Here is a 141810-nt window from a genome sequence, read left to right as displayed (position 1 = left end):
AGAGAGAGGGAAACATAGATGTGAAAGCGACATCGATTGGTTGCCTCCCGCACACGCCCTGACTAAAGATCGAACCTGCAACCCAGGTGCACACCCTTGACCAGGAATTGAACCCTTGACCCTTCAGTCTGTGGGCCGAAGCTCTAACCACAGGAGCCACACCGGCCGGGGCGAGTCCTGGTGTGTACTCACATCCTAGGCCAGTATCTTCCTTTACAAAGGTCAGTCTTTGCCTTGAGTGAGCCTGTCTACTGTCTGTTTGCATCTAAGATAACCTATCCTGGGAATTGTCAGAGTAATCACCTTTTTCCAGACCCCTCAGGGCACAATCTCCCACCAGAGGGAGGGACCACAGAGCCTCTCATTGTTGCCCAAATACCATCTCCACGTGCTGGGAATGTTCACTGTTAACTGTCCTGCACCCACCAATGGGAAAGAAGTGTGTGTCTAGTTTCACTCTTCACCCAGCGTCAGAGGGCCTTCTTTGAGAAAAAGCATTACAAATTACAAATACAAAATTAGGTACAAAAGTAAATATTTATACAGAATGAGAAAAGGAATTGTAGCACATTTGGAATTTTATAAAGTTATGAAATGCCACAAGGATCTAGAGAACAACACGATATTTTAATTAATGGCTGGTATAGCTCTATAATATACATCCCTACACTTTGGGCTGCATGGTCTTGGATGACCTCTTTATGGGATAACTATTCTGTAATATTTTCTATGAAGAAAATGAAATAATTCAGCCCTTGTTCTAACTTGGTGGTTCAAAATTTTGTGTGTTATTAAATTTTTAAATTCATAAAATACGCAACTTCAGTGGACATGTTCACTGTAGGTCTTCTGCAGGACTTGTGCCCTATAAATAGAGAAATTCTGATCGGTTTGATTTTGCAGTTCCTTCAAAAGAGAAAAACCCACGGACTGTTTATAATCGCATACACCATGGATAGAGTGTATTTCTGACAGTTTCCTTGGCTAGGAATTGATGAGCACTGAATGCTCCAGTTATAACCTTATGTACCTTGATCAGAAGAATTTTCCACACAGGGTAGAGAGCTAACGGAAAGAAAGGGGCTGGAGGTAAATGAAGTAACAGATTTTTATTATCCGCTTCTGTGTTGTGGTTGGGAAGCTCGTTATTTTAAACCGTTACCTTATTGAAAAGAATCAACACTAAAAATAATTCTACAGATTAGCTTCTGGTTTTACACAATTAAAACTCTGTTTCTTTTCCTCTCCTTATAGACACCCAGTGGGGGACGCTGTAGAACATGGTCACCTCGAGCAGGCTCTTCGAGCCTGAATCTTCCCATGACGTCGATGGGTAAGTTTGCCCAGTGGGTGCTAAGAATAGTCCGGCAAAGGGCAGATGGGAATAAGTTAACTATCTATACATGGCATGTCTGCAAACCACACAGATACATCCCACAGGAACCCCAAGTAAATGTATTGCCACTTCAACTTTCCTTAGCTAGGTCCCCCACAAGCTTATGGCCACTCAAGGCCCCCTGACAAGAGGGGAGATTGGCTGAAAGGAATTCTTTAAAAAAAGGGAGAGTGCCTTAATTGACTGTGGTTCAAATATCTGTCCTTTGCAAAATTTATAAAAACATCTACCATGTAAACAGATTGCTAGGGACCCAGGGCCTTGGAGGAGACCCGTCAAATGAGAGCTCTCATGTTTAGATTCATCCGTTTCGTGGTCCATGGCCTCTGCACCAGGCTGTTGAGGGCCACTGACGTTTACCTAATTGGGAACAGCCCAATTGGCTTCGGGGGGTTTGCAGCAGAGGGAGTAAGTAGAAGATGGGCTTTCCCCATTTATAAGCCACTCCTGTATATAATCAGAAAAAGTCACATATAACTGCCAACATTTTTCTTTTACAAAACTCCATAAGTGCAATTTAATGCAGTAGAAACTACTTATGGATCGCAACAAAAGACTGATGAACAAGGAGGGGTGGGGGGTTCATCACAGGAGGCTTTCTGGAAAGGGTATTTGGGAGAGAGCTTTTGTAAGAGGTGGGACGCAAAAAGAGGAAGATATGGAAGGTCTTAACACACTGACAGACAAATTGTGTGTAGGAAGCAAACTGGCTTCAGTTTGGCTGGGACAGAGTGTTCATGAAAGGACAAAATTAAACTTTAATAAGACACTTTCTGGACATAATGAAGTAGCTGGTACCCAACTAGTCCACCAAGTATACACAACTAGAAAACCACACAAAATATATGCCATAGTTATTTTTCAGATATTGAACATCAGGCATTTCAGGACTTGTGATTCCTGAGCGAAAAGAGCCAAACCAGGCGAGCCCTACCATCGCCCTGGCGTTTCACTTTAGCACATTTTCTGGACTGAGTGCAGGGAGGAGGAATCCAGCCCTCTCTTGGCTGTCCTAGATGATTTTTGGATCCTTTGTCCAAAAGGTCCCCACCCCTTTTTCTAGAAAGACCTCTCCTACCCATGAAACTGCAAGAGCTGCCTGTTCCCCTGCGACCCCCGTGCCCACTCCCTGCAGCCGGTTGCTCTAGGCATGGACACCTGGTCCCCGCTGGACCCATTACTCAAAAGAGGACCTGACGGTGCAAACGTCCTTAGGTACAAAAGGGTCGCTACAGTGGCGGACGGTGTTGGGTACACAATCTGTTAGCTGTTGCCAGCCATGGTAGAAACCAGAACAGAGAAAAACTGAAGACAGGTGATGGAAGAGAGTCCGGGCAGTGCTCCAGCGCATCCCAGCTGCTCCCAAGCCCAACTGCACCCCTTCCTTTCCCATGATTCGCTTATTTAATGCTCTGTTCCGTGACCCAGAAAATCCCCATGTTGCCTAAGCGAGCTTGAGTCACCTGCAACAGAATCCTGACTAATCCCCAGGAAACCTTGCCCCCACGTGTTTCCTCTGATGCACCCCGGGGTCTCCGCACCCTCCCAGGTACTTCCACGGGATGACACCAGCCAGAACCAGCTGTCAGCCAAGGACCATAAACCCCAGCGTTGGTCCTGGTGGATGTTCCCGCGTCACCAAACACCAGGGTACCAAACCCATGTGCTCATGGCAACAGCTGAAAAGAGCCCGTGGAAGTCTAATCTTCAGAGCACGGGGCCTCTGCTGCCAGATTGTTAAGACCCTGGGGGCAGAGCTTAATGTGCATAACTATTTGCAATGCACAATTTCCTTTTCACTCATTTAGACTAAATTAAATTCATTTCGGAATTCTCAAAGTTATCGCTTTTTCACTTCTTCCCATTTTACTTCGTGTTCTAGGTGCATTCTCCCCCGAGCTGAAAGCCACTCTCTGTCTCTACTCCCTGGAGGCCTCCGAGGCCTAGAGAGGTTCTATCCCTTCACAGTTCGTTAGGATTAGCAGACTACGGTAACTCCTTAACTGCCGGGAAACTACAAAAACAAAAAGTAAAATCCACTGTTCTGCAAAAAGGCAAACAGTGTTAGAACTTCCCACCCTCTCTCCCACCTCACACACTCACACACTCACACACACACACACACACACACACAGGCGTGCGCCAGGCCTGGCTGAGAGCAAGAAGCCCACCTCCCACCACCCCCTCTGCAGACAGAAACGCTGGCATTCGTAAACTGTCACTCTGAGGACAGCAGCTGTGTTATTCTATGATTTATAGAGCAGATTTGCATTTCCTCGCCTTTGAAGCTCGCCTATAATCTGCCACATAAATATTTGAAAGACAGGATGGTGGAAACAGACCTAAGCGGCTTAATCGAACACTTGGCAGGTAGAAGACTGGGTCTGGTGTTCATTTCAAATGGCCCCATTGCCCCGGGGCCTCTTGGTGTGTGTGTGTGTATGTGTGTGTGTGTGTATAAAATTGAAATTCAATGTTTAAACCCAATTCTGCACATAAAATCCCACTTGAAGGAAAAGCCAGAAGAATGCCCATCAGAAGACAGGTTTCGTTTCATGTCTGGCCTCCTGGGCCCAAAGCCGACTGGCTTCCTAAACTCTGCTCCAGGAAGCGGGGAGTGGGGTGTAGAAGTGTTTCAGTCGTTTCAGAAGCCCCACCCGTGCTAATGGGGTGACCTGAGCCCCGCCCGGCCCCCTGGCAACCCTGAGGACATGGAGAGGCAGCTTCAGCAGGGAATGGGAACCCTCATCTCCCTGAGACAATCAAAGGGTTAGCTATCCCAGGGAACCCGAACCTGAAGGCCCTGGGAGGGGAAAATCCAGGGGAACCCCAGATTTTCCATGTGGTACAGAGAGTACTGTCTGGAGGTGCTATTGGTTCATGTTAGGTGGCCATAGCCACAGTGCCTTTTAGCTCATTATAAAGCTCTTAGTCCTGCAGTAAAAACAACCACCTAAGTTTGTTTACCTTAATTGTTTGAGCAGGAAATATGCACTTTTATTTTCACAGTACTATTATTATATACTACACAGTAAGCGGAAAGTGGGAAATTGTGTCCTACTCGCATTCAATAAGTGTGTGCCGATTCCCCTGTGTGTGTTAGAGGAGGAGAGCCAAAGGTGGTCTCTATCGTTAAGTCCAACCAGGAATTCCACTCATTGCCTTGGCCCCTTACCAGGTGCTGGACAAGGTTGGTGGGGGCAGGGGCACTGAAGGACAGAGTGCTCCAATCTAAAAGGACCTCATAAAAGTCTGAAGGGGAGAGGGCAGGAGATCCAGTGGACTTCCAGAGACCCGGACTGAGAGTCAGGAGACGTGGTTGGGCCCACCCTGCCGTGACTCCCGCGGTCCGTGGCCTGAGCCTAGGCACTTCACCTCTCCAAAGTCTGCTGCTCATCTGCAAAGAGAGCCAGTCGTCTCAATGACCTGCAAACTCCCTTTCACACCAATACTCTGGAGCAGGCTAGACTAGAGCCACAATTCAGTTCTAGGTGGTGGAGTGACCTCTCCCCCCATATCCACCTGGATGTCCGGAGCTCCAGAGAAAGAGCCCCACCATGTCAGTAACAGGGTTACCTGCAGAACTTGGGACAGGGAGGGGAGGAGGGAGGGTGGTGGCAGGAGTCAGACATGGAGCCCCTAGGAGACGGTTCAGCCTCGAGAAAGGAGCCGGGCAGACTTGGCAGCAATTTCAGGTCAGGAGGGAGCAGTGTTCCCGTCTAGTGTGGTCATGTCTACTGGCACTTGGGGGCCAGCGGACAGATGGGGCAGCTCACCAGTGTCCCAGCCCCCAGAGGCCAGGTGGCCCTGCTCTAGGGCCCTGTGACATAGTTACCCTGGGGCAGGGATCCGCTCTCCTAATCCCAAGCAGACTGCCCAGAGCCGAAGGCCAAGCAACTTGCCGACATGGGTAAGTCAGATCGACCGAGGGTATGAAAAACACTGGGCAGGTTGGTGTCCTGGGGCGGAGGGCCAGGGCCAGGGCCAGGGCACTGATGTCAGTGTGGCTTCATTGGGATAGCCCATAAGCCTCCACTAGTCTCCCAAAATCTTTAAAGGAAACCAAGACTTTGCATGGGTCTGGTGACTGCATTCTGGGGAAGTGGCTGCCTGCAAGAGGGATGAAAAGAGACCCTTTCCCAGAGGGAGCCAGTGAGCCTGCTGATGTCCCATCTGACAGAGGAGGGAAGGAGGAGGGCTCAGTGCTCTCTGGCCGGCCAGGCTGTGGTGGGCATCTGGGAGAGGCTCTCACTGTAGGCAAGGGGAATGCCCAGTCCCTGAAAAGGAATGAGATTTGGGGACCCAGTACGTCAGTCAATCCTTATGCCTGCCCAGAAGTGGGCTATAGAAAAGCTAACGTGAAGCAGGAGCAGCTGGGCCCCCTGCACAATGGGGTAGCTGTGAGCCATGCAAGACCCTGGGGACACAGAAAGACATACACACAAGAAGTAGTTCCGATTTGTGCGCCCGTCTTTTTATACCCCCAGTAGATGTGACCGAGGACCTCTGGGCTGCACGAGGTAGGCGGTGCCCAAAGAGGCCTGCGACCCCCAGGAGCTCTTGGTCAAGCCATGTTGGCTGTTCCTCCGTTCGCTGGGCTGAGCCCACGGCCACGCCCGTTGTCCTGGCCCCTGCAGCTGTGCCTCTGACCTAGGCAGGGCTGCAAGTCTGAGCAGGAGAGGCTCGGGAAGCTGGAGTTGTTGCGGGTGATCTGTTCCCAGCCTGAGGCGGGAGCCGGGCTGGGTGCCAGGAGCAACTTTGGATCAGTCATTAAGTGCAGACTTTGCCCCAGCCTGGCAGTCGCCTCATTCCTGCCTCAGGGCCTTTGCGCTTGCTGGTCGCTCTATCTGGAATGCCCTTCCTCCTGATCTTTGCCTGACTTGTGCTCCCTCCTCCATCAAGTGCACCTTCTTAGAGAAGCTGCCCCTGCCACCCAGGGTAGTGCAGCCCCGGCTCACGCTCTGCTCTACTGGCCAGTTTGTTCCTTTAGACGCGACGATCTATAAAGACCTTGCTTATCTGTTTCCATGCTCGCTCTCTCCCCTCTGAAAGTCTGTCAGGCAGAGAGAACAACAATGTCCCATGCTCCCGAGAACTGAAACAGTAAGCTGGGCCACGGTTCAAGCACCTACGGTGAGCCAGGCACCGTGATAGAACGGACATTCGGCCTCTCTCATCTTTAGGGTGTGTGTGCATGGGAAATACTCTTATCCCGTTTTACAATATGGAAACCGAGACTCCTGACAGTTGTGACAAACCATTGGGCTCCAGACCCCGTAGTCTTTCTACCAGCCAGCCCTCCTCCTACAGGAGTCCCTGCTTGGGCCGCACACACGGACCCAGTGCCCGCAGCGAAAGAGGGCACAGCTCTGCAAGCAGAAGGGAAACGTGGGTGAGCAGACCTTCTCTCCTGGGCGGGTTCCTTTCTTCCCCAGGGGTGAGGTGTGTGGTTGATGGAGACCGTGGGCAGAAAAAAGAATGTAGGTGACCCAAAAATACCAATCTCTCTCATACTGTGTTTATTTTTTACGTTGAATGGCTGTACTCAGGGTTGCCATCTCACCATTTCCTTTTAAATCACCCTTCCAGCTAAATATTCTCCTAAAAATTTACCAAGCCCACACATTTCTGTTAATCAGCCTGCTACTAATATTATACAGGCAGCAAAATCAATAAAACCTGTCGGTAGTCACGGCGAACCTCCCTGACATGGAAACTGGCCTCGGGCTCACAGGGACACGGCTTCGGGAAGGTCGCCTTAAACAGTGACCAGGAAGATGGAATAAACATTCTGTCCCCAGGCGCTGCGGGGCGCTGCGAGGTGGCACCCCAGGTCCTGCCGGCGCCCTTGGTTAGCAAGCTCTCTGTTTCATGAAACAAGGGGCATGGCAGCCACCCATCATCGTAATAAAATAAAGGCACCAGCTAATTTCCCGAGGCTTGAGGCTCAGCAGGGAAGGCTAGAATATTGTAAGCCAGCAGAAGCCAGCCAAGTGGTGATACAGTAGTTCTGCTTTACATTACATTAAATGTTACTATTTCTGAAGGGAATATCTGTGGAGCGCTGGTGTAACCCATAGCAACCGGCTAATAAATTGTAAGTTACACTGCCTCAGCTTATTGGGAGGGTGGAGGCAAGCAGGGGGGAAAAGACCAAAAATAAAAATAAGGCAAATGCTGGCAAAAATGCCACAGCCCCCTCCCCCTCGACGCCCTCCCCTACACACACACACACACACACACACACACACACACGCAGGCTGTGTCAGCTTTCTCTAGCAAAATGACTTAAGGTGAAACAGGGCAATCAGCAGCGAAGGGTCTAGAATTCTTGACTGTCGTGTTTATGTATGTGACGCCTTCCTGCAAGCTCAGAAGGTGTGCTGCAATGTTTCCGACTCCGGGCCCGCCCTCTGCGAGGATGACCCTCTGCATCATTTTACAGCCTCCAGGGAGGGCGACCGTCCTCAGCGTCAAGCGTGCACATGGAACTAAGCGCTTAGCTCACCTTTTTTCCCTCCTGTCTGCAAATAGCTCATCCCTAATTGCCCTCATACTTCAAACTCACGGGAGGCTGGCGAGCCTGGCGACGCTGAGCCTCCTCTCTGGCCTCCACTCCGATAGATTCCTCCCACCCATGAACTCTTGTTCCCTGAGCCATTCGGTCTTTTATACCCTCAATCGGTCTCCCTGAAACTTGGGACAGTGGATCCGTATTTACAGGGAATTATTCATGAGGCACTCTGTGGCCTCCAGCGTGTGCGTTCACCCGCTGGGGCTGATGAGCTGTGTACACGCCCTGTCTGTCCCCGGGAGCAGTGCCCACCTCGATGGAATTGCTACCCAGTCTGAGATGCCCATCACTCGGCCGCCTGGGGGGAAGTGACCGGTGCTCGTACCAGCTGAATGAGTGTCGATGGGCATCTTTTTTTTTTCCTGTCCAGCCATCTCTGCTGCGAGTATAGAAGAGGGGAGCCAGGCAGAGCACCCAGGCGCAGGCTAGCAGGGCTCCTCACGCTGTACAGCGGTTTGTGTGTTAGTGTCGCCACCGAGACCCGAGGGACCCGATCCCGTGGCTCATCTCTGAAAGCCCCGCCTCTAGCTCGGTGCCTGGCGTGCGCGTGGGCAGGACGAACGGGTGGGCGAATGAAGGAGTGAACGATTCGAAGCAGTTTCGTATCTTACAGAAGGAAAAGGAAATTTGGGGGAAATAGAAAGCTGTAATGTGTGTGAAAACGCTCTGTAAACTGTGAGACGCTGCAGAAACACTAGGAAATGTTATGGTTATTAATTATTCCGCCCATGAGGCTTCCTGCTATAGGAGCAGCTTCTGGGATGCACGGTGTGAGCTCCGAGGCACCCCGTGGGGTTTTGATGGGACGATGGAACACAGATGGTTTTCCCAAGAAAAGGAGATGACTTTTGTCCCCTAAAAGAAGACCTGACACAGGGAGAATGCCATGTGAAGACCAGAAACACACAGGCACAGAGGAGAGACTCCACGTGGCCATGGAGACAGAGAGTGAAGTTCTGCTCCCGCAAACCGAGGAACACCTGGGACCAGCAGCGGCCGGCAGAGGCCAGGGAGGGCCCTCACCTCGCGGCCTGGGAGGGGGCGTGGCCCTGCCAACAGCTTGATTTTAGGTGTCTACGCCAGGGCAGCCGAGGAAACGCGAATTCTGTTGGGAATAAGCGGACACCAACTTTATTTCCTTTCCTCCACCGCCTTTCCCTACCCACACTGTTAGGCTGTTCATCTCCAGATGAAATCTCGGGTAGATCCCACAGCCTTTTCTGGTCATTTTGAGATGTTAAAAGCCCAAGTCTGTCTAAAATCAAAACTTCAGTCCTCATTCCGTTTAAAGCTTCTTCTCTTTCCAATTGTAGGGTTAACTCAAGCTCAGAAAAGGTGGAGCACAGGGGATATTTAGGGCGGTGAAACGATTCTGTATGAAACAGTGGCTACATGACATTATACACTTATCAAATCCACAGAATGCACAGTACAAAGGGTGAGTCTTAATGTAAACTGTGGACCTTAATTAATGTCATAATTAAAATATATAATATATAACAAAAAATGAAAAGACTTTAACACCCTCAGCGTAATTAATTGCAAAGGTCGAAAGGTGTCCTTGCAATAAAGAGATCCGAAGGGTATTCCCTTAGCCAAGTAAACTTGGCATCGCGGTGAGGGCTACTGACCTCCCACTCGCGGTGTCAGTGGGAGGCACACAGCATCCCCGGTGCAGTTATTCTTGCCTCAGACGCTCAGCCTGACTATAATCATGAGGAGCCGGTCAGCCAAACCCAGATCATAGGCCACGCAACAGGGCCACCAGCGGAACTAACACCGTCAGTGTCATTAAGACAAAGAAGTCAAAGGCAGGGGATTCTTCTAGATGACTGAAGACTAAGGAGACGTAACAACCAAATTGCAATGAGTGAACTTAAATCCTGGATTATAAAAATGCTGTAAAAATACACTTTTTAGATAGTTGGGCTACATATTGGATAATACTACTGCATTAATGTTAAATGTCTTCAGTACAATAATGACATTTCAGGAGTGTTTTATTCTGAGTTGTTATATAGCGAAGTGTCATCATGTCTGCAACTTATTTAGAAATGGCTTTTAAAAATACAACCACAAATACACTCATGTAAACGCACACCACACGTACCACTCAGAAACACATAACAGAGAGAAAAATGTGGCAAAATACTAACTAGTGAACCAAGGGGAGAGCACATAAATATTCAGTGCACTATTTTTTTAAAAAAATATATCTTTATTGATTTCAGAGAGAGGAAGGGAGAGGGAGAGAGAGAGAAACATCAATGAGAGTCATTGATCGGCTGCCTCCTGCATGCCGCCGACCGGGGATGGAGCCCGCAACCCGGGCATGTGCCCTGACTGGGAATTGAACCCCGATCGTCTGGATCCTAGGTCGATGCTCGACCGCTGAGCCACGCTGGCCAGGCGCAGGGCATTATTCTTTCAGGTTTTCTGTCACTTTGAATTTTTTCACTATGAAATCTTAGGGGGAAAGACAGCAGAGAGCATGACAATCCTATTTACTCACTTAGACTCTGTTCCAAGTTTACATTCCGTCCGTTTGTGTTCTCTCTATACTGGGCACTTGTCTTTGGACTTCTTTCTCCTTGGCTGAATTAGAAAAACCAACCCTATCCGAGCACACGTTTATAAAGATGCATCATTCTTTCAAAAACAGGAACTGGCCTCCTGCTATGTATCCCTCCTGGGACTCTCTCCCTCTCTCTCTCTCCCTCCTTCATCTCCTCTCTTCTCTTCCCACCAGTGATCTCAAGTGCCCCAGCACTTAAATGACCTTGGTCCCTGCCCTCCAGCCCTGCATGTCCTAGATAAGACTTCCTTTGAACAAAAGCAAGGGGGAAAAGCACCAGGCACAGCCCCCAACACCTCCCACTTGAACAAAATAGGACAGAGGGGCTAAAATTTAGCTTTAGTTTATCAAGCCTGCAATAGAGGTGGTGTTTGGACAGGGTTTTGGTGGAGGAGGGGCTCCGGATGTGAAAGGATTGGTCTGGCCTGGCCACTGAAATTAGATCAGGCCAAGCCCAGGATGCTGGACCATCTGGCAGAGTTTCTAGAAAGAACAGGTCCCTGCTGCTTCTTGTCCCTGAAGCCAGAACGGCCAGCCTGTCCCCCTGGCCATTGGCAAGTGGCTCTTGGCCCTCTGGAGTATCCGGTCCTGGCTGTGCTCACTTACAAGACTCACACACCTCTATGGGATTTGGCCATCTTGGGACTTCATTCCTCAACTCCCCCCTAGTCCACTACTCGCTCCCAAACAGGGCCAGCCTTTTCCAGGCACAGCACCAGTGAGGGGGTTATGGTGACACAGGAGCGCTGTGGGCCCCCGCCTCACTGGCTGTTGCCCAAAAGTCATGACAGTCAGGCCCGATTTGTCCATTAGACATAATGGGCAAAGTGCCTTAGGCCCACAGTACTGTTAGGGGCCCACAAAAATGTTTTATTTCTTTTAACATCAGGAGAAAAAATAATGAACTTTTAGGGTCAAAGATTAGATACTTCTTGATACCAACACAGTCATAAAATGTAATTGGTAGTATTTTTTTATACAGGAAGCCCTACTCTCCACCCTCCGAGGGAAACCTAGGCCCTGGACGGTCGTGACACAGCCCTGAGGTCTGGTTGGCTCCACTCTCCCCCCCACCCCCAAACCCAGGGTTCCCAGGAAGGAGCCCCAGATGCCTCAGGACCTCCGCCCAGTCCCTCTTCTCTGCTGTGACCCCTTCTCAGCTTCTCTCCCCACTGCAGCAAAGTGAGACAAACAGGACCCTGTGATGGGTTCTTCACAAAGCTAAATGTACACCAATTAAAGGACAGGTGTTTTTTGTTTTTGTTTTTTACTGAAATTTCTTTATTTCTTTTGCTTTCTTCTTTTTTTGGTACTAAGATATCCTTTCGTCTATAACATGATGGTAATGGCAGATTATATTCGATGAAATAATGAGTGACAATTATTTCACAAAATAGAAAAGTCGGCCCTGTCCCTCCCCCCAGTTCTGTGGTCACTGTGATCGGCCCTGTGACATCCTACACTCCAACAGGCACTGGCTTAGACCCTTTGAGTGTATTTTCAAGACACTCTCATAGCTCACCCTTCCTGAAGCCTTCTCTGGCCAGGCTCTGGGCTCCGTAGGTCCCTGCACTACTTACAGGAGTGCTCGCTCCCTCGGGCCCTGTGAGCCTTGTCTCCTGCATCTCCCCTGCCAGCCATCCCTGGGCAGGCAGGACCGAACCTCAATTCTTTGTATCTCCTCTGCCTGGCCCTGTGCCTGCCCCAGGGTAACTGCTCAATCAATCTCTGTTGACTGAAGAAATATACGGATTCCCAGAAAAATTAAGTTAATGGATAGAATTTCTCCAGTGTTTAGTCTTTCTCTCTCGACATTTTTATTAAATCTTTGGCACCTGTTACTGCTTGTCCACTGGCCAGTGCTAGCAGATGACAGAAGGAATTAGCAAATAGCAAATGAATATTAATGGACCCAGACGTCGTGCTAAGTTTGACAGCTTGTTTTTTCTGTGGACAGGTGTTTGGGCTTATGGTTGTGGTTTTATATTGTGTGTCAGTGTCTGTAAATTTGATTAAATTTAACATTTCTAGGCAACTTAAGCACACAGTAGCTAAATATATAATTTTGTGCTGAATCGTAGGCTGTCTTTTGATCTTAAATTTACCAGTTTTTTGTGGTGTTCTGCAAAGGGTGCCTTGACTGATGGGACCTCTGCTGTGTAAAAATGTTAGAGACGAGAAAATAAAGAACCACAGTGCTGGTGCAAAACTGGGCTCGGGGGGCAGATTTTGAATGGAATGGGGGCTCTCTTTGGTGATGGGAGCCTAAAAGAAGGAGCTGGGATGCAGGAAGAAGGGTCTGCAAGATTGGTACAAGGCCAAGGCAAGTGATCTGCCCTTGGCCCTCCGCCCCATTGCTCGGGTCTGAGTTAATTCTTGTTTGTTCTTGCTGAGGCTATAGATGAATCTGTGTTAATGCCTGTGCATATTGAGGGCATGGTGAATAACTAGAACAGTTAGATATTATTGGGCAAAACAGAAATGCCTCCAGCCCCTCTGCGAAAGCTGAGTCTTCCACGTTCGGCGCTGATGGTGTTAATTGTCTACTGAGAACATCTCCAGGTGCAACCATTTGCAAGCTCAGCAAACCCCAATTTCTTGGCCTGGTATTTAAAGACTCTCAAATCCTGACCCAGTGTAACTTTCCAACATTATTTCCATTTCTCCTCCACACACACTCCATAAACCAGCTGAACGGAGTTTACCTGTGGCTTTCCACACCAGCTCACTTTCTGGTCTCTACCTTTGCCAGTATAGTTCCCTATATTCTAGACCTGGGCAGTCTTTTACTCCATCTCTGTCTCTAGCACTTAACAGAGTCTGCTTTCTAGAATAGTCATTTCTGTATTTTATTATCCCCAGTCCACAGTACAGATACACAGATTTGTCAGAAGACGTTCAGGGTGAGGAACCTTATCCATCTGTGTCTAATACCATGGCCGGTACATTGTTCTCATTTTATCTGAATTGGATTTGTGTCCTCAATACGGCGAAACTGAATTCCGCGTCTATTCTGCTGATATTCTGTGTATCAGGATTCTTCAAGTTTGCAAATCACAGACACACCAACACAGAGGGCGTAGTCAATGAGGAGACCATGTCACAGTATCTCACATACTGAGGGGTCTGGGGGTAGGGAGCCTCCAGGGTTGAATTCAGTGGTTCAGTGATGTCATTCAAGACCTGCCTTCTTCAGCATGTAGGCCCGCTTAGACCTGGTGACCATGCGGCTGCTGCAGATCCAGGTTGTGTGTGTGTGTGTGTACACACACACACACACACACACACACACACACACACACACACACACCCCCACTGGAAAGCAAAGAAAAGAAATCCTTCCTTCTGTGATTATCATAAGGAACCATCATTTCTAAGAGTTGGCCAGTGGATCTCCTCCCACATACTATTGATCAGAATTGGCAATGGGAACAGAATTTTCTTTTCTTTTTTTCTTTTTTCCAACCCACACACTTTATCCAGATTTCACCCATTGACTACTTGTCCTCTGCAGTAAGAACTTTTCAGGTCCAAGATCCAATCCAAGGTCACCTGTCGCCTTTCAGTTGTCGGGTCTCTTCAGCCGTCCTTCATCTGGGTCACCTTTAGTCTTTCTCTGTCCTCTCAACTTTGACATTTTGAAGAGATGGGATCAGTTATTTTGTGGAATGTCCCTCAGTTTGGGTTTGGCTGGTACTTCGTTAGACTCAGGTTACGCGTAGGTGGCAGGAATACCCCAGAAGTGATGCTGTGTTCTTCTCACTCATCCTCTCAGGTGGCAGGTGATTGTGATCCGTTCCTGTTGGTGATGTTAATTTTGATCACCAAGTCCTGGGCATGTCCTCCAAGTTTCTCTACAGTGACGTTACTATTTTCGCCTTTGTAATAAATAACTAACCTGTGGGAGATTATTTGAAGTTACGTGAATATCCTGGGAATAGAATTGTCGGGATTGGCTCAGACTAACCAAGGTTCACAGCCTTGGTCAGGGAAAAGGCTCAGACTCCCCTGAGCACACGGCCACTGTGTGTCTGAACAAACCTGAGGTCTGTGTCCGGGAGGAAGTAACAATCGTGCCAGCCAAAGTCACTCTATATCATAGGCTATATAAAGCCTGGCCAACCAGAATAGGAATCCTGAAACCTCGGATAGGAATGGGTAGGATGGGAGCCCTCACCTCCCGTGGGGAGATTATAACAGCGGCATTCATTCATTTCTATCTCCTCCCTCCTTCACCTCCTGCCCTGTCCTCAAGCTCAGCCAATGACCCTGATGAGAAAACATAAGCGAGGAAGTTCATAGCCTTCTACCCACATCTACCCTCCCACTTGCATCGCTGTCCACACATTCTGCCTTTCCTCCCATATTATGCGTGATCCACCTTGCTCCCAGCTTGGGCTGGTGCCTCCACTTGTAGCCTAGGTCCCACTGCCACTCATGTACTCAAGGACGTCACCCAGCAAATCTCCTTTCTGTCTCCCACATCACATGGTTTTCCTCTCTACCAGATCCTTCCCGTCCATAAACAAATGCCCCCAACCTTAAAATACCCTCTCTTGACTGCCCATCTCTCTACCACTACCCACCTATTTCTGTTTTCCTTTCTATCAGAATTCCTCAAAGGGGTTATCCATAGCCCTGGCTCCAACCCCTCTCCTCCCGTTCTCTCTCTAACTCCTCCTAGGCTGGCTTCCATGCTTATTGCGCCATTACAACTGTTCCTCTCAAGGTAACCAAAGACGTTCACTGGCTAAATCCAGTGATCAATTCCCCGTCCTTATCTTACTGGATGAATTATAATGATAATTCGGCATAATTGAGTCCTGCTTTCTCCCAGAAGCACACTCTGTTTCTTGGTTTCCAGGACACCACACATGCCTGGTTTTTCTCCAGTGGCACTGGGTGGTCCTTCCCTGTCACATGTGCAATTCTTCTTCCTTTCTGAATGTTATGGTGTCCCAGGGCTCAGTCCTCGGCCCTGTCCTGTGCTTCCTGTACTCACTTCCCTGGTGCTCTTACCAGTCTCGCGGCTTTAACTATGATCTATATGTTGATGGCTCTCAAGATGCGTTTCAGCCTGGACATCTCCCCGGGATTCTAGACTCAGACATCCGACTGACTGTTGGATCCAACTGGCTGTCGATTCTCGACTCGACACCCTAGTTTGAATGTCCATAAGGCATCTCACATTTAGCCTGATTTGCTATCTATCGCTATGTAACAAACCCTAAAGCTTAGTGGCAATTTGGGCTGTTCTCAGCTGGATGATCCCTGGGTAGTCTTGCCTGGGGTCACTCACGCAGCTGAAGTCTTCTGGAGTCTTTACTGGGACTCGATGGTTTAAGATGCCTACACTTATGTGTCTGGTCATTAGCTGGAGCAATTGACCAGGACACTTTGGTTGTCCTCCATATGACTCCCCCGCAGGTTAGCCTGCGAATCTTACAAGGCTGACACAGCACTCTAAGAGGGCAAACTCCAATGCATGACTCATTGGGTTATTAAGGTAATCATCTCTCACAATGTCAAGCAGAATTCATAGCATCTCCCCCCCCCCCCCCCCATCCCCTATCGGCTTCATCTATAGTCTTTCCCATCTCAGTAAATGGCCAGTCCATCCTTTTGGTCGCTCAGGCCAAAAACCCTAGAGGCATTCTAGAAGTCTTCTCTTGTTTTCACACTCCTCATCACAACCATCATCAAATTCTGCCAGCTCTTCCTCAAAAAATGTATCCTGAATTCAACTGTTTCTCACACCTCCTTTTCTACCCCCTGGTGGGCAGCTGCCACCATCTCTCGCCTGGATTATGGCCCTGACCTTGAACTGGTTTCCCTGCAGCCACTCTTGATCCCCCACAGTCTAGTTTCAACACATCTGCCTGAGCAATCATGTTAAAACATTGATCAGGTTGTATCACTCCTCTCCTTAAAACTCTCCAAAGTTTTCACAGTGGCCAACAAGTACCTACATGATCTCACTCCCTGGTGCCACCCTCCCCTCCCGCGCGCATCCCATTCCCTCTCTGACCTCAGTTCCAACTATTCTCCCTCCCTGACTGAGCCCCAGTCACACCTGCCTCCTAGAGGTTTCTCAATCGTACCTGGTGCCCTCCTGGCTCAGGGCCTCTGCACTTGCTGTTCCCGTTGCCCAGAATGTTCTTCCCTCAAACATCTGCCTGCAGGGCTCCTTCACCTCCCTCAGTCTTTATTCAGGCGACACTTTCGCAGGGAGTTTCTGATTGCTCTCTTTAAAGTTGCAATTCCTCCTCCTTGGGTATGTATGCTTTTATCCCCTGCCTGGTTTTAGTTTTCTCATAGTGTAGTAGGCAGCTAGACAGGCGTCAGCAGAGCAAGGACAATAGATCAGGTACAGAAGGTCAGCAGGGCAGAAAGCTCCTGGGTGCCTAGCAGTGGGCAAAACTGGGAAAACAAGGACCTCGCCCCAGGGTAACCTTTCCTCCCGGGCATGTAGCTAGTCCTGCAGTAGACCCCCTTGGAGGGGAAATGAAGGGCTGCAGGGTGGCCTCCTAAGGGCCTTGCACAGCCACACCCTTGAATGTTAACACCTAAAGATAACATCTAGGCCTCAGTTGTGTTTCACCTCCAGGCCCAGGAAAGCAACAAAACCAGAGAAGCAATGCTACGGCTGCCACTGGGACCAGCTGCATTGACTAATGACCTCCTGCCCTGCCTCCGACCAATCAGTGGAGACCATGACCTTGAAAGGATAAACCTGGAAAGCTGATGAATATTCCATTGAGATCCGACCTTGAGACCTCTCCTAAAATCCCTACCCTTAAAAGCCTCTAGGAGGGAGGATCCAGCTTGGCTCTCTTCATGGGGCACCCAGCACTCCCCCCCCCCAGGCAAGTTTTCCTTGCCTCTCTCTTTCTCCTAAGCTCCAAGGCCCTTTCTTTTGCCTCTGTAACTTGTTTCCTGAGCCCATTTCTTCTATAGCTCACTCCTTCTACATCTGACTTTCTAAATAAACTTTCTCTTATAGTTTGGGTCTTGGCTGTGAATTCTTTCTTGGCTAGAACTCGAGTCCTGAGGTTGCTGAACCCAGGTCCTATCTGACCCCCCCCATCTAACACCTGGTGCTATTTCGCGGCTGCCAACAATAGCAGTTTTCATCACCTGACACTATATATTTTACCTATTTACTTGTTTATTGTCTGTGTTCCCCCCAAGAAGCTTAACTCCTTGAGAGCAGGAGTTCCTTTTTCTCTCTTTTGTCTACCAAGCACCTGAAATAGGACCTGGCATTTAGTAGATGTTTAATCATATTTGTTAAATGACTGAATTCATTGAGCATCTACTACATATACTAAGTATTTCATCCAGTGTGTTCCCCATGCTGACCCTATTTTTTTTTTAAAAAAAGCACTACAGTATCTCCTCATATAAAGCAAGTGCTGGTATCTCCATTTTACAGATGAGGAAACTGAGGCCACAGAGCCAGTGGCAGAGGGAGTATGGAATGCACGCTCTTAACTAGCCAGCTACACTGTCACTTGCCTTCCCTGTGTTCTCTCATGCCTAGCGGTGCGGCCGGCAGCTTGGTGGCCCTCTCTCTAGTCAACATCTTTGTGATGTGCCTTCCCCCTGTCTTGCTGGAGTTGCATTGCTGATCCAACCCACAGTCATGAACGACAAGGAGAAGGGGGAGGGGAAGCAAGAGGAGGAAGAAAAGCGTGGAACTAGACAGAGGTGGGGGTCCGGGAACCACCCGGCTGCCTCCTGAATCGACGGCAGGGTGAATACAGGGCCACCAGGAAAACACCTGCAAGTAATAAAAAGGGAGCCACTTTAAAACAGACTGGGAGCCGCCATCCCCGGGAACTGCCTTCCGAAGAGAACCTTCGGGTTGTTAAAACAGGGCTTCATAACCTTAGGGCTGGGCCCAAAGCCGCACTGTATCCCTAACTACTGTTTGCAAAGATAACAAGAAAGCAGATGATATGACTACTGGCCTGAAAGTAAACATTGTTTAGAATTAGCATCACTAATTAGCTGATCCGGGCCTGCAGAAATGCCTTCCTAGCCCTGGCCGGTGTGGCTGGAGCCGGAGGCGATCAATCCACGTGGCTTTCTCACATGTAGTTTCTCTCTCTCTCTCTCCTTCCCCACTCCTCCCTTCAACTCTCTCTAAAAATCAATGGAAAAAATATCCTCGGGTGAAGATTAACAAAAAAATTAAAAATAAATGCCTTCCTTCTATTGATGTAATTGTTCCCCTCTCCTTTCTCATAAACGCCCCCTTGCCTTTGTCTCCTAATTGGAACACTATTTGGGTTTCTGCTTGAATCAGTGCTTTCAGAATAGCTATTTTTTTGGATCTCAAATAAATGCTTCTTGCCTCTCACTCTGGATTTTATTTTTAGGTTAACACACCCATGGGAGGACTCGTGTGTTCCCTCCACATCCCCCCAGCTCATGGTACTTCTTTCAAACCCTGGTGCTAGGTCTGTCCCCTTCCCCTCATGGTAAAGACTGCTTTCCCAGGCTGAAAACAAGCCCTTTAATAAGCAGCAGAACTTTGGGAACAAATGTAACCCCACCCCATCCGCACTCCCAGGCAGCTTTGCTCATTCCCCTCCCCCCCCAGCTGGCCTCAGGCAAGATTAGGCCTCACTCAGATCTGGGGTGGATTCAGAAATGGTTGTGAATTCCCACCAGTGCACAGGGTGACCCGGCTCTGCGGTGGGTTAGGATGAAAGGGAACCACGGGCTGTCTGACATCTGGCGGCCAGGAGTGGGCCCAGGCTGCTGAATTCCACAGGCTGGCCATTGTGGCAGCGGGGCTGCTCTGGTCTTGTGACTGATGTACACATGCACGTATTAAAAAAAAATTTTTTTTTTTTCTAAACAGTCCAGGACCAAGACAAACGGCTGTGGTTGATTGGGTCTGGAGACAAATAGTGACTACTACGTTTGGGTTATCATATGACAGCTCACAAAGAAAAGGGGCTTTGTTCTACATTGGCTTCTTTAGTCAATTAAATATTTAAAATCTGCCGTAAGGCCCCTGCTGTTTAAGTGGAGATACTTCAGATATATTTCATAGCCACATGTGTGGTTAGTTAATTTAAGGATTTCTCCCCTTCTTCCCTCCCTCCCTCCCTCCCACCCTCTCCCTCTCCCTCCCTCTCTCTTGCTTTTCCTCTCTCACTTTCTCTCTTTACCCTGTGCTCTCTCTTCTCCCAAGGCCCAGTAGTCTGGGCCAGGAGCCTGGGCTGGGGTGGGACTTGGAGATTTCAGAGCGATGGGCAGCAGGGTGGGGGTAGGGCTGATGTCCCTTGCCAGGGGATATTGTAGATGGAACCAAAGAGGGTGATCAGTAATGAAGGCTTTTGTGTACAAATAGAAAGAAAAAATATATATATATGATCTACTTGTTTGTATGAACTACCTGTCCAAAGCAGTTTGGTGTCTGCTACACCAAGGACTAAGTTACCCAGAGGAAGCCCATGAAATGCCCCCAAGACCTGGCTGCTGCACTTCCTGGGGTCCAGGAAGAGGCCCACCCCGTGGGCTTGAGCACCTGCTGGAGCCAGGTTCAGTGCGGGGAGCACAAGGCATGGTTATGTCAGCCAGTCTGGGCCCAAGCTCCCTGGTCTGATAATACCAAAAGCAGCAGCCCTCTTCCCCCGCTCCTTCCCTGACTCAATTTCTCACCCGGATCTCTGCGCAAATGGCATTTCCTAAACGTCATTTCCTGAGAGGAGACTTTCATGCCTGCCCCATCAAAAACAGCCACCGCCCTCTCCGCAGTTCCTACTTGCTTTCTCATAGCGCTTATCACCACCTGACGTTCGGCGGCATATTTATTTGCTTACTTGTTTGTTTTCTGTCTCCCCAGCTGGAATTTATTTACTCACTCATTCGACAAATATTTTTTGAGCACAACCTATGTGCCGGACCTTATTAGGCCTAGGTGCACACTAGAGAACAGAGCCCAGATTCTGGCCCGCAGGGAGCCTACGTACTCAGGGGGGACACAGACAATAAACAGAAAAATACAGAATTAAACTCCGTGAGGGTAGGAAGCTCACCCGCTTTCTTTAGCACCCCAGGGTGTAGATCAGTGCTTTATGTTACATTTTTGTTAAATATTTGTTAATTTTTTTAAAACAGATTTTTAGAGAGAGAGGAAAGGAGAGGGGGGGTAGAGAAAGAGAAACATCGATGTGAGAGCGCTACATCAATAGGTTGCCTTCTGCACTCCCCCCACTGGGGATTAAGCCCAAAACCCAGTAGGTGCCCTGACTTGGAAGAGAGCAAGCCACCTCCTGGTGCTCGGGATGACGCCCAACCAACTGAGCCACACCGGCCAGGGCGTTAATTTTTTTTTTTAAGAAAAAAATTCTTGTCCTAATGTTATTTTTCAGTATTATTTAATCACTGGTGTTTCAACTGTATTGTTAGTTTACTGCTCTTTTTCTCTTAAGCATGTTAAGGGTTAAACAGACTTGTATGCCGGCTTGGAAATAAAGTCAGCATTTATTATATTACTGTTATGGGGAAATATGTTCTGAGTTCCAGATAATTAACTTCCAAGTGAACTTTTGGAAACTGTCAGCCGGGCTCATATACATTGGGGTGAGATTTGCCAATGTCTTCGCACTCTTTTATAGAAAGAGGCAACGTGCCAGCCAGATCGGGCCAGACAGCCCTGGCGATCATGGGGTAGCAGATGTCTCAGAGAGAGCCCCTCGCATCCAGAAGGCTCTGTTCTGCTATATGCTCATGGCTGTTTGGATTCTTAGAACAGCAGATCTGTGGTGACACACCTTCCCCTGTGCGAGGACAGCAGCTTTGTGATCAAATGAACATTTACTTTTTTCCACCAGAGGAGCCAAGCAAAATTCTTAAGAGTCCTCCACCTGGACAACGGTATGGTTGAAAAGCGGCAGCCGGGCCTGGCAGCCAGCCCAGTGGCCCTGGGACTTTGAGAGAGAGTGAGGGGGAGATTGGGGGTCAGCCAAGCTAGCTCAGAGAAGTCACTCCAACATGACAAGTGTACGGCATTCAGCCCGAGCCAAATCCTTGCCTGCCCACAGGCTCGGGGTCATGTGCACTCTTTAACAAAGAGAGTACACGAGAGGAGAGCATGGGCAGTGAGCCAGAGCTGGGCACGAGAAGAAAGAGATCTAAGGCTGCTGTTGGGTTAAAAAATAAAAATAAAAAATCAGGATTTGCTGAGATTTGGGGAAGGAGGAAAGGAGAGCAATGAAAAACAGTCAAGGTTTGGGTGGGAAGGATGGGGGGCCTCTTGAATGGAATATTGATGAAAAGGTGAAGTCTTCTAACTTTTGTTCTAGGTGACAAGGTATGTAGTTGAGGAACCTATCGGTCAAAACCAGAAATGGCCCCGCGGGCCTGGCTCCGCGGTTGAACGTTGACTCAGGACCCAGGAGGTCACGGTTTGATTCCCGGTCGGGGCACATGCCCGAGTTGCAGGCTCCATCCCCAGTCGGGGGCGTGCAGGAGGCAGCCGATCAATGACTCTCTGCTCATTGATGTTTTTATCTCTCCCTTCCTCTCTCTGAAATCAATAAAAACATATAAAAATATATTAAAAAATCAGAAATGGACTTGGACAAAGGAGATGGGATCGTGAATTTGTGAAAAGCCGTCATAAAATTTTGAGCTGGAAGAGCCCATCTAGTTCAGTCTCACACTGATGATCGGATGGGACCTGGGAATTGCTATTTTTCATGCTTGTGGAGTAATTCATGCACAACCAATTTAGGACCTTCTGACTAGCCTAACCAACTTCATTTTATAAAATAAGAAACTTGGATCTAGAGAGGCCGAAAGACAACACAAGCAGCAGAGCCTGGACTGAAAGCTAGACTTTCTGGCTCCTGGTTCCCTGCTCCTTGGACTGTGTGCGATTCATGGCTAGTGAAGAGAATAGCTAATGAGGACTGACCACTAAGTTCCAGGTATTTTGCTAAGTTCTTTCTTTACACCAGCTCATTGAATCCTTACAACCTCCCTGTGAGGGCAGGTGCTGTTGTTATCTATCCCCTTCTATAATTGAGGAACCAAGGATGAGAGAGGTGAAGTAACTTGACCAGAGTTAAGTGACAGTAAATGCAGAGATGGGACACAAACCCAGGTTTCTCCCCCAACCCGCTGCTCTCTGTCAGTAGTGGGGTTTTGTGGAGGAAGGACAGAATCTTCTAGAATCTTACTTCCTCCTCTGGGATAAACCAGTCTTCAGAGTTCCCTGGGGGCAAATCCAGCAGGGTCTCCAACGCTAGATGGCGCACCTCAGGTTCTGAGCACCCACCTGCGGGGAAAGCCTTGGGGACCTACCTGCCCCCTCACCTCCCTGGTTTCAAGATATAACAGTCAACCGGATTTTTTTTTTTTTTTTTTTTTAAGACAGATGGCATCCTGTGTGAGCTATTCCTAGTCTGCGGCTCGGGGATCCTCGCCTGTGTAGGAGGGTAATCACCGGGAAGAGAGCTTGCTATCAGAAGAATTGTTGAGTGGCTGTTTTGTGAGGTGTGGAGCTTTGCTCTTTCCACTTGGCATTTCAAAGTGCAGTAGAGCAATTACCAGCCGTGCTGTGAGCACCAAGTGTCAGGCTGTCTTTACACAAATGCCTCGCCCCCAACTTTCTTTCAGTTGACAAAAGAGAACTTGGCTACTACCCCCGTTTTCCCCCATTTGTATGTCACATCTTTATGTCACTTACGGTCTTATATTAGTCTTTGATTACAGCTGCAATAGGACTGGAGACTCAAACTGATAGAATCACTGGCCATATCTTAACCACAAACACGTTTTGCGTTGTTGTGTTCCCACAGGGTTTCATTTTTTTGGAAACACTAGCTTCCAATGGAAAAAAATTAGGAAGCATTCGTCGAAAATCTGGATTTCCTGCTTTTCTTGAAAAGTAGGAAAATCGGCAACACTGGACCTTTGTTCCCAACTGTGACTCTTTGCTGAATGTTCAGACCAGGCACCAGACACATTGGCTGACTGGGGACTCTGCCCCCTTCTCTCCTTTGACACGTCTCCTTCCCTCATTATGGCTTTCTCTGCCTGCAGGTGACCTCCTGAAAGGGTCACCATCATGCCATGTTCAGCTCTTACTTGGTTTGTTTCTCTGTATGGAGGCAGAGGCATTCTTTTAATTGAATTAACTCTCCTGCCTTATAGTTAACACAGTTCTTTGAATATCTTAGATGGCTCATCAATGTGGAAATTAGGGAGATGCTACGCTGGGAACCAGCCTAGGGCTGGCAGGTCATTTAGAAGGATGCAAGAGGTCTAGGTGATACAAGGTGAGGTAGGTTGAGAAGAAACAACTGAGAAGGAGTAACTGAGTACCGGTTCAAGGAATTGGCCCAGGCAGAGGCCTAGGGAGTGACTGCTTTGGGAAGGATGGGCTTGGAAAAGGGGTTGGGCAGCTTGGTGGGGTCAGAGAACTCCAAACAAGACTTAGGTGGATCTTTTGGAAGATCCTTCGATGTTCCTCTTTCTCTTCCCTCTCCATATCTAGCTCTCACGAAAATTCTATTGAGTCTGCTTTCAAAATGCTTCCAGACTACACACATTTCTCATAACCCGTATCTTTACCACCCGAGTCCTAGCCGTGGTCATCTCTCACCATCGTGGCTATAAATCTCCTTTTTAGTGCCCCTCCTCCACTAGTACCCTCCAAAGCTCTAGCCTTTCTCTGGAGCCAGGGGGATCCAAACTGCCCCTGTCCTGTGAGGGCCTACAGGATTTGGCCTCTGTGACCTTTTTGAAAACATTGCCCCCTCTTCTCTCTCAGGTCCTATCAGGCACATTTTTAGCTTCTGAGCATGTTAATTAAGGGGCTTTGCACTTGGTGTTCCTTAACCTTGGAATGCTCTTCCTCCAGAAATCCCAAGGCTCCCTCGTTCCCTCTCTATTCTGGTCTCTGCTCAAGTATCACTGCCTTTGTGAGGCTTTGCCTGACCACCACACCTAGAATGGGATCCTCCACAGCCCACAAGCATGCACACAGTTCCCTTATCCCACTTTTCCTCAGAATACATGTCATGTTGTGTTATATATTCATCTGTGTTTTCCCCTAGAATGTAAGCGCCATGAGAGCAGAGACTTTTCTTGGCACATAGTAGATGCTCAATAAATAAATAAATGAAGGAGTCTAGGAGCGAGAGAAAAGTTAGAGATGCCAAAGTTAGGGTTGTCTTAGGAGAAAGAGGTAATATTTAACACACAAGAGGAGATTTCAATACAATACTTGGCATGTGTCATAAATATTTAATCCAATTCAATTTAATTCAAGTATTTATAGTGCAATCACTATGTGCAGGTCACAATGCCAAGAGTTGTTTGCAATAAATGATTATTTAAGGGCAGATCCTGCCGGCAAAGGGTTTACAGCTAAGGGAGAGGTGTGGGGGCAAATAAGACCCCTTAGTTATTTTTGACTCTCTCATAGCATGTTCTTCATCGCCCTGCAAGCTGGGGGTATTTCTTTCTTTCTTTATTGTTTTGTTTTGTTTTTTGGAATAAGTGAATTATCAGTCTATTTCTTCACTGAATCTTTTCACTGCCATATTGTCCAGTGGGGTGAAAACTGTTCTTACAAACCATAGTCCCTTTCTGAGTTCTGAACTCCACCCCCCCAACCCCCCACTCCAATTGCTCTTTGGACTTCTTCACTTGCATGCCCTTGGGCATCTCAAACTCAATCCAGCCAGCCTTATCCTAGTATCCTGATCTCAGCTGCTGAGGTTGAAACTGGTTTTTCTGGCCCATCCTCACCCTCAACCCCAGGAGCCTACCTCCCCACATCAAGGGGACCAGCTCCCTCCTCTCCTTCCCTGTCCCCACTTCTGTGGTCCTGGTCACCATCGGCCTTTGTCTGGATTTTCAGCAATACCCCAGGCTCCTGTAGAACTCCCCTTGCATCCATCCTTCACACCTAGGCCGGAGTGGTCTTCTTACAATGGACCTCTGATACCAGCACTGTTATCAAAACCTCGCTTCCCTAAGGCCCTGGGCTAAAGTCCAAAGCCCTTAACACACGTACAAAGCCCTCCTGGGTCAGACGCTGGATTTCTTCTCTGCTCATTTCTTGTACTTTCTTACAGCCTAGTTTGGACAAGAACAGAGATTTCTGGTCCTCTAAGTGGGCTACTCTTTCTCTCTCCTCTGGGTCTGCCAGGATGCTGATTCCAAGGCCTGTGGCTCCTCGCTCTCTCCTCTGTCATCCTCTGGTGCCTCCTTCTGCTCCTTTGTTCCTACCTAGTTTTCATTTCCTCTGAGAAGCCTTCCTGGGTGACTAACAACTCCGCGTCTTCCTCATGCCGCGACTCCCACCCAGCACAGGGCCTGTGTCCCTGCATGTGTTTCCTCAACACTGCTTCTCTTGCCATACCTGCTTTATTGCCTTTATTGCCTCTTCATTAGACTGCAAGCTCTGGGAGGGCAGGACTGTCCTATTCTACCTGGCCCACCGTGTGAGGGCGCCTCCCCAGCGCTTGCTTGTGTTGGATAGGTACTGAATGAATGCAAATGCACTTGCTTGGATAGGACTTCCTCATAAATTAATCAGGGCTTACATTTACTGAGTGCATAAGAGGTGGCAGGCACCATTCTGTTTTACAAGCGTGTCAGGGACATCTCACATAACCCTGGTAAGTGTGGGCTACCTCCCCATATAACAGATGGGGAAGCTGAGGTGCAGAGAGTACCTGACCAAGGTTTGCCTTGAGGAAGTGGAGGAACCAGGGCTGGAACCCAGGCTATTTCAGAGTCCAGTTCAGTCTCAGCCTCAAGGAAATTAGGGTGAAGCGCCATATGGGGTTCCACCGTATGAACGGATCCAAGTCTTCTGCCAGGGCTTTGTTTGTGTGTCGCGGAGAGAGGACGCGCTCCGTGCCGTGCCGCCCTCCTGGAGGCCCTTGGGTCCTCGCTGGGCTTTGGGAAGGGCCTGTGCCTCTGGCCGCCACCGGGAGGCTGCCTGTGAGCCCCTGGTTAACTTTCGGGGCTGCTGGCCCGCACGCCAGAGGTGCCCAGGTCCTCGCGTGGCCCTCCCCACCCGCAGGTGCGGCGCCGGCGTGACCCCCGCAGGTGCCCCACCAGCCAGGTCCGCGCCGGGCCCCCCGCCCCGCCGCGCGCGCCGGGGGCTCTGCGGGGACGGGCGGGCCCGGGGGCGGTGCCTCTGGCGCAGGCGGCCGCGGGCGCCCGGTGCTCGGCTCGCGCCGGTGCAGCAGCCGCGCCGGAGGGGGCGGGGCCGGGGCGGGGCCAGGCGCGGCGGCCGGTGCCGTAGCGGGCGCGGAGGGAGGGGGCGGCGCGTCCCCAGAGGCGTGCGCCCGGGCCGGCCGACCCGCGGACAGACCGACGCGCAGAGCCAGAGAAAGGGCCGCGGCGAGGTGAGGGTCGGGGAGCGCGCGGGGCGGGGCGCGGCGCGGCGCGGGGCGCGGGGCCCGGGGCGCGGGGAGGGGCGGCGGCGGGCCGCGCGCCGGCTGCGCTCGGGAGTCGGCCGCAGACCCTCCCCCGGCCGCTCGGGCGCCCGGCGAGCGCGCCCCGGCAGCGGAAAGCGGAGCCCCGGCGCCCGTCTCCCTCCTTCTCTTTTTCTTTCCACTCCGCGGAAAATAAACACCCGGGAAGGTAAAACAATAGCGGGGCCACCTGGGACGCGGCGCGCGCGAGCTCCCACGCGGGGCGGGGGCGGGGGCCCCCCACGGAGCCCCTCCCGACCGGCCCCGCCGAGGGTGGGGCTGCGCGCGCCGCGCCCCGAGGGAGGCGAAGGGAATTCCCAGGAGTGAAGCTTTTGGCGAAAGTGGCAGGAACAGTGGGGCTGCCCACCGTTGCCCTGCTCCGGGCGGGTAAACTGAGGCGGGGGCAAACGCAGCGACTTGCCCAAGGTCAGCATGTGAAGGGGGCCGGTCCCGGTCCGGTCCCGGTCCGGTCCGGTCCGGCAGCGGCCGCCGGTGTTCGGCCCGGCCCGGCGCCTCTGGGTTTCGCGGCAGTCGCCGGCCTTGGATAAATCTTTGTTGTGTTTGTTTTAGAAAGCTGCTGGCATCGTGGGACCGCCCCGGGCGCCCAAACGCCAACTTGCTTCGTGTGCTGCGGGCAGGTCTGGGGCAGGTGGCGGCTCCTTGACCTGCCGTCATGGATGGAGACGGACTTTTTGATGAAGAAACCCAAGCAGTCGATGCCAGCCAGGGCCGTTTGGCTGTCAGAGGTTTTTGACAAAACCTGCCCTATTCCCTTCGTGGAATCCGAATGAGGGAGCGTGCAGACACCTTCACCGGGAAGCCAAGGACATTTCTGTATAATCAGCGGATGAAAGGATTTTCTCAGACTCTTTCCCCCTTTCCTTGAGAATTAATCCAGTGCAATCTACGATTCCAGTGGAAACCGCAAGGCACACGATGTGGCAGAAGCCTCAGGGCCTGCCGGATTGTTCTGGACCCTTCCTTTGCCTAGGGGAGTTTAACATGTGCCGCCGGCTGCCCTCCCCATCTGACTCCTGCTGATCCGCTCTCTTTAACCTACCCTCATTTTCTGAGTTAAGTTCTGTTTCCAAAACCGTCCCCTGGAGCTGCAAGTGGTGGATTGCCAGAAATGAGAGATTAAGCCCTGGGAGAGGAGGAAGCGTCCTGTGTTGTGTCTTCTCTCCGCTGCCGACATGAAGTGCTTTATCCCAGTGCTGAGCTGTCTGGCTGTGCTGGGTAAGTGGGGCTGCAATCAGTGGGATCGATCGATGGATGGGCAAGTTTAACGTGCTGTTGGTTCCTGTAATTTCCTTGTGGTTCTTTCCCATCAACACTTGGCTGTTGAGACACCAGGAGGCAGCCGGTGTATGACACAGGTTGGAATGGAGTACCAAGAGGCCTGTTTCTGACCCAGGAGGAATGGTGGAATCGTGTTTATTGTCTTTAAGAAGCAACATTTGCTGCCCTTAAAGTGTCTGTCCCAGGCCTTGCAGGAGTGTGGTCCCCCATCTGCTCATCAGCCGTTTGGGGGTCTCCATGTGGCCTGTGGGCTGGTTCCTTCCGGTGTTACAGACATGGTGCTTGAGTGGCTTTACCTCTGTGATGGTCCATGTGAATTCCTAACTCGACGCGGCACCATTTCTCCCACTCTGTTGGGAGGGTTGGTTTGGTGATGATGATGATGGTGCCTTTTTTTTTTTTTTAAATATGTTTTAGAGAGAGAGGAAGGGAGAGGGAGAGAGAGAAACATTGATTGGCTGCCTCCTGCATGCCCCCTACTGGGGATTGAGCCTGTAACCCGGGCATGTGCCCTGACTGGGAATCCAACCCGGCACCTCTTGGTTCATGGGTTGACGTTCAACCACTGAGCAGCACCAGCCAGGCAGTGTTGCTTTTTCTTGAGGGGAGGTAGGTGTGGTTGGAAAATGGGTTGAAGGGGATGCTTTGCCCTACCTGAGTAGTTGGGATACAAAATAGGTGTGAAGGTACTTATTATATGTCCTGTCACCAAGGAAGCTCGGATCATTGCTCTGCAGGAAGAGACGCTTGATGGACTGAAGCTGCCTGTTTGGGGATGTGTTAGGATTGGTTTTTGTGCCCCCTCAGCAGGTCAGAATGCTTAGGGCTGGATGAAGAAACTGGCCCTGAGAGGCAAACCTTTTCACCTCCCTTAAGTGTTCTCTTCCCAATGAAGAGCTCCCCCCTTGCCTAACACTTTTCCATTCTCAAATTCAAAACTACTTTCCATGCCATTAAGCTGTGTCTTACATGTGGTACCTTAGGATGCGTTTTAGGTCTAGGATAAGCTCCCTCGCCAGGATCTCTCTCTCTCTGCATTGGCTTAGACCTCACACGTGAGCACTCTTCCCATATGTATGGGATTTGTTTGTGACCTGCTGGCAGTATAGATTGCTTTCCTGCATTGTCTACACCCTTAGAAGAGTTCACAGATGGTTGGAGAGAGCGGACTCTGAGGTTAGAGAACCTGAGTTCCGCCCTAGCCAGTTTGGCTCAGTGGTGGAGAACCACTCAGCCTCACCGGGATTGACACCTGACTCCCAGTAAAATGGGACAAGGCCTCCAAGGGCTGCCTTGACAGTGAAAGGCTATAAGGTGTTCTTAACATCTTGAGTGCTTTGAAAAATGTGCGAACACATAATAAGCGTGTTCAGTCAGTGGTTCTCAGACTTGGGCGCATGTTGGAATCACTGCGGGAGCTTTTAAAAGTCCAGGCAGCAACCCCAGGCCAGTGAAAAAACCAGATTCTCTGGGAGGGTGACGCAGGCAGGGGCCTTTTAGCTGCCCTAGGTAATCCCAATGTGCAGCGAGTTAAGGAACCAGCCGCAAGTTCCCGAGTGCCAGCCCTCCCCGCCCCGGCACAGGCACAGACACCTGGTCTGGCGGCAAGTTTAGTCAGCCCTCGGCCCAGGTGTGGGTTAGGAGACAGTGTCTGTGTCTCCTGTGTGCTCAGGCAGACTCGGGCAGGGAGGAGGCGCTCTGTTCGCCAGTCCTAAATATTGTATTGCTATTTGTCATACTGTATTTGTCATTCACTCAGTGCCAGGGTTTAAATCAGTAATTAGTGATTCATGTGGATTCAAGAGGACAAACAAGGAAAGTCCTCTGGGAGGTTTGGGCGTGGGGTGGGCGGGTTGTATGGCTAAGGCAGCGGGAAAGAGGGCTGAGTGGTGGGGTGGGGCCCAGGGCAGAGGGAACCGCCAATGGGAAAACAAGGAAATTTATGCCTTTTGTTTCTTTTGGCTGCTCAAGAAATGTAAGGCTGCGGCTGGCTGGTCCCCCTGCTGGGCCTCTCTGGAGTAGAAGCTTGGGCCCTGGTACCTGGCTCTGTTATCTTTCCTGTCACTCCCAGCCTTGTGTATGAACAGGTGCCGCGGAGGACAATGGGCCTCAAGGTGGCCTTGAAGGGGAACGGTGGCATGAGACCAGACGTGAGAGTGGGAAGGTTTGGAACTGTGGACATAATGTTAATCTCTGCCTGGTTTTTTGAGCCCCGCTGGTGACATCCCCTCTTTTCTCATCCATCAATGACTCACAGCATGGCGGGGAGGGGGCCTTGGTACTACTTGGTTAACCTTGGAGAACAGAAGGTATTTGGGGAGGGGACAAAACCCATGTTGGGGTCTTATTTCCTGCTCGCAGCCTGGTACGTGATTCATAGGGCAGCATTCTTGCTGTAATGCAAATTAATGTGTAATGTGAATTTAAAACAGCAAAGGATCCCAAGGTTTTATGCCCATGTGAGTCACACCCCTGGAGTAAAATTTTGTGTGTGTGAAAGGCTACTGTAGGATAAGGCTGAGAGCTCTGCAAAGTGAGACTGGCCCAGGGGGCAGCCAGCCTCCAGAAACTGCAATTTGAGTTAGAAACCCCTGTGACCGTGTGTGAAGGGAAGAGGGATGCAGGGTGAGTCTCTGAGATGCCCGTGACTCCTTGGACATCAGCAGGCCTGTGCTTCCTGCTCCCGTCCTTTGCCACGTCTGGGGTCAGGTTCCCCCTCTTCTCCCTGTCTGGGCACCGATTCCTGCCCTCCTGACCACTGTCTTGTTTCTTCCTGTTGCAGCTCTGGGTCTCCCACCCAGCTGGGGAGCCATTGGCTTGCACAGTCACCCTTGTTCCAGTCCTAAAGCCTGGACCTGGTTGGACCATGAGGATGACAGTAAAGTTCCATCACTGAGAAGGGGTGGAGCCACAGGGCAGAAGATAGAGAGAGAGAGAGAGAAAGAGAGAGAGCGCGCACGCGAGCAGGGGCTGGTGTGAATGGTATGAGTATGAAAAAGGGAATTGGGAGAGGAGAGGTGGTTGTGGCTGTGCCTGTGCCTGGGAGCAGCCTGCATGGGTGACAGTGACATGGGCCGTGACAACTATGTGGGAGAGACAGACTAGGATTTGTGTCTGTGGAGCAGGAAGGGAACCATCAGGAAAGATGAATATGGGCTTTAGGCACATAAAGCAAATTTCGATTTTGCATCGCCGTGAAGAGCTATGCCTCCCAGATCAGTGCTGATGCTGCAAACAAGACGAAATAGCTTTACGAGTGTCAGCAGCAAAGCATGGAGGAGACTGGGACCTCTCTGGATCCCTGCAGGAGAACCTCTTGGTGGCCGATGATCCTATGTGCTCCCCAGTGGGAGAGAATTTCATATGGAAAGTGGGAAGCCTCTGTTTGAGTAGGATGGGACTCAGGCAGCGATCACCCACTTCCCAGTTAGTTTGGGAAGCCTTCCGAGGGGAGGGGCCAGAGGGAGCTTCCAAAGGAGAAAGAAAGGATCTTTGATGTCCTGGTGGGAGTGCACCCAGAGGCAGGCCAGAGGCGGCCAAAGGCAGAGAGGAGGAATAGGCAGAGGAGAGAAGGGAGGTGGGTTAGGATTCTGAAGGGATAGCTGAGGATAGTGATTTATGGATGAACAAACACCCCTGTCCCAACAGTTGTCCCAGAGAGAGTGCCCTTCCCTTTCCTGGGGGCCTTTTGACAAGGGTGCCAGAGAAGGGAATTCTTGTCCGGAGGACTAGAGTGATTGGGATGCCTTCCAACTGTGCGGTCATGGAGCCACCTCTGGGCACCCAGGGCAGTGTTAAGATGTCTCAGTTTCCAGCATTTTTCATTGTAGCAAGAAAAGGAGAGTAGTAATATCACCTCTCCTAACTCTAGCCCTTGCTGTGAACCAAGGCCTATCTCATGATGTCCTCAAAACAACCTTGCTGGGTAAATACCTCATATGATCACCTTTTCTCAGGTAGGGCTATGGAGGTCCAGAGAGATTAAGGAACTTGCTGGAGGTGGATTACTGTACCAGCTAGAAATGGTGCACAATGGTAGGGACCCAGGCTCCTTCTATCTTGTTCCATGTGCCTGCCTCCATTCCCAAGGTCATCTCATGTACCAGGTGGCTGTGCTAGGAAAAGGGCAAGCCATCTTAATTTTAAGGACACGTCTTGGAAGTTGTACACGCCACTTCTGCTTATATCCCCATTGGCTAGGACTTGATTACATGATCGTACTTTGCTTCTAAGGGAGGGTGGGAAATATTATCCTTAATTCTGAGTGTCCATGTGCCCAACTCAAATCTAGATATTCTATTACGGTTTAGGAAGGAGAGAACATATTTTGGGGGACAGCTACTAGTCTCTGCTATAGTCACAGAGCTTGTAAGTGGCTGAGCAGGGTTTTGAAGCCAGGATCATTTGGTTCCAAATCCTGTGTTCTTCCATCTAACACACTGTCCCCTCTGTGAGCAGGACACCCAGCCCTTAGCATTTGAGAAACTTGGGAGAGCACTAGTTAGATGAACCAACAATTGTTACATGAGGCAACGTGAATCAGCATATAATTAAGCACTGAATGTTGTGGGTTTAGCCGCAGTACTATAGTGTCTATAGAATGCTTCAGTCCCTGCTGAACACTCTACAAGGCATTACCTTCTGTATAAAGTACTGAAGGGCCCGCTCTGTGATGTTCATGACTATAGCCCCAGAACTCAGCCCTGTGCCTGGCACACAGTAAGCAGGTGTTTAGTTAAGGTTTTGATGAATGGATGGTTTCAGGAGGTAGGTATTGTTTCTGTGTTGGCTCCCTCAGTGAAGATGGGGAAATTCAAGGCTCAGAGAATTTAAATCATTTTGCTCAAAAGAAAAGTAGGAATTGGCAGAGCCTGGATTTGAATCCAAGTTTTCCTGGCTACAGTGCTCATGCCCTTACTTCACCAGCCAGAGGTTCTTAACCTTTTCCGTGCCATAGATCCTCTTGGCAAGCTGGTGATGCCTCCGGACCCCTTCTTAGGATAACATTTTAAAATGCATAAATGCAAATACAGAGGATAACCAAGGAAATAAATTATTCTGAAATATGTTATCAAAATATTAAAAAAGCAGGGTTATGATACAGTAGTTAATAACACACGGAGCCCTCTCCGGTTTGGCTCAGTTGTTAGAGTGTCGACCTGCAGACTGAAGGGTCCTGAGTTTGATTCTGGCCAAGGGCACATACCTCAGTTGCGGGCTAGATCCCCAGTCCCGGTCGGGGCATGGGCAGGAGGCAGCCAATCGATGTGTCTCTCTCACATTGATGTTTCTTTCCCTTTCCTGTTCTACTCTCTCTAAAAAGCAGTAGAAAAAAATATCCTCAGGTGAGAGTTAAAAATGAAATAAAATAACACGTTAAATACCAAGGCCTAACAATTATTATATTTTGGCATAATGAAAGTGAAAATACTGTTTTGAGGTATCCGCATCAACTGTGATGTGATATGAAAGTATGTATGTTATCTCCTGTGACGCAGTCACAGGCTATGTTCATAATCAAAGGAACTGTTTAACGTTCACTGAGAGGTTAGTGGAGATAAAGATATCAGGTTTTTGTTGTTGTTTTTTCCCATTTAAGTTCACATGTGACCTGAATTCTATACACAGACTCTTGTGAAGTTCAAAGTTCAGTGTCTGTGGTGGTGGTTGGGGGAGACACTCTGGGGGAGGACTTGGGCTGGGCTTTCAGAATGGCAGGGTTTACATGGGACAGCATTTTTTTCCCCGCAGAGTCCTGGCTGTTCAGACAAAAGTCATAATAGTGGTCGAGTTCCCCTTTAGAGACGAGAAAGGTGACTGTCAGTGGTTTTAGGTACCAGTTCACGTGGGACAATGTGTTCATGGAGAATTGGCTTGGATGTGTTGAATTAGGAATTTGAGCTTAGACTGGGTCCCTACAACCCAGGCCTGGGAACTGGATGACATGGCTCTAGGTGCTGGCCTCCCATGTTCCCTGACCTTGTGCATCCTGAGTTACGGCTCCTCGATTCATATTTTTAGGTTCCTTTGGGAACGTCTCATCTGCTGCGATTGGACACCTGTTTCCTTGCCGTTCCAAAGTGAGCACAGCTCTTCCTCATAAAGAGTTGTGTTTGTTGTTTTTTTTACTTCAAGGAAATTTAGGACACCTGTGTGTGAATTCCCCTTGATTTTCGGAGGAATAAGTGGTTGCATCAAAATCAAGCTTATATTTGTAGAAAGTCACATTGCCAGATTCCCTCGTCAAGAGCCCTTTAAGTGGGCCACAGTGGCAGGCACTTAACAAAACCCTGGCGATGGACCTCCCTTAACTGGAATCCTCAGTTAAGTGGGATTTTGTTTTTCCTTTTGAACTCTGCTTTCATAAAGGCAGAAATCACAAGATGTGGTAGCAAGGATGTCTTCTAGAAATTAGCTTCCAGGCCCGTAGCAGCCCAGACTCTCCATCTTCTGCATCTGTAATTATAGCAGCAGAAGAGAAGGATGAGCCTCAGGGCACTGCAAGATCCTGAACCAAAGATTAAATTATATTAACTCAACCCAGGCTGGAAAGTGGTCAGATCTTCTTTAAAAAGCTTTATAAGAGGCTTTATAATAAGGAGAGTTGAAGCAAAGTTTCTGCCTAGTTCTCTTTCAACTCTCTTACTCACTCGAATACCCTATTCCCCATCGCCCAGGTGACCAGAGCTTTGTTCGCTGGCCACAACCCTGACCCTGCGCTCTAGGAGATGCGTTTGCTTTGCCAGAGGGAAAGCAAATGGTGACTCCCTCTACAAATGGCCAGGGAGACATTGGTGTGATATGCTGTCCGAGGGTGGGTGTTGATTGTGGAAGGAGGCAAGGCAAGGCAAGTGTGCTCTTGTTTTCAGCGGGACAAGTGTGTTCAGGAGAGGGATGAGGCTGGACTAGGTCATGAGTGGTCATTCTGGAAAGGCTTTCTGAAAGAGCTGCAATGTCAGGCATTTCTTAAATAGAAAAGCCCGGCCAGTGTGGCTTAGTGGTTGAATGTCAGCCTATGAACTAGGAGGTCACGGTGGAATTCCCAGGCAGGGCACATGCCCTGGTTGCGGGCTCAACCCCCAGGAGGAGGCAGCCGATCAGTGACTCTCATCATTATGTTTCTGTCTCTCTCCCTCTCCCTTCCTCTCTCTGAAATCAATAAAAACATATTTTAAACACTTACATACAACAAAGAAATAGAAGAGTGAGTCCTGGCAGAATTGTGGGGTGGAAGACACCCTGGGCACATGGGGCTTCTCAAGGGTGGAGAAGCCCCAGTGTCAGTGGGCCAGGATCCTAAAGGTGTTGCTTAGTAAGAACTGGAGAAGCTGTTTGGTATGGGGCCTGGGTATTTGGACCAGAGACAGATGGAAGATACCGGAGAGCTGTACATGGGTATCCTGGAGGACCACTGGGAGGAATGGCCAGGAAGGGCGGGAGGCATTCCTGGAGGTGGCAGGTCCAGAATAGAAGTGAAGGGACCTGTCCTGGTACCAAAGGATGAGCTTTTGTGTATCTATCAAAACAGCATCTGGGCAAAGACATTGTAACAAAACTGAACTCAAAGAAATTGTTGTCCAGCCTTCTAGTCTGGCCTCTTTCCCTCAACCTTCAGGTCCCTAGGCCTTCCCTGTATTGAAACGGGAAGAAATCTGATACCAGTGGTGCGCTTTTCCCCCATTACGATTCTTTGATACAGTGGAGTATGGTCAGGATTGCTTAAGTAGGTGTTACTTTTGTGTTTTAATTCTGTTTTTGCTTGTAACACCCATTTCCCATACCCAGGGGTGCAGTCTGCTCCTCCTTCTCTGTGGTGACTTCTAAGAACAGTCTCTACCCCCCACGGGGCGCTGGGTCCCGCCTCTGGTGTGTTGGTGACAGAGCCTCGTCGTGAGGCGGCTGCCAACCTTCTCAAGGACCATTCTTCTTCTCTCCCCTTCCCCCAGGAGCCCCGTACATGTGAAGTCTTCCATCTCCCAGACAGACAGCATTTATTAAGCGGTGTCAGTCTGCTTTTCCCATGCAGTAATCAGTATGACCTCACACTTGACATAATCCAGCTCTAAAGCCATATTAGTCTGGTGCCCTGGGTGGCTGATGACCAAAGGACACCCAAGCCTGACCGGAGGTCCTCAGCTCTGTATCTTAGCAGTTTAGGGGAGGTGGTGTCATATTAGGTATTTCTGAAATCTCTTAAGGTGGCCAGCTTCCGGACCTCAAGTACTACTCTGAGAGCTTAGGCAACTAGGTTTTTGTTTGCTTTTGGCATGGGGACAGGGCCTGCTGATGATTGGCCATGTCAGGAGAGTTCAAGACACTCCATGAATGTGACCAGTGTGCTGGTACAAGGAACAGTGACAGGCCAAACATGCACGAAGATGCTGGCCAGGCTCATTGGTGGCTATGCAGTGTGTTTGCCCACGAATTGGTTGCATTGACCTTGATTGACTTTCAGTAGGTGGAAGAAAAGGAGACCTGGAGTTGAGTCATTGCTTCAGGTCAAAACACATCTATCCTGGCCTCGCCACGTACAACCTACTCCTGGGTTTTTTTGTTGTTTTTTTAAAGATTTCCAGAGAATGAAATTTCACCACCTATTAGGTGTAACACCCCTATCAGGAAACCAGGAAACCTTGATTTCGATTTGAATTAAGTCATAATTTAAAACAGCAGATAAAGTGCTTTAGGGTAAACATAAATAAAAATAAAGCGATGAGAGACTGGTTTCAATTTCACAAGGCGGCTTATATTTGTTTGCTTTATTTTTTTGAATTTTAATTTTTTTGCCAGAGAAAACAGGTGAATATAGTTCTGTTCACCTGTACAGACAGAAACAGTACAGACAGAAAATAAAATGTGAAATGCCCCTTGTTGAGTCTGATACGTGTTCTTTACAGTTTGATATATAGTCTTCCAGACATTATCTTTAAGTTCTATGCATATACGCACAGAAATAAGATATTTTTCCAACATAAATGGAACCATACAGAATATATTGTTCACCAACTCGATTTTAAAGGGGTGATTTATTTCCCTATCTTCAGGCTTAATTTTATGGCCACATCAGAACTGATTTGGTTATTTTACAGCTAGTTGAAACTGTAATTTGTGAAACCATTGGGGAGTAGTGAGTATCATTCAATAGCTATATAACGGAATAATTTTGTCTTGCTTTATCAAGAGCAAGAGTTCTAATAAAAACACTACCCTTAAATTCTAATGTATTTTATGAAAATAATTGACTTGTTTGTTCTGAATATTTTCTCCAAAAACACAAATTTAACAAGCACACAGACTTTATTGACTATTTTAGTTCTGATTTTGAAACGATGTTGAATTAAAATGAAGCCTATTTAACACTTGTTAAGAGAACACCCACAAATGCTGGGTTTTGTGTCTGATTCAGTGAAGTGTGCGTTTGTTCATAGAAAAGAACAAACGAGAGACGTGCTCCTGCTTTTTCAATTCCCAAATGACTCTTCCGTTTAGAATGAACTGGACCAGTCACCTCCACGCCAGACAGTAAAGACCTTAACCAAAGGGGGAGGACTTTCTTCTCTAGCCTGCAGAAGCAGTTCTCGCTGTAAAAAGATTATTATTTCAAACTGTGGGTTACTTCTCAGGTTCACGGGGGTGGCGTTCTTTAAAACCCCGGAGCCACTGTGGATTTCTTGGATGGTTCACCTTTAGACCTGATTTTTAAAATAGTCGCTGTTGGAGGGGTGGCTGTTGGATTCGCATATCACAGTCAGCCCTTCCTAAACATCCGTTTGACCCTCTGCCACCCGTCCGGAGACCACTGTTCTGTTAGAACCTTCTCACAATACTTTCCTAAGCCTTTCATCTGTTTATTTACCCACCGTCTGAGTGCCTGCTACAAACGCTCATTGTTATCTGAGAATTAGGAGGTAAAATCATGGTGAACGCTTTAAGGAGTCACCTGATATGTATTTTAATCTTTAACAAATAGATTAATTAAGAACACTGACATTAGGGAGCTCTTTTCTATCCCTAAGGTAAGTCTTTTTTCTCATTATTACTTAAAACCTTTTCTTCCTGTTTTGTTCTCAACTCTTTCTTCTGTAGCAGCCGTGAGTTACCAACACCTCGGGCAGCCCTGATGAAGGCCCTTTGGAGCAAGAGATGGCACCAGTGATGGGAAGGTGTGGGGAGGGTCCAGAGGGCAAACTCTTCCTTTTGAAGATACACAAGTACATGGAGTCCTGGGTATGTGGAATGCCCTTATTAACTGCGAGGGGTATTGTCTTATCTATGGGAACTGGGAGTTTCATACTTAGCCCTGAATTTCTAGGAAGCCAGAACTAATGAGAAATAGAACAATGCCATACTTCCCCGTCAGGTAGGAGCCAGCACGCACACCGGGCTTTCTCCGGGACCTTTATGCTGGGGCGTGGTGGTGGTGAGGTTGGTCCTCTCTCCTACTTTGTACTCAGCCTCTCTGAGTCCCCACCAAGTGACTCCTCTCAGGAAGCCATGGGAGGGGAGGCTGAAGGACAGCTCAGGACGCTCACCCGTGTGAGGCCTGTTTTCTAGAAGCTGCTGTGTCAGCTCGGTGGGGTGCAGGCTCTTCCAGGTAGGCACCTTGCCAAGTAGCCTCCCCCTTTGACTCAACCCTAGGAAGACATCGATTTGCACGTCTCACTCATGCCACTTCTTTCTTCCTTCACCAGTTGCCTGGTCTGCAGGTCCCAGGCAGGTGGAGCACTGGGCCCGGCAGAGGTCGCGTTAGCCCCCAGCGGGTGGGGGCTGCTCCCAGGAGCGCCTGTGCAGGCCCGTCCTGCCCCCCGGGGCCTTTCTGGCTTTCCTGGCTGGTTTTGTTCCGCAGTGGTTTTCTGTTGGTTTGGAGATGGATGGCCTGCTGGGAATTCTGCTTCACAGATGGACACGTCTGTTAGTTTATCAGAGGAGTGATTGTGTAGACAGATCCGTTCTAGGCTCACCCCGAAACAGACAGCCCTTTATGACACTGTTTAGAGATGATTTGCTGAACAGTTTCTTAATGTCTCCTGATGTTTCTGTACAAACGATAGCTTGCCGAACAGTTTTGCAATCTGCCTTCTGGCGTTTCGTTACAAAAGATCAAGCCCGCATTCCCAGCACCCTGCCCGGCCCTTTCTCCCTCCCTCTGTCACCGTGGGTGACGGCCTGGAGCTGGGTGTTGCGGCTCCTCTCCGGCCGGGAGGAGTGCCATCATACCTCCTTTATCACTGGCCTGTCACAAACCCAGCTCCTCTGAGTAGCTCCCCGTGCAGTGGACTTCTAGGAGGGAGAAGGTAGATCGAGAACTAATGTGCCTCTAGACTTGAATTTGTTTTGGAAGAATCTTTATGGGTGTCATGTGCAGCCCTCTTATTTTAAAGGGGAATTATTCTGGAGGTGGGGAAAAGACTGCGTTGGCCCCGGTCAGGGGAAGAGTGGAAGGAGGACTGGAAACCCCCTAGCAGAAGAGGAGACTCTGGTACACGTCGCCTTTGTTTTAATTAAAACATTACACAACCCAAACATTTGCTTTCCCACACGTAACCCCCACCACAGAAGAGCTGTCATTTCCCATAGTTGGAATCTGGGGAGAGCCTGGCCTCATTCGAGGACAACGCCAGATTCAATCTGTGCTTCGGGGGGGAGTAAGTACCTGTGAGGCTTGAGGGCTGTGGTACTTAGGGTGAATTTATGATTATGTGTTTGCCTCCTTGTCATAATTTATTCAGCAGCCCCGATGTCCTGGCGCTGGTGCCGTGCCCATCAGTAATATGACTCTTGTTTTCTTCTGCGTATCTCCCCTTTTGCAAATGTGTAGGCATTCAGCTTTAATCAAGGAGGCTTTTCCTCTGTCATCAGGAACAAGATGACTGAAGTCATGCGGAGGGTTTTAAGGAACTAATCTTTTAAGACTGTCAGAGCCTAATCTCGCGGGCTCCTGATCATCCTGCCTGCATCTCAGAGATTTGTGAGGTTCTGCAGATGAGGCTGGATGAGGACCTTGGCATCCTTTGGGGAAACCAGTGTCCCCCTTGCTGGTGACAGGTGTTTGTTTGCCTTTGGCATGGGACAGGGCCTGCCGATCATTGGCCACGTCAGGAGAGCTCAAGATGCTCCATGAAGGTGACCAGTGTGCTATTACAGAGAATGGTGGCAGGCTCTTCGGTGTCTGTGCAGTGTGTCCAGGGCTGGCTCTCAGGGAGATGCTGCAAAGTAGACAACAGGCCTGCCGGTCAGTGGTGTCCACCAGCACTTTTGTTGAAGTACCTGAGGTCAATCAAAAAATCAGGGGTTCAGGATCTAAAGTTTTCACATTTATAATTTTAATGTGACTTTATGCATGTGGCATTTATTAGACTAAATTGGATTACAGTTGCTCTTCAAGTTGTCATTTCTTTATTTTCTATTTCACCGCACTTTCTGATGTGAGCTCAGGTTCTTGCTACCAGAAGTGTCCTGCAGTCTTTGATACTTTCTCTTTATGGGTAGAAGTCCTAACCACATAGACTAACGAGGAAGATGAGTTTGAATTAGTAAAGTGTCTCAATTACTGAATATTTTTCAGGAACTTCGTTGTTACTGCTTTAAAGTAAATGTTGTAACTCAAATGAGGCTAAGAGAGTGCCCAGTAAAGGTCCTTGGGAATCCTGCCTTAGGAGACAGACAAGAATGATTTGCAGTTAGCATGCCAATTGTTTATGTAGATGGTGTTTCTGAAATACTGGATTGTGTTTGAAAACAGTTTATTCTCTTAAATATTTTAAATGGTCCCAATGAAACCCCACCTACGTGTGCTGCTGATAGCTCGTATGAGGTATAAAGACCTGTTCGGCGAAGACCTAATTCAATCATATCAGCAATGTCAGAGATTCCAAGTAGGGGAAGTCCATGATCCTTACCTCCCAAGTTAGTTAGCTCACTCTGCCAAATGCTTCCTGGCACCGGCCCTTGTCTCTTGTAACAGGAATTAATAAGTTAACCAATATCTAATGTGCTCTGCTATGTGCTTGGCAGTGTGTTTGTTATATGGAGACACAACCATCCTTCTTGTGTAGTTTATAGGTTAGCAAAGAAGTAAAGTGGTAACAAATACACATTAACTATAGTAGTGAAGCTAGATGGTATATTTGTTTTCTTTTAAATTGAGATTGCTTTTTAGTTAATGGTTTAATGCACTAGACTGTAAGTTACATCAGGACAGGGATTATGTTGTGGTCCTGGTGTCCCAAGCCCCTTTGAACTAGACGACATCGATCCATTTGTAGGTCAAAAACAGCAATGCCGTACAGCTCGACCTAATAGTTGCTCAGTATGTTGAATACATATTGTAATCAATGAGCTTCTAATAGTAGCCTGCATTTAAAATAGTTTTCTTTAGCCAAGGAAATGCCAGCTACAATGTTAGAAAAGGAAGTCCAGAACTTGAAATAGCTAAAACCCGTGGACCTGTGATGTAGACACCGGGCATCAGTGGGACTCTAGAGCCTTGTGTTCAGTATGGTTCTGTGCAGTTCTGGGTACATGTCCAGCCAGGGTGGAAGCATGTGTATTTTCAGGTCTGTAGTGCTGTCTGTAGCCCAGAGAATCTGGGAGGCTGTGCTGGAAAGCTGAGATGGAAGGCACAGAGGGAGCAGGTAAAAGGAAGGAGACCCATCAGCACAGCTCAAGGAGCGGCTCTTCAATCCCGAGTGAAGGCAGCACTTGCTTTTACAGCATAGACCCCAAGTGCTCAGGTTTCCATACTCAGTGGATTTGTGTGTGCCCACGGAGTGCTCGGTCCCCTGCCAGGCACTGACAGCCCTCCCTGTGAGCCTCACTGTGCCTGAGTGGTGTGGGCTGGCTGTGGGCTGCTGGCCCGTGGGAGGCGAGGGGTAAACTGAGGAGAAGGCCCAGCTGGGCCCTGTTGGGAGCAGCCCAGCGCTCTGGCCTGCTCCCGCTGCCTGTCTGTGGAACTGGGAGTCGGGCCCAGCCTAGGGCTTGGACCAGCGCTTCCTAAACCTCTTCTGCTAAGTACTTTTTTGCATCTGTTTGGATTTCTTGGCCCTCTGTCCGGTTTCTGTGCACACGTGTTCCATTGTGCCACTCTATTCTAATGCTCCCGATTTTCTCGCACCCACAGGATAATTTCCGGTTCAGCTCAATTCCACAGCTGTTTGTTGAGTATCTCATCGTATGTACCAGCACAGGATGCGGGTGGCAAGTTAGGGAAAACACAAATATCTGACATTGGTTCCTGCCCATGGCAGACACTGTTGGTTGCCTTCATAGTAGCCATTCTTTCCTCTTCTTGATGGCAAGGCCCTTATTTGCTTTGAACGCCATGCTCCCCCTCTCCTACCCACTCACGAAAAGATCACCCCACTTCCAGCTCCAGGGTAAAGGCGATTGATCTGAGCCAGTCATGGAGGCCCATAGTCTAGACATGGGTGTGTGACACCATTTTGGTCAATGAGATATAAAGAGAAGTCTGCTGGGGGGGGATTCTGGGAAAGACCTCTTCTCTCTTAAAAAGAAACATGGAGGAAGGACAATTCCTTCCTCTAGATTCTTGGCCAGGAGGCAGCAGCCGTCTTGTCACCATGAGGAAAGCAAGTCTGTTGAGGCCGTCAGAGGGGACGAGATGGGAGGGACAGGGACCCTTGATGCCCGCCACTGCCAACCCAGCAGGCCAACCTCCACACTTTCTGTCCTCGCTGTTTCTGCCCGTTGAGTTGGTGTTTTCTGCACCTTATAGTTGAAGACACGGCCTCCAAGGAGCAGGAAATAGGATTTATTCGTATAAAACAGTACAATGCAGATGATCCTCAGGAGACATATTACTGTTCAGAGCCCACGCTTAGCCCTGTGGTGAGACAGAAAGAGAGAGGCGAGGGCATCGGCGGGAGGGACCCGAGTGAGGAGATTGTATTTGGAACGGATCCCAAGGTAGGGCTAGGATTCGCGCAGGAGGAGCCGAAGGCGCCCCAGGAGTGATGGCATGAGCAGACCCGTGGAGATGGGTGGACGTGGCCTTGTCAGAGAACCGTGGGATTGTGTCCGAATGGCACAGGCAGTGTCTAGAGCGCTGCGGTTGCAGGCTCACCCGATGACCCCAGTTATGCAGTGGGAGGTATCATGGGCTCTTGAGCAGGGGAGAAACTAAGGAAGGGGACCTTGGGAGGGAGGGTTTGGCAGCCATGTACCAGGACCGTTGGAAGGGAAGAAACGAAAAGCCGAGTGAGCGGCTTACGCTCCTGGAATAACTCCGTTGTAGGTGGTGAGATTTGAGTAGAAAACAGTAGGAACTGGGCGACGACGACACAGGGCGACCGTCAAGGAATAAGGTGGCCATCAGAAGAAGCGTGATGGAACACTGAGGAGGGAGGCTCGGCTTGAACTCGCCAAGTGTTCGAGCACGGTCGTTTAGGAAATGACATGAAATGGACATTTGGAAGAGGGAGTTGATTTTAGGAAGATGCTGTTTGGTTTTTGCCATTCGGGTTTTGTGACAGTAATGGAATTCATCTGAAAATATGGGCTAGTCCTTGAGAATGAAGAGGGGAGGGCTTGAGATGATGTGGCAGAGGTGAGAGCTCGCTAGATTCGCGCACTCTCCTGATTTTCCTGCCTCCCTCGCAGTTTGGTTGGGGCCTTGTGACTAGGGTTAGTCAGTAAAAAGGGAGAGGAGGTGACAGGTGTCATCTCCCGGCCAGGCAGCTGAGAGCCATGTGGCCATTCCTCCATCTCTTCTTCCTGTGCCACCGCAACCTTGGGGCCAGGCGCCCGGGGTGTGGCCACAAGGGGAGGAGGGCCCCCCTTCCAGTTCAGACTTGGATGGAGCCACCTTTACTCAGGAAATTCCTGTGCAAGCCAGGACTGAAGCTGTGACAGGGTGGCAATGCTCACTGCTGTTTGGGAAGGATCCAGGTTATATGAGGTCTTCAGGTCATAGTTTGCCACCTACTTCTGACCTGATACGCTTATGGGTCTGCAGTGAATGGGCTGGAGCTGGCTGGCTGGCTTTCATTCCACCTCTGAGGCTCGCAGTGATTTTAAGGGTGGGTTCACCTCTCCCTCCCCTCTCCGCCCCCAAGGCCCTTTAGCTTTCCAGGGAAGGGGATCCCTGTTCATGAGCTGTGCTAGTGAGGAGGCTTTCTCTCCGCAGGTCACCAGCATGTCAAGTGGCTTGCAGAGCTGAGTGTTTTGGTGGCTAGTGTCCGCCGGTGACCAGCTGGAGCGTCTCAGTCGTCTGGCTAAAAGTTGAGCTTCAGGGAAAAGTTCCAGACCTCCAGACTAGACTAAGAGTGAGGTGCAAAGCCCAGCTTTGTAATCGGCCCTACTCTCAAGGGATTGAAAATGTGCATTTTCTTCAAGGCTCCGCCCAGTGCCCGGCGCCTGGAGTGCCCCGACTCTGTGCAGCGCCTCTCGTTTCCACCGGCTGCCTCACATTATTTTCCTGAGGGCAGAGGCCCGAGCACAGTGCTGGGGGCTCTGGGCATCTGGTTTTCGTCAGGCAGCGAGTAGAAGTGCAGACGTCAAATCTGATCTCGATTTAAACAAAGCGGAGCGAGAGCGAGGGAAGGGCCTTTGTGGGCGCCTGTCCTGCTCGGGGTGTGAGCCAGGTGTGTCCTGTTTCTCTTCTCACTGAAAACTTGGCCCCATAACCGCCAGGAGACATCCCCTTCAGACCTGGGAGGCAGCCGGCATTGGCCACTCTGGGGCTTTTTTTTTTTTTATGAGTTTAAAAATGTAAAGACAGGGAGGGACTCTTTTTTCTTGTCTAACGGAAAGTCATTGTTTTTATTTTTCCTCCACTTTCAACAAAATGGGTGGGAGGTTCCTAAATATTTGTTGATGCCGGTCTGTTCGTGGGCAGCCACCCTGATTTACCCGCTGTGCTCCCTGCTTCCTCCGCCAGGCCTGGGAGGCCCAGGGCTAGTCCCAGGAGGAGGATGACCCTGGCCAGCCTTTCCTTTGTCCGTCTGTCCATCCAGTCATCCACCCATCTGTCCACGCAGCCAACATGCTTGCGCCTTTCTGATTGAGCCAGCAGTAGGATTTGGGGCAAGCTCCTTCACCACTCCAACCTCCCATTTTTCTCATCTGTAAAATGGGAGGAGCTGCTCGCTCGGGCTACTGTGAGCCTGCGGGGGCCCCTCTGAGCAGAGCACTGTGCCTCGTGCCGGGCACATGGTCCGTGCTCAGTAAGTGGTAGCTGTCATTCGTGTTGTCCAGGGCCAGGGGTGCCACCCTGGTCAGCTGACTGGCCACAGGTTTACCTTAGGCGCCTGTGGCCCTTTGGGGGCTGGATTGAGTCCATAGTCCATAGTTGCTAAGCCATAAACGTGTGGCCTTTGGACCACATGGTCACCTCCCTTGGGGTATCTCGCTGTTCTTGCTTCAATCTTGGCGAGGCCATTGTAGCTGGGCTCCAGAACTCTCTGAGCTACTGAGCGTCACCCGCCTGCGCAGTCTGATGAGAGCATCGGGAGCCCCGAGGCGGCTCCTCACCCCATAGTTCTGGCACTGCCGCCCGGTCTCACCTGCCCTTCACCTTCACTTTATCTTTCTCCACCTGCCACACCTCTGCCTCTCCATGTCCCACCAGTGTGTGAGCCGTTTTTATCTCTAGCCTTCTCCATTTACTTACGCTCCTGTTTCTGTTAGTACAGCTATTGTCTTGTCTGTCCTTTGGCATTTCCTGTGTTGACATCGTCTCATGTACTGCGTTTCACGGAGAGAGCCCTGTATGGGCCCTTTGAGTGCATGGGCGTGTCAGAGGGTCTAACTGGAGTGTGCTGGGGAAAGTGAGTGATTTGTCACTGATGGTGCTGGGGCCTTTAGGGAGAGAGCTGTGTTCCCTGAGAGTGAATGTCACCTGAAACATGGGCATCTGACAGGCAAGGACATGCTGCTCAGCTACCAGGCTTCCCTGTGGGTGGCAATGGCCCACGTCCCCAGGGACCCACGGTTTGTCCCCCCCCCCACCCACCCGCTGACTTCTGCAGTCTGCCTCATTTACCTCTGCACCAGTAATTTGAGGAATTTCTCACCTTCCCAGTTTCTGAGCCAAAAACTAACCCCATTTTGGCCAGTACGAGCATTGTGGTAAGAGGAACTTTTGAAGTAAAATTGGACGTAATGAAGAACTGGCACCATTCACCTCCAAGCCTATTACAGTTCCTAGAAGTCTTTTGGATCCATCTTCCTTTTGACCTCCCCCCTCCCCCCAGGTTGCCAGCTTCCTCCTGAGCATAATGACAGTGGCGTTTAACCAGGGGTCAGGCAGAGGGAGTCTCCGTCCTGGCGCCTGTGGGAAGTGAAAGAACTATGGAGACTTGTGCTCTGTGTCACAGAGCCCTAGGGTTCAAACGGCGGTGGGAACAGATCACAGTGTGCTGTAAAGGAGACTTTGTCCTGCCCCAGCTCAGCACTGTGTTTGAGCCGGCCCTGTGCAGGGAGAGGATGCGTTACGGGAAGGCACGCCCATGACCCCTGGCTAAGGTAGAGGAAATGAGAAGCCGGGAGCCACAGCCAGGCCGGCCTGGAGCAAAGGGGTCAGTCAGCAGCAGTCCAGCCCTGGCCCTTCCCCTCCCCATCCCCTCGCCCCCCGAAGCCACATCCTTGGGCTTCCCTCCCCTCACCCCTCGGCCCCGCCCAGGTGGTAGCCTACGTGCCTCCTCCCCAGTGGTTCCTCCTTCCCTGGTCCTCCGGTTCATCCCTGGCCGGGGCGGCTGGAAGGTTTGTGCATGAACGTGGGGAAGCACATGCTGATATTTGCTGAGCCCGGCGTTGCCTCGGGCTCTGTGGTTCACGCACATTCTCTGACTTCACTGTTACGGTGTCTGGCCAGCAACAGTCTTGCAGCCCCTTGTACAGATGGGGCAGTTGAGACACAGCACGGTCTGTGACTTCTCCAAGTCACAGCCAGCACAGGGCACTTCTTGGAGCTCTAGTTAGGGAAAAGGAGCCCCATTTTGTTTTAATCCACTTTGTTGTGGTGTAATGGACAAAGTGGAACAAAATTGATCGATTTTAAGTGTGTAGTTCTTTGAGTGTTGACAGATGTAAACAGTCGTGTAAACTACCGTCACAGATAAATGTAGAAAACCCCCATCACCCCTAAAAGTTCCGTCTCCCACCTTCAGGCCCTGCGGCCATCGATCTGATTTCTGCTACTACAGTGTTGCCCTGTCCAGATGTGTCCCCACAGAATCCTACGGTGTGACGCCCTCGAATATGGTTTCTCTTCCTCAGCACACTGCTTTTGGATTTGTCCACGTGATTGCTTATACCCAGTTCATTCCTTTTTATTGCCAAGTAGCAGTGTTCCATTGCACGATCTACCACGTTTTGTTTATCCATTCCCCAGCTGATAGATACTTGAGTTATTTCCAGTTTGGGGTTATTATGGATACAGCTGCTATTCTGTGTCTAAGTCTTTTGTGGGCATAGGTTTTCATTTCTCCTGGCTAAATACCAGGAGTAGTGGGATTGCTGGGTCACGTGGCAAGTGCATGTTTAACTTTAGAGGAAACTGCCAGGTGGCTTTTTGAAGTGGCTGCTGCCCCACATTCCCACCAGCAGCGTATGACGGGGGCCTGATTCATTTGACTTCTAATCTGGGGCCTTTCCAGTCATACCATAGTGTCACTAGCTGCTGAAGTGTCGTTAGTGGCTGATGATCCCATGAGCATGTCCTGAGTCTGCCCTTTTAACAGGGAATTTCTGGAGAAGTTTAAGAGCTAGTTGGTTCTGGAGAGGTTTTCTCCAGGAGGCCCTGAGTCTCTGGGGACAGCCTTCTCCTCTGATGGCTGCCACCACGCAGACATCTCCTTTCCTCTCTGCCATCACGAGTTCATCGTGAAATTGACCTGTGGAATTCCTGCTGCTGTAACTGGGATCCACTGGCAGCTTGTGGGCCCTGGAACATTCCACACCTGTGACTCTGCATCTGCTCACTCCCGTTGATGCTGGCTGCTGGCCAGAGCTGGAGTTAGAGACACCCTCTCCCCAGGGAATCCTAGTGCAGAAGCCACTGGGAGCCGCGCGGACACAGCCATGGCCTCCTTGTGCTTGGGGGGAATTTGTTGGTGTGGAGGCCCGAGCCGGGTGGCCAGCGCTTTTTGGGACCTCTCAGGTCTGGACCTCTCCGCTCACGGCTGTTCTTAACAGACTCCTCACGACTGTGTTTTCCTGCACTGCTTTCCTGTTATGTCCTGAGATTTTGACAGAGCCCAGACCGGACAGAGGGGTTGTCACATTAGGTTTACCCTGATGTGGCATTTTGGGAAATGGAGAGGAGTTTGAAGAGCATGTGCGTGGGTTTTACTTTTTTTACTTTGTGGCAGCACTTTCCTGAGTGGGGCGGCTGATAACAAGGTGGGGGTCCTGATGGAGGAAGCACTGTCCCCCTTTCCAATGGATTGATGTGCAGAGTGAGAGCACTGAGCACAGACGTTTGTTCTGCAGCTCAGGGGTTCGGGAGGGCCCACACCGGATGGTGAACCCACCTGCTGGGCTGAAAAGACTCCTGCCCTTTCCCTGACCCCTACTAACCTTATGACCTTGGATGAGTCACCTGTCCTTTCTGGACCTCAGTGTCCTCTCTGTGGAATAGTAACAATTTGCAGAAGGGGTTGGACAGTCAGCCGCACTGCGCACGGGAAAGCCCCTGTGGACCAGAAATCCCTTCTTACACAGGCCAGTGGAGGCCTTGGCTCACCTCCCCAGTGTGCTGCAGAAGTTCAAGATCACTCAAGCCCACCTCCTTGTCCTCGCTTCTGGGACACTGTGCAGGCACCTGCCAGAGGACCAGGAGTGATTGGGTGTCACGCTGACAGGCTGGCCCCGGGCGGTGTCAGCTGAGAATGCGACCGGCTTGGAGACTTCCTGCTTGCTCCCTCAGACTGACAGTAATGAATGCATGAAAGAAGACCAGGCGGCCAGGAGGCAGGACACAAAGGACTGTCAGGGGAGAGTCAGGCCCCTGACGTCACCTGAGGAGTGCTGTCCAAAATGGGACTTCTCAGTGGTCCAGGGGTGTGGACAGAAAAAGAGCTGGGAGCCCACACTGAGGAGGCTGGATCTTTAGATGAGGGACGAGGTGTGGGAGGGGCAAGAGCACCGACCTGGGAAGCTGGTGACCTGGGTTCTTTCAGACACTTTGTCAGGCCCTGGCCCGTGTGGCTCAGTGGTTAGTGTCAGCCTGCGCAGCAGAGGGTTGTGGGTTTGATTCCCCGTTACGGTCATGTTCCTCCTTTGGTTGTGGGCTCACTCCCTTCCCCTGGTTGGGGCGCTTGCGGGAGGCCACCAGGATGTGTCTCTCTCACATGGATGTTTCTCTCTCTCTCTCTCTCTCCCCCCGTCCCTGCCTCCCTTCTACTGTCTGAAAAGTAACGGGAGAAAAAGACACTTTGTTAGGAACTAGTTGTGTGACCTGGGACAGGTTGACCTCAGTTTCCTTTTCTGTAAATGAGGGGACAAGACGGGTGATCAGCTCCAGAGCCCGTGGCAGCCTTCACGTTGCATTTGCTGAATGAGGCTCCGCAGAGGAGCGGGCACCACAACCCCAGCGCCTGTCACTGTCCGCGGTGTGCCTTTCGGACCCGGGCGTGCGTTTTGGACCCGGGCGTGCGGGACAGCGGGGTTTGCAGCCTCTTTGTTACCGATGGCAAATCCCTGTGGTTAATGAGTAATGGCTCCGGGGCGGGGGGGGGGGGTAGTGAAGACTGCAAGTGAGGACGGGTGGGACACGCAAGGTCCACCGAGGTGAGGTCGTTCCAACCGACGATATGCAGAGGAACCTGAAAATGACTTTGATAAGCACTTTTTGCCGGTGGGCTCCCTGGCAGGTGGCCCTGGTGGCCCCCTGCTGACACCTGCCACCGAGTTCCCAAGGCCCAGGTAGGTCGGGGATTGATGACACTTCCGTGGCAGCTCTGCCCCAGAGCAGCTCTGCGCCTGCCACTGCCACACCCTTCGGTTCAGGACACTTCACCTGACAGCCCCAGAGTTCTCAGCTCTGAAGCACTGGCTTTAATTCTTAATGAGGATTTAACCTTTCCACATGTTCTTATCTAGTTGAGCAAACCTGCTTCTTCCCACTCGTGTGACAGGAGTTTATAGCTCCTTCCCAGGTCAAAAAAACTTTAGGATATATATATTTTTAAATTTTTGATTCTGATTTTTTTTAAGAGAGGAAGGGAGAGTGCGCGAGAGAGAAACATCGCTCTGTTGCTCTCCTTGTTTATGCATTCGTCAGTTGGGTCTTGTATGTGCTCTGACTGGGGATCCAACCCACAAGCTTGGCATAGGACACACTCTAACCAACGGAGCTACCCAATCAGGGCCTCAGGTCAAATTGTGCTCTGTCCCAGATCCCACTCTATGTTTGTTTCTTTGAGGTTTATCTTTCACATCCCAGGAATCCAGCCTGGATTCCTGTCCCTCAAGTATAGGGCTCCGGGTCCTCCCTGCTCTAGCAGCTTGCAGGCATCCAGCATTCTGATATTATTCATCATGATTGAGCACCGTTTAACTCAGAAGTATGCGGCATGACCTCTTATCCTTACTGATGTCATCTTAGATTTTTTTTTTTAAAAGCCTAAGGACCAGTTTTTTTCACTAAATTTTTTGGTAATAGAAAATTCTTGCACATAGTAAATAACAAATCTGGGAGTATGAAAACAAATGTAATCTTCTGTATTTCAGAAGATTTATGGAATTTTAAGGAACAAAAGCTTGAGTGACTTTTAATGGGGATCATTGCATCAATCATACTTGAAAAATCTGATGACATTTTATTTCGTGCTGCCATGTTGTGAAGGGTTATCAGAAACACTGAGTTGATAACTAATGTTCCTAACTCTCAATTCATAATACAACTGGAAAGCTCTTCTCCCAGCTTTTGTCCCCGACTGCCTGCCAGCCCCCTCGTCCTGCCTCTCTGGAAGGCTGCATCCTCTGGGATCAGTGCTCTTGCTCTTTGGACGTGGTTTTTTGCTCCGGATGCTGCTACTGCTTTTCCTTTTTATGGAAAATTTCAAATATAAATTAAAGCGGAGAGAAAAGTATAATAAATCTGATGGACCCGTCACCCAGTTCCAACAATTACCGGATCGTGGCCAGTCTCGTTTTTTTCTGTACCCTCATTTACTTCCCTACCCTTCCTGTATCATTTTCAAGAAAATCCAAGGAACCGCTATTATATTCTATCCCTGTGTTGTGGAAAGCTCTGGTCTACTAAGCTGCATGTATTTGTATCTTATTTTCCCACTTAAAATGAATTTTCAGTACAACAGGGACGTAACATTTTGTCCCCATCAGATTGGTGAAAAAGTAATAGCCTCACAACACCGGGGGTTGACAAAGACATGGAACAAAGGGAACCCTCAAGCACCGACCTTGGGAGATAACTGGGCGCAGTGATATTGCTGGCCAGTTCGGGCAGCGCCTAGCGCGACCCAAGATGCTCCGAGATGAACATTTACGGGAATGTTTATTGCAGTGAAAAGTTGGAAACCACTTAAAAGTTCATCAGCAGGAAAGTGAATAAGTAAATTGTGGTATTTATGTATATATATATATATGGTGATAGTAAATGCATAAAAATGCTCAAGAGTGATAAATACCAAGTTCAGGATGTTATTTCTGGGGCCGAGGGGTATGGGATTGGGAAGGGAGTGAAATAGGGACTTGAGCAGTGTCTCTAATGCTTGCTTTCTTAGAAAAAAAGAAATCTAAATCAAATGTGGCAAAATGTCAGGATTTGACAGCCCTGGATGAGCGCAGGTACACTTTTCTGTGTGTCTTAAATGCTTCCTCCTTCAAAAATTAATTTAAGAACTGTGTAATCGATCTTCATCTTCTGATGAGCTTCAGACGGCCATAGTTGTGACATGATGTTGTTAGCGTCTACACTGAAGCTAAGAAACTTGTCCAGTTCTGAGGAAATGCATATTTTCTTTGTCATCTAATACAGTAAGTAGGCCATGAATCCCTCCAAATGTAATGGATTCCTAGAGGCACATGATTCCTTGTTTTCAGACACTTATAGTGTTAGAAAAAGCCAAGGAATGAAGCCCTCATGTTTGACTCCACAGAGTTACAGAAGAAGCAATCACATTGCGTTTTCCTTTTCTTTTGGAGAAGGTAAGGGGAGTGTGGTAGGAGGAGGAGAGGAGGGGCGTCCTTCCTTCCCTGGGTGTAGACTGGTGCTAGAGTCGCATCCCTGTGTTCACTGTCGCCTGCCGCCACACCTGAGGTTTGCACTGCTGTAGGGCAGAAGAGCCTCAGGAGCTAAGCTTTCGATAATAAGGAGTGGTTGACAAGATGTGGCTTGGAATTAAGGGCCCATTTTTACCAAGAAGCCTAACCTTGAAGACCTGGTCCCTGCCTGTCCATCTTCACCTCTGCTCACTACCCGCCTCTGATTACCCCTTCAGCCAGAGCCTACACCGGCCCTCTCTGTGAACGCACACTGGACTTGGGGATGGGCGAGATGGAGTCCCTGGGCCATGGGGGATGGGCGAGATGGAGTCCCTGGGCCATGCTCAGATGGTGGGAACAGCCTTGGGAGCTGTTCCTGACAGTGATTTACAGGGTGGATCGGCCAGGGCGGAGGGAGAATGGCAATAAAGACACCAGTTGCACATTAGGCTGAAGACCTTTAATGTTGGAGAGCAGGATGCCTGGATAGGGCTGGCGACAGTGGCAGTGGGACAGGAGATTCTGAGGGAGGAGCAGGATTCACAGGCTAGTTGAGGGGGTGCAGGGGGTGGAGCTTCAAGGTTTGGCTCTAAGATTTCTAGCCAGTTCTACTGCAGGAAGTCACTGAAAGAGTGAAGATAGCACTCATTTAAAAAATTATTATTTTTTTAATTTGTGTAGAATGGCTGAGTCTTTGGCATCAGATTGGTGCGTTTATTGAGAATACCTGCTGTGGATGCCAGCGGGAGGCACTCGTCTGAGCACTTATAGGCAGGGCAGGAGCAGAGGATGCTGTGCCCACCCACTGTCTTCAGAGGGCTCTGCTTGGATTTGGGGGTTTCAGGTTTCTATCCTTGACCTTTCTGCATTTTTCTAGTGAGTTTTGATGAAGGTTGGGGTTATACGCATCCAAATCATTTAAAGTCATCTACATGGCTTTGAAACAAGAAGGGACAGCAAGTATGTTGGTTGATAAAAAGATAGAAAGTTAAATAGACGAATGAAACAGGGGTAAAGGCAAGGTTCCGAATCCAGCTGCACAGAGGAGGAGGGAGAGGCTGTGGGACGGAGGCAGGTTTTAGTTGGCAGGCATCACCCATATGATGTGGCCACCAAACAAAGCTGTCTTGTCTGCACTGAAAGAAATGTAATGTCTGGAACCAGGGGGTGACAGTCTGCTTGCTCCATGCTAGTCAGACCACACGTGGGGAACTGCATGCAATTCGGAGCAGCCCACCTGGAGGGACAGAGGCAGACTGCAGCCCATTGTAAGAAACGGGGACCAGAACCGAATCCACATCACACATGCAGCCATGAAAGGTCGCAGGCTGTTCTGCCCAGAGAGGAGATGCTTCTGAACGTCAGGTGTGAACTCCTCACAGCCAAGGCTGTTCCTGTGCATGTCTCTGTAGCTTTGAGCAGTTTCTACAAGGTGCTCAGTTATTGCCCATCGAATGGATAAGAGACTGAGCTTGTCCTGTGTACAGGACCCCTGAGCCCAATTTTAGTCCAAAGTAAAGAAGATTGGGTGGATGTGGGTAGAGGGGATCAATGGGGGAAATGTGGAACATCTGTAATACTTTCAACTATAAAGATTAAAAAAAAAAAAAAAAAAGGAACTGTCTCATAGAGGTTTCCACCAGGCTACCATTAATGGAGATGCGTCTCTGGCAGAAATGTCCACAGGTACAGTGGGTGGTCAGACCAGAGGGCCCCAAGCACCAATCCTTTTTTACATGATTCAGGACTTTCAGTGGATGAGAGTAAGGGGTGGGGGGTAAAATCTGTGATCACTCAGGGTGGCCAGGAACAAGTAGATTTGTAAATGAATCTGCTGGCAAACTTACTTACAAGCGCACTCCCACCCCCAACAATGCTTTTTATAATTTCTAGATAAAATGCCCTAATTTGAAATAGCATCGAGTAGAATTTAAGTTAATAGTGTGAATTGCAGTCCCATCTGCTCTGCCTTCATGGCCCAGCAGATCTGTGGAGCCATTTGTCACAATTTGTTTTAAAGCCAGGAAGAAAAATGCTCCTGGATACTGTCCAGAACTTTTCATGGAGATGCTGTCTTTGGAACGTGGAAGGGGTGGGTGGTGGGAAAGCGGGGTTGGGCAGAAGGAGGGCCATGTGCTGGAGGCAAGAGCCGGGGTTCCAGTTTCCCTCACTGGCTTGCTGGTGACCTTGGTTGTACCACCTCTCAGGCCTCAGTGCCTGGTGTAGCAGAGCCTGGCAGACCACAGCTTCTCCAAGCCAGGTCACCTTCCATTCATTCATTCAGCTAATATTTTTGAGTTCCTGTTATGTGCCAGGCACCATTCTAGAAGCTGGGGATCCAGCAATGCCAATACCTAGGATGCTAACAACATCACTATCCATTTCATTGATATTACTGGGGAGCAGCATTTCTTCCAGGCATAAGAACCATGTGTGTGAAAACTGTTCTGAGCTTGGGAGAAGTTGTCACCAGCCTTCCTCTTGGTGTGCTTGAGGCCTAAAAGGAAATTGGCACATGGCACAAGGACAGAGTGACTGACCGGCTAAGGGGGAAGGGAAGGCTTCCTGGCAGAGGTGACAAATGAGCTGGGCCTTAAGGTGTTACTGGGCATTGGCCAGGGGTAAGGTGGAGACAGTCCATTCCAGGTGAAGGGCGTTAGGATCTTTCTTATTGTGGATGGAGGCCAGATACCCCATTACCAGGTGTCGTTCATTTGATTCTTGCAATGATGGGGAATATACTTCACTGCCCCCCAAAAAAGAGGATGGTCATCACAGTGTTTGAGGATGAGAATTCTTTTTGCTTAAGCTGCTTCAGGTCTTTTCTGGAACATCGTGGGTGTAAAATAAGGAGGAGTCCTTGCTGCTCCGTATTGGAAAGGATATTGGAAAGGATGTGAGGAGCTGGGAGGCAGCGGATGCAGCCCCAGGGCAGAGGCCTGATGCGGTGGATGGAGATGGGACTACAAGAAGGAGAGGAGGGAGTGGGGCTAAGAGTCACTGTGAATGAGCAGAATTTAGGGAAGTTTCCATGAGTGAGGGTGAAATGAAGAAAGGAGAAGGGAGCTTGGATTCTTCTGTGCCAGGAGGGGAACTAAGGAGGGCAGACAACGATGGGGATCGATCTGGAGGAATAGGCATCATGGGCAGACACAATGAGTTCATTTAAACAGATTTCTGGAATTGGCAACTGAAGGGCTTGGCCAAGCTCAGTGACTTCAAATCAGTGAGTGGGAACCTGAAGTGAGTTTTGAGATGGGGCCTGGACATTTGGGATTCTCCTGTTTAGAAAGAGGTTATCAGTTATCTAGTGCTGTGTAACCAGTCGTCCTAAATCTCAGTGGCTTAAAGCAAGAATCATTTTATTATTTTTCAAGAATTCTGTAGGCCAGGCCTCGGGAAAGGATTTGGCTGGTGGTCCTTGCTCAGCAGCTTTCATTAGGTTGCAGTCAGTTGGTGGCTGGGGCACTAGGGGCCTGCATCTCACCTGGCCCCTCCTGGTCACTCCTGTAGGCTGGTTGGGCTCCCTCACAGTATGTCGGCTCAGAGCAGTCAGGCCGTTTACATGGCAGCCCAGAGCTCTAAGTGGATGTCCCAGGGAGCCAGGTAGAAGCCTTTTATTTTTATGACCTAGCCTTGAAGTCACAAGGTGACACTTCTGCCCTAGCTATAAGCCCACCCCGGGTCAAGGGGAGGAAACACAGATCCCATCTCTCAATGGGAACAGTGTCAAAGTCACATTGTGAGCAGAGCATGTGGGATGGAGGCAGTGTTGCAGCCAACTTTGGGAAGCACTCTTTGGCTCAGGTGGGAACTCAACATGAACAGATGAACAGTGATTACAAGCAGAGGAGAGTAGAGGGTGCCCCCTGAGGTTGGTGGGCACCCCGAGTGACTGGGCAAGAGGCAGGGGAGGAGGCTGCAGGTTGCCAGTGAGGTATGGCAAGGCTGGAGGAGGGGAACCAGGTGACCAGGAGATGGGCTGGTTGTAGCCAGGCTTGCTGCGGGAGCTCAGAGGCAGATGTGAGGACAGGAGAGGGGGGATTGGCCAGGACCATGTGGCTCTTGTTTTTTTTTTATTGTTTTCTTCACTAGCTTGAGCCCTTGCCCCTAGTTTCCCCTTAGATTACTAAGTCACATTTTATTAGGAAAATTTTTAAATTATCTTTGTTTTTATTGGCTCCGTTTTGCTTTGGCATGGCATACTTTTATCCCTTTATTTCCGAATAGGTAATGCATTCACGTGCGTAATTAAAAAGGGCACGAAAGGATGTAGACGGTGAAAATTAAGTCTGGTTCTCTTCCCATCCCCCCAGAGACCCCCGCATTAGCAGGCTCACGTGTATCCTTCAGAAGCGGTCCCTTTTTGCGTTGCTGCTCTCATGCTGACTGTGGGCTCCTGCTCTCCAGCCTCCGGTTGGAGCCCCCGCGGCCTGGGGGTCCTTCCCTGGCCAGGGCCTCTCTCCAGGCCAATCCAGCCTCCTTCGCGAGAAGGCGGGGCTGCGGACACAGGGCTAACCTCAGCCCGGGCTTCAGTCCAAGCTTTCCTAAACCTGTAATTTTAAACGTTGCTTCTAATTCAAGTCAGATCCCTTCCATGTCGGTTGTGCATTTCTGCTTTGTGTGGTTTCTAAGTGTTCTTTTACTCCCCAGATCCTGACTCTGATGGTTTTTGTTCTATCATTTACATGTACATTTCCCTGGCAGAGGGAAATGTGTATAGTTAGGGGAGTCCAGGGGCTTTGAATTTGGTATCACAGAATCATATAATCTTGGAGCTAAAAAGGGACTTTAAAGATTGTCAAGGTGTTTTTTTCCCTTTGGTTTGGTTTAAAAATAATAATAATTTTTCTTTTTTTGCATGTAGGGAATTCAGCCATAGAGAGGAGACTGAAAGAGTCTCTTAAGTCCCTACCCTCCCAAAACCTCCCCCCCAACAAATCCCCAAACCAACTCTGCTGTACTTCCTGGGGTGGGTGGCAACCTACTGAGACCCCCCATTCCCTGGAGCAGGCAGTGGGAAGCACCTGATCCAGTGTGGACACAGCTTGAACCCAGGCTTTTCTGAACAGTTGGCGTGTGGGGACATGGGCACTGCCCAGGCCTGCGGCTGACCTCGCCTTAGCTGGCCTTCCCGGGGACAGACTGCAGCTGAACTCTGCGCAGGACCCAGTGCAGCTCGGAGAAAGCCAAGGCAGTGTCTGCACTGCGCACCATCGATCCATAGCTTCTCAAGCTATTTTTTTTTTTGGTCTCTGAGTGGCCACAAAATTCATTACTTTACAGTGAGCCTGCCAGGGATGCCTGCAGTGCGGAAACACTGCCCTCAGGTCCCACTGTCTCATACCTCTGGAATTCTGCTTTAGAAAGTATATCAGATGTTCTGTAAACACACTGATATCACCATCCCTACCTATGGTTTTTAAAAATGTTTTCAAAGCCCCTGATGCCTCCCATTCCTCACTGCAGCCCTTTATTCTTCTGGACTTGGTTGGTCCCTGTGAAAAGAATTCAAGCAGCAGCTCCTTTGCCCCAGAAAGTCCCCAGTGCGCCGGAGTCTGTTGGCTATATAGGTGCGGCGAGTTAATCCTGCCAGACAGGGGCAGCTCTGAGTTAATGAGTACAATCTCTCTTTTGCCCCCTAGAGCATGGATTTCCTTTCAAGTGCTTCCCAAGTTTGGGGAGACAGAAATATATGGCTGAAGAAAGAATTGCTGGGGAGGATTAAGAAACTAATCCCTCAGCAGCCATGTGCCCGTTGCTTGCCTTCTGGGTTTGCTTTCTTTCCCATCTCCAGTGCTCCTGATTCAGTGTGTCATGTGGTTACTTATTCTGTGGTTATCTTGAAAGCGGCTCCTGAGATGCTTTTAAATCCTGGAGAATGTGTCACCATTCTGTGACAGCCTGCTGTGCTGAGACGCTGACCACCACCCTCACAGATCCACGTCTCCTCCAGCTGTATACACAGGCGACTGACGGCAACTCCAGTTATCAGCGCTAGAGGGGTTGGAGACCTTCGAGGATGGTCAGCGTGTTCTGGTCTTGATGACACCAAGAGTATTTTAAATATGCAGCTCTAGCAAAGTGATAACCTTCACACTTGTATCGTCAACCTGGTCATTTCCTATTTGGAACATCTTGGTTGTCTTTCCTCAGTCAAGCCTTCATTGATTGTGTTGCGTAAGTCGGGAGTCCCTGAGTGCTTTCCAGGAACAGGCTCTGTCCTTGGTGACTCCTGCCATGTCTTGACCTTTTGCAGTGATGACATCCATTTGGGAGCTGTGGGTCTAGAGCTGATGGAGACTGAGGAGGATGCCAGGTGTTTGCGAGCAGCCCTGAATTAATGGTCTTCTGGCATCTTTCCCAAATTGATCAGTGGGTTGTCATGGCCTGCGAGGCACTTCCCATCTGAATGCCTGCCATCCGTCAGCTGTGTGACCCCTGTCTGCTTCCTCTGTCCTGCTGAGGGCTGGCTGGAGGAGATGATTTCTAGAAAGTTGGATGGTCCAGGGAATAGATTCTCAGTCCAGTGATGACCTCATCAATCCCCCCCCCCCAACACACACACCAACCCCTCCGCTATCTCCATTCTCACACCCACCCAGACACCCAGATCTGCGAGTTGTTCTGGACAGCTCCCCGGACAGCCCCGCTGGCTCTTGACTCTTGATTGCATTTCTCAGCATCTCTTCTGCCAGACCACCTGCCTCCGCCCCCAGTGATCTGCTCTCACTGGGGCCTCAGTAGCTGTCATCTGGATCACTGCGGGCATCTTCTGCCAGGGCCCCTTTCGCATCATTCCTGCCAGAACCATCCTCCCAAGACACGAATTAGAATATATATCCCCTTATTTATGCACCTCAGTGGCTCCCCGCTGGGAAACCGCTACAGCTCTCTGGACCCTCCGGCTCTCTCTTGTAGCTCTGCACATGCTCAGTCTACTCTCTGCAGAGACCCTGTCGTGTCCTCCTGCCCTGCCCAAGCAGGAATGCCCGCTTGTCCTAATTAAAACCTGGGATGAGGAATCTCTGTTCTCTGAAGCCTCTCCTGATTCCCCACGGTCCCCTAGTCCTCTGTTCTCCGTGCGTCCTTCACGGCACATGAGCACTTGGCTGCTCCGTTTATACATCTGTCTCCTTGACTGTGAGGATTTGGGTCTTGTAGCTCATCAGCCTAGCACAGTGCCTGGCAAAGAACAGGCACCCTCGGTATTTGTGGAATGAATGAGAAAGGAGCTGGGAGTCCGACTGTGGGCTGTGGTGCTGGCTCTGCAGCCATTGAGACAAGTTTGCTCCTCTAACCTGTAACGGGGAGAAGACACTTGTGAAAGTGCTGTGCTGAGCAGGGTTGGCTAAGTGCCTGGGATTTAACAGGTTCTCAGTCTTTGTTTCCCTTTTCAGGTGACAACTGGAGAAAGCCTCAATCTCAAGATAAGCACCTCATTACCTTGAATCTTTTGTCTCCTTTCAGAGGGCTTCTCACCTGGCCCCTAATTAGGAGGGTGTGCCCGCGGCATAGGGCTGGGTGGCCACCAGGGGGCAGAGGCCTTTCAACCCTTCCAGCTTCGCCGGCCATTCAGCAAATGTCTAGAGCCCAGATCCTGAAATCTCTGTTCCTCAAGGTTTTCTCCAGGGCCTCGGAGGGCGCACAGCCCACCCTTGTTCTCAGCGGGGACTTAGAAACAGCCCTGTGCCATGTGTCACAACCTTGGCAGCCTGCATGTTAATGTCTAAACTTCTTTCTCAGGATCCCTGCAGCCATCTGTCATTCAGGTGCCTTCTTTGTGCCCTGGAAGGACCGTTTTCATCAGGGCTCGGGGCGTCTGTCGGTGCTGCGCAGAGGCATCAGGCGGAAAGAAGCAAGAGACGTATTACAGGGCTCGGGAGGGATCAACATGGAATTGAAAGTTTAATAACTCAGAAAATTAGAATTTTAGGAAAGCGACTAAACAGCTTAAAAAAAAAAAAAAAGGAGATGAGGCCAAACCTGTTCAACCAGGCCCTTGAGCAGTACCAAGCTCAAACAGAGGGCAGCTGATTAACCATGTGGCACGTCACATGCCTGCGGGGACACCTGGCAAGTCCAGCCCCAGCAGATTTTGCCATCATTTTCTCTTTCAGCCCCTCCCTGTTTCATCAACCCCCTCCCTACCTACTATAGACCCCTGGGCCACCCCCACCCGCCTCTCTTACATCACCTCCGATTCATCTGCACACACATATTCACTCCTTTCTGACTTCTTTTTGGGGGTATGAAGGGGCAGGTGGTCTGAGAAATGACTTTTTTAAAATATGATTTTATTGATTTCAGAGAGAGGAAAGGAGAGGGAGAGAGAAAGAAACATCAATGATGAGTCATTGATAGGCTGCCCTGTGGACGTCCCCTGCTGGGGATCGAGCCCGCAACCCCGGCATGTGCCCTGACCGGGAATCAGACTGCCATCTCCTGGATCCTAGGTTGACGCTTGACTGCTGAGCCACACCGGCTGGGCTGAGAAATGACTTTTTACCATTTGTCCTCATTACAAAAGAATCCATGCAGAGTGCAAAATGCTTAGAAGACACAAAGTGCAAATAAAAGCAGCCACTTACTACCCTGCTTCTTGCATTTTCCTATATATTAGCCCAGTACTTTCCCACATATATACAGGGGTGTGGGGGTGTTTTTCTGTGCAAAAATTATTTCAAACCCTCTTAGAGCCCTTTAACCTAGTAACATGCTTTCAACAGTTTTAGGTATTCATATTTTTTCTCGGCTTTTTGACAGCCGTATAAGATTTCACCACGTGGGGAAGGGCTATGATTTGCATAACTGAGTCTCTCTTGGTAGGTGCCTGCTTCTAGAACGCCCCCCACTTCGCCCTGTGTGTGGCTCTCTTCTCTCGTTGGCAGGTGCTTCTGTTGTCTGCCAGCCCAGCCTACACGTCTTCTAGTGCTGGGCTCAGACCCTGTCCTCCATTCTCTTCTCTAGGGTGCTACAGAACTCATCTCCACCTCCACTGTTCTGCTCTCTGCGTCTGTGCCCCCCAGTAAGAACGAGCATGGGCCCTCCACTCACTACCTGTTCACAACCCTGCTCAAAGCATGTTCCTTGAGTAGAATTGGAAAATTATGCAACCCAAGGGCTGCCCACAGAGGCGGGCATGGTGCAAGAGACTAACCCACCAACAGTGAGAGTCAAAGCCAAGAGAAGGAATGGCCATGAATTATTATAAATCACAGAAGCAGTCAGTACACTTGACTGTTAGTGTTTAGATGAGTGTAGACACTCTATTAGTGTGCTAGATATATTTCAGGGTGCCTGCCACCCACACTTGAAACGGAGTGGCCCCCTGCTGCCCTGAGTGCTTATATGCCAGGTAATGGAATACAAGTGCCCACCTGGTCAAGTCAGGCTGGACCTGGGTGGGGTGGGGCGTGGGGGTGTCCACAGTGTTGGAGGCCTGCTTAAAAAAGGAGTTGCTGAGCCATTGAGGTTGCTGTCTGGGGAATTTGCACTGAGAGCCACCACTGGGAGTTGACCGAAGGCATATGTGAGCTGAATTTCTGGAGCACAGAAATTGTGGTCAAGTACAGGAAGCTCATCCCTGCAGACTGGAGTGGAGCTGGTTGATGGGGCTCAGCTTCTTGGGGATTTCTCCCTGACATCCAAGAGATTGGACCACATGTCGGTGGAGACAGTCACGGTCAAGGAAGGTGGTCATCTCTGCCCCCAGCCCAGCTGCTTCCCCCACTGTCCACACTCCAGCCCCAGCTCCCAGAGCCACACGTCTTTTTCTACAGGAAGCTGGCTGGGGACCTCTAGAACCGAATGTGAGTGTTCAGGGCTTTTCCTGGCCTTAAAGAAGTAGACACTTGGAGCCACTTTCCTGCTGGACTTATTGGCGCACTCACTCATCACCAGTAGCATTTTCTGAAGTATCTAATCAGCTCTGCTCAGAGTTTGTAGATAGTAACACAATTGTTCATTGTCTAGTGATTCCACCCCCCGGGAGAGTCACAGCGGCCTTGGAGGTCAAGGGAACATGGAGGAGAAGGCTCTGGCTGGTGGGGCCTCAGTGGAGTTGGAGTTGGGAGATGGAGTCTTAGTGTTTGTACCAGGAGTGCTTACTGAGGGGGCGAGCTGGAGTAGAAACTGCTCCGATGCCCCTCTGAAGACCACCCACTCTAAACCTGCACACCCCGGCCCCTAGGAGCCCCATTTTCTAGCTCTGTCTCCATGGCCTAGGCATTGAGAGACAAGATGGGCAGACTGACCTCTTCCTGGGGCCATGAGAGCATCGAGGGGGACACAGATGGAACCCTGCCAGCCTCCAGAAGGAGGAATTATTCTGCTCCTCATGTGGGGACGGTGGTGGAGCCCCGTAAAGAGATGGTTGTGAAATCCAGCAGACACCTTTCAACCGGACTGAGAATCTGGAGACACAGGCTTCTGAGGTCCAGACATGCAGCCTAAAATAGTAGCAGCAGCAGTTAAGAAATGCATGCTAGTGGCTGGTTCTGAGGGATGGTCCTTTTACTGGAACTCGAAGCTTGTGGTTCCCAGGCCACTGGGCTTGGCCGCGGGAGCTGTGCCACAAGGCTGCCCCCGTAGTAAAAAGAGCCAGCCTGACACTGAGCCGTTTCTGTTGTTTGAAACCGGATGGAGGGAAACAGTGGTCAGTAGGTCTGGGGTAATTACAGGGAGAGCATTTACAGGCATATCATCTGATCTTTTAATTTTTTTTTTCCCTTTAGAAAATAGAAGGCAAATACTGGCACTTAGATTCAGTTATAAGCATTTTCCATTGGGTTGGCTGCCTTGAAGCCTGGTGGAGTTGGGAGAAGGGTTGGTGACAGTAACCATGGGTTAGGGCAGCCTGCAGGGCTCCCTCTGGCTGCCTTGCCTTCCAGATGCTGCTTCCATGCCATCCTTGGCGGTGGCGAGGAATATGACAGGGTGGGTATGATTCTGGGGGCATTATCCTTGCCTTTTCTGGGAAAGGAGTGGAGTGGGATGGCAAGAGGTGAGTGACAGGAGAGGAGGGGCTGAAATAGAAGAGCAGGGAGGTGTGGTCTTCAGGCTGATCCTAGTGCCCAGCATGTCGTGGGATGAAAGAGCCAGGGACGTCCTTGCTACCCTGTGGTTGAAATGGTCAAGGCAGAAGCAGCTGGAGGATTGTATAAATTCAGGTGAGGAAAGGACAAGAGGCAGGAGGCATGTTTGGTTATAGCAAACAAATTAGAGATAACCTAAATATCCACATTTTGGGAATAAATAAAATGTGGTGTAATCCTATGATGGAATACAGCTATATAAAAGGAAAGAACTAGAATTATATTTCCTCAAAAATGTCAAAGAAGAGCCTGGCTGGTGTGGCTCAGTTGGTTGAGTGTCATCCTGTGCACCAGGAGGTCACCGGTTCAATTCCTGGGCAGGCACATGCCTGGGTTTCGGGCTTGATCCCTGGGAGGGGGGGAGGGGGGGTGCAGAAGGCAGCCAATTGATGTTTCTCTCTCATCAATGTTTCTCTCTCCTCCCTCTCTCTGAAATCAGTAAAGACATATTTTATTTATTTAATATGTCTTTATTGATTTCAGAGAGAGGAAGATAGAGATATAAACATCAATGATGAGAGAGTCATTGATCAGCTGCCTCCTGCACGCCCCCGACTGGGGATCGAGCCCGCAACCCGGGCATGTGCCCTGACCCGGAATCGAACCCCGATCGCCTGGATCCTAGGTCTATGCTCAACCGCTGAGCCACGCCCAGGCGGGCAATAAAGACATATTTTAAAATATATATATTGAAGAGGAAAACCAAGGAACATGTTTGGAATGATCATGTTTATGTAAAAATATGCTGAACAATACTGCATTATTTTCAGTGGTTTTAATTTTGTATGGAAACGTATTTTTTAAAAAGTCTGGAGCGAAGTACGCCTAAGTTATAGCAGTGCCAATCTCTGGGGAAATGCTGGGGGAGTAGGATTAGGATTGGTAGTCAGAAGAGATTGAAGGCTTGTAATACTTTAATTAAAATTCTTACAATGAACATTCTAATTCATTAAATACTAGAATGTGTAAAATATTTTTGAAGTCATAGGTTAGTAGTCCTCTAGGTGGCAGCTTCAACCTTTAGTAATGAGTGAATTAGGCAACAGCTCAGAGGCAGGGATCCTGCCCTGGGGCTTGGGAACCAAACATCCTGAGAGGACAGCGAGGCAGCTAGTGACTCAGCAGCGCAGGTGTCCCGAAGATCAAAGTCAGTTTGGAGGAAGTAGCTCCCTGAGTCTGCAGTCCTCTTGGCTGGCTCTGTAGCGGGTAGTCACACCTTTTTAGAGGCGTCATCAATTATTTAATATTTATTAATCATCATCTTCAGACCAGCTCTATTTTAAGTTCCACTGGGGATGTGATTGAAGGAATGAATGAGTGATATTTCTGTCCTTGAACTAAAAACCAGGCCAGGCCCCCTCTTGTCTCACCTGACTGTGAATTTGGCTTGCCTGCTCCAGCCTTGCCCTCTGCTGTCCTCCGCGTGCCCCAGTGACGATTCAAAAACACAAATCCGATCTGTGTTCTCACTCTCCTAGCTGGGCTCTCTCTCCACGTCCCCTGCCCCAGCGGAGGGCTCTGACCTTATCACTGCTCTTTCCCACCTGGCACTGATGTGCCCTCCAGTCATGTGACAGAAGACCTTGGCGAACATTTTGCTAGTTCTGGAACGTGTTGAAATGTTTTCGTGGGGCATGCGCTTCCCCTCACGTCCTTCAAGACCCCATTCCGATGTCACTGCTTCTGTGAAGCCTTTTTGGACCTGCTTTCTCCTTCTGAGTGGTCTGAACTTTGCCCTTTGCACCTCCTGGCCATCACATGCTGGCGTATAATGGTAATTAGTTATGGGAATTTCCTTTGGGATTGTTATTTTAGGATTGAACTGTGGCTTATTTATTTCTCCTTCCCAGTTTCTGCCCCAGTACCCTTCATGTAACAGGTACTCAAAGTGCACTGGCTGAAAGTGTAGTGTGTGTCCCAGTTAGTTATCTTTGCCGTGTAACAAATTGCTCCAAACCTCGGTGGCTTAAAACGACCGTGTTATTATGCATGGAATCTGTGGGGCGGGGTTCACGTGGGCTCAGCAGGGACGGCTTCTCTCTGAGCTGTGCGCCGCCCTGGCTCTGTGGCTCCCCCATGTGTGTGTATGTTGGTTGGGCTGCCCCGGAGGGTGATGACAGTGACCTCTAGTGGGCCCTTCTTTGTTAAGGCGCTTTTCACAGTGCCTGCTGGTGTCTCCAGCCCGACTTCATTGACAGCCCTGCTCCTTGCCTCAGGTTCTGCAGCTGTAAAGTGAAGTCCCTTGGAGTATAGAACTCATAGGGTTGCTGCGAGCATTAAAATTAATGCATGTAAAGCCCTTGGAACAGCGCCCAGGACCTGATCAGGGCCCACAGCTTTGTGTCTGTCTGTCCCCTGGTCCAGAAAGATTTTTCTGGCTCATGCCGTTTCTCATTCTAACCTTGGCTAAAGGCTAAAAAGTGGGCATCCCCAGACCCTGTCCCTGGAGCGGCCTTCCTGCCCGCTCTGGGAAGCACTGGTGGCCTGGTCTGTGGGCATGTCTCACTTGAGGCCTGACAGACGCCCCGTCATCCTCTTTGGGACCAGGTTGGCAAGAAAACCCAGCCGGTGGTTTATCATCGGTTGTCACTGGCATTCACCGACCACATTCAGTGTGAGCCACAGACGACGAAGGCTGTTAGTCATGCTCTTTGTCCTGGAGAAGGTGACTAAGCCTTGAAGATCATTTCCTTAGCTGGGAAATGTGGCTGTAATGAAATCGGCCCCATTAAGTGGCTGTGAGAATTAAATGAGATGATGTACGCAGGGAGGTTAGGACAGTGCCAGCCACGCTAACATGCTAACTATTATTGCCATTTATCTTCATTGTAAAACAACACATGCCTGCTTATTTTTTGGTTATTTTCTAGGTACAGTATTTTTTTAACATAATTTTACTGCAGATGCATTTTTGCATCTTTCACTGAAATTTGAATATTAATGTCCTTCTTAATGCTTTTGTACTTACAAAGGCTTTTCCCATTTTGGGATTGCTGTTTCATGTTGGTAGAAATAAGATGAAGTTTGAAAATACTCATTTGGCGACTTTCACGGTGTTATTCGATCTCTAGGGTTACCCTTGAGTATTGCATTACATCATTCCCATTTTACAGATGAAAAATATTCTAGCGCAGCCAAGTGCCTTGAAGGATTGTAACCACTGGGTGCCAGTTGAGCTCTGGTGACTGTTAGGCCCCAGCTGGAAGAGATGTGGAAGGGTGAGGCGGCGCCTTCTGACACCTTGGCATGCCCAGTCACGCACCTTGAACATAGACATTGGATTCCATGCCTAGAGATGTGGGTCCCTGAGCCTGGGCATGTTCCAAAAAATGCATGAGAAGCCAGCTGGCCCTCACAGGAGCAGCGACCTCTCCCTGCTCACTAACTCCTGAGTCATATCTCCCCTAGCCAGGTTCATCTAGGACTTAGCACAAAGGAAAAACTGGAAGCAGGCTTGGACAGGCAATATCTTGAAACACTAGGAGGGTTGCTGGTTTGATTCCCGGTCAGGGCACATACCTATGTTGTAGGTCCAACCCCATCAGGGTCCATACAGGAGGCAACTGATTGATGTTCCTCTCATGTTGATGTTTCTCTCCCTCTCCCCCCCTCCCCCCTCTCTCTCTCTCATCAATAAACATATTCTTGGGTTAGGATTAAAAAACAACAATGAACAAACAAAAACTATGAGGACATGTCCTTTCCCACTGACCATTTATTGTCTAAAGAAAATAATTCTTAATCTTTTCTCTTGGCCTTGAATGTCTTTGAGAATCCAGTAAAATTTATGGGCCTTTTTCTAGAAGAGCACACACATGTACGTGTCATACACTTTTTAATTTAATCTTGGGACCTGCAGGTATCTATATGAGTCATATATCGTTATAAAACAAATTTCCTAAAACTTGAGGCTTGAAACAACAGTCAATCCTTCTCAATGTTATTATAAACCTAAAACTGCTCTTTTAAAAAGTCTTGATTGCAGAATGTGTGCTCTGCTAAATTCAGAGGAAGATACAGAGATTTTCCATATATCCCCAGCCTCTGCACATGCATAGCCTCGCTGATTATCAACACCACTCACTAGAGCGTGATACTTTTTTTTTTTTTTTAACCAAAGGATGAACCTACATTGACACCATTATAATCACCCAGAGTCCATAGTTTACCTTAGGGTTCACTCTTGATGATGTACATTCTGCGGGTTTGGACAAATGTGTAATGATACATACCCGTTGTTATAATATCGTCGAGAGTATTTTTACTACCCTAAAAATCCTCTGTGCTTTGCCTGTTCATCTCCTCAACCCCTGCAACCACTGATCTTCTTACTGTCTTCGTAGCTTTGCCTTTTCTAGAATGTCTCATAGTTGGACTCATGCAGCGTAGCCTTTTCTGATTGGCTTCTCTCTCTCTCAGGAATGTGCATCTAAGTTTCCTCTGTGTCTTTTCATGGTTTGGTAGCTCATTTCTTTTTAGTGTTAAATAATGATTCCATTGTCTGGATGTGCCACAGTTTATTTATCTGTTCACCCACTGAAGGACATCTTGATGCTTCCAAGCTCTGGCAAATATGAATAAAGCTGCTATAAATACCCATGTGCAGATTTTTGTGTAGACAGAAGATTTCAGTTTCTTTGGGTAAATACCAAGGAGCACGATTGCTGAATTGTATGGGAAGAATATATTTAGTTTTGTAAGATACTGTGAAACTGTCTTCCATAGTGTCTGTGCCGTTTTCATTCCCACCAGCAATGAGTGAGCGTTCCTCTTGCTCCATGTTCTCACCAGCATTTGGTGGTGTCAGTGTTCTGGATTTTGGCCATTCTGATAGATGTGGAGTGCTATCTCACTGTCGTTTTAATTTGCATTTCCCTGATGACATCTGATGTAGAGCACCTTTTCATAGGCTTAGGCTCCCTAACCCTCTGTATCTATCTCCTTTGGTGAGGTGTCTGTTAAGGACTTTGGCCCATTTTTAAGTCAGGTTTTGCTTTCTTATTGTTGAGTTTTAAGAGTTCGTTGTATATTTGGACAACAGTCCTCTATCAGATGTGTCTTTTACAAGTATTTTCTTCCAGTCTGTGGCTTGTCTTCTAATTCTCTCGATATTATCTTTTTCTGAGCAGAAGTTTTTAATTTTAATAAAGTCCAGCTTATTAGTTATTTCTTTCATAGATTGTAACTTTGGTGTTGGGTCTGAAACAGCATTACCATACCCAAGGTCATTTGGGTTTACTGCAAAGTAATTCAAAGAGTTCAGGGATGTCAAAAGTAAAAGTTGTTATTTAAAAAAATAAAAAGTGATCCCTACCCAGGGAAGCCTTCTGTCCTAGGCTAAGAGGGAAGATGGAAGGGGCGGTGAGGTCAGGGGATGCCTTGGTTAGGGCTGGGGACCGGGGTCTGCTTGAAGGCAGCAGTGTCTAGGAGAATGGGACCTGCAGAGCAGGGCCAGCGCCAGGAGAGGGAAATGGGCAGGTGGGGTGTGGAAGGAGAATTAAGCTGCCGAGAAGAAAAGTTAATTTTGATTTCTATGTTAAGGTCCACTTCCTAAGAACAGCAATGTTTTCAGGGACTTAACTTAAGGAGATATTTCTTAAGCGGGTGCAGCTGAATGTTTTGGTTAAAGTATAATCCAAGAAAAAGGGACATCTGTAATATTTTAAACAAAAATAAAATTAAAAAAAAAAGTACAATCCAGTATTTATTTATTTGTCAGGGTTGCTTATAACCTGCTTCCAGCTCAGACAAGTTGTTTTGACCCCGATGCCCTGGCTCACTCAGGCCACTTAACACTGTTTAACTGTCAGGAGAGCAATGTGCATGATCCAATGATCGAGTTTTTGTAAGGTCTGTGAATAGAATACACTATGAGTAAGCTCCGTATTGCATCACCGCAGTCACTGTATGTCGGGCCTCTGCTGCTTTCTTCTGTGCCCTTTCGCTGAAGGAGAAAGTTTCTTGATCCAAATCAACATAGAGTCTTTGCGGAAGGGAGGAACTTAGAGCTATTGAGAGCCTTAAATTAGCATAGGTTCTTTAATTTGGGCACCTGGCTGGCACTGGGCAGGCAGCGACACCTTAAGGCAAGTGGCCTGGACCCTGCTATGTGTTAGAATTTTAAAAAATCCTAACGCCAGGCTGCACCCCAGACCAGCTACATCGGGTGGGGTCCAGGCAGTGTTATTTATTACAACTCCACCCGAGATTCCAGTGCGGGTCCAAGGTTGAGAAGTTGTCCCTTAAAGCAAGATGCAGGTTGGTCCTGGCCTGTCTCCAGCCTTCTTAGCAGCGGGCCGGGCGTAGCTTCGGCTGCTTAGTCATAGCTGCGGCTGCTTAGTCATAGATCGGCTGCTTAGTCATAGGAACACTGAGAGGCAAGGAGACCTAAATGTTATAAATGTAGTTACGATGTTCTCAGAGTTTCTGGGAGTCTGGAGTGCTGGGAACATTTGTTCAAATGTCACTATATACACTTTTCAAATTCTCCTAGAATGCATAGTCAAAATGTGATACAGAAAATTTTAACATGTTGGAAATAACTAATGAGTGGTCTTCTCAATGACTTTTAATATAGAAATGATTGCTGTCAACTAGAATGTATCGAGTAAATTAATGTACCCCTTTGATCTGTCGATTTGTTCCCCCCGACACACACTTCTTCAGTGTCCCCGCTTCTGCTGAAGCCGAGATGGGGTTCTGTGGAAGGTTTTGTTTGGAAGAAGAGGTCCTTTGAAAATAAGAGTTGATAAGCCACAAGCCTGTCCTTGTAGGATCTGCTTGAAAGTCAGTCATTTTGCATATTGGCTCGGCGCCCTTGAGCACAGACAGCCAGGTTGCAAGAAGGTTGCTTTTACTCGTTTTCATCTGAATTTGTGCCAAGGATTCAACTTTTCCTGCTCATTTTATGAAAAACCTGATAAACAGCATAATACGTAGTTAAAATGCCACATAAATGACAAATAGAGGGACTAAATGACATCCCCAAGGGTCAACTGCTGAATAAGTAACAGAGCCACGTCCTTGCATGGTCACATCCCCCTATATGCCAGTTAGGGACAGTGCTTTCCCGTGGAGTGTTTTAATTAGTATTTATAAGTCGCACGGCGCCTCCGAAAGCACCAGGAAGCTGTTTATATTCCTGTCATGCTACACAAATAGCAAACGCTTTGAAGACCGCTGCCTACTGTGCATCTTGGTCTGAGCAGTCAGTGAGCCTGTCGCGTGCGTGTCTCCCGTAGGTGCAGTGACGGCACAGCGTCAGGTCTCCGTCCAGGAGGGACCCCTGTACCGCACGGAGGGCTCCCACATCACCATCTGGTGCAACGTGAGCGGCTACCAGACGCCGTCCGAGCAGAATTTCCAGTGGTCCATTTACCTGCCCTCCGCCCCAGAGCGCGAGGTCCAGATCGTCAGCACCGTGGACTCTTCCTTCCCGTACGCCATCTACACCCAGCGCGTCCGCAGCGGCAAGATCTACGTGGAGAGAATCCAGGAGAACTCTACCCTGCTGCACATCACCGATCTGCAGGCCCGGGATGCCGGGGAGTACGAGTGCTACACGCCCAACACCGACACGCGGTACTTTGGAAGCTACAGTGCCAAGATGAACCTCGTGGGTAAGGAGAGAACTGTTTTCCTGTGGCCAGTATGCTGCCTGAGTGTCTTGGCCAGTTTGGGCTTCCATAACGAAGTGTCACAGTCTGAGCAGCTTAAACAACAGGCGTCTATTGCTCCCGGCTCTGAGAGCAGGGTGCCAGCCGGGTCAGTTCTGGTGGGAACCCTCTTCCAGGGTGCGGACTGCTGACGTCTCATTGTATCCTCACGGGGTGGAAAGGGAATGAGGGAGGTCCCTGAGGTCCCCTAATCCCAATTATGGGGGCTCCACCCTCATGACTTAATCACCTCCCATAGGCCTCCTCTCCAGATACCATTACACTGGGGATTACATTTCAACATGAGAATTTGGGGGGGATATACACAAACATTCAGTCCATAACACTTAGTTACTTCTTCTAGAGTAGAATTTTAACTTAAAATAAGATCTCTCCAGATGTTTTAGAGGTCACCCAGTAACGTAAATGAATACAGTTTGTGTTCCTTTGTAAGGCTGAAACTTAACAAAGATCTAAAGTGGATGTTAAGTATTTCAGGGAAGGTTAACTGGCCCTCTTGCTGGTGAAAGAGGATGTGAAAATATAAGGCAAGGATGTTTGTGGTTGATGATCTGAAGAGGTGACGAGGGACAATGAAGCGTATGACATCAGCTGGCCGAGAGGTGAAACCTCGGAAATGGGCCCTCGGACAGGCTCTGGCATGCTGGGCGCTGCAGACTCAGGCAGTGAATGCACCTGCAGGTCCTTGCCCAGCCCTGACGGCCGTAGGTCCAGGCCCCGTGAGCGAGGCGTGTGCACCAGCTGGCCCCCTGAGCCCTGAACGATGGAGAGGTCTCTCAGTGAGGGGCCAACACTATCGAGGCTCTTCTGGTTTTCTGCCCAAGTCATAATTTCCAGGCTTAATTGTGATAATAAAAACTGGAATTGTGGATCCTTCCCATGGTAAACACTGCCATCTGCCCACTCCCTTCACCTGCAGCTTCCTTTGGTGACTTTTTCTTTCTGACAAGTCTGCACCCCAACAGGAGGCCTGGAACCCAACCGTGAGAAAACAAACACTACCTGTGACTGGGGGTGTCCTCATCAGTCAGAGGGTGGTGCCGTTTAGTCCCCAGGGTAAACTCTGACCAAGGGACCACAGGGGAATCTTCACTGGCTTGAGTCATCCCCGCACTGTGGCTCCCTACCATTGTTGACCACTTGGCACATGAATTATATGAAAATTGAACCTATTAAAAAAATCAAAGATGATGATGATTCACCAATTTTTTTTTTTTTTTTAATAGCCTTCCTAGAGCAGTGCATTGCTGACATCCCTTGCGGGGATATGGGGTGGTGGCTGGAAGGGAGGAAACAAGGAAGTAAAGCTCCCCAAGTCCCAGGAAATTTCCATTTGAAGATCAGTCAGAAGCCAGTTTCATGTATCTTGAAGCAATACCAGAATGAACAAAAAATCTAATTTCACCTAAAAGAAAGTGCTTTTACACAGTATTTTCAGGGAGTTCATTTATTATGTAAAATAAAACACAACCCACCTTTTATCTGAGTCTTATGAAAATAACCAAGCAGGTGAGAGTAATTGCCAAAAACTTGCAGCCCGAACCCAAATAGAAAGCTCCTCTTTCTGTGCCCTCTGGGTTCCCCGTGGCCTCGCAGCAATGGTTGAAGGCTGTGTGGCTGGGAGCTTTTTGTTGTTACGTGTCGTTGAGTCAACTGTGACCCCTGGGGACGCTGTGAATGAATGGCGTCCACAATGTCCTGTCCTCGACAGCCCTGCTCAGTTCCCGTAGGCTCCTGCTGAGGGCTTCTTTCACGGAGTCAACCCATCTCATAGTCAGCCTTGCTCCTTTCCTGCTGACTTCCATTTTCCCCAGCATCGTTGTCTTTTGCAAAAGCCCCTGCTTTCTCATGATGCGCCTGACGCAGGACAGCTTCAGTTTTGTCCCCGTGCCTACGATTCTGCGGCTTTATTGTGACCGTGCGCTCGGGCCCTCCCTGTGTTACAGTGATCCCAGACTCCCTGCAGACCACAGCCGTGCCCCAGACCCTGCACAAGGTGGAGCAGGACCCCCTGGAGCTCACGTGCGAGGTGGCCACGGAGACGATCCAGCACAGCCACCTGTCCGTGGCCTGGCTCCGGCGGAGAGGCAGCGAGAAGCCCGTGGAGGTCATCGCCCTGAGCCGAGACTTCATGCTGCGCTCCAGCAGCGAGTACGCGCAGCGGCAGAGCCTGGGCGAGGTGCGGCTGGACAAGCTGGGGGCCAGCACCTTCCGCCTCACCCTCTTCCACCTGCAGCCCGCCGACCAGGGCGAGTTCTTCTGCGAGGCCGCCGAGTGGATCCAGGACCCCGACGGCTCGTGGTACGCCATGACCAGGAAGCGCTCCGAGGGCACCGTGGTCACTGTCCAGCCCACAGGTCAGCCTCTCCTGTCCCTGTCCCCCACCTGGGCGGGGAGGGTGCGCAGGTGCTTCTCTAGTGACCCCTGAAATACGCAAGGTTTTCACGGGAAGTTAGAGATGGTCCTGCCTGAGGGACGGATGGGGCCCAGGGACCCTGAGACCCACGTCAAGTGAGTCTCAGAGAGGAGCTGCGCAGACTGGATCCTGCTGGCAGACGTGGGTTCTTTAACCTACATGGATGGAGTCTTACATTTTCTTGAAGTACAAATTCGTTTAAAAATCAGGAGATGTCACGGAAAGCACTTGTATCTTATGACTGGGTTCCCATTAGCCACATGCCTGCCCCCTTTGATGACGTTACCTGCTTCAGGTACCAATCTTGTTTCCTTTGTAGAAGACATTTGAGATTAGGAGCCTTCTATCATCGGTATGAAATCCTGAGCTAGAGAAATTTTGGCATCAGTGGTTATTTTTTATATTATTTCTTTGTTGGTGTCTGATGATTTCCAAAATGCTTTAGTAGGTGGCGGAGAAGATGCCTTGTGAGGTGGCTTGGTGGCGGGGCCCCAAGAGGAGCCACAGGGTGTGTCATCAAGACCAACCCCAACAGCACTGGGTTCCACCATAAACGTTTTCTCAAGGGAGAGACCTAGAAAGGGGGTTGCCTGAGGAGGCCAAGTGATGTGTTCAGAGCTGGATCAAGGTGATGGCAGCATCGTGAGCTGAGATCCTCCTGCTCCTCGTATTTTCCCCCCACAGTGTCACGCTGTGGTCCCCAGGCCCCGCATCCAGCCCTGCCCCAGGTCAGAGCTGGGAGCTGTTGCTTTCTGCCTCCGCTGGGCTGGGGGCCGGCTCTCCATGGGCCGTGGGTCCCCTCGCTTTGGTTGAGGGTGGTCGTTGTGTCATTAATGGGGTGTAGGGAGTGGCCCAGGAGCCTTTCCTTGTGTCCTGCTGACCTCTGGTGAGAGGCTACAGCTGTCCTGGTGAGTAGAGATGTGGTCTGTGGGAGCCCGAGGTGCAGGTGGGACCCCCCGGCAGCACCTGTTTCCTGACCTCCCAGTCCCACTTGCTGCGGCCGGTGGTCTCGGTCTATTCATCGTTCTGTGATTCTAGAGCAGGGCTTCTGGCTTACCTGGCAGTGCAGGTTCCTGAGTCAGGCTCCTGGGGTGGACCCCGAAGCTGGGTTTCCAGCATCCTACCCAGGTGGTTTTTCCACGGTCTGTGTTTTGTCAAGCACAGCTGTAGAGGTAATAGGGCAGAAGTGATTCTCGGGACATCGAATGGATGTGAGGGCTTCTAAGAGAAGGGTTGGGCTTCTGAATGGGCAGCACCTTGTCTGCCCCGTAGGGCCCAGAGCACTTAGCAGCTTCTGGATCTTCCAGGACTAAGAAGTCTACAGAAAGCACCTTGTTTCATATTTATCTTTTCCCTTCTTGGATGGTTTGAATATCAGCTTCAAGAGTCTGGACCAAATTTGGAGTCTTAATGCTTTTAAATTAGGTTGCATCAGCTAATCTACTTTACTTTAATCTTACCAATTTGGAATTAGGAGTTTTCAAATTTGCCCAGCAAATGGATCCAGACTAAGCCAGCCTGGGGAAAACTCGATGAAATAAAAGCTGATGACTTCACTCTGGGTGCCTGTGCTGTTCAGGCTCGGTGGTTGCAGCCCCAGCTCGGCCTTCTCATAGTTCTTTTGAGTAAACACTAGGTCCCTGCAGCACTGAAGGTGTGGTGGTAGTGTTGGGGAGTCAGGATGATTTACACTCGGTCCCTGCACTCGGGGTGCTTGCAGATGGCAGAGTCGGTGGCCAGGAGGAGTGTGCTAAGTGCTACAATCGTGTTGTGTGCAGGGCGCTCTGGGGACGCGGTGGATGTGCAGTGTTCTTACAGCTGTAAGTTTCCCTGGATGGGGTAGGTGTTAAGGCACATCCAGGAAAACCAACAAGCCTGGTGACTTGAGCTGAGTCTTGAAGTTTGACAAGAGAGCAGGGAGAAAAGCATAAGATTGTTTGACATGCTGGGCAGGCGGAGAGAAGCTGAGTATCAGGAAATGTTGAGTTCCAGGTACGAGTGGTAAGAGGAGAAGGGAAAGGGAGCCTGAAGCCCCACATGCTGTAACGTGGACCCTTGGCCTTGACCTGTGGACCAAGTATCTTCCAGCTGTTCTTCTTAGAGACCCCTTAGAGGTGCCTGCGAGGTGGCCTGTGGGTGTTCGTGTGCATGTGTGCAGGCCAGGGGTTCTGGAGGAAGGCATGTGATCCCTGATCAATCCCCCCTGATTCAACCAAACGTGTTCTATATTGGGCGCAAAAGATTTTGTATGAAAAAAGGAGGTCCCGACCCAAGAAGGATGGCCTCTGCGGTGCGGGAGTGACTCAGCACAGGGGTCCCGGTGGCTGTCCTCTCAGCTGTCTCCCCAGAGCCTCCATCGTGTGTTTTTTTCCCCTCAGACAAAGAGTTCACCGTCCGGCTGGAAACGGAGAAGCGCCTGTACACCATGGGGGAGCCGGTGGAGTTCCGATGCATCCTGGAGGCTCAGAACATTCCCGACCGTTACTTCGCCGTCTCCTGGGCCTTCAACAGCTCGCTCATCGCCAGCATGGGGCCCAACGCTGTGCCTGTCCTCAACAGCGAATTCGCCCACCGGGAAGCCAGGGGACAGCTGAAAGTGGCCAAGGAGAACGATGGTGTCTTTGTGCTAAAGATCTACCACCTCCGCCAGGAAGACAGCGGGAAGTACAACTGCCGTGTGACAGAGAGAGAGAAAACAGTCACCGGGGAATTCATCGACAAGGAGAGCAAGCGTCCCAAAAATATCCCCATCATAGTCCTCCCCATCAGTAAGTGGAGAGACACACTGCTCCCTGGTCCTTCCCTGCTGGTCGGGTCCAACAGCTGGCATCACTGAGAGAGGTCGGGAGAGAGAAGACTGTGCTGGGGGGCGGGGGGAGGGCAGGGGGAACTCGAGGTTCAAGCTGGCGGAGAAGCCCGGTTAACCGCTCCCCTTCCCCGGCTCACCTGCCCGCATTGGCAGCCCCCAGGTAGGCGCAGCATCAGGGCTGTTTGCACCTGGAGGGAGCATCGCAGACCCCAGCCCTAGCAGCCCTGAGTAAAGCCCGCAGTGCCAGCTCAGCCGGGAGGGAAACCAGGAATTCAGGACAGCTGTTTGCTCCTTTGTGGGAATTCAGCCCCAGGAGAAGTGGGGAGATGCCTATCTTGACACCTCCCCCAAGAGGGTGGGTCTCTTACAGGAGGATTTTAATTCAAAGCTCATTTTTAAGGATTTGCCATCCAGGCTTTGCGGGTGGAAGGATTGGCATTTCCCTCACTTTCTCTTCCCTGTTGGAGTTGTGGTTTTAAAAGTCAGTGGCTGGGATCTCTCACATCTTCCTGGAGCACAGACTTTTAAAGCTGATTCCCAAGACTCCTTAGGTGGGCTCCCTGCCCCCATGGAGGCCGGCGATGTCCGGGTGGGTCACGGTCATGGCTGGGGACTCGGGGGACTCTGTCTGCCTGTGTTTAGTCACCCAGGATGTTCTCATTAATATCTCGTTTCTCTCCTAGCTCTAGTTCTATTAAAAAGAGAATTAAAAAAACTTATACTGCTCTGATTTTAAACAAATGGTGAAGTTTTTAAACTAACCATTAACCTTTTCTCAGCTGTTCAAACTGTTCTTTCTCTCACCCTTGCCATGACTTTCTTTGAAATTTTATTTCTACTTTTACATTTTTAATATAGTTCTCTTCAAGTATGAAGGGAAAAACCCATAGGGGTCTTGCCAACTCTTTTTCTCTTTTCTCACCAACAGGATTACTTTCTTTTCTTACTTATTATTTTTTTAAATCACACACACACACCCCTAATTATCTTGAAAGTCTTTTGTTACTAGACTTTTCCCCCCTGCAATGCCTAGCATGGTGCTTTGCATAGGGTAGGTGCTTGCTGAATATCCGTAGAATTGAAACTGTGGAGTTGAATGCCCACTCTCTGTACTCCTTTCCTGTCGGTCAGTGCTTGCCTTAACCACGGACTCTCTGCTTTTAAATCTGCAACTAATTCCTCGATGTTTTGTGAGGATCCAGCGAAGGGCAGCCACACTGTTTACTGCCTATATCTTTTGTGCTAAGAGATTGCCCCCAACCCCTTCCAAGAACTTGTTTGATGATCTGTGGCCTGCTATATTGCTTTTCCAGCAGATGACTGGGTAGTTAAAGTCCCCCAGAACCACCAGATCCTGTCCCAAGGCCACTTGGGTAAGTCTACCAAAGAGCGATCACATCGGTAATGATGATAATACCTTGGATTCTAATGGCGCTTTTCCTCCCAAGAGCCCAAAGTGCTTCTGCATCTATCATCTCCTTCTCCGCCTCCACCCTTCAAATCCCTGTAGAGGCCAATGTTGTCTCCATCCGATGAAGGAAGAAGCCAGAGCACCACCCAGAGACGTGGCTGAGCCTGTTCCGTTAGAGGCTGAGCGTGGGTCGCGTTAGGGAAATTTGCTTCTAACTCCACATTCCCTGCTCTGCGCTTAGCCTGCGCTGTGCCATCAACCTCCTGATTTGAAATTTCATTTGTGACCGTGCGCTCAGATTCTCATTAGTTCTGACCCAGTTTGCACTTAATCCAGAGTGTTTTAGATTGTCAGCTGCCTTTTCTCAGGCCCAGAAACACCTGTCAGTAGTCTAACCGGGCAATGCCTGTATTTGCCTTTGCCTGGGCTGCTGGGATGATTTGTTTTCTCCCAGTCCCACATTCGAATTGTGAAGTTTTGCAGACTTGCCAGAGCAACAGAGCACTAAAGAGCAGCCTTGACAATACACAAGCCGGGGCTTACACAAGGTCCATTGGGGTGACAGTAGGGGACAGGAGTGACACCCTGCAGGATGTTCTTCTGATTAAGGCCAGCAAAAGGATTTTTTCCCCCCTTGATGTTGAAGTTGTCCTTGTTTGGAATTGACAACACTGGGGATGAATCTTTAATCTAAAGAAGAATATCATTACTATTACTGATGAGATGAAAAACACTGACCCCATCTAATCCTCTCAGTGTTGTGACCCTGAGAAGTGGGAACTATTAGTACCGCTGTTTTGCACGTGAGATTTTGAAGCTTGGGTAGGGTTAGGTAAGAACCCAAGATTATGGAATCAGAGCTCAGGCTGCCTGCCACCAAATCCTCGTTTTTAGTTGCTAGCGCTGTGGATGCCAGCTCATCGGGAGCCTTACCATCTCCGTGAATCCTCTTGGTGCGGCCCCTGGGAAGGGTCCCCTCCTGGGAACATTCCTATTCCCCACCTTGTTCAGACCTGTTTGTTTTTTGGTTTGTTTTGTCTTGTTTTCACATAAAACGATCCAATCCAGGCTGAGGAGCCGAAATACCATAACCAGAGTACACACAGGGGCTCTGTGCTCACCTTTGCCTGTTTCTGTCTGTGTGGAAATATAGGGGACAAAAGTTTGATTCAAATGCATGGTCCTGGGTATGGGTATGTTTCCCCTCTGTAATTGGCTGTGCCTCTTAATCTGGGACTTGATTTTATTGATTGATTTTAAATTGCTGTATCTGTTTCATGTGGGCGGTGCCCAGAAAATTGGAGCCAAATCAGTTACGGTATTTTGTATTCTTTTATTATTATTATATTTTTTTAACTCAATATAGATAACTATACAAAAACAATATGCTCATGATTAAGCTAGATTAGAATATCCATGATGTTTACAAAAACAAAGAGATATTGGGAATTGTAAAATCAGTCATGATCATGGTGACCAGTTTTTGAAAACTTAATATGTTCTAGGTGATTTATATGCATTGTTTCATTTACTTTTTAACCTTTAAAAAACTGCGTGAGATAAGTGACACTCTCTGTCTTATGGAAGAAGGCATGTAGAGCTTAAATAATTTGATTGAGTGAGTTCAGAGAGCTGAGTGAGTAGCAGAGGGAAGGGAGTGGAATCCTTACCCCAGGCTTTGGCTGGCAGGGTGTTTCAAGGCCAGGAGCGGTGGACCCCAGGGCTGAGCGTAGATAGGCAGGGTGGCCGGCCTGCGGCGTAGGTCTCTTCCTCAGTGTCAATGCCAAGTGCGAAAGCCCGCTCCCCACACTGTGAAATTGACCGCCTGTGCCCATCGTTACCCACATCCAGGCACGTGTTATCTTCCAAACACTTCCTGTCATTTTCTTTTCAAATACATCTTTATTAATTTCAGAGAGAGGAAAGGAGAGGGAGAAAGAGAGATAGAAACATCAGTGATAAGAGAGTCATTGATTGAGCCCACAACCGGGCATGTGCCCTGACCGGGAATCGAACCCCAATCGCCTGGATCCTAGGTCGACGCTCAACCGCTGAGCCACGCCCGGCTGGGCTATTTTTTTTTTTTTTACTCTTGGTACTGTCCTGCAGGACTCAAATGGCACGGATGGATGGCGGCTCCTATTTGGCTGCTGTAGCACGGAATGGTGGGAGTGGAATTTTCAAGTAATTCTACTTAATAAAAGTCCAAATTGAAAATCCTTGAACCCCAGCTGAACAAATAGCCTGATAAATTGTATTATGCCCTACGCATAATGGCATTGGTTGTATTTCTTAGGTTCTGGCACCGTCCCAGGTCTTGGACCCTCATTACCCTGGTCCTCTGCACATGGCACAGGGCCTCCTAGGTTACCAGACCCAGAGTCCCGGGAGCAGTACCCATAACCAGCCAGGGCCACCCCAGCAGCATCAGGGCTTTCACCCTTCAAGGTTCACTGCACCTACAGAGGGTGACCCTGGCACCCACCCGCCTTTCACATCTGCCGGGGAGGGCACAGTCGAGACCCAGAAGCCCCAGCTGCCACTCTCTCCCTGTCCCCAGAGAGCAGCATCTCCGTGGAGGTGGCCAGCAATGCCAGCGTCGTCCTCGAGGGCGAGAACCTGCGCTTCTCCTGCAGCATCCGCGCAGCGGGCAGGCCGCAGGCCCGCTTCTCTGTCATCTGGCAGCTCGTGGACAGGCTGAACCGTCGCAGCAACATCATGTGGCTGGACCGGGATGGCACCGTGCAGCCCGGCGCGTCCTACTGGGAGCGCAGCAGCTTCGGGGGCGTGCAGATGGAGCAGGTGCAGCCCAACGCCTTTAGCCTGGGCATCTTCAACAGCAGGAAGGAGGACGAGGGCCAGTACGAGTGCCACGTGACCGAGTGGGTGCGCGCCGTGGACGGCGAGTGGCAGGTCGTGGGAGAGCGCCGGGCCAGCACCCCCATCTCCATCACAGCTCTCGGTGAGTAAACGCCTGGAAGTCTTCCAGCGGGACTGCTGGGGAGACCGCTCCCAGGTCAGTCAGGGTCCTGCCAGGAAACCGAGGGCATCTTCAAAGGGTTTTTGTTTTTTTTAAAAAAAATATGTCTTTATTGATTTTAGAGGAAGGGAGAGGGAGAGAGAGAAACATCAATGATGAGAGAATCATTGATCGGCTGCCTCCTGCACGCCCCTGACGGGGATCGAGCCCTACCAGGAATCAAACTGTGACCTCCAGGTTCATAGGTCGACCTTCAACCACTGAACCTCGCCAGCCGGATACCTTCAAAGAGTTTAATGGAAGGAACACGCTACAGAAACTTGGGCAGGGTTGAAGGGACCAGCAATGTGTGGCAGGGCCCCTGGGGGCCGGTGACAGCCGGGAGCTGTTACCACTCGTGGGTCTGGGTGGTGGGAGTGAAGTTGTAGGAATTCTGGCTGGAGGAGTAGGTCTTCTGTTTATCAGGAGCCTTTGGCATCACTTGTCCTTGTGATTTTGTGGCCCACTCCCTGAGACCGTGTGGCCCCCATCCCCACGGTCAGGGCTGCTGTGCTCCTGACTACACCGCAGTAAGACAGCAGCCCCGAGTGGTTTCCCCCCCCAGAGTCCTGCATTTTCACGCCACCCCTAGATTACAATGCCACTTACTTTCTAAAGCTAAATCCCAAAGGCTGACCTGCTTTCTGCAGTACTCACACAGCTCAGATTTCCGTTGCTAGAAACTTCATCCAGCGGTTGAATTTCCTGGTGAGCTCAGTCCCCGTGCCTACACTCAGCACCCGTGTGCACCTGTGGAAATGGGACCTGTGAGGAAAGCTCCAGGCATCCAGCAGTGGTAGTTTTCCCGTCCTGTGAGGTTAGGAATATCTGAGGACTGGTTAGAGTTAGGATCATTTTTCTAGAAGTAATTTTACGGCTTCAGGTTATCCCCTGAGTTTTTTCATACTCAGCCTATGTCTGATGGTTCCACAGCCAGGGGTGACCAAGGGGCTCTGACCTGGGGCCCCAGGGGCCTGACTCTGCTCACCTGGTCTCCACCCTTGGAGCGCTCCTGACTAAAGCCAGAGTCATAGTGGAACATCGGAAAACAGAAGCTCACTCTGGAGTAAGGTCACCTGTTCAGCCTAAAGTAAACAATGACACACGAATTTTTGTATCAGTACGATTGAGATGTGGACCCCCCTTCAGCAGGGAGGTGACAGTGACAGGTGCCCAGGTGAGGCATTAGGTGGGTACAGTCTCCAGCTGCACCTGGGATGTTATGACTGTTCAGTGAGGACAGCTTGGGTGCTCTGTGAGCTGTGCCTGTGCCAGGCCAGGACAGAGCCTCTTGCTCAGAGAAGCTCTTTGCCCCTCAGCTGTTGAGGCCAGGGTCCTGCCCCTGAGGTCCTGTCCCCCACCATCCTCATGGCAGCACTGTCTGCACACAGGTGCACAAGTGACCATCACAGCCATTTCGTGCTTAAGGACAGGCCTTTGTATCTTACCTTTTTAAAAAATAGGAAACATAAAGATAGCTTATGAAATCCAAACTGGAGACCCAGAGTCTTTAGCAAATCATGCCTGCCTATTTGCTGACTTAACCTCCTCACACAAAGCCAAAGGATTCCTTCTGTCCCGAGTCTTTTACCTCCGGAATCTAAAGTACTTCCCATTGTGGTTCTTTGTTTCTTTAACAAAATACATTTTTAAAAAATATATTTTTTATACTGTATGTCAGGTACTAATGAACTCCTTTACTCTTTGCATGGACCCATTTTACAGATAGGGCAATAGAGGCAGAGAGAAGTTAAGTAACTTGTTCAATGTCACACAGCTAGAAAGTGTCAGAATTGGGCAGCTGGGTCCACTGCCTTTAACCACTGCCTCATATTCCCATGGGTCAAGCAACCTGATGAGGACTCTGGAATCAGGAGGTCTGCAGCCTGATTCTGCCATTGATGGGCATCCAAACAGGCCCGCAGGCCTTTGCTCTGCTCCACTAGCTTTTGCCAGGACCCCCATCACCATGTCACACCCCCTGGGAGAGCCAAGTGACTCCTCTGGCTTGAGCCTGTCTACTCTCTCTCCAGAAACGGGCTTCGCGGTCACAGCCATCTCCCGCACGCCGGGGGTGACCTACAGTGACTCCTTTGACCTGCAGTGCATCATCAAACCCCACTACCCGGCCCGGGTTCCCGTGTCGGTGACCTGGCGGTTCCAGCCGGTCGGCACCGTCGAGTTCCATGACCTGGTCACCTTCACCCGGGACGGAGGGGTCCAGTGGGGGGACAGGTCCTCCAGCTTCCGCACCCGAACGGCCATCGAGAAGGCCGAGTCCAGCAACAACGTCCGCCTGAGCGTCAGCAGAGCCAGCGACACAGAGGCGGGCAAGTACCAGTGCGTGGCGGAGCTGTGGCGACAGAACTACAACAACTCCTGGACGCGGCTGGCCGAGAGGACCTCCAACCTGCTGGAGATCAGGGTGCTTCAGCCAGGTAAGGGGCTCCGCCCATGCTTGAGCTGGGTGGCGAGACACGGAAAAGGGGACAAAGCGTGAGCACTGAGCCCTCGGTGTGGCCACTGTGACTTCCAATGCTCGATGTTGAGAAATTTCAAATCGGTGGGAAGTTGACAGAATTATATTTCCTTTTCTTGGTGGCCAATTGTCAGTGTCTTACGGCATTTGTTTTCTCCCTCTGTGGGTATTTTGTTGTTGTTTTTGAACATTTGAGGAGAAGTTGATGACATCAGGACGCTTCCTCCTACACACTTGGGCGTGTATCTCCTAAGAACAAAGACACTCATGGTTGTAGGACGTTACTAACATGTTCCCGATTCCAAACCAGATCCAGTCAGGGATCGCACATCGTTTTCAGTTGTCACGTCTCTTTAGATTCCTTTCATCTAGAGCTGTTGCCTGGCCGCTCGTGCTCATGTGTGTTAAGACACTGGCATTTGTGAAAGTGTACAGGATGAATGTTTTGTAAGAAGCTGTCTCTTAATGTCATCTCCTGTAGTCCTTGCAGCAATGATGTGAACAAGGTACTGTAGTCTCCCGTCTGCAGACCAGGAGCCTCGGGGTGGGGAGGGAAGAGGGAACTTACTGGGTCCCTTACTGAGGATCTGCTTTGCACTAGGTGCGTAGGGTGGTGATTTTATGAGAATTTCACAGCCACCCCAGGAAAGATTCACCAGCACAGGGTGATGTAGCTGGTGAGGGATGGAGCTGGGATTTGAACCCTTGCCTGCCTTTCTCATGCTGGTCTCCTGACCCCAGGCCCTGTCCTCATGTGCTGAGTTTGAGCTTCATTCTCCCATGGGGCTGAGTCTCTTACAGCAGGTGGGGGGGTGCACTGATTTGGGGAACCTAGTCAGGGGTGGTTTCTGCAAATACTCTCGCCTTCATCAGGCACTTCCCCTAACGCAGGGGAGAGGTTAAGTATGTGCCACTCCCATGGTTTCCTCGGTGTCTGGTGTACTGCTAGGCTGGAAGCTGGACAGGTGGAGCCCAGGCCGTGGTCTGCTTCCCTCTGTGCCTGGCCTCTGAACAGGAGAGCCGAGGCACCCACCATGCATCGCCCTGTGCCAGTGGATGGGAAGTGACTTTGCAAAGACTTTTATCTGCCTTTCTGACCCACCCACTTTGGAAAGATGGTTTGAACATCTTACAGAAAGGATTTTCCTCTCTGCTCACAGCCATGGTCAGTGTCCCACCCGGTCTGCTGGACCACTTCATATGGCCCCAGTGTTGTTTTCAGCAATGCGAGGCTACAGAAGGGTATTGTCTGAGTTTACCCTTCACCCCTTCTAACCCCATAGAGTCCTGTTCTGTCCCAGAGTTTGGAACAAACGAGTCGTATAAATAAAGGGACCATTCCTCTGACAGTTAGGGCAGAGGCTGTTCTGCTTAAGTGGGTTTTCAGGTTAATGGAGGGTTAAGCAGAGAGACCCCATTTCCGGCAAGCCGTTGTTGTGTGAAGTGCCCAGGGACGCACTTTTCTGCCTCCCTGAGTAGAACTTGGAGATTGTAATTGCCCCTCGTGTGGCCTCCTCTGGCCCTCAGGGTCGGGCGCTGTGAGAGGAGGCGCCTCCCACGTGGCTCTGCAGCCCTGGAAGGCAGAGGGAGCACTGACCCCGGGACCTTGCCTGATGTTGCCGTTTTGTGTAAATCCCTAATATTTGCTTGTTTCTGTTGCTCCTCGGAATCTGAGACTGTAGCTCATAAGGAAAGAATAAGGAATTAATTTATTGAAGGTTCAAGTTATTTCGATTCTGAGCAACTGACGTTGTTATAAAGGAGGGAGGGGACAAAAATGGGTGCCAGGCTGTGTGCTTTGTGCTTCTGTTTTCTTTTCTAGTTCATCCACCAGTGAAATCATGGAGAGGTTTGTATCCCCATTTCAGTTGCCCCGGAGAGAAGCAAGGCCCCCAGGTGTTAAGGAGCCTCAGTGGAGGCAAGCCAGCTTGGCAGGTGGGGACCTGGCATTGGAACTGAGATTGGAGCCCAGGTCTCTCTGACGCCCATATATCGCCATTTTCTTTTCTTTTCTAAAAAATGTTTTTATTGATTTCAGAGAGAGGAAGGGAGAGGGAGAGAGAAAGAGAGAGAGAGAAACATCAATGATGAGATTCATCCATCGGCTGCCTCCTGCACGCCCCCTGCTGGGGATCAAACCTGCAACCCGGGCATGTGCCCTGACTGGGGAATCGAACTGCGATCTCCTGGATCCTAGGTTGACGCTCAACCTCTGAGCCATGCTGGCCGGGCCTGTCTCCATTCCCATTGTACCATAGTGTTGCCTCGTAGGTAGTAGAAGTAGTGGAGAGTGAGGATCTGCTCTGAAGACTGTCTTTTTGTCTGGTGTGGCTTATGCTGAGTCGGATTGTTTGTGTTCTCACTGTAGAGAAAGACTGTGCAGTCCCATCGTGCTGGGCTGTTTGTTGTGAGGCCTGTGCCCTGAGGTGCCCAGTAATGCATTTTCAGGGCCCTCCGGAGACTGCCAAGAGCGGGGTCAGTGCCCAGGCTGCACGCGCCCAGGGAGTGGCTAAGGCACCGGGAGAGTGCATCCCTTAAGTGTTCCTGTCTCTCCCTTATTAAATATGAATGCATTTAGCACTTAATATGTTCCAAAGAGCTTCGTGTTTGTTTTTGCTTTTCCCCATACACTCTGGTTGGTGCTGGAGCTTTTATTTGGGGGACGCAGAAGTGGAAAAGTACGAGAGGGCTGACTGTGCCTGCAACCGTGTTGGACATGTGGTGCATGTAATCTCCCTTCATCTTCACTCCAGCCCCGGGAGGAAGGTGTTGCTTTCCCATTTTATAAATGGAGTAACTGAGGCTCAGGGAGGTTCTGGCTTGCCGCAGTCAAATAAATAGTGAGCGGGAAGTTGGAATTTGAACACAGATGTGCCTTAGTGTAAGGTAGTTGGGTGGATGAAAGGGAACTTTGACCTTTTTCAAGGCCGTATCATCAGAAATTATTCCTGTGCATCTGCTAACAGTCTCTTTTACAGAAGAGGTCACTCTTTGTAGGTGGTGATGTGAGGAGTCCTGGCCCTGGGGGCAGTAGTCGTAACAGCAGTAACAACAATAGCAGATAATTCTCACTCAGCATTTCTTATGAGCCCCTGGCCATCCCCAGTGCTTTACTTGTAAAAACTTACTTAGCCCTTGGCCACGCACTGCCCCAAGGGGGTACTGTTTCACCCATTCTGTAGATGTGGACAGGCACACAGAGGTTAAATAAATTATCCTGTGATCCACAGTCGGGGCAGAGGCAAGATTCAAATCCAGACAGGCAGCCTGGCTCCAGAGCCCACACTCTTAATTTCATTATACAGTATTATGGTATTTTCTAGACAGCTGTTTTTCTTCTTCTCAGAAATCTTCTTTGATACCATGTACTTTTTTCAATTTCTATTCTGCCCAGTGTAACATTCCTGATCTCCTGATCTCCTTTAGCACACATTTAAATTTGTTTTTTTACGTTGGAGTCACAAGGTACCTGTAGAGGTTCCTCAAGACACAGTTTGCCAATGGCATGGGAGTTTAATTTGTGCCTCCCCTAACTCCTCTGTTTCTTCTCATTTCTGCCACAAGAGGGCTCTAAGACTTGGGGACACTGGAGCTCAAAGCCAGCGCTGGTTTCTTTCTTCCTACTCTCTCTCTATATCTTACCGCTCAAATCATGGATTCTTATCCCTACTCTGGAAGGCCCCCCAAGACAGGCCCCTTTTTAGAATATTTTGTAGAATAGTTTCATTCCAAGAGAATCAAATAGAACCTGAGAGACTGTGGGTTCACGGGTCCATTTGTCAGCCTTCCACAGCTGATGGCATCTGCTCCCAAGAAGGCTCAGTGTGGTCTGTGCCCACCTTGCCAGGGCCACCTGCTGACCTGGCCACATCACCGGTACTACTCGATTCATCAAACTCTCTGGCTGGACGGCACCATCCGTTGGTTGTGGGTCTGTTACTGACCATTCTGCGTGCAAGCTTCCGATTCGATACGCACGGCCCCGAGGAAATCTTCAGGGCTATCTCCCTCTCATTCTGTGTGGGCCTTGCTCAGCCTTGCTCCCGTGGATAGCAGAGTGTGACCCCCAAGGGGCATTTAGGCAAGACTTTAAGCCAGTTCAACATATTCGATTCTTAGTTCTCAATCAATTCTTTTCTCTTGTAATTTTGAAGCACTGCTTTGCTTCCTTCTGATTTTCCATAGCACCAAAACACCCTCAATTACATATTCCTAAATACAAAAGCAATAAGGGAAATGTCAGCACTCATTTTCCAAATGTTTACGACCATACCTTGGTCTGGCTATTAAATACTGCACGTTAAAATTGACAAAGCAATAAACAAGCTTCCAGGAGGACAGCCTCCGGTCTGGAGAGCCAACTTGTCAGGGGTGTATTCTGCTGGGATTTCATTGATGGGCAGTCAGGATGAATATTTAATACCTTCTGGATGCTGCCAAATCTGTTTTCTCCAATTTCTTACTGCTGACCTAGCAGACTGGGAATGCTGGGGGCTTTTTCTTTGAGTTCTGTGAGTCCAGGGCACGTGACAGTGGCTCTCCCTGTCACACAGTCTGGTAAGTGACAGGCTGCCGCATCCTTCAGAGGGATTAGCCCCTGCTGTCTTTCAGGAGAACCTGCAGTGAGGCCGCCAGGGCATGGCTGGGTTACTCCTAATTAGCTGTTTCCACTTCTAGACTTTTGTTACTTCCTTCCAGTGCCTTCCACAAGCAACGTTCAAGCACCAACTGTGTACCAGTCTCCGTGCTGGGTGCTGGGGCTGCCGAGATGGGTGTGTCACAGTTCCTGCCTCCTGGGCTCTCCTGGGAAAAGAGAAGCGCAGGAAAGCTTCAGGGGTGGTGGTGGAGCCGGCCTAGGGGGTGGGCCTTAGGCCTGAGGATGGAAGGGGCTTCCCCGGGGTGGGTGCAGGGAAGGAGCAGCGGGGCCTTTTGGCTCGGAATAGGGGGCCTTTCGGCTTGAGTGAAGAACAGGCAGTGTGCACATGTTGATATGACTGCAGCATGGGGTCGGGAGGGTTAATCCCAGGCGGTTGACAAGGGCCTTTTTGTACTGGGAAGCATGGAGGGTCACCATAGTAGCGGTTAAAAGCGAGGACAGACCAGCCTGGGTTTGAATCTCACTTGACCACTCATGGGTGGTGTGACCTTGGGCGAGTGTTTTTATGAAATTGGGGATAACAGTGTTTATTTCACAGGACTGGTGAAAACCAAATAGTTAATATTCATAAAGTGCTTAGAAAACTGCTCAGCACATGGGATTCTATAGGTTTGTTAAATATGAATATTCTAAACCGAGCAGTTAGGACTTTATATCATACTCAGGTCATATACTCTCTTAATAACAATTTGTAATAGTTCCTTTACTACTCTAAACTGAAATTCATGGGCGGTTTAACAATTCTACTCACATAACCTTTAAAAGTTGTTCAGTGCCCTAATTGTGCGTAAAGGAGGATTGTGCGGTTCGTGATGAAATAATGCGCTTTAACCTGCCAGTGCTCAGGGCCGGCCACATGAGGAGGCACAGAGCTGCAGGGTGGGGGAGGCAGCCGCGGGCGGAGGTGCTGCTGGTCTGTCCCCGTGTCACCGACTGCGGCAGCCGAGCTGCCCCTGGCAGCACTGCAATTGGATGGGTTTCTGAAATCCTGAGCAACTTCGTGACATTGCTGAAAGAAGCAGAGAGAAACCTCCCTTGATCTACCGGACGCATATTAAAAAACTACGCGAGAAAACACAAGAGTGTCACGTTGATAGTAAAATGAAAGCAGGTCCTAGGCTCAGAGACAGGCTTCACTCATACGAATGTATTTGAAAGTCATGCGGGACAGGAGGCAGAGATGAGTTGCATGGGGTCATCTAGATAAGGGTTTACATCTGCGCTGGCTCTAGTCCGTCGCATACCTGGTGACAGGAGACTGCCTGCAGATGTCCATGATGACCCTTGGTGGCGAGCCGCAGGCAGGCTCTGAGCTGGGAATGTCAAGCTTCTGGAGGCAGACTTGTATGCAGCCAAGTGTAAGGTCGGAAAAGGAGATTATTAGGGCCTTGAATAGGGCATGACACGGGGAGAAAGAAGAGCAGGGGCTGAGGGCAGTGTTCAGGTTGTAGGACTCTAAGTGTAGAAACTGCTTGATCGGCAGGGACCTTTGCCACCTCCTTCCCTGAGAGTGGGTAGGACACACTCTCTCTCTCTCTCTCTTTCCTCGGTAGCTCTCCCTTCTTTATCTTCCAGGCTCTCGGCAGACTTGCTGTCCTCAATTTGAACCACCTCTGCTGTCCAGCCACCAGTCCCCTCTGTCCCTAACATTACTGATGACTGTCACGGATCTTTAACGTACAACAGTGTCTTCCTTCTCTCCTTCTACTCCCCGACTGCCCACATCCCCTCGCCCACTACCCTCCAGCTTCTGTTTGCACCACTGCACAGAAACTGCTGTCTCCAGAGTTACCTGCGGCCACCTCACCATCACACGTGTGGTTCTCAAACTTACTGTGCATCAGAATCACCTGGAGGGCTGGTGACACCACAGGTTGCCAGGCCCCACCTGTGGCGTTGGTGATTCTGTGCTCTCAACAAGTCCCCAGGTGACAGTGGTGCTGCAGGTACATGGACTGCACTCTGAGAGCCACAGGTGCTCAGCCTCTGGAACACACTCCAGGCCCTTTGTGGTCTAGTGGAGGCTTGCCTTTCTAACTTCATCTGCTACTACACACGGCCACATGCTGTTCCTGGAATACAGGTGCACAGAGAAGGTCTCACCTTGGCTCACCTGTCCCCTCTCTGGGGTGCCCTTGCACTCTCCTCTGCTTAGGGACCACGTACTCATTTGTTTCTCAGGGCCTAGCTCAGATGTCACATACTTTTTGAAAAGGTCTCGCCCTCCTATCACAGTCAGGATTAAATGCCTTTCGTTTACATTCCCATGCCTCCAAGAAGAGATTCATTATATATGTATTCAGTCATCCACTTATTAAATTGATTGCCAGATGACTGGGTCATAGTCTTTGCCCTTCAGATGCTTATAATTTAGTAGGAGAAAGAAGACCTTCAGAAAATTAACTTCAATAAATCAATAAATATCAAGTGTTGGCGAGAATGTGGAGAAAAGGGAACCCTCGCACACTGTTGGTGGTGGTATTGTAAATTGGCGCAGCCACTATGGAAAACAGCATAGAGGTGCTTAAAAAAATTAAAATAGAGCTGCCATTCGATCCAGCAGTCCCATTTCTGGGTATTTATTGGGAGAAAATGAAAACACTAACTTGCACTCCACTGTTCATTGCATCGTTATTTTCAATGGCCAAGATATGGAAGCAGCCTAAGTGTCCATTGATAGATGAGTGGATTAAAGAAGATGTGGTGCTATATATATATACAGTGAAATATGACTCGGCCATTAAAAGAATGAAATCTTGCCATTTGCAACAACGTGGATGGACCTAGAGAGTATTGTGCTAAGTGAAATAAGTCAGAGAAAGAAATACTGTATGATCTCACTTATATGTGGAATCTAAAAAGAAACAAAAGCAAAAGAATAAAACACACATAGACATAGAGAACAAGCTGATGGTTGCCAAGGGGGGGGCATAGAAAAGAAAAAAAATTTTAAATTGAAATTAAAATGAAAAGTTTTCTTAAAAAGGGGGCAAAGGACTTTGTCTCAGAGTAAAATGGTGCTGAGGAGTCATCTACTCTGAGATTTGGTAAAGTGGGGATAAGCTTGGGCATGAGAAGGGCTTAGCACGAGGCGTGGTGACTCTGCAAGAAAAGGTAGATGGTAGATGCTAATTTAACTACAGGTGAAAGGAGCCCCCATGGTCCAACCTCTCTCCCCAGGGGTGTGGCTCCATCACCAGTGGGACTCCCAAACTCCCTGGCACGTCTGCAGCAGGGGCGGGAGGGACAGATACGAAGGCGTCAGATGAAAAGAAACAACTTCAGCGTCAGGCAGCGTGTCACAGAGCTCCGGTGGGGTTTAAGGGAATCCGTCACTGACGGAAGAAATGAGTTTTGAGTGAGATGTGTACACACACAGAAGGCAGACTTCGCAGGGCGGGGGGTCGGCTGATAAAGCAGCTGCCCCTCTCGGCTACGGGTTCCTCCGGCATCGCCCCTTCGGACCACCCTGTCCTGACCGTAGCACGGCAGCCTCCTCTCTAATGCAGGACACGCAGCTCTCCACGTTTCCATCGAGGCCGCGGAAGGACACTGCAGAGGCGGATAGAAAGGGCCCTTCCCTCAACCGGGCCAGCCAGGCCCTGGGATGAGCCGGAGCCTGTGCTCGCAGGAGGGGCCTCGCCCAGCCTCTCTGACCCTCTCCCTGTCCTCCTCTGACGCACAGTGGGGGTCAGCCAAGCCTCAGTCCTCAGCCTCTTCCATTCACTCACACAGCCGAGTCCTCAGTTCCTCGAGCTTTAAAGTGCATAGGAGTCACCTAGGGATCTTGTTAAAGGCAGGTTCTAATTGGGGGGCCTGGGGAGAGCCTGCCAGCCTACGCTTCTAACCTGCTCCCCGTGACACCGATGCTGCTGGCCCATGGACAGCAATTTTAGTAGGAAGATTGTCACTTACGGTTGACAGTTCTCAAGCTAGTGGTGTTCTTTGAACATGGGACTGAGCCCAGCAACCAAAAAGAAATGGGCCTTAGTGAAATGTATTGTGTGTTTGTTATATACCAGGCTCTGTGCTAATTTCTTTCTAGGGACCGTTGCTTTGAATCTGTATACACTCCTGTGATATGAGGTGGATACTAAGATTGTTCTGATCTCTCAGAAGAAAATACCTGCGGACTTGAAGGGGGCTGGGCTCTTCTAGCTCTGGAGAAAGGTGACCCAGACCCGAGGCTGCACAGCGCCCAGGGCGGTGCCGGCAGGTCAGGAATGCTTCCTAATTAGTCACGGGGGCTGCGGCCTCCCCTGGGCTTCAGGAAAGGTCCTCCCTGACCTTGAGACGTGGGAGGAAATTTCGGAGCCTGGAGCAGCAGCTGACCCCTCACCCACCTGCCAGACACGCACCAAAATTCCAAAAATGCCTCTCTGTCAAGCTTTTCAACACTTCACAATATTTTGACACAAGAAGGAAAGGAAAAAGGAAAATGCTTTGAAACACTTCCTTGGAAACTTGTCCTCAGACCATGTGACTAAATTGAAGTTTAGTCATAGGGTTGCAGTTTAACATATGCAGTTACTATAGCAACAGTTACTAAGGTTTCCTTAGTAACAGTTGCAAAAATATTCTGGCCCCAATTAATAATACATTTTAACGCTCTTTCTGCCCTACACTGAACAACCCAGTTTTTTTGGCCAAGGACCAGATAATTCAGGTGGTGTCGTTTGCACAACATAGATATCATTTGCATGAGGTGAATCGGGTTGGAAACAAATGAAAAGAGAGGCTAGTTTCAAGTATTATAGGAACCGGGTCTAAAAAGTCAACTGGCAGGCTAATGGGAATGGAGTTTGCAGAGCCCGGGAGCTCACTGGTAGACCCCGCCCTAGACCCCAGTGTGCCCGGGAGGCCTTTGTGTTTGGAGAAGGGATAAGGCAGGAGACTGGGCTTGTTCACAGAAAAGATGAACCAAAAGGGTGGGGCATGGGACATGAGATTTCTTTCATGCCCCTGCTTGGCGTGTCCTAGGTGGCTCCAGAAGGCCTGTAGGTATGTGAATGCAGCAGTCCTTGTGCGGAGTGCCGCCTGGTTTACCGGGTGTGTCCTTCACGGAGATGTGTCCTTGGAGTTGCTCCTGCAGTGTCGGACGCTGCTGTGCCTTAGCTTGCAGAATCCTCTCGGCCATTCAGAAGGGTCGTCCGTGTGTGACCAGGCTGCCCAAGTGACAGCTGGGCCTTTTGAAGGTTTCAGTTGCCTTGGCACATGGGACTCAGACCTTGATGCTGTTTGTCCCCACCCAGCTCCAAGCGAGCCAGCCACCCAGTGCTGGCAGGGGGGTGCCCAGGATGACCAGTGGGCTCAGTCCTGGGTCTGGATCAAGGGACTGACCAGCAGGGGTGCTGGAGATGGGCCCAGGCAGAGCTGGCCTGGCCTCCCCTCTGGGCAGGCCCAGTGGAGGAAGCCCAGCTCCCTCTCCCTGTCGGGGGCGTCTGTGCCTGCCCCTGGCGAGTGGTTTGGTGTCGAAAGGCAAAATGTGAAGAGGGGTGGAGGTGGAATGATGGTTTTAGTATTAGCCTCCTAAGAGGAACTTAGAATTGTGTCTTTTTCCGTTGAGGGGGTAGGTAGCGGGTAGAGGGAAGCAGAGCCAAGTGTAATGATGATGATGGAGTGGGTGTGACCTCAAAGTACCTTCACAAGATATATTTCTTAGAAGGTGGCTTGTTGCCACCTTAAAGGTGAGCACAGTCAGCAACTAGCAGGTAGGTTCACTTGGGAGTCTGCCCTCCCTCCTGGGTTTGGAGCAGGATAGTGAGGGGAAGGGGAGGCTGGAGTTGGCTCCATTCTGTCCTGCTGCTTGTCATTTCTTCTTAGTTCCCCCCCTTCCCCCGAGCATTGACCTAGCACTTTCTGAAGCCCAGGCACTGTGCCCGCCTCTGGGGGTGCGGCAAGGAGAACGTCCTCTAGGCAGGACTGTCTCCTTAGCATCATGAGGGGACAGAGTGGGCACACTCTGAATATTTGCCCATCGAGTGGAAAAAGCTTGATCTGTAGCCTTGGGGAGCTCACAGACAGGAAAATGGCCTGAAGATACACAGGGTGCAGGTGAAAGCACAGAGGAGGGGCATGCGGCTCAGTGGGAGGGGATGAGGGGAGGGACAGGGGGCCACCGGCTGAGTGGAGAGAAGGGTCAGAAGGGAGGCGGCAGAGGAGACAGGCAGGGAGCACAGCTGAGCGGGGACCAGGGCTCAGGGGGAAGCGAGGTGGGGTGCGGGGGCTCGAGGGGCAAGTCGTGGGAGGTGAGGGCAGACAGTTCCTGGAGGAGCTCTGTGCTGTGGAAGGAATGTTTTTCTTTATAACCTTAAAGCACTTGGGAACCGTTAAACTTCTCAAGCAGGGAGATGTGTGTAGATCTGTGTTTTAGCTGCATCCCCCTGGAGGCCGGTGTGAGGCGGGGGAGCAGGCAGGAGACGGGGGAGAGACGGTGAGGTCTGAGTGGGGGCCGTGCACGGAGGGACAGAGGGAGGGGTGCGTGGGGTGAACTCAACCCCACGCAGCTGTCCTCTTGGAGCCATGCTTTGGAGGACACCATCCACGCCCGTCCTCTGGGCGCCTGGAGGTGAGGTTTGGACGGCTGTGTCCAGGGTGCGTGATGAATCTGCTGAACTCCCCCCTTTCCTCGGCAGTGACAAAGCTGCAGGTGAGCAAATCCAAGAGGACCCTCACCCTGGTGGAGAACAGGCCCATCCAGCTGAACTGCTCGGTCAAGTCTCAGACCAGCCAGAACTCCCACTTCGCTGTGCTCTGGTACGTCCACAAGCCCTCGGACGCCGACGGCAAGCTCATTCTCAAAACCACGCATAACTCCGCCTTCGAGTACGGCACCTACGCCGAGGAGGAGGGCCTGAGAGCCAGGCTCCAGTTTGAGAGGCATGTGTCCGGGGGCCTGTTCAGCCTCACTGTCCAGAGAGCCGAGGTCAGCGACAGTGGCAGCTACTACTGCCATGTGGAGGAGTGGCTGCTGAGCCCCAACTACGCTTGGTACAAGCTGGCAGAGGAGGTTTCTGGGCGCACAGAAGTCACTGTGAAGCAGCCAGGTAAGCGGAAGGGTGCATCCGTCCCAGGCCAGTGGGTTTAGTGAGAAGAGGCTGCCTGCACAGGGCCCTGGGGTCCCCGCCGGCTGTGGGTGCCGCTTGCAGACCATCGCCCCGGTGCGTTGCAGGCCCACCCACTTTGCCTGCAAGGGGTCCTGGTGCTGATGGCAAACGTAGTGTCCTTGACTCTGCTGTTGTGGATGGCATCCTCACCAGGGAGAGGCCTGGTGGGCAGCTGTGGTTGGCAGGATTCTGGTGGCTCACAGCTCTCTTTCTGGGTTTGCAGTTCGCACCCTGGATCTTGAGTGGGGCCAGCTCTAAACTCAGGATTCCTGCCTAGAAGTCATTTTCTAGTTTCCATGAACGCTTCCTGTCTCCAAACCAAATCACCACGCGGCCCCTTTCAGACCTCGTGGGTGCACCCTGACAGATGGCGTCTGACCTTGGCCGAGCGCCTTCGGGGAGAGAGCGAGCTCTCCACCCTCCCAGGCCTTTTGGGTGCCCCTCATTGTTGAAAGTCCCCCTCCCCGTCAATTCCCTCTCAGGTTTCAGATCTGCCCCTAGAACATCCCAAGAGAGAATTGGGTCATATCCTTTCCGATGCAGTCACACACTGCCTAATGATGTTTTGGCTGACGACAGACCGCATATGTGACCGTGGTCCTATAAAATTATAATGGAGCCTGATTTCCTGTAAGAAATGGAAGGATATATGGTTCAGGAGGACTTTATCTCAGACGGGAGCAGTGTCTGTGGGGGTGGGCAATAGATTCCCTCCACTTACAGCGCCTTGATTCTGAGTGCACACTTTACCTCCCAGTCAGTCAGCTGCCGACCTGTTTCAGACAGAGGAGCCTGGCACCCCAGAGCTGCTCATTTCTCATTCCTCCTGGTCCTCGGGCCACCTTTCACTCCCTCCTGACAGTCACTGTAGGGTGACCCACGCCTTACCCAGCCACTTTCTCCTCGATATTTCCAGCCAGTCCGGCCCACGTCCCTGTTCACGGAGCAGCACTGACAGCTCTGAGGGTCTCTCTCTGACCCTGTTGGAAGGAAGCAGGGGGAGGGCTCGTGGCACCGTGTTTAGTCTCTAATCTCGCACAGTAATGTCCTCGGCCTTCACACTCGCCACTCGCTCCCTGACTCACCCAGAGCAGCTTCCGGTCCTGCAGGCTCCATCCACGGTACGCACCCCATACAGGTGCACCCCTGTTTATCTTTTATTTTCTGTGGTTAGGTACACAGATACTTACCATTGCCTTACAGCTGCCTACAGTACTGAGTACAGCAACGTGCTGTAAAGGCCTATTGCCGAGGCTAGACCATGAGCCTGGGTGTGTAAGTACACTCTGTGATGATGAAATTGCCTGAGGACACTTGCTCAGAGTATCCCTGTTGTTAACTGACACGACGATATACGGAGGGAGCTCTTGGTGCCCTGTCAGTCTCCCCTTCTTGTTAAAGAAGCTCTAGAACTTCTCCCCTAATGTGGCCCTGAGCTCCCCCCCATCCCTCATTCCTGCATGCTCGCAATCGGCTGTCACTGTGTGTCCTCCCTGAAGGGCGCCGGGGTGCTGTGCTGGCGGCCCGAGTCCCATCTCCGCGCCCTTTCTCGTGCTGCCATCTCCACCTGGAATGCCCCTTTCCTGCTTCTCTTCCTGTCCTCACCCCTTTCCCAAGACTTCCCTCGGCACCACCTCCAGGAAGCCTTCCCTGATACCTCCCGTAGCACCAGGGGTTTCTTATATAGCACGTAGCATAATAATTGTGTGTTTGTATTTCCTTCCTGCTATACTGTAAGCACTTTGAGGACGGGGCTGTGTCTTTGTATCTTCAGCCACTGGAGTGGCCCCCTCGGTAAAGATTGTTCGAATAAGGAATGAATGGTTGCTTTCCTTGAACACCCAGGGCCTTTGACTGTTCTTGTAGCCTGGACCCTGTGGACCACAGATAGTCATTTATGTCATTCTTCCTCGGAGAGGCGTTCCAAGCTCCTTTTAACTGAAATAGCACTCCAGGCGCTCTGTCCCCCTTTCCCATCTCCTTCCCAGCACATGACACCACGTGGCATTCTGTTCATTTACGTGTTGATACAGGTAATTATGAGCCTCTTCATACCTATGGAAATTCACTTATTGTCAGTTATTCGTTATTTACATATCTGTGCCTGTCTCCTCCACCAGACGTGAAGCCCCTGAGTGAGCACAGGTCCCTGTTTTCCTAATCACTCTGTACCCACGGCTTATCTCCCCGGAGGCCCCAGTCACTGCGTTCAGTAAGCAGATGGAGTTCAGACGTGGCCTGGCCCCTGCTGAACGCGGTGGGCCTGTCCCCTCCTTTCCCTCAGGCTGTTGCATTTCTAAAACTGCCCCTGTCCTCATGGGCCTCTCAGGGACATTCTGTGCTAACCCATCTGCTGGTGCATTAAAAAGGCAGCTCGGGTCTCCGTGCTTCCTGTTGGTATTTCCACGTTGGTATTTCCAGTGACCTGTGTCCTGCCGTCAGTCCAGTCCCAGGGGCTTTTGAAGACTGAAGGTTGCCGTTAGGCCCACAGATGTTCTTTCAGGTTTCTGTTCTTCCTGCCTCTTTTCAGTTCTGGGCTCGCCCTCCTTAGGGCACAAGGTCACGCCCCTTCAGGGGTTCCTTTTAGTCACCACCCATCCTTTCCCTTTTCTCATCTGTGCCGAAACTAAGAGATTCTCTGTAGATCCTAAATTTATCGAGGGCATTTCTCCGTCTGAGCCTGCAGACTCAGAGCAGGTGACCTGGGGCAGTGCAGAGGGGCTGTAAGGATTCTCGTCAAAACGCGTGAAATCTTGGTGTGGGGAATATTAACACTATGAAGAGAAAACCTACAGGACTCTGATGAACAGCACATTCCCCCTTTTCCGTTGAGATTTTTGGTTTGTATATTTTTCATTTTTTGTGTTTTTTTTCCCCTCCTGCTTCCAATTCTTCTCTTCCCTCCCCTCCCCTTATTTTTTTCCTGTTGAGAAAGTACACTTTAGAACTTTAGGAAAATACAAAAGCACAAAGAATAAAATAATCTTTCAACCCAGAGACAACCAGAGAGAGAGAGAGAGAGTGTGTGTGTGTGTGTGTGTGTGTGTGTGTGTGTGTGTGTGTGTGTGTGTGTTTTGGGGAAACTGCTTATTTAACATTTTTTTCTGTTGTCTTTAATTTTTGGACCTTTTAATTGCAAAAGTAATCACATGCGTTGTAAAATATCCTGACAGTTCTGAAGTTAACTTGCATGGCCCTCTCCTTCCTCTTTGTCACTTGGGTGGGGCCTTCCTGGCGGCCTCTGGACCTTCATAGTTTCATAACTTTCTGATGCCTCCGGTCCAGACATGCTCATTAGGGCCTCTGATGAGATCACGTGCATGCCATTAGGGTGTGTCATCATTAGTGACACTTTTGATGGGCCTAGTTTTCAAACCACAGGTTCCCTCAATATCAGTCTTTTGTTTGTTGCTGTCAGGTCGGTTGTGTTCCCACCTTGAGAGGAAACCATGTGGTTGTTTTCATAGTAAAAGTAAGAACTGCAATTCTTGGAACCAACTTGTGAGCCTGTTAAACTGGGTTTCCACTGCAGCTCTTTAGTGGTTGACAGCCCAGCATGTTCCCTTCATGGGGTCAGTTTTAAAAATCTCCTGCTTGGAGAGGGGTTCTCACCAGGCCCTTTCCTGTCCTTTCCCAGCCACCTGCGCCATCAGCCCTTCGCCTCGTAGTCCGCTGTCAGTGGGATGTGCAGTCACCTGCACAAGTCGTCTAGGACAAGAGGATGTGCTTGTTCTCTGCTAGGCATCTGAATTGATGAGGGTGATAAATGAGGGGACAGCCATCCCTGTCACATTGAACCCCTTAAAACCCAGACACTCGGGCACAGGATCAAGAACTCAGAATGTGAGGGGGCTGTCTTCCTTCTGTGTTCGGAAGGTACCCATCCCCTCTGCTTGGAAAGGGTACGTGGAGGTGGCTGGTTGTGTTCTTGCTGCTGACGTCTGTTTCCTCGCCTTTCCAGACAGCCGCCTGAAGCTCAGCCACGTGCAGGGGAACCTGTCGGTTCTGGAGACGCGGCAGGTGCAGCTGGAGTGCATGGTCCTGAACCGCACCAGCGCGGCCTCCCAGCTCGTGGTGGAGTGGTTCGTGTGGAAGCCCAACCACCCGGAGCGGGAGGCCGTGGCCCGCCTGAGCCGCGAGGCCACCTTCCATTACGGAGACCAGGCGGCCAGAAACAACCTGAAGGGACGGCTGCATTTGGAGAGTCCTTCGTCCGGCGTGTACCGGCTCTTCATCCAGAATGTGGCGGTGCAGGACAGCGGGACCTACAGCTGCCACGTGGAGGAGTGGCTGCCCAGCCCCAGCGGCGTGTGGTACAAACGGGCGGAGGACACTGCTGGGCAGACGGCCGTTACAGTCATGCGACCAGGTGAGGGTTAACGTCCCCAGGCCTCCGCACCCTTGACTGCTTCCCCTGCGAGTACAGTATTTTATGCGATGCATAAAATTAGTTTGTTAATTAATAAATTGTCTGTAGTTAAATATATGCGCGTTTAGTTTGCATTTACATTCAGTGGTGGCTCAATTTTTTTCCCCTAGTGAATGGAAAATTGCACATCTGGCTTTGGCTTCAGATGATTCTGTTTCTTAACTAGAATATCACTTGTCAGTTACTCCAGAGCATAGAATAGCTTCCTTTTAAAGAGTACATTCGGATTCGGACAAGTGGCTGATATGCAGAAACCTCAGAACAGTAGCTATGTGGTTCAAAAAGTAAGCTCATGGATTTTCAGTGGGAAAAAACTGATTTACAGGCTTTAAGTAGAAAAAGATGAAGAATATGCAGCCTCCAATCTCTCCCTTCTAGCAGTTTTATTGGTGCTAATGATTAGACCATGTGGCCTTGTGCTTTCTTGTCTTTATTGTTTGTTTCTGATGTACCGGAATACACATGATTGCCAGGTACAATTATTGTGACACATTTAAACACATAATTAAAACAAAGTTGTGCCGGGTCCCTGTGTCCTGTGCCCATCATAGGATCATTCATCCATCTCTGAGCAGAGAGTCAGTGGTCCCTCTGAGGACATGGAGCAGAAACGGATTTGCGACCTGTGTCAGTGTGAACGCCTTGTCCTGTTTGCTTTCTGAGCATCCCGAGGTCCCTCTGTGTTGTCGTCGGAAGCTTCCGTAATGTTTTTGTGTCTGAGTAGAGCAGCTTTTTCTTTAGAACACCAGAGCTTCACAGTCGTGCCGGCCTCACACGTCACAGAACACACTTTGGAGACTGAATATGCCCTTTGTTACGAGAAAGGGCATTATCTTACCCCTGTGTCTCTGCTAGGGGTGGGGGAAATCACCTACCTCTGTTCCGAGTTACTCATATTTCCCATGGGCTTTTTCTTCTTTCTGCCTCGCCTAGAAACTGCTGCTCGTCTTTCCCCAAAGGTAAAATTGTGGAGGTGTGGCAGCTGAGCACCCCCTTCCCCGTCCCCAGCGCCCACCCATTTTGCAGATCACCATGCCGAGGCCCCAGGTGCAGTGGAGGAGACATACATTTATGCAGTGCCAGGTGCGTCCCCACCACGGTTAGGCGGTTTACGTCCAGTCCTCAAAACAACCCTGACCGGTACGTTTTACTTTTGAGGGAACCGATGCCTGAAGAGAAACGCCCACAGCTAGTTAGAGCAGACTGGGGTGGCCACCCCCGTTTCCTTCCCCCCACACTGTGCACTCCCGACTGACCCTTCAACCTGCACCCCTGCGTCTCATGTTCAGCCAAACAAGCAGCTGGGTCCCCCAACCCACCCCCCTCCCTTTCTGAGCACAGTCCTGTGCCGCTTCCCAACAGAGATTCGTCCCGAGCGATGCATCGTTGGGCAGTTTCATCGCTGTGCGAGTATCAGAGGGCGCTTACTCAAACCCAGACGGTACAGCCTCCTACGCACCAGGTGGCGTGCCCTGGCCTCTTGCTCCTGGGCTACACGCCTGTGTGGCGTGTTCTGTACAAAACAACACAAGACTAAATCAAGCACAAGAGAAAGGGTTGCAGCCAAGAGGCGCAGGAAACTAGACGTAGGAGGTGTAACGTGGCGTACTTGTTTTTATTCCAAGTAGAAGGAGTACAGTCCAGCTGCATCGCAACGCACAGGTGACTAATGTGTTTCGGTGCAGCCGTATGGTGTCTGCGAAGTCACCGGGCGATTGGAAGTTTTCAGCTCCCTTATAGCCCTGTGGGACCACCGCTGCGTATGGGTCCATCGCTGAGCGAAGCTCGGTTATGTGGCGATGACTGTGTGTCAGCTGCTCGTGCTGGTTACAAAACATTTTGAAAACAGAAAAGTATAGTTTTGAAAAGGATAGTTATCTGTAATCTCACTCGCATTTCGTAACCGCCATTTTCACTGGTTGCTTAACTTTCATTGTGTGGCTGTACTTCAAAGATTTTTCCCCTCTGAGGTATCGGTTGGACAAATAGGAGACTTGAAATAATGAAACTCCAAGAGTTAAGAGTCGCCTAGCGTTGCGTAAGGCCGACCATGGTATGAAACAGAAGAAGTGAAGGCTCCTGCCCTCAGTGAGGTTGAAGCTGGGTAGATTCGCAGTTGTGTTCGGCTCCCATAACTGGGGAAGAGAGAAAACCACCTTCGTCAGAGAGCCGGGGGGTCCGTGGTCAAGGTCACTGCCTTGGCCTATTCCAGGAGTCACACATGGGGCACAAAATGGGTAGAGGCCTGTTGAGGGGAGGGGCGTTGAGTGAAGTTGGAAATTCATTCAAAAACATTGTATTGTATCTGTCACTAATGCAGATACTATTGTATCTGGCACTTGAAGGGGCCAGAAACATTTCTGAGCAGTTAGACGGGAAGAAATGAAGAGGGAGCAGAAGGGACAGCACTCTGGGGCCCGACCTCCCGCTGCAGGGCCTGTTCTGCACGACCTTCCCCAGGGCCACCTCCTCTGACACAGTGGCCAGTCGCTAGGGGCGTTAGGGCCCTGCGTTCAGTTCTGGAGGGAAAGCACCCTAGACTGCCTCTTGCTCTGCAGTATTTCTCTCTGTGGCTTTGGGGTCCCGCATTAGTCACGCTCTCTGGAAGAATGAGCCAGTGCAGCCGGGAGTTTGAGTCACCTGTGGACTGATTTCATACTCTCCGTTCTGCTGCTTTCTGCCCCCCGGCACTTCCCCGTCTCCCCCGGGAAGAGCTGGGATGACGTGTCGTGCCCGGTAGTGGCTCCTAGGCCCCTGAATGGCAGCCGTGCACACCGAGACTCCAGGTGGGCCGAGGGGGTTCCAGGGGCTTGGCGGAGCCCCACAGAAGCGGCGGGAACCCCAGCTTGGTGTTCACCTGTGAGCGGCATTAAGCCAAATTCGCCGGAAGCCCGGGACGGTCCTTGGGAAGTGCTCCGATTTGGTCTCCATCCAAGCAGAGTCCAGTTCAGTACCTCTGTCTTCTCGATGCTGTGTCGGCATCTTTCGCAAGCATTTCATAAACAGAGCCTTTCGGGGGCCAGGGAGAGAACCTACCCCGGTGAGCCAGTAAAAACAAAGCAGCAGAATAAAGGAGCAGGTTACGGCCTGCCTGATGGTGTCTGAGCCGCGACTCACCTGCCCGGCACCTCTCCAAGGCCGCTTTGTGCCACCCACTCAGGCGGGAAGACTGCCTGTGTCACCTTCCGGGGGCCGGGAGGGTCCACGCTCTGTGAGTCCCCTTTCAGGTCTGGTGTCCGCGTTTGGCTTCCATCCTTGGAGAATATTTACCTCCGTGGGTTCACTGTGGCGTAGGTGACAATCTGCATGTGCGCAGTGTCAGTGCAAAAGCTGCTGAAAGTGAATTCATGTCCTGGGGCTGCTGGAACAAATGAGCTCAAACCTGGTAGCTTCAGACCAGAGAAATTTGTTCCCTCGCAGCTCTGGAGGCTGGTGTCCTCAGGGCCGTGCTCCCCTGATGTTTCCAGGGAGGAGGCCATCCTTGCCTCTCCCAGCTCCTCGTGGCCCCAGGTGCTCCCTGGCTCTTAGCTGCGTCACTCCACCCTCTGCTCTGTCTTCACCTGTCCTCTCTGTGTGTCCCCCTGTGTCATCTCCTCTTCTTATAAGGACACCAGTCACTGGACTTGGGGCTCATCTTAATTAAATTACAACTGGACAGACCCTATTTCCAATTTAGGAGATAGGTGGTTCCAGGTGGACGTGAATTTTGGGGGGGGCCACTGTTCAACCACTAAAAGGGTTTACAGCGAAAATAAGTGTCCCTCCCTCCCCAGAGTCCCACGGCGGCCGTAGTGCCAGCTCCGTGTGAATTCTCCCACACACACCCATGCAAACGTAAACAGATGTGCGTGTCAGAATAAAACGGTTTCTTCGGCATACAGCGTTGTGTGCTCTAGTACTTTCTCTTGAATCTCCTTTCACGTCTGCACGTAGTAAGAACTCCTTCATTCCTTTCAGCAGGTGCGCAGTGTTCTGTTGTAGGGACATTACTATCATGTATTTAATGATGGACATCAAGGTTGTCTTGAGCAAAGAAATTAAAACAGCCTCCTCTGTCCCGCGCCCCCGCAGATGCCGCCCTGCAGGTGGACACGGTGGTCCCCAACGCCACGGTGTCTGAGAAGGCAGCGTTCCAGCTGGACTGCAGCATCGTGTCCCGCTCCAGCCAGGACTCCCGCTTTGCTGTGACCTGGTACTCCCTGAGGACTAAAGCTGCGGGGAAAGGGGAGAGCCCCAGCCTGGAAGAACAGGAGGCCGAGGAGCAGGAGGAGGACCCCGCAGAGCGGACGGCCCTGCTGAGCGTGGGCCCCGACGCCGTGTTTGGCCCAGAGGGCGGCCCCTGGGAGGGCAGGCTGCGCTTCCAGAGGCTGTCCCCGCTGCTCTACAGGCTCACGGTGCTGCAGGCGAGCCCCCGAGACACGGGCAACTACTCCTGCCGCGTGGAGGAGTGGCTGCCCAGCCCCCAGAGGGAGTGGTACCGGCTGACAGAGGAGGAGTCGGCCCCCATCGGCATCCGAGTGCTGGACGCAGGTGAGTTTTCCCAGTTTACAGGGGAAGGGTGTCACAGCTGATTGCAGCGGCCCATAGGCTAAAACTCGCCGCTTGGTTATGGGTTAATGAGCTGCGTTCTCGCCTGTCATGGGCACATAGGGCCTGCCTGCCAGTTCATGTAATTGACCCGATTGCTTATGCCAAAAATAGGGATAGGAGCATCACTTCTAGTAAAACTACTCTCAGGAGCCGGCAGGGGGAGAACGGGGCAGATTCCCAGAGAGGGACATTTGGAAGTAGACCTAAGTGCACAGGGGGTCAAGTAAACACGAACCAGGGCAGGAGGCTCAGGCCGAAGTAGAGTCAGCTTCCACCCCCACCTAGATGCCGTTAAGGTCACCGTTGATAAGCTGCATTTTACGATGTGGTTTTGCAAGCAGTACCACTGACTCGCGGTGGGAAATGGAAGCATCGCTTAGTTTGAACTTCCAGCTGTGAACTGGAAGAGGTGCTGTTGTGAGCACAGGGAACAGAAGGGTTGCCCGGCCGGTGTGGTAGGTGGTTGAGCGTCAGCCCATGAACCAAGAGGTCTCTGGTTCGATTCCCGGTCAGGGCACCTGCCCGGGTTGCAGGCTCGATCCCCAGTAGGGGGCGTGCAGGAGGCAGCCAATCGATGATGTTTCTCATCGATGTTTCTGTCTCTCCCCCTCCCTCCCGCTCTAAAAATCAATAAAAACATATTTTAAAAAAAAACCACATAAGGTTTGTCCCCATGATTAGTGGTGGTAGGGGACAGACAGGGTGGGCGCGGACCCTGCCAAATGGCTTCCGTGGGGTTGGGCAAGGTCTTCGGGAGCCAAAGCCCACGGTCCCAGTTCCCGGCCCTCACCGTCCTGCGTCCCTCTCGGCCCTTCCAGGCTCCACCCTGCAGTCCATCATCTGTGCCAACGACGCGCTGTTCTACTTCGTCTTCTTCTACCCCTTCCCCATCTTCGGCATCCTCATCATCAGCATCCTGCTGGTTCGCTTCAAGAGCCGGGGCTCCAGCAAGAACTCGGACGGGAAGAATGGGGTGCCCCTGCTGTGGATCAAAGAACCGCACCTCAACTACTCCCCAACCTGCCTGGAGCCGCCAGTCCTCAGCATCCACCCGGGAGCCATAGACTGAGGGGCCCAGGGACGTCGGCCGCCCGAGCCCGGGCGCTCCCCCGCTGCCTCTCGCTCTGTGACGGGACAGCAGACGGCACCCGAACTGCGGAGAGCCCTCCCAGAAAACTGTCTGACTTCAGACCGTCCACAGTCCCCGACCAGTCGCAGAGACAGGCTGCTGCTTCTGGGCGGCAGCCCTGCTGGGCTCGCGACTTCCGAGCAGGTGTCGCCCCTGCGGCATTCGGTCTCTCGTTTTCGTTCCCGGTGATGTAGTGAGTAGCTCCGGGTGCCACGTCTGCTCACTGGTAGTAACAGGTAGATGTTCCAGGGGTTCCCATTCTTGGTAACGGACTCTTTTTAAAATGCCCCTGGTTTACCCTTTTTGGGATTCCGTAATGCTGTGGACGCATTTCTCTCACGTACGACGGATGAGAAAAGGAAAGACGGACTTTATGGCGCAAAGGAATCTCTTCTAAGACCTTTTGCTTTTGCACACTTGAAAATGCCACCCCTGGAGCAAAAGACACCCGAACATTTTTTTACTTTCTTAATGAAACTTGAAAATTATGTGACGTATGGGCCCAATTTGTATCTTATCTCTTCCCCCTGCTGGAGTTGTTGGGACCACTTTGCAGTCAAGATGAAAGCGTTGAGGGTTTTTTTTTTTTGCTTCAAAGAACTGTGTAGGTACAAGAGAAACCCTGCATAACCCCATTAGGAGTAGATGGTGCCCGGCCAGCCTGCCTGTCGGGGAGGCAAAATCGGCTTCCTCCCAGCCTTGCCAAAAACATAAGAAACCTTTGTTGGAGAACGTCAAAAGCTCCAGACAGCTCACGCTTTGCAAGGTGGGCAGAGGGCTGCTTCCAGCAGCTGCCGACTTGCAGATTGATCGAAGCCAGCGGTCAGTGAAGGAAGGGAGAGGGCTAGTTGTTGGCTTGGTATGTTCCCTAAGGGCCGTCTCCAGCTGGGAACTGAGCAGGTGGGCTTCTGTGCTAAGGTGCTTTGCCAAACTTGTAAAGGAAAGTGGCCAGTGGGCCTGGGAAGGGGACAACGCTGAGCTGAACACACGGCCCAAGCGGCCACCCTGTACACCGACAGAGGGCACTGGGGCCTTGGAGAGTGGGCCAGCCGTGGTGGGAGGGGTTTTCCAGAGCCTGACGCGGGAGAGCAGGCGGGAGTAACTGCCTCCCTGGCGGTATGAAGACCAGGTTTTTCCTTTCTTTCCATTAGATTTTCCTCAAAGATACGGACGTCTTTCCTCCTCACCATTTACCCCCCTGCTTCTCACTGTGGTACTGCACCCAGGGGAGGTCCCGCGGTCCTCTGTGACCCTCTCCTTACAGTCTCAGCAGAAAGTGCCACCTGCCTTTGTGGGTGTTTTAAACGTCCGTTTCTCAGATCTTGTTTGCGGTTTAGGTGACATGGTGGTTCGTTGTTATGGTGACTTTTTATTTAAATGCCCCTTAAAGTCCAGCAAAGGCCAGCGTCACCTGCTACTTTACACGATTGGGCCAGACGCTTGGCTCCCGGGAGCAGCATCGGCTGCGTGTGGTCGTCCACTCCACGAAGATGTTTTTATGCCCCGGCTTTCCCATATTTTGCTGGCCAGGAGTGTCATCTCCCTTCCTCTGTGAACTTGTATATCTCCAATCCCAAGGGAGTTCCCAGTTTGGAAAAATCGAGTAGGGATTTGGGCACTGAGTCTAACCAGAGAGATCGCTGCGAAACCCTGTTCTGGAACTGAGCGGACTCCGAGGAGGCTGTGGGACTCCCCAGTCATGTGGGTGCTGATCCGGGTCGGGGTCTGGGGGTGCCAGGTGCTCGTGGGTGCTCAGCAGGTGCTTTACTGAGTCACAGCTGAAGTGGAAGCAAGGTGAGTGCTCAGCTGTTTCCCGACAGGCTCACACGCCTGCCTTCTGTCCCTGGCAGGTCACCAGCGCTCTCCTGTGAGAGTGCAGGCCCCACCACCTGACCCCGCCAGGCCTCACATGCTCATTCCCGTGTGTTACGCTGCACGAATGCTTTAGAGGTGCAGCTCGGCTCAGTGAGAAGGCGGGTCTTTTGCCCCATTTTGTCATTTCAGGGGTGTGGGCTCTCAGTGGGAAATCGCTGACCCCTGATTTATAGACTGAGTCAGCGAGGGAAGACTTACTGTTCCCCTGTCTGGACACGAAGATGCCAGAGGGCGGCCTGAGGCTGGGATGTGCACCTGAGACTCGAGTTTGAATCGCTTCACGGCTGCGGAAAGGCAGCTGCCGCCACATAATTAAATAGGCGAAGTAGTTGAAAGAAGAGGAAAGAAACCGAAGCCAGTATTTTAATAATTGTGTTTTTTCCTGTGTATTTTCTATGGGCGTGGGGATACCTTCAAAGGGTGAGCTTTTCCAACTTCCTATGAAGATCCCCAGGACCTCCCTCCTTTCGGCCCTTTCTGTGGAAATAGAAATAGTGTGAGTGAGGGTAAAGGTGCCCTCCAGTGGCTGGGAGGCCTCATTGCACACCGCCGAGGGAGCTCAGACCGGGAGAGAGACGGCCCACTACTGTCTTCACTTATCTCCACCTGTGACGATGCATTAATGAATCCTACACTGTGCTGGGCCCGTCCCGGACACGGATACGACCACACCCTCTTTCACCGGGGTGTTTCTGTAGCAAGTTTTCATATTCTTTCCAAACAATGGTTTCTCTGCATTAATTGAAGAGAAAAACAAAACAAAACAGGTTGGGTAAGAAAACGACCAATGCATGATGTAGAGAGCTGTTGCTTTTTTTGTTTTTTTTTTGTTTTTTTGTTTTTTTAAAAAAAAACTATTTGTAAGATGTTGCACTAAAACATTTTATATACACTTCAGACACCTGTAATAAATTATGTTGAAAATACGACTGTTTACATTTTCTAGAGTCCACTGTCCTTTCTCCTCACTTATTCAGTCACCTCCTGCCCAGCCCGGCGTGGCTCAGCGGTTGAGCATCGACCTAGGATCCAGGAGATCGCGATTCGATTCCCGGTCAGGGCACATTCCTGGGTTGCTGGCTCGATCCCCAGTTGGGGGCAGGAGGCAGCCGATCAATGACTCCCCCATCATTGATGTTTCAACTCTCTCTCCCCCTTCCTCTCTCTGAAATCAATAAAGATATATTAAAAAAAAAAAAATCACCTCCATGGAGCTGTGCCCTGGAGGCACAGTGAGCTCTGCCTCCAGCCTAAATGGTGCCTTTGTACAAATGATACAAAAAAAAAAACCCACACACACCTTTCTCAAGACACTCAACTGCCACATGCTGAAAATGTATCATCATAAATACACAGAACTACCCTGTCAAGGCTGTGCTGTGCAGCACACAATACACCTGGAGGCCTGCTAGGCAGTTCAGAATGTAGAATTTATAACCTTTAGCTTTCTCTTGGGGGGGGGGAGTGGGCAGGGTGGGGTAAGGAGACTGATGGAGGAGAGCAGGAACATGGGGCAACCTTGGCCACCAAGGGCCTGTGCAGCAAGACCACCCATCTTTCTCAAACTAGTGTTGCCCTGACCGTGAAATACTCAGCAAGAATTTTCCAGGATGGAGGAGAGGCAGAAGCTGTGCATTGCTGCTCAGTGAGAACCCACAGCATACCAGTCTGTTCCCCATGCAACTGCGACACTGGCATGTTGTCTGCAAAGTGAAAGGCAGAGTGATTAAAGCTGTAGCAGCGATACATGACCCGTCAGAACCCACCCGCAATTGTTTAAAATCCACCGAAGAATATGCAGAAGGAACTGGATAGAGGGTAAAAAGCAGAGGGAGGCGCTCCTTTTCTTTTTCTTCCTTTTAAAGTCCAAGAAAAAGCTAACAGAGGTTAGCTTGGGTACCCAGAACGGTTCCATGTTAAGTCTTTTTGGCTGATTTTTTTTCTGAAATGCTCTTCCTCCCCCTCTCATTTTTTAAAATCATTATTTTTCAGTTACAATTGACATACAATATTATATTCACTTCAGGTGTACACTCCAGTGATTAGACATCATATAACTTACGAAGTGATCATCTGGATAAATCTCCTACCCATCTGACACCGTACATAGTTATTAGCATATTATTGACTATATTCCCTGTGCTGTACTTCACACCCCCATGACTGTTCTGCAACAACCAATTTGTACTTCTTAATCCCTTCACCCCTTTCACCCCCAAACCTCCCTCCCATGTTTCAACCGTCAAAATGTTCTCTGTATCAATGAGTCTGTTTCTGTTCTGCTTGTTCCTTTCATTTTTTTGAGTCAATTATTAATAGATATGTATTTATTGCCATTTTATTGTTCATATTATCTTCATCTTCTTGAAGAAGACCCTTTAACATTTCATAGAGTGCTGGTCTGGTGGTGATGAACTCCTTTAGCTTTTCCTTGTCTGAGAAGCTCTTAATCTGACCTTTGATTTTAAATAACTTTGCTGGGTAGAGCAATCTTGGTTGTAGGTGCTTGTTTTCCGTCACTTTAAATACTTCTTGCCACTCCCTTCTGGCCTGCAAAGTTTCTGTTAAAGAATCAGCTGACAGTCCTATGGGAATTCCCTTGTAGGTAACTAACTGCTCTTCTCTTGCTGCTTTTAAGATTCTTTGGCATTTTAATTATGATGTGTCTGGGTGTGGGCCTCTTTGGGTTCCTTGTTTGGGACGCTCTGTGCTTCCTGGACTTGTATGTCTATTTCCTTCTCCAGGTTGGGGAAGTTTTCTGTCATCATTTTTTCAAATAGGTTTTCAATTTCTTGTTCTCTCTTCTTCCGGCACCCCTATAATGCAAATGCCGGTGCACTTGCAGTTTCCCAGAGGCTCCTTACACTATCCTCATTTTGGGGGGATTATTTTTTCTTTTGCTGTTCTGATTGGGTGTTTTCTGCTCCCTTCCAAATTTCTGATTTGGGCCTCAGCTTCATTTCCTCTACTGTCGATTCCCTGTGAATTAGTCTTCAGTTAGTGTATCCTTCATTGCTGACCGGATCCTTTTTATGGTTTCCAGGTCCTTTTTTATACTGTTGAAGTTCAAAGTTCCTTGAGCAACCTTATAACCAGTGTTTTGAACTCTGCACCTAGTGGATTGCTTATGTCTCTATTTTGTTTAGTTCCTTCTCCTGGAGCCTGGTTCTGCTCTTTTGTTTAGGACATGTTTCTTTGTCTCCCCGTTTTGGCCGCCTCCCTGTGTTGGTGCTATGTATCAGATAGAGCTGCTACGTTTCCAGGGCTTGGTAGAGTGGCCTTATGCAGTAGGGGTTCTTTAGGTGAGGCAGGAGAGTAAGAAGCTAGGAAAAGTCCTTGGCAAGTGGAATAGGGAAGCTGAGGCAGAGAGTTAAACAGCAATTTGCAGCCATCTAGTAAATCTAGATGCCAAGCAGTTTGCAGTCAACTAGGAAATCCTATCTTCCCTAAACCAAGGACACTTAAGAGTAAATGGTTTGCACTTTTCTTCTGCATCCAGAGAATAAATAGCTTAAGTCACCCTACTCAGAGAGAGAGAGAGCAGAAATCTAATTAGTGCTGTTTGCCAACCATACCCAAGGACCGACCGGACCTGGGTTCAGCAGCCTCAGTACTTGGGTTCTGGCTAGAAAAGAATTCAGAGCCAAGACCCAGACTATAAGAGAAAGTTTATTTAGAAAATCACAGAGGTTGAAGTAGTAATTTGTAGAAGAAATGGGCTGAGGGAACATGTTATAGAGGCAAAGGAAGGGCCCTTGAAGCTTGGGAGTGAGGAAAGCAAAGGTGAGGCGCCTACCGGGAGGGGAAAGGCACAGGGATGCTCCCAGGAGACAGAGCACACTGGATCCTCTGTCCTAAGGGTTTTAAGGGTGGAGATTTTAGGAGAGGTCCCAAGGGAAAATATCAATAGAATATTCAGCAGCTTTCCAGGTGTGTCCTGTCAGGGTTGGGGTTGGAGTCTCCACTGATTGATCGGTGCCAGGGCAGGGCGTTATTATTTAATGCAACTGATCCTGAGGTCAGCGATGGGGTGACTTGTCTGGCTTTGCTGCTCTTCTGGGCCTGGAGGGGAAACACAACTGAGGTCTAGATGTTATCTCTGTGGAGGAAAGGGTGGGGTCCAAACTGCATGACCAGAGATATGCTAGGGGAGGAAAGGTCACCCTGGGGACAAGGTCCCATGCTACAATTGTCCTTTGCTAGGCACCCAGGGCTTTTCGGCCTGGTAACCTTCTGTACCTGGCCCATTGTCCGTGCTCTGCTCATGTCTGTCTAACTGCCTAACACACTACCAGTCTCCATGTGGCTTCTGTATATCCTCAGTTGTAGGACTTCTGTTCAGCTAGATTACAGGCAGTTCTGAATGATGGTGGTTCTGTGGTTTAGTTGTAATTTTGATGTGGTTGTGGGAGGATCTGAGTACGGCTTTTACCTACCCAGCCCTCTTCCCAAATGTTCTCTTTCTGCCAGGGAAAACAGGAAAACAGAGTGTGACAAAAAAAGCTTACCCCTCTTCACCCTTGGTGCAAATCCACCCAGTGCTTATATAAATGAAATGAGTAGACACTTCTACAAGAGGCAAGATGATTCTCACATCTGCAGGTTTAGGAACAGTGCTTCCCTCTTTATGTTCTAGGATCTGTAAGCTTCCTGGGAGTAGTTCCAAGGTTGGGAGGAACTAGAGTCAGGGACCCAGAGAGCAGCACCCACCCCATGCTACAAGAGCAGGGGAATGAGGGCTCCTTTCTTACCTTCTCGTCCTTGATGGTCTACAGTGTCAGCAGATAAAACTGGACCTCCCATGACTGGTCACAGGATGAAAACTACATCCAGCCCTCCTTTTGGGGGCAAGTCCGCTGTATATGAAGAGGGCCTGTTTGGGCATCTGCGTGACACAGTTCAGGCTCAGCCTTTCTAAGCCACTTGTGATTCATGAAGTCTTCAGGACCAGGGATGTAAGTGCATCTAGAAGGCTTGATGAAAGAGCTGGCACTGCTCCTTGGTCAAAGGAGTGTCCAATCAAGGCACTGGAGTGTCCAACCAATCCTTCCTCATGCCTGGAGACCATGACCTGGGGGTTACTTCTCAGCCCCAGGCGATGGGCAGCCCTTTCCTCAGCCCTGCTCTTGAATGGGCTGGCCGCTCCTGCCGGCCAATCCAAACAGCCGCATGGCTGCCCACCCAGAAGCTGCATCCTGCTCCTGTATGCAAGGGCAAGAGCGGCGCTTTGGACTTAGCCTTGGTTGGACTCCCAGTTCTGCCCCTCACTGTGTGTCCTTGGGGAAGTCGCTCACATTCTCTGAGCCTGCTTCCTCGGCTGTAGAAATGACAGCGATAAGATTAAATTAACTCAGGTGATGCACTTAACACAGGGCCTGGCCCCCAGTAAGTGCTCAAGGTGTCTGCTGTGAGGTCGCTTCCCAACTCAAAAACTTTCAGGGGCTCCCCCGTGTCTAGGGAAAGGTCTGACTTTCCAAGTTGGCCCCGAGTTCCCACCAGCCCAGGGCAGAAGAGAAACTTGACTTTCTCACATTTTCCACAATGCATGGCACCGGCCTTGGGTTCCCAACCTTCTCAGATGATAAGGACCGTCTTCCACTTGCAGAGAGGTCACTGAGAGGAGGTTCTCGTGGTCCGGTTCCAGTGTCCTGAGAGGTCTGGGGCGGGCCCTGAGGAGCTCACTTCCACTGTTTCCCAGCCGGCCACGTGCTGGTGTTTACCGTGTCTGGGCGGCGCCCTGCTCCGCAGAGGGCTCCCTGAACGCCCGCGGGTGGGCAGGGCGCTTCCCTCCCAAAGGCAGGTGGCAGCTGGGGGCAACGCGAGGAGCTGGGTCTGGGAGTAATCTGGTCTGGGGTCAGGTGGATGGGGGGGGGGACAGGCCCATCAGAAAGACCAACCCCCAGCGCCTGCCCCGCGGAGGGGCAGAGACTTTGGCCAAAGAGGAAGGGGACAGACGTGACCGCTCAGCCCAGCAAGGCAGCAGCTGAGACGGCGGAGGCGCGCAAAGCGGGGACGGGGCAGGGAGACGCGCCGGCGGGGAGGCGGGGGGAGGGAGGCAGGCCAAGGAAGCCCCGGCCCCGCGCGCCTTGGGAGGCGGAGCCCGGGGGAGGGGCCGCGCCGTCACCCCAGTCCTCGCGCCACCGGCCGGACACTTCCCGTTCTCCTCCCGTAACTGAGGGGAGGGCGGCTCACGGAGGTCCCCGGCCGCGGCCCCGGGAGCCGGGAACTGCGCGGGGAGCGCGAGCGCCGCGCGGGGTCCGACCCTCCGGGGCGTGGCCGAGGGGGCGCAGCTCCGGGGGAGCAAAAGCTCTCGCCCCGCCCCTGCTCCGCCCCGCCCCGCCCGGCCCGGCCGCAGGCAGGGAAGGAAGAGGAGGGGCCCCGGCCCCGGCCCCGCCCCGGCCCGCCCCTTCCTGCCCGCGCGGGCCTCGCACTAGAGCTGGGCGGCGGCGGGTCGCGGAGCTCCAGACGGGCCATGGCCGCGGGCGCGGCCCCGGGGCGGGCGGCGGGCCTCCTCCTGTGCTGCTCGGCGCTCCTGCTGGGTGAGTGGCGGCTCCGCGGGCCGGCGCGGCTCCGCGGGCCGGCCCAGGGCGCTTTGGCGGGTGGCCGGGCGGGGCCGGGCCGGAGGCGACTGACTGCCCATTCGGCCCAGTGGGGCGCGGGGCGCGGGGCGCGGGGCGCGGGCGGAAAAACGCAGCCAGCGAACCTTGTCCTCAGGGAGGCACAGCTGACACCGCATCGGCAAGTCTCCCTTGGGTGGGCCGGGAGAGGGGCGGGGCCCAGCGGCGGACCCGACCCCGCGCGCGCTCCTTTCCCTGGACCCCTTTCTGAGCCCCGCCGGCGCGGCGCGCCCCGGGCGGGGATGGGCGTTTTCTCAGACTCTGGCCTGCCCAGGGGCTGTCGGTCGGGGGGACGGGCTTTATCACCCCTTTCGTAACTCGTGCGCTCACCCCGGGGACGGGGGCGAGTCGGGGTCCGTGCACCTGCGCCGAGAGCCGCGCGCGGCCGGGGCGCGCCCCTGCGGTCCGCCGGCGCCGATTGGGTGCCGAGCGCCCACTTTCGAGAGGCGGCGACGCAGTTGTTCTGCGCTGGGCAGAAGTGTCCGTAGGCGGTGGCCTCACTTCGAGATTACTAAGCGGGGTGGTTGCCATACTATTAATACGCTTCGGAAGCTCTTCCCCATTCCTTGGGGTTTCCCATGGCGCCCCGTTGCGCATCCCCCCGGACGAACCCGCCATCCCCGCTGCGCCGAGCATCCGTGCGGGGGCGCTGAGATGGGCTCCAGGTACCTACCTGTAAGACACAGAAGTGAAGGTGAGAGAGGTTAGCGGGAAAGTGGTTCTCGGAGGAAGCGTAAGGAGGAAGTGTCCGCAGGCGACGCCTCACAGTGTCTTCTGTGAAACAAGGACTTTGTGGAAGGGAGGTTGTTGGCTTGCGGCCGTGCTGCGATTGGAGGCAGCGTTCCAGGCGGGGAGCAGGTACGAAAGAGCCGCAGAGTGGCGTGTCCAGGGCGACCTGGGGCAGCAGAGCCCCCGTGCCACTGCAGGGTCAGCGTGCCCCCTCAAGGTGAGGCCCCGCTAGGGGCCCTGAATGTCCACTTGGGAGGTTAGATTCTCTTCTTCAGGGGAAGGAAAAGTCTTTCTGGGCCTGTCAGGCTCACACCGTGCACTTGATAAACCGGACTCAATAAAGAGGAAGGACTGGGTGCGGTCGAGAGGGCTGGAGGCAGGCGGGGGAGCCAGGGCCCAGCGAGCTGGCCGGCTTCAGATGCTGGTGGCCGTGGCAGAGGTGGAATGGGTGGCGTGGCTCTTCCAGATGAACCGATCTCTCCCGGGTCCCGGAACGCGCCTTTGTCGGCTGCTGCCTGAACCTGTGATCTCTTCCCCTGAAAACCCGATTTACCCAAGTCCCCTGTCCTCCAGCAGCATTCTCTGAACAGTCCCCTCCTGGTGGTGTCTGCCACCTGATTCATGTGTTCGTGCAGAGGTCGCTTCGTCGGGCAGCGGGCCCGTCGGACTGAGTGAATGGCGCTCCCCGCAGGTGAGCCCTTTGCGGGTGGAGCGCGCCCCACCAGAGAAGGTGACCGGCAGCGGCGGCTCTGGAGCCGCATGCCCGCCTTCAGACCCCCGCCCCGCGCCCGAGTTAGAAGTTCTGGCAGTGACCTGACTTCTGTCTTTGCCTTGGAAGAGGGAGCACCACTCGCCACGGAAAAGATAGCGACAGTATCTACTTCACAGAATGATTGTGAACATCAGTCATTCAGTAAATACTTACTGAGTGGCAACTTTGTGGCAGGCGCTTTGTGTCAGGGCTGGGGGTGCAGCAAGGAACAGACTCTTCCCTGCCTTTGAGAGGCTCACATTGTAGTGGGGGGGGGACAGGAAATAAGTAAACTAGTAAATATTTGGGGGTGGTAAACAGTTACTAATCTGTAATGCAGAGGAAAGGGGAGGGGAAGTGGTTAACATTTCTTTTTAAGTTTTTAAAACTTTGTATCATTTAAATAGTATAGTGAACACCTACATGCTTTTCTCCGTGAATCACCAGTGAGTAATATTCTTTCACAGTTGGTTTACTTCTCTCTTTATACTGAGATTTATTTTTATGCTAAATCATTTGAGAGTTGCTGCTCGTGTGACACCTCACCCCTAAATATTTCATTAAGTCACAGAACCACTGTCACTGGAAATGCAGACTGATTCCCTGTTTTGTCAGAGAGCCTGCATTTTGAAGTCATGCCTCTTTAATCAACCTAAAACGGTTAACTTTTTTTTTGTACTTTATTTTTTGGTACTTTATCACCATTTTTGAAGGGTTTAGGCCAGTTGTTTTATAAAATGTCCCTGGGTTTGGGTTGTCTGTGTCCTCATGATTAGAAACTTTCTCAGGCAGGGATTTTTGGTAGGTGTGTAGTATCCTTACTGCATCTTTTCAGCGGCAGGTGTAGTCCAGTTGGAGATGTTAACTCCAGTTATTTGTATAAGGTGAGGTTCACCTCATTGCTCCGTTGTAGAGGCACCTTTTCATCTTTGTAACTAGTATGTGATTCCTTTTCATCTTTGTGACTAGTATGTGATTCACTAAGTGACATTTTGAGATTGTGTAATTATTCTGTTCCCCAACATTCTTTCACACAGTGGTTCAGCATCCAGTGGCAATTCTTCCCCGAGTCTGTCATTAAAATATTTGTAGATGGCAATTTTCTCTGCCTGTTTTTCTTTATACATTTTTGACCTTCTTCAGTACTACACCTCCCTTTCTCATTTCACTTATTACTAGCATGGATTCATGGATGTTAAAGATGGCATTCCCATCATTGTGTATTTTGATGCTCAGTGACCCCAAATTTGCAAGTGGGACTCCCTCCAAGCTTCAGTGCCCTTTTGTCACGTTTCGGTGAGTTGAGCACCTCCTTTCTAGCACAGAAAGAAATTCTGGGCTCCTTTCGTACCTTTCCTGCCTCGGGCTTGGAATCAGTACATTCCCTTGTTCCCTTTAGTGGGGGGTGGTATGTAGAAATCATGCTCTGAGTGCTGGGTGTGCTCAAGGGACTGACTCGTGGCTTCCAGGCCCTGCCTGTCGTCAGAGCTAGGGAACAGTTACCACTAAGGCTAATCCAATAATTCCATTCTTCTTTCACCTGCTCCCTTCCATCTTTGCATCTTGCTTCGCCACAGTGAGAACTATTCTTAGTAGCATCAGTGCATTTCCTAATCTCTATTAAACAGAAGAGTTTTATAATTGCTATACCAGTTCCACTACCAAGCGCAACCGTTACTGAGTATAGTTCAAGATTTCTTTGCTGTTCTGTTTATTTTTTTGTATATCCCACTGGATATTTACAGAATACGAGATTTTAAAGTTACTTGAATTCAATCTTTTCTTCTTCTTTGTGGTTATGTTATTGATTTGTATATAGTTGCATTAATTTGTTTCTGCTTCTGTTCAATTTTCAGGGTTTCCCCCTTTTAAAATATGTATTAACGTGGTTCAGATCACAACTATATAAAAAGGTATGCCCAGAGAAATCCTGTTGCCCATAGCATATAATTTGTTTCTGTTTTATTTTTCTTGTTTCTACTTGCTGATATAAACAGATAACATATGTTTATTTCTAACTCCCTTTCTTAAACAGGTAACACCTACTGTGTACTCTTTTGTACCTTGTTTTTTGTCAATTAACCACATGTCTGGAAAATCCTTCCATGTCACTTCATAGACATCACCCTTGTTCCTTTTGTACAACTGCATAGTACTCCACGGGCGGAGGGGTGATATTTCACTTGGCCACTTTTTGGTGGTTAGTATTTTATATAGTGTGGTCAGGGGAGGGTCTCTATAAAGGGTGACAGGGCAGACGTAAGGAAGTGAGGGAGCAGGCCAGGTGACTGGCGGGGTACCAGTGTTCCAGGCAGAAGGGGTGGGAGCAGAGCCCTGCGATAGGCTTCAAGCATTTGAGGAACTTCCAGGAGATCATTTTACTGAAAAGTAGTTGAAAAGGAAATTATGAAAGTGGTCAGGGCTGGACCCTAGAGATCAAGTTTTGTGGTTCCCTTTAAAGACTGTGGCTTTTTTACTCCGAGTGAAATGGAAAATTTTGAAGTGAAATTATGACAGCCAGAGTGTTTAAACAAATTATTCTGGGTGCTGGGTGGAGAAGAGGCTGTGGAGGGCAGGGAGGAAAGGCGCAGCATGGAGAGGATTTGAGGCTGCAGGAACTGCGGAGATGAGTCAAGGCTGCGGGGAGGAGGTGAGAAACGGGAGCCACTGGGATGTGTTTGAAGGTAAAGCCCGCAGGATTTTGGTGCTGGGTTGTTACTATGAAGACAGCAAGGAACCAGGAGCTGTTACTGTTTCAGCTCTTCTCAGCAGAGTCTGCCCTGTTTTGACGCTGTGGACTTTTTATGGATACTTTTTCTTCCCAGCTGTCTCCCCAACTAGATTTTAGTTCCTTGTATGCAGGAACCAAGTCGTATACTATTTCTTTAAAAATCCCTGTCCTTGATTTGTTTTAATGTTGCCGTTTTGTTTTGTTTTTTTTTTTAGCAGTGCAGATTGTTAGATCTGGGCATTAAATGATATAGTATTTGTCAAGCGTATCTCCGTTTTAAGTTACCTCCCTTTAGCATGTGACCCTTATTCATAAGCTTTGCTGCAGTCACGATTCAGAGGTGCGTTTAGGAAAGAACCCAAGTCTGATAGTGTGGTGCATTCCTGTCGGAAAACTAGACCCAGCGTGGTCACAGAGTGTAAATCCGCAGCTCCTGGGCGCCGTGCTTAGTACTTTAGATTTTTGTTTTCACTTCATTGTCACTGCCTTTTTGCTTTTTTAAGGTCTGGACCATTAAAGAGGAGAACAGAGCTTAGGTTTGTACCTTGTCCAAGTTCGCACAGCAAATACATGGCAGAGTGTGCTAGAAGCCAGGTCTGTTTGCCTCAGTCCATGCATTCCGAACCCAAGATTAGATGAACAACTGCTTGATGATTGATTGGTGAAGCCATGGGTGGTCTCTCTATAGGACCTGGATACATATTAATTTTGCTAAGGCACGTGAAATTATATAGGCCAGCACAGTTATCCTTCCCATCAGACTGTATTCGTATCATAATCTACAGTAGGGGGTGGGAGGTGAGAAAACCTTTGGGCCTTAGAATTCAGAAGGACAGCTATTTACATACTTATCTATTTATTATCAGGTTGCCATAGTTTTCCTCTTACACCCATGCTTCACTCCTAAGTACTTTTGCATAATCCCAAAGACATTGTAGTATTTATGAAAATTATGATAATCTCCCGTCACCCAACCTGTATCCTTATGCAAATTTTCTCACTTGTCACAAGGATGTCTTTAAAAAAAAAAAAACAGAACAGGATTTGGTCAAATTTTACGCATTGCGTTCTTGGTTTGATTTTGATAGGAATCTTAGAAACTTGGAAGAGACTTAGAGCCACTTTTGAAAAACTAGATCGAGGAATGTGCGCTGCTGCCCTGGGTCACGCCCACGTTCTTCAGGGGCAGGTGCTGAGGGGAGCGGTGGTTCTCTTGAGGAGCAGAAGGCTGGCCCGGGGCTTCTGTCTCCCGGGTGCTTCCCGGGCGCAGAAGCCTTTCTACAGCTTTCACTTGAGGCCACAGCCCTTAGGTTCTGCAGTCGTGAGTCAGACTTTCTCAGGATCGAATGTGGAACCAGGACCCCCCCTCCCGTGTGCTCAGACAGGTTGAGGTTCGCATGTGTGCGTGAGGTCGCCAGCCTGAGACCGGCCCCGGGAGAGGGACAGGAAACGTTTTAGCAGTTCCTCTTTGGAGGTGGTTTCCCTGTCGGTCCGCTGGCCCCCCAGGAGAGTGCCCTTCAGTTACTTTATGCGCCGGACCCTCTCCTTTGGCCCCTTTCCCTTGTGCCCGTTGGCTTCCCCCTGACGGACTGGGAGGCTCCAAAGGAAACCAGAGGACGCGAAGGAAAATCTCTTGCTGAGAGTCACTGAAATAAATTCATGTCTGCTCTCTGCCCCTGATTGGGAGCTGTTAATCCAAAGGTCTATCCTTGCCCTGGCCGGTGTGGCTCAGTGGGCTGAGCATTGTCTTGTGCACCAAAAGGTTGCTGGTTCGAATCCTGGTCAGGGCACATGCCGGGGTTGCAGGTTTGATTCATGCGGGAGGCAGCCGATCAGTGTTTAGCTCTAAAAAAAAAAAAAAAAAAAAAATCAAAGGTCTGTCCTTTGTGACTTTGATCTGCTCTGTCAACCAAGTCTCCACCTGAGGAAACCAAATTATGTTGATAGGCTTGTTCTTCAGAAATGAACCCCTTTGGTTCCTAGTGACCATCCACTCCCTTTTCATAATGTTCCCAAAATGCCTGTTGAGATTAGTGCCTGAACTCCCATCAGGCTCACTGGTTGTTTCTTGAACATTTCCCCCCGTATAACAGTTAAAAACTAGAAAAAAAAAATCAAGGTTACTATACACATTCAGCAAATAATAAGAAACTCAGATGAATGAGAAACTAATAAGGCTATGCCGTAAATTAGTTGTAATGGAGTTCTCAACTATAAACTGAATGAATGGAAAATAAAAGGGATTATAAAGAAAATTTTTTTAATGAAATGATCAATCGTCTATTGAAATACCTTGCATCAGACTTTGGAGAATAGATGTAAAAAGACTGACAGTCTTAAGTTGTTGTAGTAAGAACCTTTGCCCCCAAAGCAGGCTGTATGTAGGTCTCAGGTGTATTCTAAGAAGGGTCAAAGGTAAATGCAGCTCTTGAGCATGATGCAATGTGGTTATCTTGAAAGCACAGGCTAAATAGTGCTGTCAGAGAGAAATAGAACAAGAACAGGTGGAATTCATCTTAATAATATATTTTATTTAACCTAATACAGGTGCAATAGTTTCATTTCAACATATAGTTGATATAAATGATTTTTACATTCTCTTTTTCATATTAAATGCTCAACGTCTGGTTAATACTTTACACTCACGTACATCTCACTTCAGACCACATTTGATGTGCTAACAAGCCGCATGTGGTTAGTGGACTGCCTGGGGCAGTGGCTTGGGAAAGGAGACCTCTGTAAGCACAGGAACTTAAGAGTATGGGAGACCGAAAAGCTGAAAAGGAAGTTGGTCTGAATCCTGGATTACTTCATCCAGGAGGCAAAGAGTAGCTTGACAGCGAGAGCCCGTGCAAGGCAAGCTCTGGGCAGTTGCTGGGACTGGGGGACCGGGGAATATATTGCTTATTGGGAATCGGGTGGCTGCGGTTTGGGTCTGAACTAGATGGAGACAGGCAAGCAGTGCTGTTGCAGCCGAGACCAGTGGATTCGTGCCTTCAGCAGTCACGGACACAGAAATGACTGACTGGGTCTGGGTCGGGGGGGTCAACCCGGAGAGACCGCGGCATCTCATGGTGCTAACAGCGCAGGCTCCAGGGCCCGGCTGCCCGGGTCGGCCCCAGCTCTGCCTGGGACCCAGAGTGACTCCGTGAGCTTCTGCACCTCTCTGAGCCCCAGGTTCCTCACCCGTGACCCAGTGGTTCTCACTCTTCCCCATTTCCTCAAGCTCACGCCCTCACTTTTTCTGGGCCCTGCTCTCATGCCAGTTGTGACCACCTCACACACGGTAGCACCCTCATTAGCGCCCGCCCCCAGACTCTGCTTCGTTTTCCTTAGTAGCCTTTAACATCGCCCAACATAAAGACACTTCACTTTTTCCCTTTAGCGTGTTCCTACCTGGTCACTCTAACATAAACTCCAGGAGGGCAGGGTTTTGTGTTTTGCTTACTGCTTATTACAGTGCCTGGGACATAGGATGGGCTCAGTAAGTGTTTGGTGAATGAAAACATGAATATTAAGATCTACCTCATAGAGTTGATTTGAGGAGTAAATGAATGAATATAGATAGATAAATAGATAGACCAGTCTTGCTATTTACTTCTTTATTTGTCTATTTAAAAAATATGTCTTTATTGATTTCAAGGAGAGGAAGGGAGAGGGGGAGAGAGAGAAACATCAGTGATGAGAGTCATTGGTCAGCTGCCCCCTGCACACCTCCTACTGGGGATTGAGCCCCCACCTGGAGTTAAACTGTGATCTCCTGGATCATAGGTCGATGCTCAGCCACTGAGCCATGCCAGCCGGGCCTCGCTTTTTTAAAACAAGTGCTTGGCACACAGTAAGCCCCAAATATAGTGAGAGTTTGTGCTGCGGCTATTGTTAAATATCACTGAGGCGGAGCTGGCCTAGGGCTCTTTTGATTGGATTCACTAAGAACTAGGTTAAAAGAACAAGCTGCAGGAAACTTCATTGAGTAAAAGGACTGTTCCTTATCATCTACACACCCGGTGAGCACATTTCAACCCCCAAACTGGAACATGGTGTCTGACTAATCCCAGAATATTTATGAATTTAATGAGACAGATCACTTGATACCAGCACTGGCCTAGTCATTTTGGGAGCCCTGCTGCTCCTCCTGACTTAAATGTCTGGCATATGTTTGAACAGAGGCTTGGCTGCCCCAGTGCCAGCATCCCAGTCCTCCTTGTGGGTGTCTCCGAAAGCGAGGTCTGTGATTTCACAGAAGTGAGGGTCAAGATTGTGGTCACAGGCAACCATGTCTGCCTCAAAACCCTGCCTCCTCCAGGGTCCACTGAGGGCTCAGCCCATCCCCATTACAGCATGACACATACTGGGGGGAATGCCAAGCTTTATATATTCGAGTACTGAAACTCCTGGGGGATTTTTTTTCTTTGCAGCAAATAAATTGTTTCCTTAACTGCTACTATCTGCAGGCCAAGTGAACTATATACAGGTATTTTAGAGCATACTTAAAAAAAAAAGATATTTAAACTTCATCATTCATTTCTAAGTAAAACCTTTTCTCTAAATCCTGGAAGAGCGATTAGCTCGTCTCTAAGAAATGACTCCAGTGACCAGCATTTCCTCAGACCTCAGACAGGCTTTTAACTCGCGTTGGCAGCTGACATCGCGGAGTTTCTCTGGCGCAGAGCCCTGAGGGCGCCACACTTAGCGGTGGTGCCTGCCTGGTTGAAACTTGAAGGGGAAGCAGGAGACGAAGGGAACATCTCAGAAGGGACAGCAGTGGGACAGGGGCGGGGAATAGTCTCGCTTCCGTGCCGGTGCTGGAGGCAGGCAGGGGAAAGGAAGGGACCTGTTTTGACTGCACCTGAGTGGTCCCCTGCCATTGACTCTTGGGCCCCGGTTAAACGTCTGTACCTGTCCTGGCCGAGTCACAGCTCTTCAGCCAGGTTCCACGGCACTTTGAGGTCTTGCAGAGCTCAGGGTTTGGGGAGACTCACATTTTGCTCCCTTTTGTACTGCATTTAAGGTGTATGTTAATCAGTTTAGTTAACTCACTTAGATATTTATTGAGTTTCCCTATGACTTCTTTGATCGTTCCTGGATGGATGGATTTGCTCTGGCTTTTCTTCCTTCCTGCATTCAAGTCTCTTATCTCCTCTCCCTCCCTTCACTTTTTCACATCTCACATTTTTTACTTACCTTTTAAAAAATTTATTGGGTTGACATTGGTTAATAAAATGATATTGGTTAATAAAATAGGTGTACAATTCACCACCCCAAGTCAGGCCTCCTTCCATCGCCTGATTAAAGGTTTGTCAGTCTTGTTTACCTTTTCAAAGAACCAGCTCATTAATTGGTTTCATTAATCTTTTGTAGTGTTTTTTTTTTACACTCTATTTTGTTTATTTCCGCTCTGATCTTCATTATTTCCTTTCTTGATAATTCCCTTTATTATTTTACTCACTTTGGGCTTTGTTTGTTGTTCTTCTTCTAGTTTCTTTAAGTGTAAAGTTATATTGTTTATTTGAGATTTTTCTTATTTCTTAAAGTAGGCCTGTAGTGTTATGAATTTCCCTCTTAGGGAAATTTCTGCTTTCACTGTGCCCCATAGATTTTTAGGTTGTGGTGTTCTCATTTTCATTTGTTTCAAAATATGTTTTGATGTCTTCTTTGAGCTCATTGTTAACCCATTCATTGTTTAGTAACATGTTATTTAGCTTCCGTGACTTTGTACGTTTTTCAGTTTTCTTGTGATTGATGTCTAGTTTCATACCATTATGGTCAGAGAAGATGCTTGAGATGGTTTCAGTCTTCTTAAATTTATTGAGATTTGTTTTGTGTCCTAACATGTGGTCTGTCCTAGAAAGTGTTCCTGGTGCACTTGAAAAGAATATATATTCTGCTATGTTGGGACGAAATGCTCTGAAAATTTCAGTTAAATTCACCTGATCTAGTGTGTCATTTAAGGCCACTGTTTCTGTGTTGATTTTCTGTCAAGGAAGATCTATCTGTTGATGTCAATAGTGTGTTAAAATCCTCTTTTTCTTCTTCACATTTCTTGTAATTTTGGTTCAGTGGTAACAAATTCCTTTAGCTTTTCCTTGTTTGGGAAGCTCTTTATTTCTCCTTCAATTTTAAGTCATAGCCTTGCTGGGTAGAGTAGTCTTGGTTGTAGGTCCTTGCTTTTCATGACCTTGAATACTTCAGGCCACTCCCTTCTGGCCTGGAATATTTCTGTTGAGGAATCAGCTGACATCCTTATGGGAGCTCCCGTGTAGGTAACTAACTGTCTTTTTCTTGCTGCTTTTAAGATTCTCTCTTTGTCTCTGACCTTTGCCATTTTAATTATGATGTGTCTTGCTGTGGGCCTCTTTGGGTTCATCTTGTTTGGGACTTTGCACTTGCTGGACTTGTGTGCCTTTTTCCTTTACCTGGCTAGGGAAGTTTTCAATCATCATTTTTCCAAATAGGTTCTCAGCTCCTTGCTCTCTCTCTTCTCTTTCTGGTACCCCTGTGATGCTGATGTTGGTATGCTTCATGTCGTCGCAAAGGTTCCTTAAACTATCCTCAGTTTTTAAAATTGGGTTTTCTTTTTGCTGCTCTGATTGGTTGTTTTGTGCTACCTTGTCTTCCAGGTCACTGATCTGACCCTCTGCTTCATCCAACCTACTGTTTCTTCCTTCCAGTATATTCTTTATTTCAGATATTGTAGTCGTCATTTCTGATTGGCCTTTTTTGATGGTTTCTGTGTCATTTTTCATGCTGTAGAGCATCCTTATAATCATTGCTTTGAACACTACATTTGGTAAATTGCTTGTGTCCATTTCATTGAGTTCTTTTTTTGGATATTTCTCCTGTTCTTTCATTTGGGGTAACGTTTCTTTCTCTCCCCACTTTGCCTGCCTCTTTGTATTTGTTTCTATGTATTAGATAGATGAGCTATGACTCCCAGTTTTGGTGGGGTGGCCTTATGTAGTAGGTGTCCTGTGGGGTCCAGTGGTGCACTCTCCTTGATCACCTGAGCTGGGTGCTCCAGGAATGTCCCTCGTGTGGGTTATGTTGGCCCTTCTGTTATAACTGAGTCTTGATTGCTATTGGCCTGTTTGTGTATGGAATCGACCCTCAGGCTGGCTGGCTGTGAGACTCAACTCCAACCATGGTGTGCGAGCTGCTGTGCACGCCATGTCACAAAGCAGGATTTACCTCAGCAGGGTCTGGTGCCTGCTGAGGTCTCCCTTTGGATATCCTGCTTGTGAAACTTTTTGGTTCTTGCTCTGATGTTGTCTGAAGCTGACCACTGGTTTATGTAGGTTCTGGGCCTCTTGGGAGGGACTTGGTGCAGGCCAGTGTTAGACGCTTCCTGTGACTTGGACCTACAAGTGATCCACAGTTTGTGGCTGTCTCTGCTCGGCCTGGGTATGCATGGGAGGGACCAGGCTGCGCACCAAGGCCATCTTTTACCAGCACCAGGCCCTGGTGCAGGTTAAAGTCCCAGGGCACCCTGAGATTTCCTCCACCTGCCTCTGCCTATTCAGCTCAGTCACTGAAAGAGCCTCTGGCTGTATTTGAGATGCATGAGATAGGTTCTCAGTGAGTCACCAGGTAGGGAAGAGTGGTGTTCACCGGACTGATACAAGTTCAAACTTGGTGCTGGGTCTGAGGCCACTGAGCAAATGTCCCCAGGTATACCAAGTCTAGCTGCCACCTGCTGGTTGCTTGCACACTTTTGTGTTGGGGCAGGGTCCCAGGGAGTTTTCAGGGTGAGGCCAGCAGAGTTTATTAGGCCCAAACAGACCAAGATTTGGCCATGTGAAGGGAGGGCTCTGCTCTGGTTGGCCGTATGAAGGGAAAAAATCCATATCTCACATTTTATTCAGGCCTTCCTTTCAACTTAGCTTCTCATGGTCTTTAGTTACAAAACCCTGTTTCATTTTCCTTGGTAACATCTTTAAAAACAAAGCAAAACAAACAAAACCCCCCCAAAAACCACCACCACTCTTGGGTTTAAACTTGGGTTCTCATGTAACATTTTGGAGATTTGGGGTCCTCAATATCGTGCTCAGTCAAACCTTCCCCATTTCCTCACCTCCATGAGCGGGGGCTGGGGAGGGGCACAGTCTGTTGTTCTCTGAGGTCCTCTCTAGCCCTGACAGTCCATGATTTGGGGACCATTGAGCTTGGTGCCTCATCTAGGTGTTAGAAGTATGCTTGAACCCCAAGTAGAGCGGTTTGACTCTCATCCCTAACATCTGCTCTTCCAGTATAGTCTACAGATTGCATCCTGAGAAACCCTGTGTCGTGTCACTGTTATAGCCACACGCCCCATAGCAAGCCAAGTAAGAAACAGTGGTTAAGGGCCTTCTGGACTCAGACCGTCTGGGATCAAATCCAGTTTCATCACTTAACTAGCAGGTCACTTAACCTTTGTGTGCCTCAGTTTTCTCCTCTGCAAAATAGGGTTAAAAATAACCTGCCTAATATCGGCTTTTTAAAAAACCTTCACCTGAGGATATTTTTCCATTGCTTTTCAGAGAGAGTGGAAGAGAAAGAGAAAAAGAGAGAAGTATCAGTGTGAGAGACACACATTGATTGGTTGCCTCCTGCATGCGGCCCGACCAGGGCTGGGGATGGAGCCTGCAACTGAGGTACGTGTCCTTGGCTGGAATTGAACCTGGGACCCTTCAGTCCGTTGGCCAATGCTCTAACCACTGAGCCAAACTGGTCAGGGCCTAATAGGGTTTTTAAGAGGACTGATTGAATACATATTTGTTGAGCTTTTCCAGCAGTGCCTAGGGGAGAGTGTGTGTTAGATTAAATAAACTAAAAGTGGTAGTCAATATAAATCCCAGGACCCAAGTAAAAATGTGCAGTGGAATTTGTGGTTGGAAATGGGGGTCCCTTTTCAGTAACCCAGTGTGTTCTAGATAAAAAATCAGACACTTCATCTGTAAAATATTTGGGTTTCACTCCTCACTCTTAAGCCATAAGAACTATCAAAAAGGGAGTGTAATGATGATGTTTTGTAAGGATACTGCAACTAATTATTTGAAATTGAAGTTGTTTTTAGGTACATGATATCACTCCCCATGGAGGCGTCAGGTAACTTCATCTCTTTAAAAAGAAAAGAGCATTCAAAATTCTTTAAAACAAATAGAACTCCAGTAGTTTAAAAAAAACAAATTCGACTAGTGTGGAATGTCTGCGTAGGCAATCACATTAGGGAGAATACATTTTTCCCCTCTATCTATCTCTGCTTTTAAACAGCAAAAACTCACTGCATGGATGTTTGCCTAATTATTTGTATGAAGTCTGACTTTTCTAACAGAAAGTGAGCTCTAAGAGGGCAGGGAGTGTGTCTGTCTGGTTCTGCCACACAGAATAGATGCCCAGAGAATATTTTCGGAATGAATGAATGAATGAATGACAGAACTATGCTGTGGTGGAAGGAGAGCTGAGCAAGGAGTCAGAAAATCTGTGTCCTGGTCCCTCTGCGGCCGGGAACTTGCTGAGACGCTGAGCAGCGGGCGTGCCCCCCGGGGCATGTTTCCCCGGCTTTAAAATGGGCTAGCACCCCCACTGCGCCCAGAGGTGCAGAGGGTTCAGGACGATATGGACACGCAGCTGGAGGAGAGGGGGCGTTCAGTGCCACGCTGTTTCTGTTTTCTCGGTGCTCTGTCACTTCGCCTGTAAAACGGGGGTAATTTGAATAATTTTCAGAGTTTCTTCCAGCTCAGCGTTCTCATAACTCTTTCCAAACTGAAGTCTCCCCTGTCTCCCTCCTTGTGTCTCCCCACCCCGTTCCTGGCTGCTTTCTTTTTCCTGTTTACAGCCCAGGGAACACTGCTCCCCCTGGAAAAGGCTGATGCTGTCTTCACGAAGCCTGGGCGAGGCAGTTCACCCCCTTCCCTTCCATTCACTCGTTCACAAGACAGTTCAGGCCCCGCTGCAGTGAGTGGACAGACTCTCTGACTTCGAACCCTGCTCCTTCCATCTGTCTTCCCACGTACTGTTGTTGAATCGGAAAGATAGTGTGTAATCAGCAGAGCAACAGAAAGATGCAGGTGTATTTTTGAAGGCAGTCTCCCTGAATTAAGGGAGATGGGTTCTAAAAATCCCTGCAAATAGACAAACGGGGGATATTTGCTGCTACTGCTTTTTTTAAAGGATGCTTTTTAATTTAAATACCAAAATCATTCATTTTATATTCCCCTATTAGATGTCTACATAATATAAAAATAATTGTGTTATTTCTTCTCTCTAGAGTGTATACCCTTTTTAAAAAATTTATCTTTATTGTTGAAAGTTCTACAGATGCCCCCACCCCCACTGATCCCCTCCTCCCTGCACCCACCTCCTCCCCAGATATTTGCTGCTTATTTGAAATTACTGCACACAATTGCCGACAATTGGGCTATTGAATGTCTTGATTTTTCCTGCGCTCCTGCACGTTACCCTGATTGCTACTAGGCAAAAACTTCAAATTTCAGTTTATCTTTAATTCTCTCCCTTAGCAGTTGATCTTTGCTCTTAACAAGAAAGTCAAGTCTGGAGCAAGATGCATTTAAACCCATTTGGGGGTATCAAGAATAACCCAGTCTCAGCGGTGGTGGTAAATGTTTAATGACTGAATTGGTGTGGAGGGGGCGGGAGGCTCTCATTTGTTAAATCCTTTGTCAGTGTTTTGCTGAAAGAACTCCACCAGTATGATCTGATGAGATGGTAACCATTGGCCGGCAGCAGAAGGTTGGAATCAGCTCCAGCACTCCACTGCACATAGTCCTTAATCCCCATTGTTCCCCCGGCCAGCTTCCTGACATTGTTTTTGACCTCAGCAACCCCTGTCAGCCAAGAAAAAGGGCTCTCAAACAGCCAACATTATTAACTCCTCCCTCTCCCTCGTCCCGCACATCCAATTACTAACTCCTGTGACTTCTTGAGTGTGTCCACTCGCGTGTCCCTGGTCTGGTCTGTCCCATCTGCCTCTCTCTCCTTGCTACTGCATTGCCTATGCTCTGCTTTCTCTGCCTCCATCAACCACTGTCCACTCTGCAGATGGTTAGCCCGTGGAAACTTAAATTATGTCACACTCATCTTTTGTTTAAAACCTTTCTGTGACATGTTTGAAGAAATAATGGCAGAAAACTTCCCTAACCTGGTCAAGGAAAAAGTCACACAAGTTCAGGAGGCACAGGGAGGCACAAGCAAGAAGAATCCAAAGAGGCTCATGCCCAGACACATCATAATTAAAATGCCAAGAATTCAAGACAAAGAGAGAATCTTGAAGGCAGCAAGAGAAAAGCAGTCTGTTACCTACAAAGGAGCTCCCATAAGGCTGTGAACTGATTTCTTATCAGAAGCTCTACAGGTCAGAAGGGAATGGCATGACATATTCCAGGTAAAGCGAAACAATGATCTGAAACCAAGACTACTCTATACACCAAGACTATCATTCAAGATATATGGTGAAATAAAGAGCTTCCCAGACAAATAAAAGGCTAAAGGAGTTTATCACCGCTGAACCAGCATTGCAGGAAATGGTAAAGGAAATGCTGTAATTAGAAGTAGAAATAGAGAGAGAGAAACACAGGCATAAAGAATTAAAATGGTAATAGGTATCTATCAATAATAATTTTAAATGTAAATGGATTAAATGCCCAAATAAAAAGACACAGGGTGACTCAATGGGTAAGAAAATAAACAAACAGACAAAACCTTTCTGTGGCTGTCCCTTCCCTTGCCAACAGGGTAAGTTCCTAACCCCTAGCATGTCTTCCCTGACACCCCCCAGCCCCCACTCACACACTCTGACCCTGACCCTGCCTGCCTCTGCAGCCTCCTTTCTAACCCATCACCCCCTTGCTGCCTTCTTTTCAAACATTTAGAACTGCTTTTATTTCCTCAAACAGACCAGACTCCTTGATTCAGGACCTGCCTTGGGAACGCTGCTTCCTCTCTGTGCCCACTCTCCTTCCCTCCTTATCCAGCTCTCATCCCTCAGTGATTTGTCACCCTATGTCCCTCTCAGCATGACTCCCTGGGGAAGGCCGTTGCCTTCAGTGTCTTCTCCACGAAGCAAGACCCCTTAAGGGCCTGGCGCGATACCCGTCTTGTTTGCGGCTATGTTCCCAGCATTGCCCACTGCACCTAGCATGTAGTGGGTGCTCTATAAATGTCGACTCCACTTCTTGGGCTTATGTGGGCCCCAATTAAAGAGTGGATTCTTTCTGTCAGCAGTTAATCAGCTTAGCACACAAAGTAGCTGGTGAATGTTCACCACTACATTTAACTCTTTTCTCCATAGAGCATCTTGGAAGATGGTTTTCTGTTTTGAACAGTCATATTGTATTTCCTAACCAATTTTTTTCCCCCCTCCTAGATCTCATCACCTGTAAAAGCACACTTCAGTATGGAATCGTGAATGGGAATGTTACTTTGTCACCATCAAGCACTGTAGATTTTACAGAGATAATATGGAAAAAAGGACAGGATAAAGTCGCAGAATGGAGTCGTGTACTCACTAAGGTCAAACGCTATGGACCTTTAGCAGAGAATGTTGATTTGGACCCTAAGTCAGGTAACCTTGTCATCTCCAATTTAACATCATTGGCCGAAGGTGAATTTGAAATTGAATCCGTGGATCTTAAAAAGGACCTGAAATTTCATCTTATCGTCCTTGGTGAGTATTCCATAACTTGGTTTGTTTAAAATGGCAAATTTCCAGCTTTTTAAAAGACTCATACAAATTAATGGCTTATGAGAAACAAAAGTGTTTATTATCACATTGTCATGGTTTCCCTCTCTTTCTGGTACCCAGAGCCCTTTCTGGTACCCAGATTCCCCCCTCATCCTTTGGGCGAGGAGAGGAGGTGACTGAGGTGGGGAGAGCAGCACCTGTTGGGCAGAGGTGCCTCCCTTGTTTGCTAGAACGCCCTGGCAAAGGATGTCGTGAGAGCAGTGGACGTGGAACTCTCTGAGCCCCGCTGACCGGTGATGGTGCTCCATAAGTTTGAGTTTCTGTGTCCTCCTGCTGCCCACCCAGGAGTGGTTTTGTTTGTATGTTTTTTCATCTGTCACTTTAAATTGGAACTGGAGATACGCTGCAGGCTCCTCCGTGCTTCTCGGGGTGCTCCAGGTTACTCTCCCTCTCCCATCTCTAAAGCCCCTCCCTTGCAGCAGGCATCTGGAGGTGCATGGTTGCACCCCAGTGGTGGTTTGTTTCAGTCTTATTGAGACCCAGTTGACACATCACTGAGTAGGTTTCGGGCGCGCACAGCGTGATGGTTTGGTGTCCCCGTGTTGAGAAATGATTACCACAGTAGGTTCAGCTAACCCGTCTCAGAGACGATAAGGGTTACAAAGGATTAAAAGTTTTCTCTAGAGTTGAGAACTCTTAACAACCTTCCTGTGTGTCCTCCAGCAGGTAACTGTCACCATCGTGTCATACATTCCCTTACTGGTACTTGCTATCTTTTACCGGAAGTCTGTACCTTTTGACCACTTTCCTCCAATTCTCCCTCCCCCTACCCTTCACCTCCGGTCTTTTCTTTCTCTATGAGTTTGGTGGTTCCCTTTTTTAGAGCCCACATATCGGTGAGATCATACAGGACAGCATTTGTCTTTCTCTGTCTGACTTATTTCACTTAACACAATGCCTTCACGGTTTACCCATGTTGTTGCAGATGGTAGGATTTCCTCTTTTTATTTCTTTATATATTTTTAAATTTTATTTTTCAATTACAGTTTCATTCATTGTTATTTTGTATGAGTTTCAGGTGTACAGCATAGTGGATAGATAGTCATATACTTTCCCAAGTGTCCCCCCCAATATTTTAATTACCTAGGATTTCCTCCTTTTTTATGGCTAATATTCATTGTATATATGTACCACAGCCCTTTTATCCATTCACCCTTTAATGGACATTTAGGTTGTTTCTGTGTCTTGGCTATTGTATATAATGCTGCAGTGAACATCACCCCAATTTTTCTGGATCATTTTAGTGCCTAGTTCATTTTCACTGTTTCTGATGTCCCAGCTGTCATAATTCTTGATGATTGTAATATTTTATTTTATTTTATTTTATTTATTTTATTTTTTTAGTATATCTTTATTGATCTCAGAGAGAGGAAAGGAGAGGGAGAGAGAGACAGAAACATCAATGATGAGAGAGTTATCAATCGAGCCCGCATCCTGGGCATGTGCCCTGACCGGGAATCGAACCCCAATCGCCTGGATCCTAGGTCGACGCTCAACGACTGAGCCACACCCGGCCGGGCATGATTGTGATATTTTAATGTCCCGATTTCTCAGACCTTGCTGTCCTCTCCTGTAATGATCTTGTCCCCTACTCTACTCAGGGCTCCCCATGGGTATAATCTAGACTTGTCATTACCAGTCGTTCTGATCCCTCATTGTCTCAGCGTCAGGTGTACCACCCCTTCCCTTTGCAGCTCACTTCCTCTGCTGTGCTGACTGTGATGGCCCTCAGGAAGCCTAGCGAAGGCCTGCAGAGGAGCAAAGTGCAGGGAGGCGAGTCTCCATTGGGAGGCAGTGATATTCACAGCATTAAATGGGGGGCTTCAGGTCCTGCTTCGGGAATCTGGATTTTAGCCTGTGGCAGTGAGGGGCCACTGTATCCAGTACCTGAGCAGGGATGTGACTTGATGAACTATATGTTTGGAAGATTAATCAGATGGTAGCTATTTATGGTAGATTAGGGAGAAGAGTCATCAGGCTAGAAGCTACTGTGATCAGTCAAGTAGGACAAGAGGTATTGGTTGCAGATGTTTGAAAGAATCAGAAGATGACTCAGGTTTTATACTTGAATGATAAAATGATCGGCCACACTTTTTTTTAGAAATGGGAAGTCATGCTTTAAAGGGTGCGTTAGTTGTCCTTAAGTAACTTGGTATTCTTCCGGAGACACCAGGCCTCACGGAGGCTTAATGAAGGGAATTTTAGAAGGGGGATTTCCTCACACCTCTTCCTTCTGTGCATAAGTTGCTACCTGCTGTGCCTTTTCCCTCAAATTCCCCTTAGAATTTCCACTAGTAGTGTTTATTAGTTCTTTCACATCCCCTTACAACCTCTGTTGCATTGGTAATGTTCGTGTAAGTAGAATTAACTGTTCTGACCTTAAATGGTCCCGACTGGTGTATAACTTTTTATTAAATTAACAGAAATATACAAATGCCACCTGATATTGATATATATGTATATATATGAAAATCTCATTTCTCACAGAGTTGTGAGCTGAATTAACTAATTATAAAGCAACTGATTAAGTTATCTATGGGGATGAAGTAGGCACATTTCTGGCCTGTTTAATGCTGCTAAAGGCACAGAAGTAACTAATCTGTTAGACACGGCTGTGGTGAGTCCCATGGCAGCGAGAGAATGGGAAAGGTTATAGACAGACAGGTCTGGGGTGCAGAAGTCTGACCCAGTGCTGCGGAGAGGTGTGCATACCTGTTGGTGAGCAGGCTTCTGTTCTACAAACGGAGAAACCCATTGCTAAATATGTCTCATTTTCATCTGTAAAAGGGAACAGAATACTTTACAAGGTCATTGTCGAGGTCAAGTGAGATATGGAAATGCTGTGAGGGGAGACGGGTGGAAGTGCTAGGTTCCCTCCTGACAGGTGCCACGCCTTACTCTACTTATCAGCAGGGCCAGCCCATAGTACCTTCTGCAGAACCCTGTGAGTCAAGTAGCTTTTGGAATTAAACATTTCAGATTTTTGTTGTTGTTAACCCTTCCCCGAGGATGTTTTTCCCATTGACTTTTAGAGAAAGTGGAGGGGAGGAAGGGAGTAGGGGAGAGAGAGAGAGGGACATTGATGTGAGAGAGACACATTGATTGGTTGCCTCTTTGTGCCCCAACAGAGACCGGGGATTGAACCTGCAACCCAGGTATGTACCCTTGACCAGGAATCGAACCCGTGACCCTTTAATGCTTGGGATGACACTCTAACCACTGAGCACACCAGCCAGGGCAAACATTTCAGATTTTTGAAAGATAATATAAACTATTTTCTCTCAATGTTAAGAAACACCCCACTTAGTTATGGGGAGCACCCTATACTCAAGCACATGACTATTTTTAGTAAAACAAGATAATGAATATTTGAAATATGTGAGAGAAATAAAATCTATAAACCTTCCTGTCAATTCAGATGAGGATTTGCAGCTCAGTGACTTTGCCACCGTCTTGTCAAGATCGTTGGGCTTTCAGAATTGAGGAGGGGCTTGGGGCCCGTGTGTGTTGTGAATCTGAGCAGGCAGATCAGACCCTGAGGAAGTGAGAATTCTGCTGGTGCCCGGGGCAGCGGCTGCTCATCTCCTCAAACTCACAAGAAAGTTCGAACCTCTTCGTAAAATTACAGAAGATGAGTCTAAATATTACTTTTTTTGTACTAAATATTACATTTTTTTTCCAGACCCTCTTCCGTCTCCAACACTAAACTGCACATTGACTAATGAAAGCATTGACATCCATTGTGAGGTTCCTGACAGCTACAACAGGCATCGGGATCTATTGACCTACTTGTGGTATTGCCCTTCTGCACCGTGCAATAAAAGCTCAATGCCAGGAGCCTCTTCCCCCGGCATACCGACTGTGTTACAGTTTAAGAAGAGTGATGATCTCTCACAGGAAGTATACTGTGAAGTTAAAAATCCAGTATTTTTCAGAACATCATCAGTAGTTCTGTCAACCTGTGTCGTACGTGGTAAGTAAACAGCTAAATGTTCTCTCTCTCTATATATATATATGCACACACACCAGTGGGGTTCATGGACCAGTGGTGGTTTGTGGGTTTCAGCCCGCAGGGACAGTGGCCAACATACATCTCACAAATTTGAAATGGAAAATAAGATATAATTTTCACAGGCACCCCATTAGAGAGAAAAAGCTAACACTTTCAGCACTTTCTAGGTCAAACACCATTCCAACACATGTGTTAATTAAGTCTCATGCAATCCAGTGAGTTGGATACTAGCAATTATTCTTTTTTATGGGGAGAAACCAAGACACAGGGAGTTGAAGTTGCCTGCCCAAGGTCAACAGCTAGTAAGTAGAAGAGCCTGGATTTGAAATCAGGCCACCTGGCTCCAGAGCCCCTGCTCTGAACTATTTATGAAACTGCTTCATAACAGTCTTAATAACCATTTACGTTCTCACATGTGCTACAGTAAAAGTCCGAGTCTCTCTCTCTCTCTCTTTTTTTCCATGATGATTTAGAATACTTTTCTATGGAGTTTCATGCATCATAACAGTAGGTGTAACATTTAAACACCGGATCTTGTTCGAGTGTTAATTTTTTATGCAGACCTTCTAGTGCTTTATCAGTGAATCATAGTAACTCACGTTGACTAACCTGCTACTTTTTTTTTTTAATCCTTACCAGAGGATATTTTTTCCATTGCTTTTCAGAGAGAGTGGAGGGGGGGGGCAGAGGAAACATCCGTATGAGAGAGAGACATCGATTGGTTGCCTCCCACACATGAGTTGTTATGTACTTTTTAAGAGTGAGGAGACAGGTTCAACAGGTCGGGTGACTTGGCCAAGGTCACTTAAGTAATGGAGACAGGATTAAAATGTAGGTCTTCAAATTCCAGAGTGTTTTCCCATGACACCATCCTGCTTCTCTGTATGTCTCAATATAAATCAAATGAAGAAGAATTTGGACTGATTCACAGGAATCGGCTAGTGAAAACCACACCCTATGAAACAATAGTGCAGATTACGGGGAGTTCTGCAGGACCGGGATCCAAGTTTCTTCAATCAATAAATTGTAAAGGGAGGAAAAGACAGGTGATAGGGAAACAGAGGTTAAAGAGATTTAAGAAACATATACATTGCAATATATCGACTTTATTTGCTCTTGATTAAAAAAATAGATATTTAAACACTGAATATTTGAGTATATTAAAAATTAGTTTTTTAGGCATCATAATGGCATGGTTATGTTTTACAAATAATACCTATCTTTTGGAAATATAGACTGAAATAGCATTTATGGCTTAAAAATAGTGCTCTCTGGAGCCGAGCAGACAAGGCCCCCATCTCTCCTTGCTTCATAACAAGTGGGAGGGGGGAGAGAGGGGCAGTGCATGTTCCCTTTAAAGATCAACCCAGTGTGGTTTGCATCGTTTCTGTTCACACCCCCTTGAGCACCCTGAGTTCGGGCTACACCTAGCTGAGGCAGTCTGAGAAATGTCGTTGTCAGCAGGCTGGCCACGTGCCCAATTAAAACAGTAACTCTCATGCTGAAAAAGGAGAGATTGGGTAGTGGGTAACAGTAGATGCTTCTACCATAATGTGCAGCCAAATGAATGTAACCTGTATCATTTTAAAACATACACAAAATATGCCCAACCGGCGTGGCTCAGCCGTTGAGCATCGACCTCTGATCCAGGAGATCCCGGTTCCATTCCTGGTCAGGGCACATGCCTGGGTTGCAGGCTCGATCCCGGCCCCGGTTGGTCTCATGCAGGAGGCAATAATCGGTGTGTCTCTGTCTCTCTTTGTCTCTCTGTCTCCCTCCCCCTCCCTGCCTCCCCTGACCTTCTATTCTCTCTGAAAAGCAGTGGAAAAAATATCCTTGGGTGAAGATTAAAGAAAAAAACTTGTATTGTGACCGCCCCTGAATCTCTGCTGTTCCAAAGTGCTGACGGCACCTGGCATCTTCCCAGGGGGAGAGGTGTCTGAAAGGGACTGTATCAGTTAGCATTAGCTTCAGCTGTTTAAAATAAAAATGTATCTGCAGCTTAAAAATGTAGATTTCTTCTTTCATGTTGAAAAAACAGAGATAGCCTGGCCGGGTGTGGCTCAGCAGTTGGGCGTTGATCTAGGACCCAGGAGATGGAAGTTAGATTCCCGGTTACAGGCTCGGTCCTCAGTGGTGGGCGCGGGAGGCCGCCGGTCAGCGTCTCTCTCATCATTGACGTTTCTGTCTCTCTGTCTCCCTCCCCCTTCCTTTCTCTGAAATCAATAAAGATATATTTAAAAAAACAAAACCAAACCGGAGATAGGCAGCTCTGGGCATGGCGTTGCTTTATGAAGTTGTCAGGGACCCAAGAGCAGTGGAGCTCCTGCTGTCTCCCCAGGCGCCTCGGGCAGCGGGGCTCAGACGGGAGACGGGAAGTCCACCCGGCCCTTCCTGCACCTGCTGCCCCAGCCAGTCCCGCAGTCAAGGCCAGCTGCCGGAAAGGCCGGGAATTTAATCTCTTAGTCCGAGCGTCAGTGGCCCAGCTGAAGATCTGAGTTCTGTTACAAAAGACGGGAGAACGGGCGTGGCGGGCAGCCGGCCGAGCCTGGCCAGGGGCCTCCCCAGTCGACTCGCTGGTGGCTGCCTGCGTTCTGACGCCCTGCGTCCCTCACAGAGGAAGGGTGTGGGGGAAGAAGGCGGAGAGTAGGTGGGAGTTACACTCGCCTCCTCCCTGGTCCGAACTGGAATTACAACTAAATGATAGAACCGTCAGCCGCAATAACCAATTGAAGACTAGCTGAACAGAAGTCTTATAACCAGGGATTTACAGAAGACGTCATCTCTGTATCTCTGTTTTTGATCAGTTCAGCTAATTGTATTTCTTTTTTCTTTTTACAGATAATTCACGGACTAGATATGTAATTCTAGCTGCACCAGTCGTGTGCATTGTAACAGGTATGTATATACTTTTCTTAAAAAAATGTAATACGTTTTCAAGCTTGAATTGGTTTTTCAAAGGCTAGAAAATGAATTCGTTTGAAAATGAAAAGAAAGTTTGAAATTTTAGGCATTTTGAAAGGAACGGAAACTTCTGTGTTTTACTTGTTGTCTGGGTTGCCGGGTGTGCCAGCTTCCTCCAAAGATTGTGCCTTGTTTTTAAGGTGGAACGAATCCTCGGGCCACGGCGAGTTTACAGGCAGGGGCACAGCTGAATAGTCCTGGGACCTCACCCCCAGCCTCTTCCTGCCTGTGGCCCACGTCAACGTATAGTTATACTTCTGCTCTCCAAGCCAGATTTTACTCTTGGCTGCTCTGGCCGTATGTCCATGTCTTAGAGTCTAGGAGGAGGTCCCAGGAAGGAAGGAACTTTTGTTGAGCTGAGTCACTCAGAGTGAGTAATAATTATCTGGTACTGTCCTTGTTGCCTTCCCGAGCCTACCTTAGTCTGCCAGAGGTGTTGGGCCAACCTAGAAAGCAACCCATATGCCCTGGAGAACTGGCGACTGAATTTCTGAACAGCTCTTTGGACCCACTCTATAGCCATTTTCATTTAAGCATTTAGGAGAGAGGAATGCCAGCTTGTCAGGGCCCCAGTTTTGGAGTTTTCTAGCTTCAGGTCTCTAACAAGGCAGTTAGTAACTTTAGATTTCAGCTTCTATCCAGTTTTTAATGAGATGAAAATTTCTTCATTTGTAGGTCTTATAATATTTGCCAGTAAAAGAGGAAGAGCCAGGTAAGTAGCCTGTAGACTGGGCACTGGGTAAACTGTGAATCGTGTGTCAGACCAGAGCAGCCTCGATGCCGGGTGCCTAGCACTTGGGGAGCCAGATGCTATGTGTCTGCCAGGGCCTTGAACAGTAACGAGTGACATCAACAGATACACTAACCACAGTTCACTAAGCAGCAGCCGCGTGCCAGGCACTCTCCGTATCTCTCCATTGAACCCTCTCAGTGAGCCTGGCACAGGGTGTCAGTATCACTTGCTAGGCACCCAGAGGATACCTGAGCAGAGCTTTGCTTTAGAAAGGTGGCTCTGCTAGCAAAGCGGAGGGTGAACTAATAGGCAAGTGGCCGGAGATGAGGACCCTGGGGAGTGGGTAAATGGAGTGACCCAGCCAAGCAGAGAGGGCCTGAGTTGGGGGGTCGCGGCAGACATGAATATGGAGGGCCAGGTTTGCCAGAAAGTGTGGAGGTCATATGAACAAGAGTTGAACCAAGAGTGCAGCTCTGGTACCAAAGCCCCTGGGTTTAAACGCCAGTTGTATCTCTCCCAGGCCTCGGACGAGTCCCTTACACTCTTGGTGCCTCAGTTGTCTTCCATGGAAAATGGGCACAACAGTGGTACAGAAATAACAATGATAGTACACATAATAATAGCATAGAAATCTATAACGGGTAGAAGCAAGCTAATATAAGTAAAACGCTTAGAGTAGTGACTGGCTGATAATATTGCTCAATAAATGTTAGCGACTATGGTTACTAGTATTCTTCAGAAAAGAAGCCAAAGTCCTGCGCTGGCCAGAACTCGTTTTATCCCTCAGAAATTCTCAGCCCCCATTGTCACTTTCTGTGAGGTTCTGGATAGGGAAAGCTCCGGGTTTTTTTCCCACAGCAGGAGTTTTTTATGAAGGCTGGTTGTGGAGTTCACGTATTTTGGGAACTCTGGGCCGGGCTGGGCCTGTCTGATCTGCTCCGGTCTGTGGAGAAGACAGGAGGCTGAGGGGCGGGTTCTGCGTGAACGGGCGTGTTCAGGCCTTGCCGTCGCTGGGTGCGCCTGTTTCCTCTGAGAGCCCAGGACTGTTGTCATCACCGCAGGGGTGACTGAAAGAGAAGTTGAGGTGGGAAGGAAACCATTGCCGGGAGAGTCATGTAGCACAGGAGGAAGTAAACGTTTACATGTGGGCCTTAGGGCCTCTGCTCTGTGAGTTGGAAACCTGTCACACTCCGCGACGAGTCGGTTTGCGGAGACGGGCCTGTCGTTAGCGCTGGTGGAGCTCCCGCTGCCGTGAGGCCTCAAGACCAGGCTCCCTCACTTCCGCTCCCCAGGGCCCTTGCTGTGGATGGATTTATTACAAAAGGCCCACTCGAATTGGAATAGGAGGGTAATCACAACTCTTGGTCTGCAACGCAGGTTGACTGCATCTTACCAGTTACTGACATGGGACATTTTCTCTTACAGCTCCACTTGATGGAATGAAATCCTTAGTCACTAATTTAAAATACCTTGAAAGCTATTACGGCATCTTTGGGAAGACATGAAGTTACCTCGAGTATTTCATCACAAGATGTGTATTTTTTTAAGAAGAAACAGGGACAAACATTTTTTACCTTGGGCCCTGTATTTCATGAGGACCTAGTCCTCGTATGCTGTGCACCGCGAAGGTGGCTTTTGTAAATAAGTATACATATGTACAGAAACAACTAGGTGGCTTCGCTCTTCTTTTCCTGTAAGTTAAAAAAAAAAAAAAAAGGTCACGTCCCTCAGGAGGTAAAGGCAAACGCTGAAATCTATACTCCACGTCTCTTGTTTCAGAGGAAAAATGATTCCTTGCAGGCTCGGTAGTGCAGCGGAGGAGATGAGCTCCCCGCTGCTGGGAGGCGAGGTCACGGGCCGTCCGTTTCCCTCGCAGAGACCACGTCCCCACCGCCCCATCCGAATGCAGGTGTGGGACCTGGGCGGGACAGGGAGGGTCCTGCCCTGAAGATCTTTGGCCCACGTAGCGTATTGTGTTCACTGTCACGCTGACCGGTGAACAGCAGAGAACTCTCAAAAACCACGTGCTCGCTTGTAAGTGCAAGAGAAGGAAGTGGGCGGCCCCACTGCCCCCTGGCAGCCATGGCAGAAACCCCAGGACCCGCGGCGGGGCCTGGAATCCGGTCAGAGGGAGCGCGGCCGAAAGGGGCTGAAGCTTTATGGAGAGACGCTGGTTAATAAAATAGAGGCTCCAGGCGTGCGATTCCCTAACACACCTGTACATTGCGTGTGTGTTCACCGCCCCAAGTCAGGTCTCCTCCATCACCATTTGTCCCCCTTTACCACTCCACCTCTCCCCCAAAATAGTCTTGCTCTCAGTGAAAGGACCTTGGCTCTCAAACTGTTGGTGAAGGAATGAACCCTGGTATGTTCTAGGTTAACAAACATGTTTAAGATGTATCTGTAATTAGAATTTTCTTCGCACATCCACTCACACTCAGGCATCGTGTCAGTTTCAGCGCAGTCCTTTCTTGCCTTCTGATTGAGCCCCCCCTTCCTCCCATCGCCCGCCCCCCCGCATGACTGTCCGTGTCCCCAGCACCTGCTGACAGCCGGGCCTGGATCCCGCCGGGGCGCCTCCCCGCTCACGTGTGCGGGCGCACATGCGCGGTTGGGGGTGGGGTGGGGCAGGGTGGTATTGCTTCTATTTTAAAATGGGGTAATTTTATGCCCAGTTTCCTTCCCTTGCTTTCCCTGGCCAGTTATTCACGGTGATGCCTGTGAATCACCTGCTATCGCTCCAGTTACCCTTTAATGGACTTCCTTGGCCTGTCGTCGTAGATGCAGCCACTCCCCTTCGGAAGGACATTTGCTTGCTTTCTAGGTTTTGTTTTTCCACCATAGGCAGGAATTCATTGTACACCCTTGTGTATTCTGGTATTTTCCAGGTATTTTTATATCTGTGGGGTAGGTTCCTAGGAGTGGAACTGCTGGGTCAGAAGGCACATTTTTTTTTTTTTTTAATATGTATTGATTTCAGAGAGAGGAAGGGAGAGGGAGAGAGAGAGAGAAACATCGATGATGAGAGTCATTGATCGGCTGCCTCCTGCACGCCCCCGCAGCCAGGGGATCGAACCCACAACCTGGGCATGTGCCCTGACCGGGACTCGAACCCTGATCACCTGGATCCTAGGTCGACGCTCAACCGCTGAGCCACACCCGGCCGGGCGAGGCACATGTATTTTTAATTTTAACTTTTGTGCATGTTGCCAGATTGCTTTCCAGAAGAGGGTGCTGTCCAAGAACAGTTATTGACTTTCCTGCATTCCTACCAGCAAGAGGTATTACCAGTCTTTCAAAATTTTAGTTACTCTGAAAGAAGCAAAGAAGCATCTCATGATTACGT

The 141810-nt window shown here is 49.6% G+C and overlaps 2 protein-coding genes across 5 annotated transcripts; both read left to right on the top strand.

Moving 5' to 3' along the window:
- The first annotated feature begins 26849 nt into the window (after positions 1-26849).
- On the top strand, positions 26850-105891 carry IGSF3 (immunoglobulin superfamily member 3). Of its 4 annotated transcripts, none has more exons than XM_087827927.1 (12): positions 26850-26939; positions 27579-28244; positions 70834-71211; positions 73215-73625; positions 76063-76452; positions 77807-77866; positions 80465-80866; positions 82957-83361; positions 94695-95105; positions 99127-99534; positions 103666-104124; positions 105003-105891. In XM_087827927.1, exons 2-12 carry the CDS (start codon positions 28202-28204, stop codon positions 105251-105253), a joined length of 3618 nt encoding a protein of 1205 aa, XP_087684053.1. In that variant the 5' UTR covers positions 26850-26939; positions 27579-28201; the 3' UTR covers positions 105254-105891. The 4 variants fall into 4 exon arrangements, with proteins under 4 accessions (XP_087684053.1, XP_087684055.1, XP_087684054.1 ...); XM_087827928.1 differs by lacking the exon at positions 26850-26939 and adding an exon at positions 27095-27177; XM_087827929.1 differs by lacking the exon at positions 77807-77866.
- Positions 105892-113653: 7762 nt separating this feature from the next.
- Positions 113654-140675, top strand: CD58 (CD58 molecule). Its single transcript, XM_087827624.1, has 6 exons — positions 113654-113727; positions 130378-130677; positions 134438-134728; positions 137609-137665; positions 138407-138443; positions 139890-140675. Exons 1-6 carry the CDS (start codon positions 113661-113663, stop codon positions 139897-139899), a joined length of 762 nt encoding a protein of 253 aa, XP_087683750.1. The 5' UTR covers positions 113654-113660; the 3' UTR covers positions 139900-140675.
- Positions 140676-141810: the final 1135 nt, after the last annotated feature.

Source organism: Miniopterus natalensis, chromosome 19, assembly GCF_054644295.1.
Source record: "Miniopterus natalensis isolate mMinNat1 chromosome 19, mMinNat1.hap1, whole genome shotgun sequence".
NCBI lineage: Eukaryota > Metazoa > Chordata > Mammalia > Chiroptera > Miniopteridae > Miniopterus > Miniopterus natalensis.
The sequence above is the reverse complement of the archived record's forward strand: the minus strand, read 5'-3'. Positions and strand labels throughout refer to the sequence as shown.

Bases quoted from the DNA above. Each gene is read 5' to 3' on its own strand.
- IGSF3 (XM_087827927.1), top strand. From the start codon at position 28,202: ATGAAGTGCTTTATCCCAGTGCTGAGCTGTCTGGCTGTGCTGG. The intron at 77,867-80,464 runs GTAAGTCTACCA...CCCTGTCCCCAG, and splicing joins CCTGTCCCAAGGCCACTTGG to AGAGCAGCATCTCCGTGGAG. The intron at 104,125-105,002 runs GTGAGTTTTCCC...CGGCCCTTCCAG, and splicing joins CATCCGAGTGCTGGACGCAG to GCTCCACCCTGCAGTCCATC.
- CD58 (XM_087827624.1), top strand. From the start codon at position 113,661: ATGGCCGCGGGCGCGGCCCCGGGGCGGGCGGCGGGCCTCCTCCTGTGC. The intron at 113,728-130,377 runs GTGAGTGGCGGC...CCCCCCTCCTAG, and splicing joins CTGCTCGGCGCTCCTGCTGG to ATCTCATCACCTGTAAAAGC. The intron at 137,666-138,406 runs GTATGTATATAC...CTTCATTTGTAG, and splicing joins AGTCGTGTGCATTGTAACAG to GTCTTATAATATTTGCCAGT.